At 37.1% G+C, this 144,179-nt stretch overlaps 1 long non-coding RNA gene across 1 annotated transcript; it reads right to left on the bottom strand.

Annotated features, from left to right (window-relative positions):
* Nucleotides 1-54,520: 54,520 nt before the first annotated feature.
* On the bottom strand, nucleotides 54,521-79,252 carry LOC135578639 (uncharacterized). Its single transcript, XR_010470575.1, has 3 exons — nucleotides 79,079-79,252; nucleotides 70,286-70,382; nucleotides 54,521-60,972 (listed from the first exon to the last, which is right to left on the bottom strand). It is a non-coding gene; the product is annotated as an uncharacterized LOC135578639 (long non-coding RNA).
* Between the last annotated feature and the right edge of the window lie 64,927 nt (nucleotides 79,253-144,179).

Raw genomic sequence — 144,179 nt, 5'->3', positions numbered from 1 at the left:
GTTGTACCATACACTCTAAGTTATAGCATTTTACCAAGCAATGCAATTTATCATACCTGTTTGCCTATATTAGTATTTAATATCCTGGTCAGTCTCTGAATCCAGAAGAAAAGATATTATTTACTTCTGGATAACTTAATGAAATATGGATAAAACTGGGTTAGTCTAGAGACAAAGGGATATATGTGGTTCATAGGTGTCCTCAGATTGTAGTCAACTTTATAATGGATCAAGGGGCTACTTTATGGTCATATTTAAACTGTAAGAAAAAAAACATTTTTACCATCGTCATCTAAGTGTTTTTCTTAATGAACTTCCCCTAACAAATAGAAGTAGTGGTTTTATCATGTTAACTCACATAAAATGCTTGATGTGGGCTACACCTGCTAATGGGATACAACACTTTCACCTTGAAGTCACCAGCCCAAGTTTTAATTTTCCAATGGGTGGAAGGAGTTTCAATCTGGAATGAGCTTATGTTTCACTTAGAGTGCTGATAAAATGTCGTTCTCTGCACTCAACAAGGTTTCAGAGTTGTCTTTCAGCAGGCCCCAAGGGGCCAGGAGCTCAGCCTTCCGCAGTCCTCAGTGGGTGGCAAGACGAGGCAGCATGGGCTGGTGCAGCTTGATCATGGCAGGGTAGAACCAACAAAGCTACAGCCCTCCAGCTCCAGTGGTACCTGCTGCAATTTGCCTTCTTTGGGTAGAGTATGACATGAAGATATTCTTGATTTTTCTTCAACCCCTCCTCTGCCTCCTCCCAGAGTCTTACCTGGACCAGAATGAGGTAGAGGAGGTAAATGCTCTCCGTCTTCTGGAACAGCCTTACACAATTCCCTTTCTACCAGACTGCGAGTTTTCATATGACTGTGATACAAAGACGAGAGACAGACATTTTTTCTCTGCAAGGCTTTCTGTTTAATTAAAGGCCTACTGTGCCTGAACTGTTTTTTAAGGAGGGCTCTGTTTAAAATCAGGGTAATGGGTTATTACAATTCTAGAGAAGAACATTTGCAGAGAAATATTTTGCACTGGTTAGAATTTTTGTGGAATACCACAAAATACAAAATAGATCTCTTAATCTCAGTGGCTATCTTGAAAACGTATTACTAAAGTATATATAAATGTGTAAGTACTATTCATTCTTTGAATGTCGATGTGTTGTAAAATTCTGTTTTCTTTTCATTTCATGCTGTTGTAAATAAACTGAACCTGTACAGTAGGTTTTTGTCAGACTCCCAGAAAGACAATTTCATTTTATAGCACATCCTAGACTGACAGCCAGAAACTGTTCTGCACCACCTCAGTACAAACAAAATTAGCTTCTCACAATATTTTTGCAGATGTTAAAGGTCATTAATAGAATGAAACCAGATGACTAAAGCAATACATTTGGAACGATTGGGTTTTATTTTTCTCTCCAGCTTAAAGACACAGAGTCCTCTTTTCTTGACTATTTGGCTGCATTTCAAATGTTCTTTTTCTTTTTTTTTTTCTTTTTTTTTTCTTTTTTTTTTTCTCCTATTTAAAGGTTTTCAAAATCATAAAAGTGAAAGTAGTGGGATATGTATTTCTTGGCTTATGCAACCTCACTTGTGTGAAAGATTTGGATTTTGTATAGAGGTGAATATAATATTAACTGTTCAAACTACACATTCCTGGAACAATTGCCCAAACTCCATATTTTGATCAAGGTCACACTTCTGCAATGATCAAGGGAAAGATGGCTAGCAGATGCAAAAAAATCATGTTCAAAATGCAACTATATCCAGAAATAAAAGGAAATCTCCCCTTAGAGATAAAAGTGTTTTGATGGATTTTGAAGTACGTTGTTTAAGTGAAAGCTGATGTTGATAAAAACTAAATTAACATTTTTCTTTCCTAGAAAGAAATGTCATAGTGTGATTACTGTTTTGTGGCTTATCTAGATGGTAATGAAGAGCCTTTTTTGTCTTCTAATTTTATAATATTACTAGTAAATTTGCAATGCTACACCCATCAGTTTAAACTATATTATGCTATTTATACACTTCCAAAATGGAAGCTAAGTAGTAATTAATTGCTTGTCAAACAATAATAATGTCTTCAATGCTTTCAAAGACATACAGTATGTCAACCCTTTCCAAAAACTTCCGATATAAATTTAAAAGTGCAAATCAGTCCCATCCTGAAAGGTGAGATAAGAATGCATGTGTCCCTACTTTGAAACACTTTTAAAGAAAGTGGGAAGAAAGAGAAGTGAGGGTATTCAATCTGTACAGGAGTAAATGTCATCAAGACACGGAAAAAAATAAAAAGTAAAGAAGTTAATGCAAAGGAGTGATCGAACGGGTTTCACTGGACAAATGAAAAGGAGGAAGGTCGATGAGATAGAGGGGTCATTTCAGGGCCCAGACATCCAGCAGAAGAAAGAAGGAGGAGCTGTCATGTGCTAAGGATGCCTTAAGATACCTTTTCTTACCTTAAGAAAGGTAAGAATAACCTTATGCAGAATGCAGAGTACAAGCCAGAGAAAAAGACAGTGGTGGTTTCTTATCTTGATTAATGCAAATTCTGGACAAAGACTCCAACTCTACATCCACGAAAAGAGAAAGAGAGATTTTTGAGATACTGGAAAGAAGTGAGGCTTGAAACTAAGCATGAAAGAAATATCAGGCATAAAACTATTTATGAAGCAGGATGAGCAGTAAGATCACAAATGTAAAAGTAAAGGGCAGACTAGGTTTTGGTGAAGCAAGGCAAGGAATTTCATTTTAATATCGTCTGTTTGAGAGAGTGTTGGCAGACTGAGGTTGGAAGCCTGGTGGGATAGCCAAAGAGGCTCAAATGGATGACTAGAGACATGATTTGGCACTGAGAAGTAAAGCAGTAATTTGTCAGCAGAGGACTACAGAATTGGTAGTAAAGTCTTGTTACTGGTTGGGTTAGAAAGGGACACTACAGAGGAGAGAAGGCCAAGAATAAAAAGTTTTGAAGAAGCTTTGAAAACCTGATCTTCTCTAGATTGAATGTATGAGAGGGAAAGCATAAGTTAAAAAGCATAAACACTAAAATGTAGCCTGGTAAAGTAGCAAAAGAAACAAATAAAAAAATGTGGAAATTATTCATTCCCTTTCTCAAGTATAAATATAATGTACTTTTTATCTTCCTAAAAATAAAAAAAAAAAAACAAACACTCAAGCAAGCAAATAAATAGATATTTTTCCCTGTACCTTATAGCTGCAAAGTTGACAAATAGGGAGTAGATGGTTCCTGTACCTTGAAATATCACACTATGGCAAATTTCCTGTACTGTTTATTACAAAACAATTACTGTGAATTTTCTGGCACATGCCAGCACCATACTGATGCTGGATAGTTTTGACAGGAAATAATCCAAAAAGATCTTTTTCTTTCCCTTTTGAATTGCTTTATTTTTATTAGAATCTATTTGGAGGCTTGTGCAATGCTTTGGTCTGACTAGATCTGACAAACAGCTGAGCTGCATGGTGAATACATCAAGGAAGAACAACTGAGGTGGGTAGGAGAAAATCTTTAAAGGTTAACGCAAACTATATGCAGAAGTTTTATGAGCTAGACCTTTTAAATACCATTGCTCTTTAAACAGTTATGGCATAGAAATATTTCCTAAAGCAAGCATATAATGAAAAAAAAATCACATGTTAAACCAGTAGGTAACATTCCCCAACATGTTAGAGGTAGACCCAATAGCTTGTCTTGCTCTCCTCAAAACATATCAGGAGAGCTGGATGAGCTCTAAATGCAATCATTCCACCACTGTTTTACAAGAAAAAAAAAAAAAAAAAAAAGATGTTGTCAGGTTCTCTTTTAGCTAAAAAAATGTAGATGGATGAAAACCTCAATGAAGAGCAGTTAAGTTTCATCAGAGTACTCAACTTATAGAGGGACTGACTCTATATCACTGATATTGTTAACAGCTAAGCAGTCTCTGAGGGCAGGATTAGAGGAAAGCCTCATCAGAAAGCAGAATTTTTCACAAAGGCAAATTGATAAATAGTAACAGTGTGAATGTTCTTTCATTTTCTTTCTGTTGAATCTCATGGAAATTTCTTTTACTTAAGTAAGAATGGTATCACATTCCCCTTGGTCTACTGGAATAATGGTACTATCAGACATCTAGGAGCCACACTCTGCTAGTAACAGTCTTGATCCTTTGCATTTACAGAACAATCTTCAACTACAGATCTTAAACCACTTCCCTATGCAAAGATTAACCAATGAATTTCTCAAGCATCTCCGTTAAGGTTTTCATGCCCATTCTGCAGATCAGTTCAATGCTGCAGTCTTCTGTCACACACTTGCAGAGCACTCATGAGTCCAAAGTTCTCCAGACCTCTAAAAATCAGCCTGTCAATGTAAAGTGCCCTGTAAGCAGAAAGCCTACTGCCTGTAGTGCTAGTGATGAGCAACAAGTCTAACTAAAAATCCTAGCTATTCTAGCTGTTTTTTCATTACTTTGAATTGTCAAAGCGAATCACACATGATTTCAAAATGATATAAAACTAACCTATCAGCTCTAAGAGGCATTGGCTAAACACTTCTGTTGTTATTTCTTTTAGAAAGTCCACTTTCCTTTAAATATTAATATTTTTACACTAGTTTTCCACTCAGTTCTGAATGGGAGGCATCTGTGGTAACTGTGTTTACCTTTGCTAAATGTTGATTTGTTAAGTATCTTCTTTAGCTGGCAAACAATAATTTGTGATACAATATGAAAGTAATTTAATTCTGTTGAAAAGCAAGCAATTTAGATAGTCTTCATATATGTGAACAGGATTCCTATAATCAATTATGTAATAAACTAAATATATTTAAGAACTATTGAAGGTAAACAGGCTTCATTTAACTCATTTTAAACGCAAAAGATAGCGTATACAATTTTCCTGTATATTTAGATATATATTCATACACCGTATGTACACTGAATTTCTCTTAACATTTAGGGTTGTTTAGCTAACAAATTAATTCAACACAATGAGCTCATGCTGTAAAATGCTGTGGAAATAGAGTATTTACATATGCTAATGACTTCCAGTTAAGAAGCATGAAAATAATGGGCAGAAAGCAAAATTAAAACACTGTGCTAATAACCTGACAATTACAAGGAAAACTGTATTATGTAAGACTGCAAACATATTTGCACACACAATGTCTATTTGACTACAAGGGTAGATAACACAAAATATGCACCAAATTGTCACTTACTACAGCCCTTGACAGACTTCTTTCTGTAGGACTACATCCCTTTGAAGTGCAAGGTGAAGTGCTGGGGTACCACATGGGGGTCAGTGAGGATAAATATCAGGTCAGGAAGTTTGTCACTGTGATGCTCTTTCTCAGCTCAATCTTTGGTATAAGAAACAAGTAGGACTACAGAGGTTTTTTTTGAGCTGTTGAACTAAGCTTAGCTAAGCAGAGCAACAGAAGATGCTTGGTGGCTTGTGGTGATTAAGGATTTCCCCTTTCACAGAAAAAAAAATAATTTCCTTCTACACGAAGATCATAATTTCAGAACTTGGTTTTAATTCAAATTGTGATGGGCTGTGGAAATTCAAAACATCTCAGTAGAAAGTCATTCTGAAAATAGAAATTCTGTTTCGAAAAGTCAAAATGTTTCCTTTAACAGGGTAGATATTTGTTTTGATATTGCCACAATATTATAATACTTTGTAGACCCACAGTATAATACTTTCACAGAGCAACATCAGAGACTACTTAGTTAGAAAATCTATGCTATACCAAGTGAAGAAGTCATTCTTACCTTTCCCAAGGGAAAATTTTCAGTGCCTTCACAACAAAAAAAGTGAATCCTTTAAAAGGAAAAAAAACCCAACACAAACCCTAGTGCCTTATCTTACTCAGAAAGAATTTGGTTGTTGGCTCTATGTAATCCAGGGAGACATCTCTTTCAGCACACACATTACAAAGAATTTTATTGACTCCCTTCCCTGTACTTTTCCTGTCTTGCAGACCTAATAATCATAGAATCACAGAACGGTTTGGGTTGGAAGGGACTTTCAAAGGTGATCTAGTCCAAACCCCCTGCAATGGGCAGGGACATGTCTGTGAGCTCCAGCTTTGCCCCACAAGGAACAGAGGTTTAAATTCTTGTATGATACTATGAAAGTTACAGCATGCTGATTCAAAGATGTGTGACTCACTTTTGCCAGCATACATCATTGGCTGTGTATTTCTTGTGCTCCAGAAGTTAAGGCTGCTGATGGTAGTGGTGAACCACTGCAGGAAAAGAAAAAATGTTTTTTCCTCCTCTTCTATTATTTTGATCTAGTTTTTATAGTTTTTGTTCATGATGCTATTAAGTTTGTTAGTCTTTACAGATATTTAGGACTTCAAAGGATGAGACTCATCTGTGTATTTGTATTGCCAGACTCTAACCCTGCATCATATTTTATCTGCAAGAAAATGATTTTCAACCTTACAATAAAGGCATGCTATTTCCCCAGCAGGTTGTTTCAAAAACTCTTCTTAATGTTAATACTAATAGTATAGAAATGGAATAGAATTTACTTTTACATGTCATCTTTCAGACTTCAGGAACTTTGAATGTATTTGCTTTTAGTAATGATGATGACACTGGTGACTGTGACTGACATTCCAGTTGACTGGTGCCTTAGCTTGCGTACCATCTTGGATATTAACACTTTTCTTTAGGGAAGGAACATTGGTTCCCACTGGATTTTAAACTTTGGCAGTCACATATTACACTGCACTTCAGGCATTTTTACACAATTGTAGGCAGATACCAGAGTTAGGGTTCTTCACTACCAAACTGTGCTTAAAACCTCTGTAGAGATTTATATACAAGTTGTACAAAAGGCCAGAGAAATAGAGGTAACACTGTAAGACTCCACTGCACTATAATCACATTACTGCAAGGAAGATGTGCCTCTAATATGAACGTTTACAACCATATCCCTTCCACCTCTTCTGACAGGTTTAAAAAATAAAAGTCAGTTCTAGTTTACATCACTACATTTGTCTGGTCAAACAGCTGTTAGTGTTGCTTGAAGTTGTGGTCACCAAAAACCAAATCTGTCATGAACTAGTGACGGGCAATCTTCAGAGTGTTTAGAGTTTTGGTTTGATTCAGATAAGCTTGTCCAAATCTTTTCCAATCCTCAAATCTGCAAAACTGAGATGGAAATAATGCAAGAGCATGCTTTTTGATGATATTTAAGGTACTTCTGTTTCCAGCTGAAATTATGGCAAATACTGCTTCTTGCACTGAGTTTCTACACTTTTATTTGTTTAGAACAAAGGAAATATTTCAGTACATTGCATGAGTGACTAATTTTAACTATCTAAACAGCTACTATGAACCCATCAGGAAACCATATGTCCTGTGAATCTGAACAAAATTAATCAGCAGATTCAGAGTAATAAAGCTCACAGCTGATGAAAACAATGTAGAGACCAAGAAATACTCATTAAAAAATTGATAGAAATTTTATGTTTACTAATAAATGTGAGAAAACTTCATAGTCTTTTATTTACCCAACTGTGAGCAGCAAATGTGACCAGAAAGTCCTAAAACCCCCACCCACTCAGGGAAGACTGTTTTGGCATTTAGAGCAACAGTTTGAGAGTCAGGAAACTTCATCTCTAGTCATCTCTCTGCCAAGTCTTACACTGGTTCCAGGTCCTCTGAAGCTTTGGCTTGACCAGAGAGATGACTGCAGCTTTTCACCATGGTAACTCTAAACTGGCCTAGGTATAGATATCATGTCACTGGAGATGCATTTACGTCATCACTGGTCCTGACCATGGGCCTCTAAGCAATTGTTCAGGATGCTGATGTTGACGGTCCTGTGGCTACAGCTGTAACCTCTGGACAAAGGTCTTCCACACCACCTCGGGACATTAAATGAGTCTTAATCAACATAAACAAGCTGTTAGCTGTCATAGGGTAGGTAGGGTTAGGTGTGTGTACACTTGACTATTTGAGTTTGTGTAAGAAAGGCACTTGGTCTGTTTGGAAATTCTGGAAGGTCTTAATCTAAAGTCCTCTGAAGCCAGTGGACCCTTCTTTAGATGCGTGGTGTCACTGCCGGAACGAGTCTGTGTCTGGTTGTTTAGCCAGTTTTGAGGCAGGTTTCTGTGCGGTGCAGGTTCACTACTTTTCTTTTTTTTTTTCCCTTTTTCCCTTTTAATTGTAACCCACAGGTGATTTAATTCTAAAGGAAAACATTGGCTAAACGTTGTCTTCTATTTTTAGCTAAATAGATGATTCTATTATAGATGTTTCTATAGGCATGGGTCACCCACAAGAAGTCTTAGCTTATCGAGTACAGGTATGGTTATGTTTGTCCCTGGTAGAAGTTTTATTCTTTTATATCTTTGCTCTTTTCTTGTCTATGGCATCCAAATTTAATTTAATCTCATTCCCAATTATTTTAACATCATTTTTCTTTTTCTCCCATTTTAACTTTCTGTTTTTTTTTGTTTAAGTCTTAAGCAGAATATGGACTCTACAAAGCATGAAACTGTTTCAAATTCACTGTGTTTGATCACATTTGGACTTGGGCAATCTTGCTCAGCCTTTCTGTTGGTTTGGCATTCTCCTGCTGTTGGTCAGCCAGTGGAAGAGATCTCTGAACACTGACTAAAACTGCACAACTGAACAACACCCCATCACATACCATTTGACCAACTTACAAGTTGAAAGAACAGGCAACACAAGGGAGTGAAATCAGAATACTTAAGCATGATGTAAAAATTGTTTTTAGATCATATCTCTTAAAGAAAAACATGAAGTCCTATTTCCAGTTGGAAATAGGACTCCACCACTGAAACACATCTGAGTAGAAAACATGAAATGAAAAGGAAGGTATCGTAATCTGACGTTTAGCCTTTTCTTTCCATGTAGTGGCTTACTTATGTGAGAAAGTAGATGTACATGGTGTTTGACAGGCAGATGGGGAAGAAATGACATGAACCAAAGGATGCGCAAGCTGCAGACCACCTGTGTGATCAGAACTTATTGAGGAAATCTATACAGCCATGCAGAGTCTCCTGGTGCCAGCTGTGCTCCCTACAGGGCACAGACATTTGATTTCAGCATATGAGACAAAGACAAACTGTAAATGGGAGATATAGTGGATGGCTGTCACTGAATGTAGCAATTGCATAAGACAGTGAGTCTAAGTATATGTATAACGAGGTAACAGACTTATGCAAGGACCACACTCATTCTTTCTGATTTTTTCATTTCTTTGATTATTTCCTTAATTGCTTTTTTAATATCCTCATAACTCTTTTAAAAAATCATTATTATTATTAATTTTTTCCCCCACTTAAAAGGAAGCTGACTGAAAGGATGGTGATGTGTGGGAGGAGAGCTGGCAGATTGTGTTCAGCTTCCTCCACATTCCCTTATTAGTTTAGTCAGACACATTAGTTCACATTATGAGAAACAGATGAGAAACTGCTAAAACATACATTATGAGAAACATTAGGGGAAGCTGCTAAGCATACATTTAAATAATGTTAAACCAACAGCGACTCCAGCTGAGGGCCAACTGACTCACCAGGCTCTGTAAATCTGAGTTTCACAGCACTCACGCAGTGTGCATATTCCCACTAACCATTGCACAGGTTGAGTTGTAATGCTGAGTAATCATTAGATAAACCCTGTGTGGGAGAGACAAAGGAGGGCAGATAACGGAGGCAGCAGCACTTCAGTGAAAGGAACAGATGACAGCATCCACCTTGTCTATGTTATACCTGCTCTTCAGCACAATATACAACTTTGAGTGACTCCAGATGCTTTGTTGGGTGAATTACACCATGTTTCTGCATACTCTTATTTTCCTTGAGTTTTCTTCTCATGTTGCAAAAAGGTCAATTTATGTTCTGTCTAAAACAATCAGCTAGAATGTGTCAAGTGTAATGAAGTTCCAAGGAAATAAAAAAGGATATTTCATAGAATCATCCATGGAAAATCATCTGTGGCTTGGCAGAACCTTTAGAATAAATGCTTGTGGTTGCATGACTAGCGTTTGTTTTGAGCTGACCTGTGGAAGGCATGAGCAGGACTGGTATGATATTCAGCTCTGGTAATATTTTCTCTGTTTCATTTAGCATGGCTTGATGATCATTTCTCAGCAGAATGAAAAGTGCAGTGTCTGTGTGAGATGAGGTCACTCTGTGTGACCCAGAATGATTTTCCCACAAAAGTCTTTTCTTATACTGGGATTCAGCAAATCAAGAACCTCCAACACTTTGAGTAGGTAGGTAACAAATTTTGCAAACCTTTCAAGTAGGATGGCTCAGATCTGTGTGCAAAACTGCAAAAAACAAGGCAAGTCACTCCCCTTCACACAGGCATCTTCATGCCAACAATCTGATTTCTAGGAAAATTCTGTCTCTTGTAGGACAAAGTTATACATATTTTGCTTTTGGTATCCCACCAAAAAATCACCTATGTTATGATATATTTTAACTGTGTTTGTGTTTTGTTTGAGGGGGGTTTATTTGATTTTTTTTTTTTTTTTTTTAAAGAGTAACACAAGTAAAAGCTTTGATTTTACTTGTCTTTTTTAGTACTTTGGAAATATTAGTAACTATGTTATGAACATTGCCGTCAAAGATTAAAACGTTACATATTACATTTTACTAGTAAAGCATGAATAAATGTAAACATAACGGACTTATAGCTTCTTGTAGCAAATGTTGTGTTTTTAATGATTACTAAAGAGAGAAAAATCATTCTTAATAAACAATGTACACTGCGCAGTAGACAAATCCCCTCACAATATGGCAATAATTTTGAGTGTACATGTTTGTATGCAAAATGGGATATTTTCCTCTACCAAAGGAAGCAGAATTAGAAAACAATGTGGGGTGACCATTCTCCATGTTTTGGCTCTCTCCTTGTTGAAGCCCATCTGGCTGTGTTCCTGCATGTGGTACCTTACCAGCTCATCTGCCTACCAGTGTTTACCTTTATAAGGACTTGTGGCTTTCTGCTGTCTACCTGTCTAATGAACTTCTTGTTCATTAGTTGTTGTTGCCGTGTTTTGCTTTGATTTCACCTCCCTTTTAATTTCCATTAAGATATTCCTGGCTTCTGCTTGCTGCTACCGTAAGAACTTTCTTTCTTACTGTACCCAACCTTTCCTTCCAGGCTGCAGTCTGCTTCTGTTAGCAAAGGTTTCACAGGTTTGAACTACATACATTGCACTCCAAGACAAAAAATTCTCTCAGCATTAATGGATTGTGGTTTGACCATGTTCTTTAACCAGGGAGTCCTCTCCCACCAGTTTTCCCCATCATGCTCAGATTTCTTCATTTCCTTGGTACTCCTCCACAGATGGATGAAGTTAATTATTTTTGCTTTCTAATAAACATAGTATGGTCTAGTATTTGCTGCCGTGTGTCTAAAATATATTGTGCATCAAATTAAAGGTGCTTGTGAACTGTTACATTTTTCAAAGAATCAGCGAGGCTAATAAGGAAGGTGGAAGTAGACTGCTAGCTTAGCTCCACAAGTTTTCTTCACATTTTAAATGGGATTTGCTCCAGCCACGCTTGAACCCTTCCTGCATTGATTTTCCATTAGCTCTCTCGCTAATGACACAAATGTAATTAAAAAATAAATTTGAAATTTCCACATGCAAATATTTGCACGAAATATGGTTCTGTGCAACAGGGAAACAGACAATCACATGTGATTTATTTAATAAGTGATGACTAGCTAACGTTGACCAAATAGAGGTTATTAAACAGAGAATAATTGCAGAAGACTTTCTGTGTTTGATCTGCCGTTAAACAAAATGTAGCTAAAAATGTGGTTGGTTAATTTTCAGCCACATATGTAGTTGAGTGAGGAAAAAAAATATTGTTTGCTTACAGATGCTACATAGACAGAATTTGAGGTTAAGTGGGTTAGGTAAATAATTCGTTGTGAATTTTTTGCTCAGCAATGATACAACTTCACTTTTTCCTGTTGTTGTTACCTATAACATTGCCTCCTTTTTTTTCCCCCTTTTCAATTCTTCTGCAGAGAGAGAAAATTGATAGCTACATAGGAGGAGTAGCTGACAGCTTAATGAACAATTACTAGGGTCTGAGGCATATTTTCCAACAGTTGTTCATGAAGAGATGGGTGGTGTAATCCACTCAGTGTTTAAGTGGAGCCTCTTTTGTCAGCACCTGCTATTAGAGAGAGAGTAACGCTCAGTGGGACTAGTGTGTTTACATCTCTTTTTAAGGAACCTGCAGTGGTAGGTGGCTGGAAGCAACCGCAGCACAAGGGGGATCTCGCTTTCTGTCTCTGCAGATACAGACAAGCCAAGCACTGTTTGGAGGAGCTAAGCATTGGCTGAGTTTCAGATAGATTTTTTTTTTTTTTTAAGTTAAATACAGTCTCAGCAAATTATTTCTCTATTTTTTAAAAAACAAGGGAAAATAATGATGGTGGAATCATATAAGATTTACAAAACAGCTAGTAGCAAATATTGAGAGTCTCAGAGTTCATCTTTGTAATTCAAACCTTTGTAATTCTCTACATGTGAATGGTCAAAACGTCAGAGGGAAACTGAGATTTTTCTCCTTTACTGGGCCACAGTTGGTAAGGTTTTCATGTTAAGAGCTGGAAAATAACCATGATTAATTGTGAAAGATATTACCTAAACTGTAAGCTAAAAGAGCAGAGACTACTTTTTCTTACATAGTCCTATCTATTCATTCTATTGAGTAGCCAGATTTCCAAGATCGTCCTGCTTTGAATGGCACTAATGGAAGTTGTGTGCTGTCAGGATTGTAGCCTGTTAGCCTACAGAATTGCTGTGGAATCACATTTATCTCGGTCAAGCTAATTTTGTGATTGCTACTAGGATCCTCAAGACAACATAAAATCAATATCTTATGTAGCTATGTGTAAGGTCCATGTGAAACTTTTATAATGAAGTCTTTGTTTAAGGCAAAGGCAATTTCTTTGGAAAGCTAAAATCTGGGTTGTTTTTCCTTACTTTACAGTCCTTTACTAATACTCTGAAGGTACTCAGCCGAAGAACTCAAAGGAGTTGATCTGCATTGATTTTGGCAAGGTAGACTGTGAAAGTCACAATTACCCTGTGTAGCTTTTAATGTATCTACAATCAAGGACTATCAGACTTCCAGATATGATTTTCAGAATTAACAGTATAGGAAAAGCTGCTACAAGTGGCAGCTAAGAAACCTATTCAACTACAGCAAAGAAAATAGCATCAATATTGAGCTGCATGATCACCTTACCTCTAGTGAGTTTTCGCTAAAGGAACCAATGCTGTCTGCAATCATAGTTAGTAGTAATTTTCACTTTGTTTGCATTTAAATAATGTTACTATACTAATTATTGTAATAATTATTTTTTAAAGGGCAAATTCTAGCCATTTTATAAATTATCTTCCTAAGCCCAGTGCTTATGATTTGGTGTAATGAACAATTTTAGCGTATTGTTTCTTAAATACAACCTTTGGAAGTATGCTTCCAATAAAATGCCTTATTTGTTCCTCTGATAACAAAGCAGCCCTGTACTTTTCTTAGAGTACGAATAAAATCAAAATGAATACAATGTATGGATGATACATGAAATGTCATACTGCCAAAATATGAGTTAATATTGCAGAATCACAGTAGATCAAGTTGTCACTTTGTATGAAACAGTGTTTCATACAAAAGGCGCTGTTTACAAATAATACTATGCCAATTATAAAAGACAGAAACAGGCTCCTGTCATTTCACGATTTGAAATATTAATGCCTTAACTCAAATACATGAAGAAATGCCAGCTAGTGCAGCAACAATTAAAATTCAAAATACACGTAACATAAAATAAAATGTTAAGTTGTACCATGTTTTGTTAAGATTTATATATATGAATTAATTGACAACAATTAGTTGGAAGAGATTAAATGAACAAGATTGTCATTTGCGTAGCCAAATGGAGTACCACGACATTTTTGTTGGCACGGTATGCCTTCTATTTTTTGCTCCCAAATCAAAGATTTCTTTACCTAATTCTGTTCTTTTTAACCTCATCTGAACTGGAACTGAAGCATTTAGAATAACAATATTTTTTTGTGACAGCTGCAGAGAAATGTGAGGTGTGATTTAACTAGGAATCATTAGTATTTTGTGGTCACAGGGGAAAAGCTAAAAATATCACTGGAGAATTTATAATCCTAATTCATGGCACAGTCTCTTTCTCAAGTTTCCGATGTTATTTACTTTAATTCTAGCAATATATTCCATATTCAGCAAAATAGCATTAGATAAGTACAGGAGGGAAATTTTACCTTAATTTTGTCTTGTGTCAATGTCTCATTTTAACTGATATTGATACTACTTAGCTTTTTTTAATGTTGAGTGACTACTCTTGCAAGCCTCTTGAGAGATGAAAAATCACCCTTAATTTCATTTTACATTAAATTCCCGATTCATAGAGATGCTGAGATACTTGCCTGAAGTTACATACAAGGGACCCAACCTAGCAAAATATGTAAAAATGTGCACAAGTACACTAACTCCGAAGTCACAGTCAGATCCAAATCTTAAGAACTGATCATCAGGAAACATGATTTCCGTTTACAGGCTTCAGGAGTGGACGGTTGTGGCTGCCATGCAAAATTTTGACAGGGAAGTTTAAAAAAAGAGTATTCTTGAGCAAAGACAATTCCAACTGGATGGCTTAGAAATGTAACCTGAAGTAAACATAGTCTAGATATAAGCCAAATATATCTCACCTAATAATTTTGTTCAGTGGGTTATGAAAGTGTTTTCTTGTAATTCAGTCTTCAGACTGGCATGCAGAGCTGCTGATGCATTTATTACAGGACAAGGTTTAACAGGGGTAAATCGGACCAGGAAGGCAGTAGAAGAACTGACCCTGACCCTCAGGCCAGTAACATCTTCAACACATCTTGAATATTTTGTATTCAGTAGTTTCATCTTTGCAAAGGTCAAAGCTTTAGATCTAGACTTCCCTGCACTACATACAAATACTCAAATTCACACTGTAGACAGTGTATTCTCTTTCTTTTTTGAATAATTCTGTGTATCTATACTCTTTCTTAGCAATCTGTGTCTTCAGTCATCCTTTTATGGGGTCCTTCAGGATCACAAGGCACAATTCAGCATTTATGTCTAAAAGAAAATGGATAGATCTCTTGTGTTTAGTTTATTTACCAAGTGATCTTAATTTTTTTTACTGGTGAAAAAGAGGTTTGGTGATCTGAAGAGATTATCTCAGGCCTACAGCAAACATCCAGAAATCACACGAAGAAGGCCAGAAATGAAGACAATATTTTTTAAGAGCAAATAATTAAAGTATAATAAGTGTCAGCTGACAAAATTGATTTGGATTATGTTTTTCTCAGAATTATCTGAGAATCTTTCTTCAGATATTTGCTATTTTAGGCTTTTTATCCAAGGGCAAACAGGGAACTACATTTAGTTATTTAATTCCTCATCTCTACCAGCACTCCACAAAGACAGTACTCATGCTCTACACATGCAACTTCTTTTTGCTGATATCAAATAGTTGCAGGTTTTTAGGAAGCTGTTATTATTTTTCTGTAATACGTAAATAATTGTATAGAAGTTGCATTTGATTGAAAAGCTTCTTATAAATGGAAAAAAATATGCATAGGAATACTTTTTTTTTTTTTGTAAGCTTTACATGGTCCTGATGTTTTCATATGACATGGCTTGTATGGTTTTTACTTTATTTGAAAAATTTTCTTATTTGTGTTTAAGAATTTTTCAGAAGCTGCCTGACCTACCAAAGTTATTGTATTATTTGGGGTTACAGGTGATCATTCTTAGACAAATGCTAAAGGTCATTGTGAATGCTAATTACAAATTTTGAGCCCAGTATCTCATGCGAGTTGTCTCTCATCATGTGCCTGCAGCTATACAGCCTTCACATTAGAGATGACAGTCAAGGTGGAAACCTGTGAAACCTCTTCATGAGACATCCCTTATCCTCTTCCATCACTATAAAGATGGTACCTTCTAGCTTCAGAATTAGCCAGGAGTTTCTGTGTGGTTTTCACTACTTTATTTGAAGATGGTGGCAGTGGTGGAAAGAGGTGCTCATGCACAATCTAAGTTCAGATGCTTGCTAAAGGTAAATGTCATAAGTATGCTGTTTCTTACCTGGGAAATCTTATCCCTGGAAATCCCAGAAAACTGTTAGGCCAAATCTCTACTTTTCTTCTCCTTGTTTTCTTGTTTTGGATTCAGAAGCTGAGCCTTAAAAGTACTACATGCAGATAGTAAAACCTTACAAGGTGAGCTTTGCTAAGATACTCTTGCTCCTCTTGTATGTTGCTGTGGATCAGACTAAAGGTTGACGGCTGGCTACATGACCCAGAGAAATTGCCATTTGATCATTGACAGGCACTGCTGAAGCTTTACCATAATTATAAAATGATTCCATGACAATATTATTAGGAAGAAGCAGAAACCATTGATTTATTTAGCATTTCATTGAGTTTTATCCAAGTTAGAATCAGATGTGCAATAACTCACTATAACAGCACTGGAGACTTACACAAGACCTACTTTTGTCCAATTGTTCTGCCAAGAAATAAAATTCTTAGTTAAAATGGATTGAAATAAAATGTAAAAGTAGGTTATAAAAAATGGCTGATATCTTTCTCTTCTTGTCAAACTTCCTGAGCTTTTAAAAAGTCTTTTGAATCCCTCTCACTCCCTCCTGATCTGTTCGGTCATTGTTCATCTGTTCACTCAGCCCCGGTCCTGCTGTAAGTAATAATTTGACTGAGTGTCTGCAAAAATGTGTGGGACCAACTGCATGCAACTCTGTGCTTACTTATCATGGGAACAGGCCTAAAAGTCAACTGGAAATTCTGCAAGTTAATATGTAAATTGAGCTCACATGGCATTGTCCTAGATATTGGACTACTACTAAGATGCTGTTTGCAGCTACAAAGATGGTCATTTCAGAGGACAAAACTTCTTTCTTTAAGCCACTAAGTCAGATCTGCTTTTGCTGATCATCATAATGGAAATACCATGACTTCTAAAAGAGCAGACATGGCAAAGTAAGACTGCTGAGAGGGGACACAGCAAGCAAGGGCACAGGTTATCAAAACAGGTTTTCAGGGCTCTTCATGCCTGGAACAGAGGAAATCCTCTGACTGGTTTCTAATTGACATTTTCGGTTTGGCGTGATCTTTTTACAACCTTGAGGATCAGCCCCTTATGGCTACAGTCATGCTCTGAATGTGAAGAGGTAAGATAAAACTTTTGCCTACTCCTAAAAATACCACAGCCTTTGAAATGGTGCTTTTTGATTCCTCACACTGGGTCTGCAAGGACAAAGATGAATATTGCTGGACAAGCTCAGGTGAAAATTCAGCCCTGTTGTGGGGCCAACACTAAGCAGGGCTATAATGGAGACTGGTCACTCTGTGGGCCAGGGATGGCACCCAACATGGTGAGTCAATGGTAGAGACCCTCTGGAGCATCTTCCTGACTGAAGGGGTCACAGCCTAGGGGTACGGGACTCACCAGGGGACCCAGGGCAAGAGTACTTTGGGATTGTATGAGATGTAATATGGGTTATTTAGAGAACCACTTAAAGGTAGGGAAAGGGAGGGTTCTAGGTGGTTTGGGGAGGAACAAATAAGGTAAAATAGAGGCATAAGGACCATGTGTGAGCAGGTTACTGGTCAGTATCCTTGCTTGGGCATGCCCTGTGGTTGATCAGCACTTCACTCCTATTTTCTCATTGAACTCCAGTTCTAAGTATTTTCCCGGGTGAGGGACTCCCTGCCGGATGTGTGTGTATGTGTCTATGGGGGTGTGAGTACCAGCAAATGGAGTCAGACCACAGGTTGGGGGGCTCTTGCATCCATGGTCACAGTGGGTGTAAGGAGGGAGCATTCATAGGTCAGAACATGACCGCCAGCGATACATGCACACACACACATATTTGCTACTAATGAACCTCCACACTGCTCAGACAGAGTGAAGGATGAGGCCACTGGTGCTGTCTGTGTTAGTGTGTCTGTCAGTGTTCATCTGCATGGCTGGACATGTATATATGGATATATGTAGTATATATGTGTGATATATGCATATGTGCCTACTGGGAACTCGTGCTCAGCCTTGCTGATGGTGGGACCTGAGGGCATGGAGCTGTTGCAGCCTCATGTCTGTTATATACTAACAAGCAGTACATAAATATTGCGTAGGCTTTGTTGCAGCTCTCAGAGGCAAAGGGAATTTTGGCATTACTGGTTTGAGACAAGGCATCACACTTTAAAATCTTTGATCAAGAAATATCTAATTTTAGTGGAGAATAAACATAATAATAATGCCCAATTTAACATCTAAATAATAATGAAATTTTAAAAAATAGATCAGTAGCAATACATGAAAAAAATGATGCTTCGTGCTTTGAGTAACTATGTTTAGGGAACACCAGTTAATCTTCATGCCAAATTTATAATATTTCAGTAGCAAAAAAAATATAATCATACTACTTGCTTCCTCATTGAAGTCTATGAGGAGTTATTAAAATTGCTGCCTTCCACTGAGGTGAAATTTCACTTATACATGTGAGACAATGATCAGCTCAGTATTTTACAAACTTAATTTCAAAAATGAAAGAAACCCCCTTTTTTTTTAATTTTTATTACATTCTTCATTGTTATGAGTAGATCATGCTTTCTGTGATTGGAAAATAGAAAACACACATTCTGTACTGAAGACTTGGCTCACCATACGCTTCTCAACTCAACATTTACTTTATTTCAGCTGTGGAAATATGTTTTGAAGAGACTCATTTAATAGCATGGTAATAAGTAGAAATGTGTTTATAATGAAATACAAATTTACCAAAGGTATGTTGTGTCAGACTATACTGGCATCTTTCTGTATTTTAGATAGCAGACTTTTCCAACAGAAAGATCTCAGCAGTATCAACGCAGTAAAGTATTTGATTTGGTACAATATGGAAAATTATTAGTTACACTGGAGCAGGCAGAGTGGAAAGATTATAAGATGGGTAAGGAGTTAGCTACAGGAAGGATGACAACAGTCTGCTGGTGAAAAGAAAACATTGTTCAGGAGGAAATTAGCAATGGGAGCCCCATCAGGTCAGTGCTGGGAGCAATGTAATATAAAATGTCACTAATGACTTTGGCACAAAGACTAGGAGGTGGATAATGAAATCTGCTGGCAATCCTAGGAGGTGTTAGAAAGAGTCAGAGGATCCCCAGTATTTGAATAAAAGCAATGTGATAAAACTTGTTAATAAGAGGTGGAAATTCATGGATTTATGGACTTCAAGCACTGAGAACTGGGAGTCAGTTTGTGAAAATAGCTGCAGGAAGGACTGGATGAATTATTTTACCGTAGGATACTTCTCAGCTGCCAAAATTTTGTAACACAAACCAACAAATCAAGTAAATAGAACAGATACAATTGTAATGTAGTACTGGAGGTTTTCTAGTAGAAAAACAAACAAACAAACAAATTGTGAATGATGCTCTAGAAGCCACTGATGGAACCAGATCTAGCACAAAATTTGTATTTTCCATTTTTCAGAAAAGGCAGTAGGAGCTAGAAGAGGTACAGAGGAAAGCTACCAGGGCAGTGAGAGGAACAGATGTGTTTTCTCAGAAGTGAACTACATAGGTTTTTCCTAGAAGGCTGTGATACTTTAAACATCATATGAAGAAAGAATCTGAAATTTTAAGTAAGATAAACAAATGAGAAAATGGGGAAATTTAATGCATTGTTTTAATCTTCTTCAGATTCATTTAACTCAGATGCAGCCTGCAAAGTATCTATAGGAAAACTGCATAGGGATTAATTTCCTTCAACATGAGCAGCTTCTCTCATGCAGAAGAATATGAACAAATTCTAACATTTTTCAGAGATTTCTCCTGACTTAAAAAAAATAAAAAGCTGCTAATTAATAACTGCCCCTATATATTCATCTTTGGCTGTTTGGAAGTGCCCAGTACTCTAATATTTAGGCATGGTGTTTTCATTATAAGATGAAGGTGAAAGAAAACAGTGGGAGAAAAAAAATCCCCAAAGGGGATTGAAAGGTTAATTCCAAGTGCTGAGTGTGTAGTGTCCAAAATCATAGAATCCTTTTGACTGTATCTGATATTATCCCTCTTTATAGCTGACAAATGTTAACATTAAAAAAATGAAAATGCCCTGTAGTTCTCTTCTGTTAATCTTAACACTGGATGACTGCTCCACTACATTAATACTTGCTCTGACTGTTCTTTTGACTCCCTTGGTGATTTGATCCATAAATCGCTCCTCTCTGGAGCCCAACAGAAATTACATATTTATTTTTCTACCAGGAGTTTATGTTCCTGAATTTTCAATGTGTTTTCCTGCTATAGTGATACGGTGGTTCTGTTTTATTTCTTACAAGCAAAATTTCTGTGGTGGTGGGTCATCATCTTATATGTGGAAAATAGTGACATTTTCAAAATGTATTTAAAAACAGTTGAACATCCGATTTACAGATTTGCTATGGTTCTAAGACACATTTGTTTCAAATATGCTCTATTCACAGATCTTCTATAAATAAACACAAATGACATATTTTCAAATAACTGCATTTTTTTTTTCAGTAAACAGAAAAGAAGTACAAGGTCATGGCTCTATAATCTGATATTAAATCAAACTAGTACATCAACCCACACAGCATTGGGAGATGTTGACCACTGATCTCCCTGTCTTGGAAGGTTTAAGATTATATAAATGCATTCTCTTTCATTTAACCTACTCAAAGACTGTCTCTTTGAATCAAAACTCATGTTGGCCACTCCAAATTATCGAGACACAACTTATCTACAATAGACTACTCCAAAAGACTACTGACAAATTATAAGCAATTTCAGCTACATGTAAGTGTTTCCTGTGGATCATTCTGACTGACCTTGAGATCAACCTTAAGCAATTCATGTATTTGTCTTTCATATATTTCCCTAGTGGATATGAATATCAGTTGTATAAAAAATGATGGATAGTGGCAATTTCCTATTAATTGCTACAGAATAATAATAATAAAAATCCTGGCACTTCTGTTGGGTAGCACTGGCCACAGAGAAAGGGGAACTGTATTTCAGGTGACTAATTTCCCTGGCAATATTTGTGTAAACAAGTATTGAATGATGCCTTTGAATAGTTGTGAAAACGTGTCATTGGCAGTTGTCCTAGAATCACAAACAAAGTAAGAGAAAGATGAAGACACTTATTCAACTGAAGTAACTGCCAGAAACAAGAAAGAAAATATGATATTTCTTTTTCCTTTTACAGTTTATCTAGTACAGGGAAGCTGAGTTAGTGATCTAAGACGATCATTAGGCTCAGTGGGTATTCCTGTTTCTGAATATTGACATATTTACCAACATCTTAAGTATAACTATTTATCATATTTTAATGGGCACATTTTTACTATCTTGTTACATTTTTGAGCAATTCTAGAAACTTTTAAAGTAAAAATTTAGGAACAAATGAAAATGCAGTACTTTCACTGAACAGCAAGTAGTCTTCAGTGATATTCAGTTTCCAACAATGTTATTTGAGTGGTGTTTATTGAAAAACTTTATGTAAACTGTTGCTGTCTGGTATACAAATTTCTTGACACACAAAAATGTTCTTATATTCTTACTAAAATGAAATTAGATGCTATCATACAGAAGAGCAAGAAGTTATTATTCTTATACTAGATTATTTAGCCTGTGCATTACTTAATATTTTCTGGAGTGGATTCATTATTTTAGTAATTTATAACAGTTAATCTTCATAATCTGTCACAAACATGAATGAATATTTATAGAGTATTTGGCCATTAGTAGAGACTGTGAGCTAAAGCATGATATAACACTTTTTTTTAACACTTTCATTTCAGCCATGGCTCACACTCACACTAAGGGGTTTTGTGGCATGAAGGATGGGAAATAAAGACAGACTGAAGGAATGTTCTTCATAGTGATAGTCTCAGTGACAGCACTTTAAAGTATTTTGATGCTCAAAGGTGCATATAGGCACTTAATAGTATTTAAAGACATGACTGGGTTCCTGCTAGCCGAGATGCTTGAGTGTATATTTTTTTAAACTCAGCTGGGCATCTTTCTGCACCATATTTCTAGCTCTTCACTACTTTTAAGTGAATTCTGATCAGTGAAAACACATTTTCTTCTTCTAAGTATCTGTTTCAAATTCAGCTGTATGTCTGAGATTGAGTTTGGATTCTTCCTTTCTGTAATACAGGATTTGCAAGCCCAGAAATGCCATTAGGCCTAGTTTTGGAGCAGAGTGAACACTTTTTACAATGCTGCCCAAGAAATAAAAGAATCTCAATCATGTTTTGTCTGTGGTTTTCACACAGAAAAGTACACAGGAACACAAATCTATTCAAATGGTGACATGCTTACTTAGTAACTATTACTGTGAAACATACTTTAGTAATGAAAAGTAAAGATGTCTGCTTAAAGCAATGTAATTCTTTTTTATGAGACACATTTCCTCGTTGTTAATTACTTTGAGAGAGACCTTTAAGAGCTGTCTGTGCTGGTAGGTTTTAGGGTGCCGCATTTTTATACAGGCACTGAAATGATGCTGGAAATGCTTTCCCCATTCACAATAAAGTCAGCACTGAACTTATATTGTCAGATTTTTTAAAAGAAATTCGCTCCATCAGTCCTCTAGCTGTACCATTCGTCTGAACAGAGATCCTCAGGGATTGTTCTCTGCCACAGAGCGTGGATATCTCTGGATTTCACATGGAACCCAGAATCCTTTTCAGCACACTTATTTCAGTGCTTCCTTTTACAGTCCTTTCACAAACTGTAAATCAGAAGCAGGAATGAAAGGTCCAGGTGGGTGAGCAGAAAGAAATGCTTAACAAGAAAAAAGATGCAGCTGGAATATTGGGTTGATAGCTAAGACAGTTTGGTGTGGGAAAAACATTGGATTATGAGAGACATGGGTTGAGTCCAGATTTTGCTGAGGACTTTTAGTATGTATAGGGTTGGCCTTACTGAGCTGACCTTAATTACATTATTTTTTTTCTACACAATCTAAATAAGGCTTCTAATAGTTTAGTTTCAAGTAATAAAGTGCCATTCATGTGTGTAATTTATTACTAAGTACATTAATATTTATAGAAAGAGCTGAAATTCTTTAGCCAACATTAGAGAATTTTCTCAGTCAAGAAAATCATCTTAGGTCCAATTTATTTAGCAAGTGAGGAACTGTCTAATAGAAACCCTTTGCATGGTTGCTGTAGGTCAAGCTAAGATGATAGAATAATAAAATGAAGTTGAGTTTTACTGCATTCCCATCTCTTTTATAAACCTTTTGGCTCTGATATCTGGCATAATGTTTAAAAACAAATCCAAGTCAGAATGTGATTCTTGGAATCATAAAATGCTATGCAACTTAGAATTATCTCAGCACGCTGATTTTAAAATTCAGTGGGGCAAATTCATTTGTGCTCTCTCTCTCCACAATGGATGGGATCAATTTACCTGAATATTGTTCATTTGCTTTGCAAAGAGTGCAGCTGTGATCTTTCTATATGACTACGAATATGACAGTATGGAAATTTTCTTTCACACTCTGTATGGAGCAGAATGTCTCCTATGCATATATCACTCCTTCTGTTGAAGTAGGTCAGCATTGACTATGCAAACACACAGCATGAAAGGACATTTGTTTCTATGTCTTTAATGTACTGGAAAGCATAGTGAAACATGTGAAGGGTTTATCAATTTAAGGAGTAGAAGTGACCATTAAGTGCACACATAAAAGATTTCTGTACGTTAATTAGATGTCTGCAATTAAGTTTGGAGAAAAATGTCAACTCTTTGTAAAATCTGAGAAGCATTAGAGAAAGACAGCATGTGTCTGTGAATTAAAGTGCCATTAAAATGATTATGACTTCACAAATATTAAAGAAAATATATATGATTCTGGAAGACACTGAACTTTGTTCTGTACAAAACCAGAACGAATAAAGTTCCAGTGTTTGACATTATCAAAGTAACATCTTGTATTTTGTTTTCAATTACATTCTGTATACATAGTTACTGCAGTGTTGTTTTTTCCAGATTCACTTTAAGTCATTTCTGTGGCTATAAGTTTAACAATAATTATCATCAAAAATGTACTCTAAATCCCTGAGTCATAAATGCTGTAAAATGATGAACTTAAATACTTAAATACTCGGAACTCCAAATAGCTCATAGTTAACGTGGTTGAGCAGATCACTGCCGACTGGCATTGAAAGTAGTCTTTCCTTGTATGAGAACTCACAGTTTCCAAATAACTGCTGGAACTATGTGTAACTGCATGGAATAACAGAAGCTTTGAAATAGCAAACATGAAGGTCCTGTACCACCAGGCTTCTTAAGCTTCTTTTATGTGTCTATGTCTGAGTTGTCTGTGTCTTTTTCTAAACATCTGGAATAAAGAGAGCTGACTTCACCCTACAGACAGACCATGTGGCTGCAGAATAGAGAAGGCAAGAGGGAAAATAAACCACATGGCCAAGTAAAATAAACCAGAGCTGCTTGAACATTGAAAAAAATTCACTCCCCAATATGTTATTCCAAATGTTGCAAAATTCATATCTGATTTCAAATAAACACACATTATTTACCCAATTTATAAACCAGCGCTGAAAGACCATCAGCTTGCATTCTCTCCAAAGGGGTCTTCAAAATTACACTTTTAAGTCCATTATACGTAAAACACACCTTCTCCATGTTATAGCCCTGTACTAGAACATGAGACCTCCTTCCAACCCATTATCCTCTTGTCCTCATTCTTTTACCCTTATTAATCATCTGATTAAGCCCAGCCCTCAGCATCTTAGTGTTTTAAGATAAGAGACCTGGGGTCTAGAATTCATATCTCTTTCCTCACTCAAGTTGTCCAGCCAACCAGTTGCGATTTACTCAAGCCATGACACTTAGGAAGGCCAGATGAATGCTGTTCACTTGGTACAGGATGAAGGGCAGTCATTCTGCCAAGAAGCCTCCTGGCACACAGGAAAGCCTTCCCTGTAGAGAGTATAGTCTGTGGAAGTGCAGCTAATCTGTGAATGAGAGGATGTCTGTCTGTTGGGAACAACTACATCACATGGGGTGCTTGTGAATGAAGATATAATGTGGCAGCATACTTGGGATTTGTGCATATAAAATAAGCATGCCATCACGTATGGGTGTGTGATAAATTATTTAGCGTTCACGAGGTACCCTATCAACAGAGCTGTGTGGAAATCTGCAGAAATGTACCAGTAAAATCTTACAATAAAGAATGAGGTCTTTTAATATTAAAAAAAAAGAGTCTGTAGAGTTCCCAAACTCAGATGCAATTCTTTATTAATTTATCTAGGAATATCCTAGGAAGGAGAATGAGCTGATATGACGAGCAATGAGATGAAGGGAACAGTGGCCATGTTTGCATGTTGCTCATAAAATTAAGACCGTGTGCTATAAAACACCAGGCCTGTGCTCACATGCAGACCTACAAAGAAGAATATGGAAGAAGAGCCAACAGTAGGAGAGCCAGTACTGTGGGGATTTTTGTGTGGAGAGCACTGAACAGAGAGAGAGAGACAGAAGGTGGAGATAGCTGGTGAAATTCATAAGGATGGACATATTTTATTCTTCACTAAAATAAATCTGAAGGGAAAAATCGAGCAGCAGGATAGAAAATGTATTATCATGTATGTTGTTAGCAGAAAGGAAAAGGACTGTAGGAAATACAAAGTGAAAGAAGATTCAACAGAAAGGTCATGTACAGTAGCAAGCTTTATATTAATATTTCTTAGAAGACACTTGATCTCAGTATGTTAAGTTAAATAAGAAATTTGAAGGTAAAAAAACTAGAGGAAAAGAAACGTGAGGAGAAAGACCAGTGGGCTTAGAGGATGGGGGCCATTTCCTGCAGTTCGCCCAGGGCAGTGCAGTGCCCAAGGCTGTCCCCAGGTACAAAGTAGCATCTGCATGGGATGGTGAGTTGTGAGCAAACTCATCCATTCTAACCATTATTTTAGCCTTTGGCTCTTGTATTCAAGAACTGTCATATCTTTTGAAATATGTTTACAGCTTCTGACATATCCTGTCATTTTTGTAGGACTTACAGTAATAGGGGTAATTCTGATCCAGGCCTTTGTTGCTAACAATAACGGAAGTCAATACATGGGCATCTTATCCAATCATCTTAATAAAGGTCTGTATTGGGTAGTGATTTAGAATGACTTTGTGTAACGTGGGTTTGTTCCGTAACACCATTACATTTTTAATTCTTCTTATTATTTGAGTGAACTTTACTGATTTAGACATCAAAAACCACTTTGATTTCTATACTGTTCACTTAGGCTCCATGCTGTATTCCATTTTCCTTGACTTCAGAACATTATTTATCATTTCAATAAATGTCACTGATCCAAAAGCCATTGATTAGAACTTTCAGGTAAATTGATTGAGAGGCAGAAAAAACCATAAAGCAAAACAAATCCACAGACTTCCTATAAATAAACATGTCAAATTCTTCCATTTTAAATGAGCTTCTGTGCTGCTTGTCTTCATTTTAACAAAGTTTTACTTGTTGGAATGACAGAGTTGTTTGTCAAGTTATCAAATAATATTTAAGAAAAACTTAATGCTACTTATTTAAAATAGGGTCATTTTTTCCCTGGATATCTCTGTCTTGCTTTCTCATTTTTTTGCTACCATTCTCAGACTAAGTGCTCAATGGTTACAACAACAGATACAAAAATACAATATGCTTTTCCTCTTGGTATAATATATCCTGACAAAAAAGATGCCTAGGCTCATGTTCTAGAAAAGCATCTCTCTGTAATGTTCATATACCTGCCTGCAACATCACAGGCCAACAGGCTGTATGATCCTTCAGAATTACAAGCTGAACTGCAGCACTTAAACTTTATTTGAAAAGCACTGAAATTGTTTTAAGTGAATATATAAAAGTAGGGGGAGGGCAACTAATCAGTATATTGTTATTTTGACACATTTTGTTGCCTTTTAGAAAATGCATTCATAATTTTCTATTTGTCGTGATCTCAGCATCCAGTAAAAAACTGAGAATTTTTCATCCTACCGACAGGACTCCATTAATAAAACAACAATCTTTTGTGTGTAGTAATCTTTAATCTTATTTTGTCACACACTTCTCAGTAGCATTTCCACTCGTTTTACAGTATAATTTATGGCACTGAAACAAGTCTCTGCCCTGAAAAAGGTCAGTCTGTCAAGGTTTACTTGTCTTTGAAGAAAAGTAATAGAGCATTATTTATGAAGCAAAGAATATGCTTCAATACTTTAATCAATCAGAAAGATACTTGCATTATTGTATCTTTTGCCAAAAAATACCATGAGCAAAGGATACATCAACCTTGCATTCTCTTTTATGTTGCAAAAAGCCTTTTACCTTTTATGTGTCCTTCTCCTTTTGTGTTTACTGCAGTATGAAAATAACAAGTCTGATGATGTCTGATATCTGGGAACAATTTGTAAATTATGAGAATAGAGAATGATCATATCTGAAGAGCAGAGAGTCTCCGGACAGATTAGCTAGAGCTATCCACAGTGCTCATCACAATAAATTCATTGGATAAAATGTTGGGGTTTTGGGTCATGTGATGTAAACTAACATCTCTAGAGAAAAAACTGCAAAGATTTAAGGGACCTTTAGGGTACCTCAAATATGACAGGCACAAGGCGTAACCACGTCTGGTACCCATATGTTTTTAGACATCATCATAAGCACAAATTAGAATGTGCAACGTGGAGACACAAATTGGTAGTTCATTAGAGGAAACAGTCACACTTTAAATTAAGTCTCTCAAATAAGAATTTAATTTAGGTTTGGTAAGACAGCTTTATGTGAATGAAATGCCAATACATTATTTAAACTGCTCTGTTGATGTTTAACAAGTGTGTAATAAGATACATATTATCTATTAGTTGTTAGATACTAGCAAGTATTTCTTGCTAATTAGTCCCTATCTGACATGAAGCATCTATTACAACTGGCATGAGTTACTTCTTGCTTAAATTTCTACCCAATGAAATCTGTTTCTTTCCCAGGACCATCTAACTCATCAACTATCTCTGTAAGTGCTTAGTCATTAGTTGAAGTCCTCTGCATTTTACTCTTGATATAGCATCAGCTTTGCTCACAGAGTTCCTGTTCTGAAGAGATGGACATTATCTCTCTCCTAAATCTCTGTTGCAGTCCAGACAAGGCTGACAGAAACCTGAACTCTGCCTGAATCCTCATGATACGTCAAAGCAAATTAGATGCCTGTACTAGACGTAAGTTCAGCTGGTGATCATGGAGTCCTCTTTTACATATTTGTGTGCCTGAACACTCTAAGGGAAGCAAATGTCCTAAACCTGAAAACAAGGTCCAAAGTAGATGGAAAATATTTGCAACAGCATCATCAAGATTTCTCAGTACTTCTCTATTTTAAGAAGATGATTAGAAGATAAAACCCATGCAGATAGGTGGGCTAATATCTCTACTAACACACTTTCTGTTGGATCAATAACCAGAAAGAAAGCACTGGAAAAGTGTGCAGACAATGTTAATATTTCCTATCAATTTTTTATACTCTTAGTGGATATGTAGATTCTCAAGGTGAAGAGATGGTCCCTTCACAGTTAGTGGAGACTGCCATCTCCATAAAGTCTGACAAACTAAATTTTGGGTGTCATACTACCTAATCATATAGGGTATTTAAGTATGGTGGATCTAGCTTGTCTTTCTCTGGTTGTTAAAAAAATATTTGCTTCTTTTACTTCTGATAAATTAATTGTTAAGATTTAGCATACATGATAAGGCATTTTATGTCTTTATAGAACATCAGATTGCAGACCAATTTGCAGTAGTGAGTCTATTGTCCTGCAAAGATGAATGTATACCATGAACTTTGCTTTCTGCTAATGATGAAATTTTATTATAAATTAGCAAATGTTGTGTAACATAAGAAAGAGGCAAATGATAATACAGATTGGCAAATAAACATGGGGCTGTAAAGAGCATGTTAAACTAAATAGTGGCATAAAATCTTGCTTGATTGTGACTAGGTAATAGTTATGAATGAAGAATCATATTAAGTGCAGTTTAAGTGCCCCAAATACCTGTTTACCTGAACTCAATCTGTATTAACAGTTACAGAACTCCAAAGCAAGAGAATTTTAGTTTGAAGTACAGCTTCTAAAGTCAGAGCTGATATGAATGATGATGAATTTTAGTAGCCAAATAAAAAAAGAGTCAACAGGATGTTAAAAGTGTGATATACCTGAACACTCTCAGGTACAGATAGATCACAAGAGCAGTGACCAGATCTCACAGCATAGGTTGATGTGAACAAGTATGTAAGTTTATTTTGAAATATCAGTCATGACTGAACAGGATCTTGCAGATAAAGGTAAGCATGTCTTAAGTTGGTTTGCTATAATGAGTGCCAAATCATTCTTTGCTTCACAACAGCAATCTCTAAAGCACAATGCTGATGCATGGCATTGCACTTCAAGTGCTAGTGGCATGGAGCTGAAATGTCATAGCCAGCTCATGATCCAATGGTCTGCTGTTCTTTTGTCACAGTCCTCTATAATTCCTCTGTAAGCCAGAATCCCGTGCAATGAATGAAAAGTTTCCAGGAACTCGAATGGGCCATGGAATATATCCCTGGTATATGACACCTGCTTTTCACATTCAAATTAAAATTAAAAAAAAAAAAAAGAAAAAAAAAGAAAGAGAGAGAAAAACAATTACACAGCTAAAATCCAAAAACTATTATGAAACAATTTTGTAAAGACATTGTTAGGTTTCCTTTCATATTTGTACATATCTTTCAACACACCATTTAGATCTTGCAGAATATATCTTTGTGAAGTGTTACCAGATTTTTTTCATTAAGTCTTTCCATTTATTTCCATTTCCAGACTCCTTTTGCATGTTAAGATCTGGCCTGTAGATCTAGTTCAGATCAGGACTGTATGTTAAACCATTTTCATTACAACTTTTATCCTTCCTATTCACCTCTTTTCTATTTTGTACCAGAGAGATTTTTTTCTGAGTAAAACCAGACATTTTAAGAAGAGAAATTATTACTCTTTGCAAAGGTGTGTTAGATTGTTTCTTCAATCATGCTTTCCATTTAAGAAAAATATACCAGGAGAATATGAAAAGGAAATAGTGTGAATGACACAAGCAAGGGCTACATTTTGTGTGATATAGACAGTAACAAGAAAGGGTCTGGTGGTTTATACTGTTTCCCATTCCTGATACAATCATTGTCTCAAGAACAGATTCATATTCTGCATCATTTTCTGTTACCTTTATAGTCTTTCTTACGAGAATGAGGAATGAAAATTTTAATGCCTCATATATTCTGTGAATTACTGTAGGCGAGTGTACTACTTTGATCTTTCCTATATTCTGTGGTTTGATTGGGTCGTGATGTGAATGGAAAGCAGCACAAAACAAATCACTTTCTGAGAGAACAATTGCAATGAGAATAGGTGCAGAAAGAAAAAGGTACCAGTTCAGCCCATTCCATTATGCAATAGATTGGGTAGAAACAGAGTTCAAATATCTCCTTTTAGAGGTACTAAAGATTATCTTAGTTTTTGGGTTAACCAACCTATCAATTCCTAGCAAAATTTTTGACTGGGTGTTCATAATCTGAATATAACTGTCTAGAATTAGATCCAGCATTGCTTTATTAAAGATCAGCAGTGTTACAACACAGAAGGAACAGGGAGATGAAGAGAGATATAAAGGAAATCAAAAGATTGAGAAGAAAGTAAAACAGCTGGAGAATTAAACATGTCTTAACTGCCTTAAAAATTCTACATCATGTGTGTGGTCACAACTGGAAAATAACCAAGCAGCAGGAAATGCTGGAGGGGAGGCTGAGGCAAAGGGGAAGGCTGGGTTTCCCAGAGCAGAACTGCCCCTATACATTTCCAGTTGCCTATAGCACAGAGAGAGGGTTTTCCCACAGGTAGCAGTGATGCCATCCCTGCCTGCCCCCTGCCCTGTGCTCTCCCGGCCACTGGAGCACCGAAGTCAGAAACTGTGAAGTCCAATAAGTTGTGTCTGTGATGAGTAACAGCATTTCCAGCAGACATCACGGAAACCTGACTTCTCTTTTCCTCTTTCACTGAGCCCTTTATCCAGTCAGCCCTGGTTTTTATAAAAGTGGCATGTGGTTTTGTTACAAGGAAATGTGCCAGGGTACACTATATTTGTGAAAGTATATGGACAATTTCAATACTGGGGAAACACATGTTGTTTCAGGTTTACTTGAAGCAGCGAACAAAAGGAAAGAGGGGGAAGAAGACAAGAAGTCATGAACAGCTTGCTGCTACTAACCATAGTCATGATTAGAGTGAAGCATTTTTGAATAGGGCAGAAATAATATCTTTGCCATGACCGTTGCTAAAATCTTTGAATACTAGAACCTTCTCCATTCTGTCTTGCCTATGACATAGTTAGCTGTATTTCAGGCTTCATAATCACCTGTGTATATCACTAGTCATGTAGAAAAATATTTTCTTAGCTACTCTTGACTTGAACATTACAGCCAAGCAATGCACTACATCATGTACCACACTGTGTCCAGATCATTATGTCCAAATGACACATGTAGGGGCTTTTATTCTAGATGTAGGGCTGCTTCCATGCTGCATCTCGCCTCTGCAACAGCTCTTTCAATACAAACTGAATGATATCTGCCTGGCACTGTGTTATCTACATATTAATACCTTGAAATGTCCACATTTCTTCCAGTTTCCTTTCAAAGATTTCTCTCCTGTTCTTTCATCCCTTTGACTTCTTGCTTTCCCATGTCTTATTTTGTAGCCTTTTTCCTAATTACCATTAAATTAACCTGTTCAATTTGTGTTTGGAAAAACCTACAGAAGTCTGTCTATAAAAAGATAAACTTGGCAAACCTTTGGCATAATTAAAATAAACATATTTTCACTTCTCTATTTTGTTATGGTTCTATGAGCCCAGAGAGATTTTGCCTTTTTATTTCACCTTACCCATCTTGTTTCAGGGTTTCCATTTAAATTTCTGACTTCCGCGTTTTATTCTGAGTCTCTTCTCTTCTCTTCTCTTCTCTTCTCTTCTCTTCTCTTCTCTTCTCTTCTCTTCTCTTCTCTTCTCTTCTCTTCTCTTCTCTTCTCTTCTCTTCTCTTCTCTTCTCTTCTCTTCTCTTCTCTTCTCTTCTCTTCTCTTCTCCTCTCCTCTCCTCTCCTCTCCTCTCCTCTCCTCTCCTCTCCTCTCCTCTCCTCTCCTCTCCTCTCCTCTCCTCTCCTCTCCTCTCCTCTCCTCTCCTCTCCTCTCCTCTCCTCTCCTCTCCTCTCCTCTCCTCTCCTCTCCTCTCCTCTCCTCTCCTCTCCTCTCCTCTCCTCTCCTCTCCTCTCCTCTCCTCTCCTCTCCTCTCCTCTCCTCTCCTCTCCTCTCCTCTCCTCTCCTCTCCTCTCCTCTCCTCTCCTCTCCTCTCCTCTCCTCTCCTCTCCTCTCCTCTCCTCTCCTCCTCTCCCTCTCCCTCTCCCTCTCCCTCTCCCTCTCCCTCTCCCTCTCCCTCTCCCTCTCCCTCTCCCTCTTTGTTTCATTTCAGCATTGTAGCTTTAGTTTACAGTTTTATTTTGACTTAGTACCAGGATATTTCTACTACCCTCTCATAGTGCCCTATTTTTATGTATTTTTTATTCAGACGAGTATGCATAATTTAAAATTGCTTCGGTGTAGCCACTTGAAGTCACACTTGAAGTCAGTCTGTCCTCATGAGGAAGAGCTTATTAATTTGTTTGTTTGATGATGTGCCTGGCTGCAGTCCCAAATCAGAGCAAAGAGCATGTTTGGTGAAAGCAGTAAAGCAAGTGAAAGTGCTTAGATTCTTTCGGCAGAGTCACATATTGTTTTTCTGTCACCACCACTACAGTGCTGGACTGATACTTTGTACTGTTTGCAAGATAGAAATAATGTGTTTCATTCACTTTCTCTCTCCAAATTTTGTCTTTTTCCTTTGGCAATGGGAAAGGTGTAGTAAAGCAGTGGAGCAGCAGCTCCCTCAAAAGATGTTTTTTTATTCTGATGCCAATTCCAGCAGCAATGCCAATACTTTGTCTCCAGCCACAGCTGGGATTATATCAGTGACCCTGGGAACCGGCAGCATGAGGCTGGGCACCAGCGGTCTTGTTTTGTGGACTGGCCCAGAGGTTGGCTTTAGTGGAAACTGGTTGGGTAGAAATAGTCTGGTAGGAGGTTTTCAGGGCAAAGTCTTGGAATTGAAGGTACTGTAGACCCAACAAATTAAGAGGAAAGGTATGTGTGGTATATCTGGCTGGGTGCAGCATTTAATTTCAAAGAGGGACAAAAGAAATAAAAAAGAGTTGAGTGATCCTCAGGCAGTCATCAGAAATTCACATGTTTAAACCATCACAGCAGCAAAAAATGGTCTAGGCTGTTGAACTGTGCTTGAGTATGCTTACTTTTGGAAGGGCACTTCTGTAAGCCTGGGAGCTCATACTGGAAAAAACGTCATGATCTTTATCTCTTGTTTTTTAATAGGAGATCTACTGAGGAACCAGGTAGTGCTCCCATGGTGTATTTAACTTTGCCACTACCACTGCAGTTTTTCATTACTGGGGATGCTAGGAACAAACGTGTATGATACATGAGTTCTCTAAATTAAGTTAGTGAGGGTTTACGAACTATTATCTGGGTGTAACAGATACAATAAAACACACAAAAGGCAATTTCAGAGCAAATACTGTAAAAAATTAGCTCAGGAGAAAAGCCAAAAATGCATTGAGTTTATTCAAAGGCCAAAACAGACCACACCAATTATCTCCAGGATTCAAGCTAAGCCAAAATAACTTAGTGGAACCTTTTCAGAACGATCAAAAATATTGTTGCAAACATCCTACAGACAGAAAGGTGAGAAGGCCACTAAATCTAGTGATTCTGGCTCCAAATCTGCTTCCCATGTGACACTCCTTCAAATGCTCTGTCTCTGTAGTCGGAGGTGGTGAGGTCTGGTCTCTACCATTTTGGTAGAAAGAGGGATCAGATCTCTGTGATACCATGGCAAGCACAGTATAATGTGACCTGAATAGCTGGGGAAGTAAAAGCATACTGCTATACCACAGTACGCATGTCAGGTACCACAGCATCACAGTGAGGGGCTTACTCCCTCATATTAATGATGCCATCTAGCTTTACCTTCCCACCGCAGTGCTGCTGCTGTACTGTTTCCAGTACTGGAGATGGCTCATTCAGTACTAGATTTCGGATCTTGACACTGCACTGAATAGCAGCGGAAGTATGATCTTTCTAATACAGAAAGAATATTATATGATGGAAAACTAATGAGAGGTGAAGTAGGAGGCAGTTGCAGCTCAAAAGCACTAGCAGATATCATGTTTTAAATTTCTTACTTTTCAGGTGCCAAAAAAGACTGTCACAGTTTAACATGAGCTAGCAATCTAAACCATGATAGCCTCTTGCTCATTTAATAAAATAACAAAATAACACTAATATACCACTAATAATACATATTAAATGGAAATAGAATATAAAATAAAAAACACATAATGCAATTCCTCGGGAACTCCATCCACATCAAGCAACCAGTCCTGGGAAGAGAGATAGCACCCTGTTCCAGAACAACTGATCCTGGAGGAAGAGAGAAAAAGGCAGGAAGGCACAGAGGCCTCTGCAAAAGAGCAGAATGGAAAAAGGCCAAAGTAAAGGAACTCTTCAATGGAACTCAACTGAAAGAGGGCAGAACTGAAATGGATGTTGGTCTCCATCTCCCTAGTAGGAAAATCTCAGCTCTCCTTAAATATGAAGCATGATGCTAGTGGCATGGAATGTTCTTATTGATCAGTCTGTGTGTCAGTCAAGGTCTGTCCCATCTATGCCCCCCTTCCCAGCTGCCTCACACCTGTGGGCAGAGAGCTCAGAAAGGCCTTGGTTCCCATACAACAATTAGTATAACCGTAAGCTCTTACATTCTCTTTGTTCCAACTCAAAGACACTGGAAAGTTACTAGAAGAAAAACAATAGCTGCCCTGGGGTGTTATCTTCTTATTCCCAAACTAAATCCAAACAACGACTGTGCTAGCTATGAAAAAAAAAATCCTAACTGCATGAAGAAAATTAACTCTCTTTCACTCAAACCAGCACAACAGCTCTCTCTGACACGAGTTGTGTTTTGTTACACGAGATCAAGGGCCACTAGTTGTATTTGCCTTTCCCCTTAGATACACAGCAATTACAGAAACAATGGGATGCTGCTGCTAAGTCTGGATGTCCTGTGAACCACTGCAGAAGGCTTGTGCATAGCAGAATGCTGCCTGATGCACAAGTGGGGGGCTCCTTCTCTTTCCATGTTCAACCACCTCCTTCTCTACTATTCTGTGGCTCTTCATCGCACCTCTAAGGGATATTACTCGATATCATTGAGTGAAAGAGACAAATTCCTACACTCTTCTCACTCTGACCCCTGTACTTCGGTCGTATGAAAATGAGTACCTGTCAGCTTCCAACTTCTGAACTCAAAATAAACCTGAAGAAATGTAATTCTTCATTTTCCACTAGAAGTGTCATAACTACATAACTACTGAAAATTTAAGACATTTGAATTAATCAATCATTTCTGACCTTTAGGTTTCATCAAAAAATCCAAAATTCTGATTCTTCACCTTTTTCATCTTACAACAAGATCACATTTGTGAGATGAATAATTTATTTGCATTCATTGTAGCATATTTTTTGCAAACATTCTGGAATCATTCATTTATCACATGTAATACAGTTATGTCACGTCACATTTTAAAATCATCACTTTAAGAACTTAATTCGCAAACACTTTTGCACTTTACAATTTAGTCATATAAGTAGTCTATTTGAAATCAACAATACTAACCTTCCAAGTATTAGCTAAGATGAATCACAATATCAGGCCAGATGATTTATCTTAAACTTGTATACCATTCATGTTGGAGCTGTATAAAACTGTTCGAATTAGCCTACAAGCTCCTGAGGGCAGGACACATATCTTTGTCTACATTCCTGGAGTGTGGAGAGACAGTTCGCTCCTGATAAATAATAAAATACAATTACCTAACTATAGGATGCAGAAATTTGCAAGGAAATGAAATTTCAGGTTGTCTGTAGAGAAATGATCAAAAAACACATTTCAAGAAATGAAAGGTGGAGGACAAAAGAAGCAATTGTTTTGCTTTACCAAATCCTGGGGTCAGAGGTTCAAAGATGGGCTTTGTCAAATTAATTCAATTTCGTTAGCATGGCATTAAAGTGAACTGTGAAGATTCTAGGGATTAATAGTAAAGAAATGGAAATCTTCTTCTATTTTTAATAAAATGAGATAAAAACTTTTCAGGTTTGTACCATTCCCTTTTGCTAAAGATAAGAATTCTGCTTTCCTAGCTGTCTGTAATCAAGATGATGTGACCCTTACTGGATTAATATCTCCCTCTTTTCCTTACTAATCTTCTCTAATAGCAAAGGAAGATATTTTGGGGCATAAAAAACCACTCTAGGGGGTTGGAACTGGTCATAAGAAAGAGTAAAGTCATTAAGGCAAGGTATATAGATGTGTTAAAATCTTACACGCAAATTCATAATCATGGCATAGGAAAGGCACTTTTTTTGTTCCAGTAATATGGTTTTTCACTTAATTATTTCTTTGCTAAACACACTGCAATACACTGCTGTAAAATTTATATGGAAACCTGCCAAAAAAAGCCATACACCAAAGCCAACTCAAAGATATATAAAAAATATCTCTCAAAATCAGCTGCCTCTCATGTCCCAGGAAATTATTCATCCTGAGAGAAAACAGTAGATTTTAGGTGCTACTGTCTTTTAGCATTTCCACTGGGGATAACAACAAAATTCCTGTTGGAAATGAAAAGATGGTTTCCTGGTAATAGCACAGAGCAGTCTATTTTCACAGTAGCATTGCTTTCTTACCCAGTTTCACTCACTTTTTGACTTTATAGAACTCCCTGTTTAAGACTTGTCACTGTTTTTATCTTTATAACCATATTCCCTAGAAATATGCTCAGGAAATCTACTTTTCTGCCATAAACAACTATGTAAGTTGTCATGGGTCTGGAATTAAGTTAGATTTCTGTTTTATTTTATCTTGCTCATTTTTCTACTTAGAAAGACCTGCTATTTTTCCTATCTCAGAATCTTTGGATGTATTAAGGGTTGGGCTTGGATGGACTTCATCCATGCTCTGTGTTTCTCCTCAGATGTTAAAATCAACACCGTTTCTTCTGATAAGGTCAAAATTAGACAACTTCCACACATCTGCTGTGCTAACAACTTTCAGCAAGCATTTGTGACCAAAGAGTGGCCTACAGAACTGGGGCAAAAGGAAGACATGGAATCCCAATCATGATTTAAGAAGAGGAAATTGCTATTGTAATTAGTGCTATAACTAAAATTTTCTAAAATCATACCAGCTTTCAGATCATAGATATTTGACAAGCTAGCCAGTGTGAAATCAATGCAAGACAGCAGGCTGACTCATACGAGGCATAAACACATCCATGACTTTCCATTCAGATTTGACCAGTGCAGAAATTTACCTTCAAAGTAATTTGCCTTTTCTTGGAGACAAGGGGAAAGTGGATTTCTGCAAGAAGTGGGTGAGTCAACTCAGCTTTTTCATAGATTTATTCATAGATCCATGTGTGAGGCCAGAAGGGACTATTAGATAGTCTAGCCTGACCTCCTGTAAATCATAGGTCACTAAGTTTCATTCAGCTTCCTCTGAATAAAACCCAACAGTTTTCTGTTTTGCTAAAATGCTTTTCTTGCTCAGGAATGAGATCTTTATTTGAAGACATGCAGAGACAGAAAAGCCAACATTCCTCTGAAGGTTTGGTTCTAATGATTTATGATATTCTTTAAGAAGCATTTGTGCTTTCTTTTTAATTGGAATTTTGCTTACCATTTTGTTCCTGTTATGCCTTTTTCTGTTATATTAAATTACCTATTAGTATCGACTGTTTTCTCCTCAGTGCTAAGGTCTGTGACCAAGATCTTTGAACTGTCTCTTTATTAAGGTGAAGAAATCAGACTCTTTAAATATCTCGCTGTGAGGTATCTTCTCAAGACGTAGAATATTTTTGCATTCTAGTTTCGCCCCTCCAATTTCTGTCATTTTCTGAAGTGTGGTATTAAGGATTAGTTTCCTATTAACCTCACTAGAACTGTGCACCAGGATCTCACCTAACTACTCTAATTACTCTTCCCATTTTTTATCCCCATATCATAAGCAGCCCTTCCTTCCATACCACCTGCAAACTCACAAGCAACCACATATGCACTATATTTTCACAGTTTTACAATATGTAGATCTGTCCTCTAGTTCTCTCTCCAATCTTCTTCCTTGTCTTTGAATGTATAACTTTGCATGTAGTTGTATTAAAACTACAATTAAAAAAAATATATCTCATCCAGTATGTCCATGAGACCAAACTCCACCTACACAACAGGTTCTAAGAGCAAAAGCAAAATGATGGTGGTTATAAATAAAACTACAGAAGACCACGTCAGCTGCTGCATGTAATAAATATCATCAGTATAATTCTTCTTAAAGAATTCATAAATTATACACTTACAGAAACATAGACAGCTCTGTTGGGATTGCGTGTCAAGAATTTGGTAGCAGGGGGCCACAAGGATGGCTTCTGTGAGAAAGCTGCTAGAAGCTTCCCCCATGTCCAACAGAGCCAATGGCAGATGGCTCCAAGATGGACCCGCTACTGGCCAAAGTTGAGCCCATCAGTGACAATGGTAGTGCCTCTGTGATCATGTATTTAAGAACGGGTGGGGGAAAAACTGCAACTGAAAGAGAGGAGTGAGAATATGTGAGCGCAACAACTCTGCAGACACCAAGGTGGGTGAAGATGGAGGGTGAGGAGCTGTTCCAGGCACTGGAGCAGTGATTCTCCTGCAGCCTGTGGTGCAGACCATGGTGAGGCTGACTGTCCCCCTGCAGCCCATGGAGGACCCTGTGCTGGAGCAGGTGGATGTCTGAAGGAGGTTGTGACCCCATGGAAAGCCTGCGCTGGATCAGGCTCCTGTCAGGACCTGTGGAGCTATGGAGAGAGGAGCCCAGTATGAAGCAGGTTTGCTGGCAGGACTTGTGACCCTGTGGGAAATCCACACTGGTGCAGTCCCTTCCTGGAGGACTCCGCTCCACAGAAGGAACCCCACAAGAGAACTTCATTAAGAACTGTAGCATGTAGGAAGGACCCATGTTGGAGAAGTTCATGGGGGATTGTCTCCTGTGGGAAAGACTCCACTCTGGATAAGGGGAAGAGTATGAAGATTCCTCCTCCTGAGGAGAAAAATGAAGCAGAGACAATGTGTGATGAACCGGCAGCAACCTCCACTCTCTCTTCCCCTGCTCTTCTTGGGGGAGGAGACAGAGAAATCAGGAGTGAAGTTGAGCCTGGGAAGAACGGAGTGGTGGGGTGAAGATGGTTTAAGATTTGGTTTTATTTTTCATTGCCCTATTCTGATTTAATTTGTAATAAATTAAATTAAATTACATTAATTTCCCCAAGTTGAGTATGTTTGGCCTGTGAGGTTAATTGGTGAGTGATCTCGCCTTGTCCTTATCATGACCCATAAGCCTTTAGTTATATTTTGTCTTCCATGCCCAGCTGAGAAAGGGAATGACAGAGGCTTTGGAGGGCACGTGGCATCTAGCCAAGGTCAACCCACCACAGCATTCTCATACCAAAACAAACAGAAAAGCAGCATCTAAATTGACCTGCAAATACATGCAGATTACTGGGGGCTTGTTTGAACTTCATCCAGTCTATGTGGTGTTGGTTTCCTCTTTCTGAAAGTTCCAGCCTCAAAAGAAGACAGACACATTTCATATCATGATATGCAGCTGGGATGTGCATGGGATGCATGGTGAACCCAGGAGCTTGAAAACACAGTCAGACTCACAATTTTGGACATTTATAATGCTGTCCAAACACCCTGAATTAGTATGCTAGCCATGCATGCCTTTCTATGTCTGTGATTGTTCCTTCCATAAGTACTTTTAAAATTAGCATTTCACAGTTATTTACCAAGCTTAAGTCCATATGATATGGATAGACTGTTTTCTTGGCCAGCTTTATTTCTATCTCTGCTCATTGGTTTGAGAAATATCCAGCTCAGATCATATTTATATAATATTTGAATCAACATTCTCTCTGATATGCACAAAGCAGCTAATTTTAAAGACCAAGTCATTTCACCATGATTGTCTGGTGCTTAGATAATGCTAAGAATTGGTAGAAATGATAGAAAAATCGGTCCTGAGACACCTAGACAGTCAGCTTTGAAAAAAAGGGAGACTTTCAGGAACACAAGGAATAGCTCTTCAATTTAGTGGAATTTTAGATGCAGCAGTTTCAACTTCTTGTTTAAATGTCCCATATAAAGAACAGCATTCTCCACCTTCCACTTGACACATCAAAAATGTGTCACTTTTTGGATTTTCTCATTCTTTTATTAACCTCTTGGCAATGTGATTTATCTTGTGCTTTGTTTCTCATGAGAGTTTCTGTTGCCATTTGCTCTGAGTTTTCCTCTAAAGATGCCCTTTTCATTCAGTTTCTCCTATTTACCTCTCCTACTTCTAAAATGCTTCAGTTGTTTGTTTTTATGGTCATACTTACAAATGCCTAAGGAAAAAGAATGATAACCTATTTCCACTACAGGGAAGTGATAAGTCTTGCAAGACTGTAAGCAGATTCTAAAACATATTTGGTTTTTCATGACCTTTTCACTTTTAAAAAAGTCTTAGTAATACATTTTTTCAGTTTTACTTTTTTTTTTTTTTTGCATTCTTTACCTTTCTGTGTCAATTCAGAATTCAAGAAATTTGAGTGGGTTATGGATATGAGAAGTTTGAAAAATCTCCGTTGAACTTCGTGAGTGGAATTACCCAATCTTTCTTTGTGTCCTGAACAGTCAAAAAATATAATCTGACTGAACTCTCAAAGTCTGAAATGAAAGAAAATATGAACATTGTCTTACAAGTGTGCCTTGAAGCATGGGACCTCATCTGTTTTTAAGTGCTAAAACAAAGAATTATGTTCCAAAGACACTGATGATTTAGGAAAACAGCATGTCTGTAAAACTAATGTCAGCCAGGGAGCATGTCAAAAGATAACTTAGCCAGAGAACAAGAGTGACCACAGCTACCCCACTCTTCACTGTGTGAGGCTTCCTTCATTCTGGATCATCCTCTCTTCTAGACGCTTGATGGGGTGGCCATTGGGGTCAGCACCATTTTTGACACTGACTGCAGCTGGAATGAGTGCTGAGCTGAGACCATCTCTGCTAATGCTGACATTCACAGTCGTGGCCTCACTTCACATGAGCTTCTCAAAAGTGTAGTGATTGTGCTGCCCTCTCCTCAGTGGTGGGCTTTACTAAGAGCTGACCCATTCAAGGTCATGACAGTCACCGGCTTTGAGATAAGCCTGATACTTTGTCACATATGTCAAGACGTTACTTGTTCATGTGGATTTACAGGTGCATTGATGCCATAGAAACAACAGTGTTCTAACTGTGTTTAGAGCTCAGAATAAGGCCTTGAAAGGAGACTGAAATTAACTGTCTCATACATACTTCAGGGGGACCTACACATACAAGATAGAGGCACAAAGTCAGTTTTAAATAACACAAAAGCCATTAGCATTCAGTGTTGCATTGAGTGAAACAGAAGAAAAGGTGTTAAATCTTGTCTTGGTACCTTTATTTCTAGCTTGTCTACTGCTGAAGTTTACCCAGTGAGATGACTTTCTCAGAGGCCTTTGTATATTGTAATAAACTGTTTCTGCCTTTATCTGACTGCTAGAGCTCAGATAGGAATGAAACTGCCCAATAAATGCATTAGACTTTGAATGTGCTGTCAACCTTCACTCCATTCAGCAGAGACTTTTCACGATTTTTTTTTTGTTTCATTATAGCAACTGCATGTGGGATCAACCAGGTTTTGTATTTTTCCCAGCAATCACTCTAGGACTATTGGATTGTTTTACTTTCCTCTTGTTAGAAATAGCAGCCATAACATCTGTCTTTGTGATACTATTTTGGTATATTCATTTTTTCTATATCTTTAAATGTACCACCCATCTAATCCAATTACCTTTTAATTCAGGAAATTCTACTGCAGCTTAAAGAATAGAAAAATTATCCTCACACAGTCAGAAGAGTGTGCTTTTTTATTACAAGAAAACAAACAACTGGCCTATATCAAATGTGGTCAACTATATTACTAAAAATCAAAATAACTACTTTAGAATTTTAAATGAGCTTATAATTCTGCATAAAAATGATTTAAAGTAATTTTAATAAATATTTTGCCAGTGTGGGCAGGTATAACTCTGCTTGTCAGCACATCTGTATTTTTCTCTCATCTAATAAACTAGCTAGGACAGTGCAGCAAAAGAACATTATAATATTAACAATGTTGCTGGAAAGCTCTGTGCTTTAGAATGAATTAACTTTCACTGCACTGCAGAACATACAAAGTGAAATTGGCTCAGCTCAGAATAGCAAGTTTAACCCCTTAGGAGCTGCTAAGCTCTTCTTATGTCTTGACAATGGTTTTTGAGAAGCCCTGGTGTGGGAATCATGGAGGTAGCTGACATATTTGGCAAATTCGGAAAAAAAAATGCCTAGGAAAAATCTGAGAAAACATTTTTACTTTATGCAACAAAAAAAATGTTGCAACTTTGCATTCCAGGGCACGTGCCAAGAGACAGCAGTCAGGTTCCAGAAATACCAGGGGGTTAATGTTGTGGGAATAGAACTGAGACGTGTATCTTCTTGTCCGAATATTCATTCACATCACCAGAAAGAACAATCCTCTTCCACAGTTGCATCCAGATTTTGATTTTCCTTCTCTTAAAAATTTATCAGCTAAATGACTGAAGAATGAAAAAGAATGAAAAGATGACTGAAAATCTGAGAGCTGATCAGGATTGGTCCCTTTCTGCAGTGTCCACGTAGAAAGCTTTGTTGGAGAAGGATTCATCATCCCACTGACTTCCACAGACATTTTTCGTCCTGGGGGTGACAATATTGTGTGGGGCAGCTGGTTTTGTGATATGGCCAGGAAAGCATGAACTGGGATCACTTAGTGCCTTTTGCACAGGTCATAAACCAGATTACAATCTTTTATTAATACCATACCAGACCACAGTCAGTCTAGAGATCTAAAAGAGAAACATTCTGGAAACCAGATTTTTTTTTTCTCCAAAAACCAAAATAAATAATCAACACTGCAACAAAATGTATAGAAAGTATATTTTTTCTGTTTCTACTGTGGAAGGAATTTCCTGGGATTTTGGGGGGCTGGAAAGACTGAGGGGTTATGATTATACATGATATCTATTTTACACATTTCCTGGTCAAAAACTGCCAAATCCACACAGGAGTTAATTTTCTTCTCTACACTTTGAACTGCTAATTTTCTCCCTTTTACAGTTAAAGTGCCATGGGAAATCTAGAGAGAATGATATGTTTAATACTGCTGAGTTGCTGCTCAGCTTTAAGGTTTGCTGTACTGTGTGTTTGTGGTTTTTTGTATTTTCAAATACCCATAGAAGAGTAAATATATTCTAATGTGATACTTTTTACTTAGTCCATTCACTTAAGAAAATTAAAGCAGCCAAATGTAAATGTGAGAAGGAAAAATAGAAACTCACTTGATAAAGTGAGTTGCAAAGAAACTCTAGTGCATCAAGTACTGAAGAGTGAAAAGAGACAAGTGAATCCCAGTCTTTATCATTCTTGCTAAAACCTCCAGTTGTACAATTTTCTACCGTATTTTTTTTCTTAGCCAGCTCACAGCCTTACTATACTTACCAAAATTCAAAATTTTTCATGCTCCATTGGTTTTACATTTCGAGAATGTCTCTCACATCCAAACAAAACAATCTCTCTGCTCTGCTACCATGGGCCAAATTAAAGGACTACTAGTCCTGCTATGCCTGTCAATAAAGCCCTTGATCTTCTCTTTGCTGTCTGTTTCTATCTCATTTTTTACATGTTAAACACCTACTTTGCTGAAATAATTCCTTGGAGAACTTGTCTGATTAATTTGGTTACTAATTTTGAGATCTGTTCTCCATGACTTAACTAGATCCACTTGTGACTCTACTTTGTTCCTTGTCATACACAAATGGCCCACTCTGAAAGTAGTAAAGCTTTTTGTTGGATCAGCTTCATATAGTGGTAGATAAGTTCTGCTTTTAACAGCATGTGAGATGTGTCTATCCTAGACATGTACGAGTATATGTGCATATGCATGTAAATACACATACAAGGAACAGAATGTGCAAGAGCCTAATATATGGAAGTATAAATATACAAGAATTATTTAAAATGGCAAGATGCCATATCTCGCAAAAAAATTTTCATTGGGTCTATGAAAATGCATTCTACCCACTTTTAATTGGAAAACAGAAATCATTATTCCCTTTCTCATACTTTTTATTCTCTTCCTTACTCACTTCATTTACTTTTCCTGTCTTTATGCCAAATGAAAAAGAAATTGATTTTCTCTGAAAGTAGTACAAATTCTCCTTTATGCCTATATCAGTATGCCCTCAAGAAAAGTCCTTAACTTATTTCAGTCATGCATGACAAAATATTGGTAATTTATACTACACTCAGATTGGATAAGGTGCTGTAGATGTCTTCCTAGAAGAGCTTAACCACAAGTGAAGTTACAAAGAAAATACTGAGAAACTGTATTTTCTCAGGGAAATGCTGTGATGGAAGAATCGTCTACCTCCATATCTTCTGGAATAGTCTTAAACAGAACAGTTGCTAATGTCACAACAGGAATGTCATGCAAGAATTATTTCAACACTGTATCTTACCACAGGAAGTCTCAAATACAGTCCAAGTTTAAAAAGCATGATTAAAAATACTTGTGAGTGGCTCCAGTGTCTATCTGTTATCACTATCGTTGCAACAACAAATATTCACTATTGGAATGAAGTTCATAAGAATCAAAAGAACTAAGAAAAATGGAAAAGCTTACTGATTGCATTAGTATGGGACCTGAAAAATTTAAGGAATGGTGAAGCAGAAGGGATCAGCTCTGATCTTCCTGAGGGGAGGCTGTGTGATCCAGGTCCTGCTTCTGTGAAGGTATGTACATAGACTTCAATGCCCCTTCTTACAAGATTAAGTTTGGGTTTGAGTCATAAACTCTGAAGGAGCTACAGATGATTTATGTAAGTGTATGTCTAATTGGAATTCAGCTCGTTACTACATTTTTGCTAATGACCCTGGAGATCATGTTGTCCTCTAGTCATGTGCAAATAACATGATTATACAAAATTATATAATAGTTAATAATAATTGAACTTTTTTTTTTTTTTTTTAATCTCATCACCTCTGTAGCCACATCTTCGTAGTATTTGCTTAACTTTTTTTTTTCTGAAATAATTTTATTACTTTATAATGCAAAATTATGACATAAGTAAAGAAAGCCTACTTTATTTTGTAAGCAAAATCTTGGTCTTAAGAACAAAATAATTGCTGAAGTAATTGTAGATTTTCACCTGTCTCTGGTGTTTTCATCTTTCTTCCCATATCCTTTTCTAACCCCATTCTCTGCTTCTCAGTTTAACCCTTTTTAAGTTCAACCGTAGGAAACTCCAAGGTGCTGGTTAACAACAGACTTGAATCAGTCATAGGATTAGTGTTGCATTTGCCAAAGATTGCAACAGCTGCTCTAAACACATAGTACCCTTAAAAACTAACCCTCATCAATGAAGACTTCAAACACCAGAATTTAGTCAATTAGATGACAGATGAAAGGATTACCTTATATTTTATTAGATACCTGTGAGTAACTGTTATTTCTGATCCTTATTGACTTTCTGATTTATATCTTCCATCTCAGAAATGCTTCTTATGCTGTTGTTCCAAAGAATCTTCTTATATATTTGGTGTTTACATATTGTTGGTGATTGACTGGGCACACAGTTGTCAGTCACTAGCATTTATGTCTCCTCAAGCCATAAAAATATTGTTCTTTTTTAAACACTGACTTTTGAGGAGAGCTGAAGATATTTCCATTGTGGAAGTAGAAAAATACTGACAGAAGTGAATTGTTCTTCATTCCAGCTGATCTATTTCAGCCTTAGACAAAGAGCTATTGGGAAATCCATGTGGGTTGAGATGGACTTTTATATTATGGTTCCTGTATACATTACAGATTTCATATTTTTATCTTCTTTGGCATCATTTATGTCTGCACAGGGTAGACCTTGTGAGACAATGATTTTTCTTAGTGTTCAGATGGGCTCTGTGGATCATACTGTTCCCGAACAGTGCCTAACAATTGTATAATATACACAGATGATTCTTATATGCTACAATTGCATGTAAATATTCCTATTTCTTTTAAACTCTTGAGAATGTCTACTTTTGTTTTGCTTTATTTATTTGTTTATTTATTTTTAACCATCTATCTAAAAGTATTTTTCATTTTACCTTATTTAGTATTTCATCATTTTGAATTCTCCCCTCCCCCCCAAAAAACAAACAAACAAAACAGTCAGGACACAAAAATGAGGACAAACAAACAAATTTCCAACCTCAAGAAAATACGTCATTTGAGAGAAAAGGTATGAGGTATGGAAATTGCTAGTTTAATTGGTCACTTATCTAAATCCAGAATCAAGGCTTCTAAAAAAATATTCATATTAATGTTAATTTGCTGTGTGTGATCTTTCTTTTCTTGAATGTGTGCAAAAGTTCAGGAAGGAGAAAGACTAGGAACAATGTCAATGTCACCACTTGGAGAATAACAAACTTTCTAGTTTGACTTCTTGCCCTGAGGATGCACTGGAATCTAAGGGCTCCTTCCTTGTAGGTTTGATGGCAATCTGCATTTTCATGAACTGTCAGACATGATTGCCAAAGGTGATGATATTATGGCAATGAAATTATGACAAAAAGATGACAAAAAGATTTGATTTTGTGTTAGAAATCTTCATACGCATTGTCAGAAAATGTGAAGAATTTGAAACTATAGGCAATGAGAACAGATATAAAATTTCTAACCTAAAATTTGCAACTGTGTGACATTACCTGTTTATTTTGCATCATCATGTAAAATCTCAGCAAAATAAACACTATCTCACAGAGCTATTCTGTAAATATTGCCTTTTAAAATGGCTACCTGAAATAACTTGGAGTCTAGGACATCTCCTCCCGATCATGTCTATCAAAGCAAATAATAAGCAGAGCTCTTGCTGTGCCACTTTTTCCATTATGCTTCTCAATGAAGAAGCAGAATAAATTTCTCAAGATATGAGAAAAATGGAACATATTTATTTAGGCGGACCTTGGATTCACTTATAAAGTACATATTTTTGAAAATGTTAAATTGTTTGAGAGACATGAACTGAGAATAACAGCTTTTATTTTCTAAACACCAATTACATATGAGTGAAAAATGTGTATCTGTGTAACTCCAAGAATAGGCTTAATTTTTTGAAGGATCACACAGATAAGCACTTCAAGGAAAGGTACAGATGGTTGCATGTATGTCCTGCAAAATCATGGATGTTATAACAAAGGCCAAATCCTTTGACAGAAGTATCTGCTTGTTCCTGTACATATATGTCTATCTTTATGTTGGCTTAGAGTTCTGCAGACATTAAGAACCCAGTTGCACATAAGGGCATGGCAGAAATAGGTGCATCCATTAAAAGGCATTGCAGTATTTGTACTGTAAAATACAAAAATTCTCTTAAATTGAATTAAATCTTTTGAAACACCCATAAATACTCCTGTTTTATTTTGAGAAAATAATTTTAACATGGGTCTGATCTTCAGCAACACATACTGGCTGGTGTGGCTGTGTTTTGTTCTGGTTTCTTGGTTCCCAATTCTTCTGGCAGAAAATCTGTGCCTGATTTCTGAACTTAGAGACACTGGCAGATACTCCTGCCTAGCTTGTTAAATCAGCTTCTGAATAACAGCTGACTTCACATTTTAAGCATCAATATGTAACCACGTAGCTGAAATCAGAATCAAGTGTCTTCAATCAAAAATGTGAAAAATAAGAAAAAGCAGTCGTTCCCCCACCCTCCAGCTTTCTGGCTGCCTGCCATTTTGTGAAGATATTTCAGTCTCTGCAGCTCAGTCCTTTTTTTATTCTAATGCCTCCTTGTGCAAATGCTTCTTCTCATGTGTCTTTTTCTTTGCTGCCGGCATAGTGCACCTGTTTGAAAGGAACACATTACTTTTTTTTCTTTCTTGCTTTCTTTTTTTTTTTTTTTTTCCCAGTTTCCCAACTGCTAGCCCTTTTGGCAGAAATCTGTCTCCAACAGCTGAGAAAGTAGAAAAGCTAAAGCCCTTTTTCTACTTAGAGAGCTACCTTTAGGTCTGTGAAGGGCCATAAGGCGCTACTGGAACTTGCTTCCCTTAGATTCTTACTCTGAGGCTGGAATTTCCCTGGTAGTAGAGCTTCCCAATTGTGTAATGAGAGGGATATGTTTCTGAGAGACACTCAGTCAAGGGCATGTATAACCTTTTTCTTGCCCACCGCTTAGCTTTTCAACTTTGTCATCACTCCTTATAAAAATATGGATCTATTCCATATTGCAGAATTTGATATACTCATTTCTCTTCTACCGAGTTCAAACCTATATGGCATTTGCTTCCTGCTGACACCTCCACACCAGGAATTTCTTCAGCAAAGTAACCAAGACTCAAAGAGAAACACGTACCATGTTCTTTGCTCCTTGTGCTCACATACCTAAGCCCTGTTTCTTAAATCAGAGGCCCAGAGAATCCTCTCGTGAAGATCAGGAAATCCTACCTCCAGTTCAACCTGCATGTTGAAGAATTTCCTATTCTGGTAGTCACTGGAATGAATCACTCCTCAATGCTAGATACCTGATAGCAGTAATGCTCCCTAAATTTATCCATATCCCTTTGGAGTACAAATGTCAAGATACAGTGCTTCTGCCTTCTGTGCCACCAGGAATAAAACTGGTGAAGTTTGGGCATAGTTAGCAATTTTGTAGGTGGTTCAAGAGGCTGATCAGAGTCCTGTTCACGGTCTCATACGTCTTCTGGCTCTGAAGGGATGTCAGGTGGAAAACAGTGGTAAAAACTTATTCCAGTTAATAAAAAAGATGTGGTTTTGAATGCACACACAAAACTTCTTTTGAGTAAGAAGGTATAGTTTCATCTGGTCACTCTCAGCTTATTTGTGCATGCTGAACAAATACAAGCTAGATGACATTTATATTGGTTGGCAATGAGTTTGTGAGACAAAAGAAAAACAAAAAGTACACTCATTTTTCACTGATATGACACAACTTGCTTTCCCTTCTGTCCTGTTTGATGTCTGTTGTTTTGTTCTTCTCTCTGTCTATTCTTTATATTATGTTCCTACATTAGTTGTAGGTTTTTCAGTGCATTTTATTATATCTTAGCCCAGGCAGAATGAATTTTAGCATGGTGCCCCCACAAAAGATATACGAAGCTGCCTCTGTGAAAGATGGCTGCTTCCAGATGTGAGTATAGTGCTAGTGCAGCCACCTCTGTGTTTTAATTTTTTATAAACATGTGGTTTCCATTTTGGTAAATTCTACATGTCAGTCAGTTCAAAAGATGTGATACTGTCTTGGCATATCTCCAGCCCAAGGGCAAGAGAAAGTGTTCTGATTATGCTGGGATTTGTTCAGCTCTTCTTTAACCTGCAACACATCAATGAACTATGTATACATGGTAAAATCCAGATTAGTCACTGTATTATTTTTAGGTGGTTAATATCCTGAAAACAAACCAAACCAACCAACCAACCAGCCAACCAAATAATATCTTCAATACTTACTTATGGAAAAAAGAAGAATATGCTTTTCTAGCCCATGCTAAAAATGACATTCCATTCCATCAAGAAGTATTTAAATTAGGCATTGCCAAAAGTAACAATGCATTGAAATTAATTGAAGTTAGTGAATATTCATCACTGGAGGCTTTTCAGAATAAAGATAAGGAAATCAGATAGACCTGATGCTGTTTTGGAAGAGGAGGGTAGAGTAGATATGGTCTCAACTTCTGTAGGGTTACTGATGGTGGAGAAAAAGCAATTATCCTTTGGATGTTGCCTCAAGGCCTAGTCAGAAACTTGCTGTTTACCAAGTACCCCTGCAATGGATAGCGTGGGAAACCAGAAAGGTCATTTGGCATAAACATTCCCTACAAATTCTCACATGTATTGTTAAGGTACTCTGTTTGGTCTCTATAGAAACAGAACATATGAAGAAATGTAATACTTGAAAATACTTTTTCATGTGCACAAATGCCATCTTAAACAGAAGAGCCACTCAACTTGGTGGTGTATTTCCTTCTTAGAAAATTAGAAAGGAGATGGAGACAGAATCCTTGGGAACGCTCTCAGTTTGAAATGTGACCATTCCTCACTGAATCTAAAACATTAATGTTAGAAGGAAGAAGGGTGTAGTTACCATGAGCACATAAGCAAGAGACAGAGTAATGGGAAGAGGCAGCAGTCAAGGCAGGATTTTGTTGTATACATCACCAGTTGTCTCTGGTGACTGATGGATGTTTTGGATTGTCTATGTGACAGTGACTCACCCCTGTGATGCAGAATTTGACCTGTTATGGGGATACAGGGTTTTTAATTATATAAGGTGTTAACTTGTCTATACTTGCCAGTTTGTCCATGCATGGCTCATGAACGTGGTTCTACTCCAAACACAGGTGCAAGGGTAGATGTCCTGGAGAAACTTCACTCTGAGACCTTTTAAAGGTTTTTTTTTATAAACATTAGGAGTCAGTGTTGGGTTCTGGACATGTGTCCCCTTGGACATGCCCAATCCAGGCCCCTTTTTTGCAAGCAAAATTTAGCAGAGAGGCACTGCCTTAGGTGAATATATGAACCTTCCCAAACTTGTGCAATCAGCACCTATACACAATACTTGTTACACCATATTATCCACAGTAGCTCTCTTATCCATTTATTCATCTGACATTCACATAATCAAAATTGAGAATGATAGGAACATAAAAATATATTATACAAAGAGACACATTAAAGGGTGGGTGAGTATCCTTGGATATAAAGGTAAGAAAAGCTTTATCCTAAAGACAACTTTACCTTTTGAGTCCTAAAATTGGCGTGTATCCATGATAGACATGTGGTCAAATGTAAAATTAAGTCAGCAGCTGGATTCCAAACTTTCCTATTTCCACCACTTAAGACAAGAAGTTAATTACTTTTAGCTTTACTAGATGAATATTTTTCTATTTCTATTTTTAATTTTAAAAAATTCCTTTTTCTTCTTTCTTCTATTTTCTTCAGTTTGTACTATTACTTACTATTGTGTGATTTGTTTGTATTATAAAATCACCTGGGATATGTTCTTAAAGTTCAACAATGTAAGACTACTTACCTCAGATGACAACCACAGATAAGACTAGGATGGCAACTGCAGGAGCTTGGCTTGGTGTTTTGACTCTTCATCAAAAAAAACCCAAACAAAATTAGAGTCCTTGCTTCATTTTATGCTATAAAATAGGAGACTTATGAATTTCTGTTTTCAGACAAAAGGAAGCTACATTTTAAATGAAGGCAGACACTTTCCAGGAAAGAAAAAAAAAAAAAAAAAAAAGAATCTGTTTAATCAAAAATGCATCTTTCTGTCAAAGAAAATGTGTAGAAACTTTTCAGCCAGCTCACTTCTGTTTCCTACACATTCTCGTGGGATTTAAGTTCCTATTTCAAATAAAAGAAAGAGACCTGAAATACCCAAATAATACATTTCAACTTCCTATCATCTGTCAGTCAATTTTTCCTTCAGTTTTCTTTTACTGCAGTTGGTTTGTATGTTTCTACTTAGACAATCAAGAATAAGAAATAGCCAGAAATTCATCATCAATCTTTATTCCAGTGCAAAACAGTTTTGAATGGTCTGTAATTCCTCACAGGCACCTCTTTTTTATCAACACTTCAGTATATCCTAAAAAGCAACACCCTGATATGATACCTTCTGATTTCAGTGTTTATTTTTTCAGGAGAAAGCCCAAACATCTCAAGAAATAAAATGCAATATCTTCCCAACAGGGGGGAAATATTTTCATTTTCTTTCTAAAAGTAATACTCTTTTATATAACTTTTTTGTCAACTCAATAGATATAATGAAAAGGCAAATATATTGATTATATATTTTTAAGACAACTGTCACCACAGCATATTTGACTGTAGCTTTTGAACTTTTGTGTGTGATTTTGTATGTAGTTCTGTTGTGGATTAATAACTAATGGGAATGGTGGCCATGCACAAGCAGATCTTTATTTTTCCAGTTCACTTTATATTTCATCTGATCTTCCTGTCTTTACTCTGCTTTTAACACGTGCAATTTCATTTAGTCAACATTATACGAATGTTTATACTTGAAGAAATTGCCTGTTTCTCTTCTCATAGCTGTAGGTACCAATTTTTGTCTTATAGACCAGAATACTGTGGAATAAAAATTCTTGTCTATCGTGGTTGCAGCATAGAGATATTATATATTTTATTAATTCATAAGCTCAATACTTAATGAGTTTTCATGATACCACAACACCATTAAAAGTTTGTATGCAAAATGGACGCAACTGAGGATTTTACTCTTTGCTGATTTGATCAAGATGTAGCCTGTAACACCATGCACTCCCAATCCCCCTTTAAAGATATTAGCCACTTCAGAAAACAATTTTCTGTAACCAAGTGTCTTCTGGACTGGCTGTTGTTTTGCAGCCCACAGCCTCTAACTGAATCATTAACGGTAACTGATAAATGTGAGATCTTTGAATTTAATTCTGGGAGTTTGTATGATCCAAAGAAAGACCCTGCACTACAACCAATGTAACCTGAGGATCATAAAGCCCTGTGGTAAATTCTCTAGTGGCTGATGACTGTGCAACAAGAAAACATCCCAAAGTAGTTATGTGACACAAAAGCATGAGGACAGAATAACCTTACAGCTTTGTAATTTTAAAACAAATATTTCTATCAAGCTGCATTTTCCTTGGAGTCATGTTGTTCTGGGTTGCTAGCATCAAAGAAGAATCAAGTTCACACCATAACCTTCCCCTCCCTAGGGATGGTCTCCCTTCTCTAGCTGACTATTTTCACAAAATGAGTAGGAAATTACTGTATGTCAGTGGAGCTCTGCCAGCTGAAGTATGTTCAGCTGAGACTGGCCAACAGATTCAAAAGTAAGTAGGATCAGCTCACTGAAAATTCAACAGGGACAGGTGCAAAGTGCTACATTTAGCAAAGAATAATCAGCTGTCCACAGACAAGTTAAAGAATAGCTAACTAGGTAGCAAATGAAGAGCTACAGATTATCATTGGTAACCATTTCTAAACAATGCCTTATTATTAAAAAAATCAAATAACACACTAGAGTGAATAAACAGGAATATTGCCTGTAAGACAATCTTAAATACTTTCTCCACCTTAAGATAATTATGAAACCTTTGAAGAAAATCCAGAGAAGAGGAAAAAGAAGGATCAGAGTCTTTACAACACATCCTCCAAGGAAAGACTCAACAGATGCCGATATCTGAATAAAGAAGAAGGCCCTGAGGGTGGATATGATGTCTGATGTCAAAAGAATAAAAAACAAAGAGGAAAAGAAAAATTTTCTGTCAGATCTCAGTGGGGCAGGACAGAAAGCAATAGGCTGAAATTACAGCAAGGAAGGATCAGATTAGGTAGTATGAAATCTTTTTAATATTACAGAAAGCAAAGCACTGCAATAGATTTCTTGGAAAATCTACCATCACAGAAAGTCTTTAAGACAGAGCTTACATTCAGGTGGATGAGAAATGTTTAAGGGAGAGCTGATCACACCTTGCAAGCGGAGAATGGTCTACATGAGCTCTTGGGCTCTCTTGTCACACTCTTCTTCTGCTGGATTGTTAATCTGTTGCTGATGCACAGATTTGAAAACAGTACAGCTGTTGAGCCTCGTCTTGTTAGAGAACCAGGCTAGGAATAAAAGTTGAAGATTTGAAGAGTGTGTCATCTTCTCTACTGCTCAGATCTGCTCCTGCTTTACAGTCTGATGTCAAGTGAATGATTAAAATCAGATTGTTGAGGAGTTTGGTGTTTGAACTATGGATGGCTTTTATTCAGAAACAAATACAGCTGGCAAACAATACAAAAAGTGATTCTGGATATCTTTGTGCTTTAACGTAAGGAATTTTGTTTTGCAGTTATTAAGGGAATTGTAATTTGCTGCTAAAGGTTAAAAATTTCTCAGTCATGCTGTTCCTCGAACATATACTAGTTAAAACACAAATAGTTTCTAAACTGATTTATTTCTTTTTTTTTTTTTTAAATGAAATTGCACTGTTAGTATCCAGTTATTATTCATTACCTTGCCAGACATCCAGTTAGGAATCAGGAGTCATACAATGTGGTTCATATGACTTTGCCACATGCCATCAACAATAGCTAGTGAACAGCAAATAGCTGAAGCAATTCTTTGCATGAATCCTCTAGACTGAAATGTGCATATATATTTGAAAATAATAAAGGCAACTACAAACACAGGAATAAATTTACAAATCATTCACAAACAGAAAAACTATAAGGCTTTTAAGCTAATTTATGCCTAATTAATCGGTGAGCGAATCATAATCATGACCAAATTACTCAAAAAAATTGGCTGAGGCAGTATGTAAACCCTTAAGTCTGCTTTTTGTATGTTCTATCAGCTCAGTGGAACAAGAGAGAGCACAGACAGCGTTAAAGGCATAGTGGAGGAAGGAAGATAATGTTTTCACCTATCCTGATTTGAATGTGACTGCTGCTTTGGTTTTCAACTTCCAATTATCAGAGATGATCACACAGAAACTAAGAGCTGATGGAACATCTCTAAGCCAGGTGCTGCCTCTTATCAGCTCTAGTATCTACTTTTTGCTCCCACACTAATGAAAAATGATTTCAAAAGAAATGAAGATCCTGTTTCAATAAGATTGGGGAAAAGATGTAACCTAAAAGCTGTCTACAGACTCAGGAATAAGTGAAATGTTTTGACAGGGAAAAATATGTGTTGGCAACATTGCTCGACTCAGATTTCAAAAGTAAAATTGAAACCATACTTCTACAGGGTGTAGATGCTGACAACTGGAAGCCTGTTCTGCAATATATAGTAGTTCAGAATATGTCAACCAGTTCCTCCTCTCCCCACTTTCTTTCATGTACAGGACAAATACATTTCAGGGAACAGTCTGACTTGGTAAGTTCTTGAAAACAAACAAACAAACAAAATCCAAATCTGACTCTCATCTGACTGCAAGGAGTTCAGAGAAGACACAGAGCATCTGTATCTAACTATATAAAACTGCAAGGAAAATGACATTCTTCAGACTTCTGTGGTCAATCCAGGCTAAACCTGGGCTGAGCCCATGGCTGTGCAGTGTCAGCCCATGTAAGTGCGAAACTGAAGCCATGAAAGAGACAGATCTGAAGAATCCAGACTTCAGTGTTAAGCAGGGCATTTTAAAATCAGCTTTTGAAGATGGGTTTTTTCAATTCGTTAGATCATTTTGAGCAACAGCTATGGAATGTGAAGTTCCAGGATTCATATGGCCAGTGTTCTAATTTCTTCATCATGGCCCCTGCAAGGTAGCCATGCACTAGATCATTAAAAACAAAACAAAACAAAACAAAACAAAACAAAACAAAACAAAACAAAACAAAACAAAACAAAACACACCAAACAAAAACAACAGCAACAAACACCTAAAAGAAAGGCATATATTTCTCTCCCAGCCTCCCTCTTTTGTGTTCATATGAGGAGATCTAGAGATAAAGTGAAGATTCCCTTTCTTGAAACCTACTTCAAGCAAAAACACTAAATAAATCTAGAATATTGATTTTTCTCTTTCATTTTGGACAGATATTAGCTGTTTCAATGTCTTTCCCTTGATTTTTTTCATTTTCCTCCTTCAGCATTATACAAGCTCATATAAGGTCAAACTCCTTAAGGAATTTGTTCTACAACCTTCCTCTAAGGTTTCCCAACTCTATATATTAACTTTCTGCTGACATCTGAAGCTTTGTTTCTCAGGGCACTTAGCAGAGGCGGGAGCATATGTCTGAATCTTTTTTCAAAGAATCCATTCTGCAGATTCTGTTACCAAAGAAGTGTATTTGTAAGAGATATTTCGGCACTTCTTGATTTGGTTCACAACACAGATACTGTTGTACTGTATCTCCCATCTACATTTTTTGGTGCTGCAGTACACAGGGAGTTTGCATGTATATATGCCTCTTCCCAAAGTATAAACTTGACTTGGGAATTGAAATTATGTGGATCTATGTGCAGGTCTGATTAGAGACAGGCTTCCTCAGTAACCCTTGGGTGATGCTCCTCCCTATCTCACATGAAGACAAGGCAGTGCAAAGCACTCTTCTGTCTGCTCCACTGGTGTCCAGACAGGGTTAGTCCTAGAGGAGCAGACATACGACAGCTCTGGCTTTGCCTCCTGAAAAGGCGGCAAAAAGGGCAACATCAAGAAAACCCTTAAGTGTAACCCCAGGGACATAGTGGTGCTGCAGAGCAGCACCCTGAAATGCTGAGAGATCAGTTTGTGGGTGCAGTGATGGATGTGCTTAAGAAATGCACTCATGTGAAACTGCAGCCTAGGGGGTAACTGTGCTGAAATGTTTCCCACACTCCCTCTCCTGCTTTAATTTCTCCCATGGCTTTGTGGAGTTGAGGTAGATATAGAGCATCCCACCTTCATTCTTACACTCTGAATTCAACTTAGCTTAAGAAACTGAATTTCAAGTGCATTATAAGCCTTACATTCATTAACCACCAAAAATTAAAATGAAAAGTGTAGGGGAACTGGCAGAAGAGAAGGATGTAAAAGTAAGAAGAAAATGAGAAAACACAGAGCAAATGGAAAGCAGGGCAGAGTCAGAAATGAATGAGAATTTTCTTCTTCTCATTTTAAAGGTCATTTCCTCCCTCTGGCTGACTTCTGTAACAATAGTAATATATACCACCAACACAAACACTTCAGGGGTTATTTTTTAACCTATTGAAAGGATGGGAACATTTTTGGCTGAAAATATTGAAACATTTCAGGTAAAAAACAAACCACAAAACACAAAAACAACAACAACAACAACAAAACAACGAACATTGAAAATCATCTGTCGTCATACTCTCACATTCGTTGTAACTGTCTCTCTCTTTCACTTTCTCACACTTAACAGTCAGGACTTCTGTGGCTGAATAGGTCCCTGGATAATAAGTAGAGATGTGGATGTGTGAGGGATGGTTAAGAAAACTAAAAGCAGGGATAGAGGGAAGAAAAAAGTATGAAGGAAGAATAATAGAAAGGATGAAAAGACAGAAAGTGAATAGAGATAAAAAAGAATAAGAAATAAATGGGAAAGAACTTGGCTTTCGTTTGCACTGACTCCTTTGTACAAAACTGACAGTGAAAAGTTGCTCTTATTCTTTTTTACCTCTATTCCAGTAAATCTAAATTGCAGATAGACCATTCTGATTCAGACCTACAAGGAAAGAGAAGGAAGAAAAAATAGTGTTAGAAAGAAGGAAGCAGGAGAAAAAGATAACTAGGGTTAAAATAGAGAAAACAAAACAAAACTGGAAAAGTTCTTAGGAATTTCAGGCGTTTCCTTTTCAATTGTTACTTACAGCTTTTAATAGTTTTCTAAGTTTCCAATGAATATTTTGAAAATTTTTCCCCAAAATGAACAACTGGAAAATTTCATTGATGTTGCTAACTTTCAGTCATTTCTACCTTAAATATTAAAGTGAAAGGGAGTATGATTTAAATAACTATCAAGTTTTAGAAAACAGAAGAGGAAGGAGAACAGTGAAGAGCAAGTGACATTGTTACACCGGAAAAACCCTACATCATAGTAATAATAATACTACTGTTACTAATGATGGCAACTAATCACTGAATTCAATATTTTAAAAACTGCATCGCAGCTTATGACAAAATTAAAAACTCACAGTTCACTAGGGGAAAAATCTTGAGTGCTTTTTACAGAAAATATGAGAAATGGGCCAGAAAAGATATTTTTAAAATGATGTTACAGTGAGAGCTATGAAAATAATTGCATATTTTCCAGTTCTCTGGCTGAAATTAGGACAATATTTTGGATCAAAATAAACATTTTGTTTGAAACCAAATGAAATGTTTTATTCCTCTCTGATGTCTTTCGTTTACTTGCAAATAGTTCTGATGTAAATTTAGATGATTTTTTAAGCAGAACACTTTAAAAAGTTTTTAAAATGTCAAAATAAACCACTTACAGTGTTTTGCAACTCTTTTCCAGGGTTATTTTTTCCTCATGTTGAATCAGCTTCACAAATTTGAGGCTATTTACAAATAGTTACAGACACTCTTGTTTTGCATCTCCTGCCTTGTAAAACAGACGACCTTTTCTGACAGGCGCTGTGTGCAGAGATTTCTTTTAGATTTCATTTCATAGCCTTTTATTTATTTTATTTTTCATCATCTTTATTCAACAATCTTCTGGAAACATCTGGAAGCCCAGAAGGTTTCCAGATTTGACCTTTTGTTCAAGAGGCCTCCCAAACCCCAGGACTTTCTCCTCAGAGCAGCCCAACGTAGGCCAGGTGCAGTGGCACGTTCTGATCTCTGAGGAGATCAACACCCTCTGCTCTGAAGGTGTCCGCATGGTTTTCTGCCCTGACTGGGTGTTAGCTGCATCTGAAATAGCCCTGACAAAGGTTTATTCGATCTGGCTGAGGGCAGCACTAATCTTCTTTCCTCAGATTCACTTTTGGAAGTGGCCGGACCTCATCTGCTCCGTGCAGCACCAAAGATAGCTTGCAGTTGCCTGCGGAGGATCAGGTGAACATATTTTCTTAACCCCTCCTCTGGTGAATGAGGGTGAGGGAGCAGGTACTATTAGTAAACCAGGTTTTATTCCATTTCTTAGACAGAGGAAAACATCCTCTGAACAGGCATAAGCAGCAGATGTGGTGATCGTGAGTGCCTTGGGATCCAGAGAGATTTTCTGCCTTACTGGAAGCCTGTGCTTCTCAGGGAGCTGGCTCTGCTCCACCGGTTGTATCCCTGTCCAACTGATATAACTGGCAAACTCTATTGATATAAATCCCTCTGCTCTTTGTCACTAGGTATCAAAGCTGTTAACAGGATCAGTATCTTCGTTTTAGGTTCATGGAGACAAAGCCTCTGACAGGGAAAGCAACGTGCTGGTACTATTTTGATAGAACTGGAAACTGAGCTTGTGAGTCCCATTATGGTGCCCTAAGCACCAGTCATCCCTTTCTAACTTTGCCACAGACTATTGTGGTATTATTATTGCCACACTCGGTTATGGTCATATAAAGGATATTTTGTGACATAATGAATGGTTTGAATGCATCTATCAGTTTTCAGGTTTCAGAGCAGTAGCTGCTTTAAAATGAAGAACATATTTCAGGTTTTTAAGCAGGATAGACTCAAGTTTGATTTCCTGCCAGCTTTATGCCAACTTGCATTGACTTTTGTAAAGTAACTCATGATTTACTACAGAGACAATGGGAGCAGGATCAAATCTACTGGGTGAATGGTTTTTAAATTGCTTGTTTTCCCTTCCTTGTCTTTCAGTTTCTATTTTGTTAACCTCATGTTTTAAAGTAACTGTATGTTATATTTTCTGAAATCCACTATGGGATATATTCTACTCTGAATGTATACACATAGCTTTTCCTAGTACCAGTGGAAGTCATGAACATGTACTGAATAATACAATGCAGTGTACATAAATCCTATAGGGAATCCATGTCCTGACTGCAAGAAAAAGAAATCACAGTATTTCAAAATGCCAATTGTAACATTGCAATGAGTTCCAGGCACATGTTTGCCAATAATGAATGGAGGGGTGCAGATACAATATTGGAGCTGTCTCCTGCAGAGTGGTATTATATATAATCATACATACTGTCAGCTTGCTTGATTATGTTCAGGATTGCAACCAGCTCACTCAAAACCAGAAGAGAATTTCTAATGTCTCCCAAATTTAATTTTCTTGAGAGATGTATGGAGGAATTTAATCGGTGGTTACAGCATGGGAACAAAAGCTCCTGTATCTATATTTGCATAATAAACACCTTTGTGAATTCCTTTTAGAAAGGTAATCGCACATTCAGATGTATTCACTTCCTTAACTTAGAAACAGAGCATTTATAGTGTTAAATCTTTATCATTTTAATTCATTGCCACAATGTTTCATTTAATGTACAGAAGCCGGCCACATTACTAATTATCTTAATTTTGTAAAATCCACAATCACAATTCAATCATTAATCAATATATCAGAACTTCACTCCATTAGCTGTTGTTTGTAACAGGGCATCTCCATTGATTGGGCTGTAGATTTTTTAGGGGTCTTGTTTTATAAATTGAACCTAGTCAAGTAAACATAACATTTGGTAATAGTCTTCATAGCAACTGTCAAAATGACTTATTGTTTTTCCAGTCCTGCATTCCTTCAGAATTAATAATACCTTTGTGCCCTTTATAACACTTATTATTAAAGCTATAAAAGTTCTCTGTGTTTAATGAGTGGATGTTTCATTATGTGTATGGTTTGCTTGACAGATTGAAAATTTTTCTAATCTGTTTCTCTTTTCCTCTTGATTGAAGTATTGTAAATATTCAATTAGCAGCTGGAGTAGAAGTAAAAGCAGAAAATGTCAACTGTCAAGTAGCTCCGTTGGAAGACACATGATGCTTCAACCTAAGACAGAAAGACAAAAGCATCTACCAACAAGGATGAAGGCTGCAAAATCTCTGTTTAAACATTCCATTAATCTCTTCCATGAAGTAAATAAAGTCAATACATCCAAGAATGAGGAATCCACTATCAAAACTGCAATTTACTTTTGTGATAAAGCTCTGTGTGGCAACACTATACTCCATTGCCAGCAGACTTTCTGGATTCCAGTTTTGTTATTGTTCATTTATGTAGCCCATTATGTAGCATATGGGTGTCCGTATCACAGTAATGTTATAAATTTCCCAAGAATATACACAAGTAAATAGTGCAATGCATCCTTATACTCTCAAGTATATTTCTCTTCTAGACCAAAATTTCTGCTTCCAAACATCAGATTTCTTTTAAGTTCTCTGTATGAAAACCTGGATATGCCTTGGCTCTCACATACATTGGCTGACTGTACTTTAGTCCAGTACTTTGGGAGAGGAACACTAAAAGGGAGCAAGAGGGACACATAGAGACATTTGTTTTCATTGACAAGCCAAGAAAAACTGTTTGCTGCAACATGTTATATTTTAAAACCCTATAAAAACTCTAAATAATTACAGGAGACTGAATTCTCTAAATGCTTCTGGTTACCCATATCAGTAGGAGAGGTTCATTGTGAGAAACAATGAACAGAATAAGGCTGGTTTTAATTGACAAAATTAAAGACTTTGCCAAGCCAAGCTATGCAGAGGTATGAACTCCTGCCTGAACAGCTGTTAGACTGCCATATTAGCCTGGAATTAACCTTCACGTGCTTTCTCAGAAGCAGCTACCATGGAGGTCCTCAACGTTTAATGCTGTGAAACAAATGGTTGTTCAATGTGTGGCTAAATAATAAAACGTTGTGGGAATAATTTGCCTACCAATAATTACAAAAGATCTTGATGACTTTCTGGCAAAGTCTATAGCAATTAAATCCCTTTCCGCATCTTCTTCATTTATTTTCTTATAACTTTTAAAAAAAGTAAATAAGTGCTTCTATCATCTCACATAGCAGATTTTCACATTCTACTGGTCATACATATTCAAGTTTATTCCAAGTTTTCACTGTTCTCAACATCTTGGTTTTGCCTGTCATATACTAGCTAACGTATCTGTTATGCTTTAGGTATATAATCTTAAAATGGCATGTATGTTCTGTCATCTGATAGGATGACACCTAGAGAAATATCTCAAAAAGCATCTGTACCGTGTTAGACAGTTCTGGTATTGATCAAAACAGAAACAGGCCCACTGATGGTGTTCCCATTTCATTAAAAATAAAATTTATTCTTGGAAATCCCACTGATGATTCTTTGGTGATTCAGCTGTTTTGCATGGGTAGAACAGATGAAACTGCTGGGCCGACTTGTGTGCTGCAGCCTCCCTGAGGTGCATCTGCATGAAGCAGAATCACGCTGCTGCGGGTCTGTGCTCCAGCTATTCTCTGTTCCCAAGGTGCTCACCAGCTTGATCACAGCTTCTGACAGAGCTCCATGCTATATAGATCTGTTGGCTTACAGTCCACTTTTCGGAGCAAGTGACAGCTGACACAACAGAGAATGGACTTTGCAAAATTAGTTTCTTTTTTAAAAGTTTCTTGACCCATGTAAAATTCAAAATAACTGTCAGAAAGTGTCTTTTTTTTCCCCATACTTATTTCTCATATATTACTCAACTTCACATATTACTCTCATATATTACTCAACTTGGCCTCCTTAGAGGCGAGAGGGGTCAAGGACAGCAAAAAGAACTTTTTCAAATACATAGCAGATAAAACTAATAACAGAGGCAATGTAGGCCCACTGATGAACGGGGTGGGTGCCCTGGTGGCAGAAGATACAGAGAAGGCAGAATTACTGAATGCCTTCTTTGTCTCTGTCTACTCTGCCGGAGGCTGTCCTGGGGAGCCCTGTACCCCTGAGACCCCAGATGAAGCCAGGTCAATGGAGGAGTTTGCTTTAGTTGATGAGGACTGGGTTAGGGAGCAATTAAATAGTCTGGACATCCATAAATCCATGGGTCCAGATGGGATGCATCCACGGGTGCTGAGGGAGCTGGCTGAAGTCATTGCTGGACCGCTCTCCATCATCTTTGCCAAGTCTTGGGAAACGGGGGAGGTGCCCAAGGATTGGAGGAAAGCAAATGTCACTCCAGTCTTCAAAAAGGGCAAGAAGGAGGACCCGGGTAATTATAGACCGGTCAGCCTCACCTCTGTCCCTGGGAAAGTAATGGAACAGCTTATCCTTGGTGCCATCTCACGGCATATCAAGGATAAGAGGGTTATTAGGGGCAGTCAGCATGGCTTTACCAAGGGTAAGTCGTGCTTGACCAACCTCATAGCCTTTTATGAGAATGTAACAAGGTGGATGGATGATGGCAGAGCGGTGGATGTGGTCTACCTTGACTTCAGTAAAGCCTTTGACACAGTCTCCCACAGCATCCTCACAGCTAAGTTGAGGAGGTGTGGTCTGGACAATAGAGTAGTGAGGTGGGTTGCAAACTGTCTTAAGGAGAGAAGCCAGAGAGTGGTAGTCAATGGTGCGGAGTCTAGTTGGAGGCCAGTATCTAGTGGAGTGCCTCAGGGGTCAGTACTGGGGCCAATATTATTCAATATATTCATTATCGATTTAGACGAGGGAATAGAGTGTACTATCAGCAAGTTTGCTGATGACACTAAGCTGGGAGGTGTGGCTGACACACCAAAAGGCTGTGCTGCCATCCAGCGGGACCTGGACAGGCTGGAGAGTTGGGCGGGGAATAACCTAATGAAATTTAACAAGGGAAAGTGTAGAGTCCTGCATCTGGGCAGGAACAACCCCAGGTTCCAGTATAGGTTGGGAAATTACATATTAGAGAGCAGTGTAGGGGAAAGGGACCTGGGGGTCCTGGTGGACAACAGGATGACCATGAGCCAGCACTGTGCCCTTGTGGCCAGGAAGGCCAATGGCATCCTGGGGTGTATTAGAAGGGGGGTGGCTAGTAGATTGAGAGAGTTCCTCCTTCCCCTCTACTCCGCCCTGGTGAGACCACATCTGGAATATTGTGTCCAGTTCTGGGCCCCTCAGTTCAAGAAGGACAGGGAACTGCTGGAGAGGGTCCAGCGTAGGGCAACGAAGATGATGAAGGGAGTGGAGCACCTCCCTTATGAAGAAAGGCTGAGGGAGCTGGGTCTCTTTAGTTTGGAGAAGAGGAGACTAAGGGGGGACCTCATTAATGTTTATAAATATATAAAGGGTGAGTGCCATGAGGATGGAGCCAGGCTCTTCTCAGTGGCAAAAAATGATAGGACAAGGGGTAATGGGATCAAGCTGGAACACAAGAGGTTCCGCTTAAATTTGAGAAAAAACTTCTTTTCAGTAAGGGTGACAGAGCACTGGAACAGTCTGCCCAGGGAGGTTGTGGAGTCTCCTTCTCTGGAGACATTCAAAACCCGCCTGGACATGTTCCTGTGCGACCTCACCTAGGCGTTCCTGCTCCAGCAGGGGGATTGGACTAGATGATCTTTTGAGGTCCCTTCCAATCCCAAACATACTGTGATACTGTGATTCCAAGCAGCACGAATCTGGTTGGATATACTAGTTACCACGAATCAAAACACAGTCTTAATAATATGGCACACAGTAAAGAAATAAAAAGGGACAGAATTGTAATCTGCTTGGCTCCAAATTATCTGTGGAAAACCTTTAGAAGAGAATGAAACAGGAACACATTGTCAGGGACCGGCCAGAAGCAGAAGCAAGGTGCTGGAAGCCAAGCACCATGACAAAGCTAGTTGAGTAATGGCCTCACAAACAGGGACACTATCCCACTGCCCATGACAAAGCTGGCTGAGTAATGGCCTCACCAACAGGGACACCATCCCACCACCCACCATCCCAGGAAAGTCTGGGGGTGACAGTCAGGGTCTCCTCAGTAGAGACTGGAGTTCACAGCTAGGCCTGGGGTAATCTTCTTTCCTTCACCAGGTGGCCATTGAATCAGAAAAAGGAAAGGCCACTGGCTCCACACCTTGCATGAGCTAACCAGAAATTAACCCCGTTTATATTAGATAGAAGAATTAACCAAAGCAGTGGTGGTTCTGGGTTTCAGCAAGGAAAATTTTTCAGCAGAGAGAACTTTTACAAATTAGTTAATGAAGTCTGCTGGACTGAGGAGTCTAAGAATTTGTGTGCAGAGATCGACATTTCTTTAGGACAAGGTGCTAAATTGTTAAGATTTATACCCAAGCAATGGGGGAAACAGGAGGAATTACCGAGCTGATTTGGTAAATGATCACCTGGGCAGGTTATTAGTAATAAGGAGAAACCATGCAAGATGTGAAAAAGGCCTGAAGCAAAGGTCAAAAGATATAGGCCTTTAGTGAGAAATTCCACAAGTTAGGCTGGCTTACTTTCCAATCAAATAGGAAGATATTCTGTATATGTACAGCTAAAATCCCCAAAGAAAAAAAGATGAAGGATCACTACTTTGCAAGAGTGGGCTAGAGAGTAAAGAAGATCTAACTATACCCTGAAAACTAACTTAATAGTTCAAACTGGCCCTCAGTAAGAATTATACTATTTATTATAAGGATAACCTAAAGTGGCACAGTTTCAAATCTGAAAGTGACACTAATTTCTGTGCTTCAAGGTGTAAGTCTTTTGTTAATTATTAAAGGTTAGGAGGAAACCCAGTGCTGATAGGTAGATTACTCCCCACTTGCATCTTGTTTTTGCTGTTTGTTGTGTAGTGTCAGACACTGGCTCTTCTTGAAGCCAAAACCAGACATATTTCAAATTAGTGCAACAAATATCACATATCATTTAATTACTTTGTTTAGCATTACTTAAACAGACCATTTAAGCATGCAAGGAAAACACTATCCTGTCTGAGAAACAATAGAAAGATTGGAGTGGTGTTATATGTGTGCAGAATAATTATCTTTGTGGTCTAGGGCTTTTATATATAAAGATTTCTGTTCCTGATTGGAAGATTGGATTGGAAAGTTTTCCACAGTTCATATTGCCTGTTTCCTTAAAGAAAAGACAAAAGTCTGCAGAGTAATCCAAGTTCCACCAAATCCTCCGAAGACTGTGCTCTCCATCAATCAGTCTCCTGCACACGACACGTGACTCAGATGAGCTATTCTGGGATTGTTTTAAAACTCCAAGTGAACAAATAGAAAAGTGGGGCAAAAAGAACAAGAAATAGCCTAAAATTAAACCAGAGAGGATAATATTTTGTCTTTCAATACTGTTTTACTTCTCAGAATCCCAGGGAAGCAGGAGCTGAGTATCTGAGTGGATGTCAGAGTCCCAGCTCTGCTGTATGATCGCTGTGCTGGGGGTCGTCAGGCTGGGCAGTGGATCACTCCCTTTTCCAGAGCACAATCTCCTCTGACCCTGCTCCTGCTGTGCTATTCAGACTTCTGCACCATGCCCCTCCTTCTCTCCATTTGCCACGATGCAAACAAGCAAGGAAGAACTCATAAGAAAAGGGGTTCAGAAGAAAAGATGTCACTTCCATGCCACAGAGTATTTGTTCAAGAATTAAAGGATTTCAAGGTCAGGTTTCAGAATTCTGGAGTTGTTCTCCAGAAGAAGAGATACTGGATTTGGCAAAAAATAATAGGTTGTGATTTCCACCCCACCACTCCCTAAAAGAACACCCATTTTTTCAATCTGCCTAATTTGTGGCTTGCATCACTTTATCAGTACAATGTAGGGAGGTATAAGAAATAATCCTTCTCTCTACCTCAGATAAAACACCTCTCCATCTTTTTTTCCTTTTCAGTTCCATTCCTTTCCTTCCCCCACTCTGGTCCCCCCAAAGAGGGAGCCAGTTTTACCCACCTAATCAATCACATTTCAGTGAGTAATTTTGAGACATTTAATTTGAAACACTATTAGATAATCTTGTTTAAAAAAAAGGAAACAAATGTACAGAACTGGAAGAAGGATGTAACTGAAACTAGAAAAGGAAAACACTATGATTATAGGATTACAAAATGCCTGACTACCAAAAATATGAATGTGAAACAAAATGCCCTTTGTTTGACTCTCCATTGAGTGTTACCTCACACGTTGCCAGAACTCCCATTATTATTCATAAACAGAATTCTCCAGAACACCATATAACTGTCATACAAGCAATATGGATTGTATTGTGTCACAAGCAAATTTTATTTTATTTTATTTTATTTTTTCATAACCACTTGGCACAACCTTCTTTTGTCCCTGGCACTGATACCCAGTTGCCTACAAATATATGTGGAGAAAAAACAAAGCCGACACCTGTAGCCACTCATATGCTGAGCTTTCACAGCTGCAACACCCATGTGCCAACATCCAGAAAAGGTCTTTCCCGGGAGTGGCTGTGAATTTGGGGCTGACTTGTTCCCAACTGCCTCTTTTTTTGTTGCTTAATCCTGTGCTCATGAGATGCCAACATCAAAGGCAAATGCTGCTTATGTATTGATAACCTTAGTACTCAGCTATCCAAAATCATCAAGCTGCGTACTTCATAAGGGGGAGAAAGGAAAGTCATTATTTAACTATTTAAAAATGACTTAAATCAGTTCCTGCCCACCTTTCTGAAAAGACTTCAAAAGCTTCAGGAAATGGATGACAGTTGGTGACAAGACCAAAACCATATGAATCTTCCGTCTGACACTTACTGAAGTGATGACAGCCCAAGCCAGATGAAGTTGTATTATATTTAATGCAGATGTGTCTTTCACTTTAAAAGAAACAGCTGCTTTTAATTTAAATTTAATTTACAATGGAGTCAGAGATTATCAAATGCCATTCCCCATTCACATCCAGCCCCCATAGGAAGCAGTGTTAGATAAAACCCATGCAAGGTGGTATTCTTTGCTAATGCTGGCTACATATGGGGAAACGTAAGGAAAAGTGAGAACGGTAGACAAGGAATCAGGACACAGTGAGAACAGACTATATTTGAAGCTATGTTTTCATAGGAAGATAATCAAAGACTATGCAAGCACATAGAGTGTAAGATCAAAGGTCTATCTAGCCTAGTATTATGTCTCTAGCAGAGGGCCAGATACTATGAAATGACAGTGAAAAATCAGAGTTTGTGGGGAAGGACCATTCTTCTTTCCAGTTTGCAAGACTTTTGATTTATGGTCTTGTTGAGCCAAAGAAGCATGCAGGCCATCATGTTTAATCCTGTCACTAACTGATGGTAGAAATACTATAGGAGTTGTATGACAAAACACTCAGATCTACAGTCTACAATTTTAAACTTTCTTTACATCTTGGGGTTTTTCCCTGTGACCTGCAACTCTAGTCCTTTCCACAAAGAGCTGTTAAAAATAAGACAATAAGAATATCTACAGATCATTACCCTCTATATTACCCCACAAAGGTAGCTGATTTGTACTCTGTCATGGTGTTGTCTTCTTTTCACTGAGTATTGTTTACTTAGATTACAAATGCTTAGCACCAAAGATGTTTTATTTTCTCTTATAACCCAAACCCACTTCTGTTAATATAAATAAAAAAATATCTGAAAAGAACAAGGAGCCCAAATTCCATTGCAGTTCTTTGTTCAAAGATTAAAAAGAAATCAGTTTAAAACCATGACTTATCTCTCTGATATACTAAAGCAGAGATCTCTGGATTCAGAGTTTTAACTCTAAAACATTTAATCTACTTCCTTTTTCTTACGTTTCAGGATGCAGTCTCGTTCTGATTTATATTTACATATTAGAAAATATTATATTTAAATACTTGTTGAAGTAATGCTTGATATTTACGGATCACATTGTATCTAGGCAGTCTTAAAAATATGCCATGAACTTTTTTGATCGATGGTGTATGCTAAATGAATGAAACTTTGCTCATCTGAGTGAATAAAGGAGAAATGTTTTGTTTTTTTTTTTTTAATAGTAAGCGTTGTGAGCAAGAATATGCATAGTCCATCTAAAAGGAAAACAAAACCAGTTGGGTTTACCAGTAATAGAATGCAGGCATTGTAGCAAAATCAGTGAAACTAAATAAATTCACTCGCTGCTTCTTACTAATGAACACTGAACAAAAATCAACATAAAGTTACATAAATAGTATAATTGTAAACACTTTGCTGTATGACAGAATTTCAACAATATAGGAAAAATATTTTGGTTTTAATCTTTGCTGTTCCTCTTTTCACCTTATGTGGTAAAACTGATGATAAAAGGATCAGTACTACTGAGAGAACGGAAAAATATTTTCAGTTCTCTGCTAGCAAAAATGAGGAAAGTAGAACTGTCAATAAAGACTAGAACCTTTAGGCTTAAGCATTTCAGGGAAGCCTAATAGTCTTTGGCTTATGCAGCTAATTTCTGTTGAATTTCAGTGGAAGCTGTGCACTATTTAAAGTCACAGTTTCGCATTGGCAAAATATTTCATTTTTTTCTGATAGAAGCTTTTTCTGCTGTTAAAATCATGATGCTTCTGAATGCGAATCTTTGAGTAGAGAAGATAACTTTTATATTTGCCTCAAGACTTGTGTTTTCTCAGATAAGTTATTACATTTTACCTTGGAAAAAAACTGGGAAATACTTGCTAAAACCATTAGAAACTGTATATAAATATTTGCAGAGCAAAAAGAAGTTATTGTCATAGTAACTTGGGCCCCAAATTTGCAGCCCTACTTATACTGATATAACCCAGAGACACTCCATTCTCTGCCAGGTAATCCACAACACCAGTGAAATGCAAGATCAGAATTTAGCCCAGGGATCTCGAGTTCATTTTTAATCCTTTCAAAATCTCATGTAGAGGAAAAGTACAGCTGAACAGAATTTACATTTTGCATTTCATACAAACTTACCTTAAACAAATCAGAATGAATAATATGTCTGTTGAATAAGTTATTTTAAATTTTGGTGCATCTTAAGACTGACTAATATGCAGGGAAGAGGTTTTGGCACTTTGGTGAAAGCTTATTCGTTATATAAGATGAGCAGTATTCAAGTGCAGAATACTCTATTCATCTATTGTACTCCCAAACCCAGGAAGTAGTTGCTGATAATGATTTTAGATGAGGTTTTATCAGCCTCATTTTATAACAGTTCTTCATTCATAAACAACGGCCACAGATTGAACAACAGTGAAAGCTGGAAGAAAAGAAAATATTGCTGAATCCTCATATTCTGTAATGGTTGGAAGGGGAAAAAAATTGAAAAAGTGGTTCTGCCTTGACAGCACTAGAATAATTTCTTTTGAAAAGAGCAAACCCCTTCAGAAATAGTAAAAACAAACCCACAAACAAAGCACAGGTTCTTTGTGACCTGATTATGAAACAGCCCTGTACTTACCTGCACTCCAGCTTTCACAGAGATAAGAGTTTCAGCCTTCATGGACTGACAGAGACTGATGGTCCAGAAAGCAGCCTGAACAAGTTGTACAGAGAATCTGGAATGCAGCAAGTTTAACATTAATAAAATGAAATACTTTTCACTGAATATACAATTGGCCCTCTGAACTCATTGTTGCATATTTTTAGCAAGGCTTGCTGACACCCACATAAGGCTGAGCATGTAGCAACCTTGTAGGAGTACTCAGCAACCAGAGCCAAGATTTAAAAAGACAAAGTTATCCAAACCCTCAATCATTCATTGAGGATTAATTAAGAGACTCTCCTTTCTACCTAATTATTTCCCAATTCTTTAGTTCAGGATTTCTAGCCTTTATGAATCACTTGAAGGATCTAATATGGTTACTGATGGAAAGAGGAAATTGTATAGATGGACTAGTGATATGTTTCTGTGTGGCAGCCCCTGTACTCCTGGGTTCTTTCATGTCTGAGCAGCATTCATGATGCAGTCAATACAGGCTCTTCACTTGGGAGCTTTGAATGACCATCTGGAGCCTCTGTAGACTCAAATCAAAATGTCTAGAGCTGGGCATTGTTCTACAGACTTGCCTTAAAACTTCTGTATTTCATACTGAAAAAAGGAAATGGGCATGCTTTTTTTTTTTTTCTTTCTTTTTTCCTGAAGTATTTAATTTCTGAAGTGAAAATAAAGAAGATGAATCTGACTAGTTTCCTGCCTTGCTTTCTGGTGAGAAAATTTTGGATCAGGCTGAAAGTGAGACATAAAGTTTAAATTAGATACAGAGACACCAGAGCTAGAAAAATCCAGTAACTACAGTCATGATTTGACTTGATATAATGTGTTTTCAAGTTTACAGCCATGGGATTTCCACTTCAAAATAATGAGAAAGGAAGTGGATGCAAAGAAATTTGACTGTAGAAAGCTGCCAGAAGAGCTACAGTTTGATGGTGTTTTCCCCAGAGAGAGTGCTCATATCATAGTGAAAATAAAGAGCAGCAGTCCTGTAAATGTCAGCAAGGCCAGATAACATTAGAGATTTATACTGAGAGACAAAGCCGTTTTCCATTTAATTCGAAATTGAATTCAAAAGCAGCCAATTTAGATCTTTGATGTGAAGTGTTTTTTCAATGTCAAATCCCATTAGAAAATTAGGACCTGATTCTCATTTGTATGAGAATATAAACGAGAATGTACAACATTTGCAAAGGAGAAACTATATCTATGACAACACCAAGGTTTGGGATTTTTTTTTGTTTTTTTTAACTATTTTAGAGCAATCTGAACTGGTCTTCACAGAGATGAGAGTCATACCCCTGAAAAGCCTGAAACCTCCAGAAGCAGAAGCATAGACAGACACATACCATGAAGTTAAAGCAAACTGAGCTGGGAGATGGAGTTAAGCTGTTGTCTCAGGCTGTGCTAGAAAAAAGTACTAGGTATAAACACTCATGCACATCTCACATATTCTCTTAAGAAAACTCCTCTCAGATGAGTCAGATCTCTAGTAGCAACCATAAGGGACACTGTTTTGCCAAGAACCTCAGCTATACAGGCTCCCCGGGGAGGTGTCACGGCCCCAAGCCTGACAGCGTTCAAGAAGAGACTGGACAACACTCTCAGACACATGGTGTGAACTGTGGGGTTGTATGCAGGGACAGGAGTTGTACTCGATGATCCTTGTGGGTCCCTTCCAACTCAGGACATTCTATGATTCCTACAAAATCTATGGAGATGAACTTGGATTGAAGATGGGTCAAAACCATATGGGGTGGGGGGACGGGGAAGGTATGTGGGGGTTTTTTTGTTTGTTTTTTTTTGTTTTTAAATTCAGCAATAAAATGTGGACAGCTGTGATTTGCCCTATAATAATTGCATCCAGGTTTGAAGAAACCTTTCAAAGCTAGTACACACAGTAGTGTGCTTTCTCCATAGCAAACGTAACTAACAGACCAGCAAAGCTTCTTAGTTGTACGAACAACAGGAATCATGAACCTGAACAGGTCACATGAAAACTGACTGAGGGACTGACGCTGGTTTGGAAGTATTTTCTCATTTTACTAAGAAGAAGGTGGTTGAACCGAGGAGTGCGATTTAAAAAGGCAGAAACACAGCAGAACAATGCAGAGCGATCAACAGGAAGCCTCACAGACACTTGCAGCAGAAACCTGAGGAGCAGCTAAGAGTGAAAGAGCTTCTGGCCAGAGACTTGTTCAAAAGGAGGCTTGGAAGGAGGAAAGAATAAGTTGTCTCCCCTTGCTTCATCCCTTCTGTCTGCAGAGAACTTGAACCTGAATAAACAGATGGCACTGCGGAAATGCAGGTCCTAAAGTGAAGTGAAAGCAAATTGCAAACCTCTTACTTCTCTCCCCAACCCCAGTGGGTCAAAAAGGGTATCAATGATGAAGACAAAGAGAAATCTAATTCTGTTAAAAATTTCTGCTCTGCTAGTGCTGTTTTAGTTGTTTTGGGTGGCATTTATCCCTTTTTTAAATTTTCTGTATCTTTTGGCAGTTAGCGTTTCAGCGGAAGTTTAATCTCCCACTCAAATTATGTCTCACATACACATGAAGTACACATACACATACACATACACATACACATCAAGTGGGGAAATACAAAAAGTGTACTGTCTCTGGTAGCTGGTACTATGTGTATAATTATTTACAATGAATAAGCAATTTCCTTCAGGTCAGACATGCAGAAAGCTTCTTACATTTGATCTTTGCTACTAGTATAAGTAGTAGCTTTTACCTAAAGTGAAAAATAACACCAGCAGTGGAGAACTAAACAGAACTAGATAAAGGAATAAATTATGTATTAATATTTTACTAGGCTTTTTAGAAGTGAGAAATGCAACCTATTTTTTATGTAGGATTTCTTGTGTCTCTGCTTATGCATTTGGTGAATAAAGAGTTTCAGCAGACATCTTTTTATGGGAAACATCAGTCAGTGATTAGTTTAAAACTACTTTGTCAGGACCAGGAGATCCATGATGGGGTACTTCTGCAGACTGGGCTTTGTGATTTGCTTTTTGCTTACAGCAGGCCAACCTGTAATCATGAATCTGAGACCTCTCAAACACCTAGAAAACTGTTCTGAGGATTGAAAACACTGTCAGAGAAAGCTCTCTGTATCTAACAGCCAAATTAATCCCTGTTCCAACTTGGTTGGAGTCATTCAGTTGCAGCTGATTGTATGAAGCAGATAGTGTAGCTGAATGAGATTTAAGGGCATAGAGAACAGTTGGAGAAGCTCTTTTTTCCTGGAGGTTTGTTTCTTCTCAAGAAAAACAAAACAAACCCATAAATATTATACTATATATCCAAGTCAATACTGTTGAGTATTTTACTTCATTTCAACACAAAACTAAATGTATTGGCCAAAAGGACAGTATTACAAAGCTAAACTATATTCTGTGTGTCTGATGCTGACACAGCCTTCCCACTTGTGATTCCTCCGTCTATCTTTTAAGAGCTTTTTGAGTTCATAGTCATCAAAAGAACATGACGGAAGGTGGTAGAATGGTGTTGCAGGGTTATAACACAACCAGCTGATCAGGAGCCATTATTTTCTGTGTTGAAAGAAACCCTGATGTTTTTTAGTCCTCAGAGGATCTAATTCATGTCTTCACAAATTGTGGTGCAACCACTGTAAGATATAGGGGGAAATTCTGACCTCATTGAGGCATGGGGGGAATACCAAAGAATTCGATGGAGTCATGATTTCATGTGTCATGGCTTTCTGCACTATAAAAAGCTAGGCCATTAGCATAAGACTGCCTCAGACTTTGTAACTTCTTGTGCCTCCATTTACCAACGGACCTATGCAGAAACATTCATGTTACTGTAATGACTATCTTGTGTGTTTGTTATAGAAGGATGCTGCGAACAGGACCTCAAATCAGCCTGTGAGTTTGTGAAGTCAGCTAACACAGAAAGAAGCTAATAATATATACCTGTTATCAGAGCGGTAGCAAATGTTTTATACTTATAACTTTTTAAGTGTACCAAGCAAACTCCTTTACAGCAATACAGTACTATATGGCTGCTGCTCCTCAACAACGATGTTCTGCTCTGAAGGATCTATCCTTTGAATAAGGACAGATCTCAAAAACAGGTGAAATTGCAGGCAGAATAAAATAATTTATACTGGTATGAAGCAATATTCCATTTTGCCACAGCAAGTACTATGCACTTCATGGTAACAGGAAGTATGTTAAGAGAAAGATGAACAATAAAAATGCTTCTAATGCATTTATTATTGTAAACATACATGCATTATATTCAAACACTCAGTATAACTTACTTACTGCCACAGGCCAATTAGATCATCTCCAATCACATGTGGAAAGAGCTCAAGCTAACCTAATTTGCCCAAGAATGCTCCATTTATTTCTAGGTTTCTGATGTTTTTATACCGTTGCAAAATGATCACTAAACATGCCCCCCAGTATGAAGCCTCTGCGCACTCAGAAATACAAGTTCAGAGGACCATCCTTCTAGTGAAACAGTGATAACTGACTGTACTTCTAAATTATGTTGCTTGATGGACAATAAACATCTGATATTATATAAGAAACGCTTGGCTTTACACCTGCAAAGATTGCTGCTTACATTCAAATGCATGTAAAGTCAACTGCTTAGTCTTTCTCAGAGGAAACAAACAAATAAACAAACAAAACACAAACAGCCAAACAAAACCCACCACCACCACCAAAACACAACAGACCTAAATTTCTTAGTTCTGCGGCTTTTGACCCATGGCAGTACTGATCTTCTTTGTAGTGAATTGGATGATTCAGGAATTTTAGTTCTCAGGATCTTTTGGTTCTACATTATTTTTTATGCATTCAGACTCCTAACTGTATGACAATCTGAGGCCACAGTATTGTAAAACTTAATGAAAAAAAAAAAAAAAAACAAAAAGAAGAGACAATCAGAAAACAGTGCCTGAATAAAAGTCTGCAGCGATATTTGGTCTCTTTGATTATTTTGTTACACGATGGGTTGGCTCCATAGCAAAAATGGCAATGAAGAAGACATTAGTGTCATGTAACTATATTGTCCTTAAATTCATGAATATTTTATAGTTGAAAATTTTATTATACTTTATGAAAAATCTGGAGAGTACTCACTATTTGACAGACACATCTAATTCATAGGCAAGGGGTACACATCACTGTGCAACAAGTTGAAGGCCTGGGTCTTATGGCAGGACACTGTGTTTCTTGTGTTTCGGATGGGTTACATTATCACATTCTTTCTATCTAGTGGCATCATGGTTTATCATATGGGTCAAGTTAGCCCTAATACTCTGTTTTTCCTCCTTGTCGTCTTCACTAGAAGCATTCGATCAGTACACTCACACAGTCTGAACCACCAGCTTGAAGCTGGGATCTTATTTTCTTTCCATTGCATTTCTCTTAATGCATGTAATACGTTGTATTTCACTGTCATCGGGGAGTGTCATAAACATCTAGAAGACTCCTACACAAGTTTGTCTAAATATTTTATTGGTAAAACCAAAACTGGGACTGTATCCATCAAAAATCAGCAATATTCACTGCCATGTGAGCCTCATTCAAGCAGAGTTCTGCAGCTGTAGCTGTAACTGCATTAAATGTCTTCAATAAAAATGTACTTTTCCCTGGAGTGATTGAAGTAAAACATAATATTTCAGCTATATACTGTATCTCACATGAAAAGTAATGATCTGAACTTACAGTATGTTAAAACCCTTCGTCATAGCACAAACTGAACAGTAGGCAAGGTCTAGTATATGTTACAGGACATTAAAATGAGCTTTCAACCAAAAAAAATCATAAGCAGACGCTGCCATAAATCTTGTGCACTCCTGGTACCTATTAAAATTCCACCAAAATTCACATGCTAACGATGTGATTCGAATCAATCCAATTCATCAACCTTGTGGGCTGATTAAAGGTATCACACCATTATGATTAACTCATTGCTCGTGGAAGTAGGATTTTGCAAAGTGCAGCACAAAGCGGAAGCTTTGGCTTCCTTGACACCAAGAAGTTAATAAGGAACTATAAACTTTAAGAAAAATGTTAGGCCAGTTCATAAAAATCTATGTTTAGTAAGGACTGATCCTTCTTTCTCTACATTCTCAAGCAGCCAAATAATTTATACTGTAACCATTTTCAAACACCATTCATATACACTCTTTAAAACTAGGAATTTCTTATCCATCCCTCTCCCACTTCTGCTTCGGACTTCAGTCTCCTCTTTAACAAAGCAAAGAGTGTCCATTTACAGACAGAGGGAAACAGCTCCATTAATCACAGAAAAGTATTCTTTATGTAGAAGAAAAGCATGCTCCACACTTTTTCCACATGAAGATGTGATATTCATGTGGAAATGGCCTGAATTATTTTTTTTATGAATAGGGCCCTTGGTGACTAATTCTTTTCTGGGGAGGGTAACAGGCAAATGTTATCCAGATGCATTCCTCTGGAATTGTTCCCAGTTTCTGGAAGTGAAAACTACTGTACCTGTAGTACAATACAGGGCAGTCAGTGAAACTTGATATCAGCATAAATAATGCAACAGTGTTCCCTTCACTTCTCACCATTGCTATAAAAATCTGATCTGTTGTAAACATCTACCAAATGACCTTCCAGTAATTCAGTAATACCTGTACCTATTCACACACAGATCTGTGTATAGGAGGGGAAAGTAACTCTGGGAGATTGCAATTCACCTCAAAACCTGAGTCAAACAAAGCTTTTCCAGCTTTGAAAATTTTCTGACTCTGCCCAACAAAGGGAAAGATGATGAAATGAATGTTTACTTGTTCTATTTAGAGTGAATTTTGGGATGAAATTGCTATATCAATCCTGCTTAGGTGAGTGCAGTAATTTAGGAATCCAATGCTACAAATAATGACAATGATACTAAAGAAAATGCTCCTGCACAATCCTTTTCACATTTTATGCACTGAGTACTACCTTTCAGACATAAAGATCAAAATACTTTAAAGAAACAGTGACTGCTGTTATGTTCAAGGCATGGATATGGGGCAAGAGGATATGAAGTGACTTGCGCAAGCCATTCAGCAAACATCTTCAGTGGCAGCGTCAAGGATTAACAAAGTTCAGCATTACTAAATCCTTAACAAAGAGTTCTAAGTAAAGACCAGCCTCTCAGTTTGTCTCCAATCTGGAGATAAGTGGCTTCTTGTAACTGCTGGAACAGTTTGAAAATACTCCTTCAGAACTGAGAACAAACACTGTGGCTGAAATGCACTGTCCAGCTATTTGCCAAATGAAAAAAAAAATAAAAATAATCACATTCCTGGTATAACAAAGCCTATTTTTAACCCTACAAGGTTTATTTGTTCCTGTGTGTTTTGATACATCTTTGTAACTAAAAGAGAAGACACTGTGTATGTGTTTTATATCCTCTCAGTCCAACCGAGACTATGCTTCAGTACTATGTTTGGTGGTCTACATGATATACACTGCAATATTATGTAAGATACAAAGGTAAAGGTAGAGTGGATTCAGTATTAGTTACTGATAAACATAGTGAGATTTTTGAATTGTTCTCTGAAACACGGTCATGGCTAGAAATCAATTATGAACATTTCAGTATTCAGCTGGGAAGAGGGACAGATTTTTATCCCTCCTGGGTCATTTCTTACTACTGTGATATTAAGTATTTCTAAACATTTGGAAAACAGTATTGTCTAGTGCTACTCAGCCACCCAATATCTCTAGTTTGAAAAAGTCACCACTTAACCATGAAATTTAGGTTAAAATTGTGTTGACAGATTCAAACCATTATATTAATGAGTGAAGAGACCTGTGCTAATATTCACTCCTGTGGATTTCTGCAATAAATGATTGGAAAAGTGGACAAAGCAAAAGGAGGTATTACCAGTGCAGGGATAGTTCCAGTACACGAATATCCATGCATTACGTTCCTTCTTTTTTTTTAACAGAAAGCAGTGCTGCACTGAGAACAATCGCATTATAAATGGTCTGCACCAGTACTGAGAAATTAATAGGCAATCTGTAGAGTACAGTATTTTGGTGTTTTCTATGATGTCCATTCCTATCACTATGAGGCAAGTATCAACATGACTATTTGAAGGTGTCCAGCTGCATTTATTACTACCTCCAGGCATCCTCGCATGCCTTCACTAAACACACTCACCACCCTCGGCAAGAAAGAATACTTTTATCTTTCTATATTATCCAAACCGCAAAATGGCTATTAAACACTCACATATATACACTTCATCAGAGAACTGTCTTTTTGCTGTACTCCCAAGCATAGGTTTTCCTGCACAAAATATAATTAGGTTCAGACCCATCATTAGTACTATTAAGCGATGTATTTCTACCATATTTAAAGCCCCACAACATACCTACTACAATCAGACACCTTTAGAAAGCTGGTACCTCTAAATTTTTAACAGCTCATAATTGCTCCCAGTAATTTGGGAGATGATGGATTGCAATTTCTACTCATGAGTAGTTATTTGGCTTAAAAAACTCTTTTAGGAACTTTTTGGAAGTTTTTAAAACATATCAGTAGCTCTCCTAATCGCAAGCATTAAAAATTCTTGCCTAACTCCATAGCCAGGAGAGAGGTATAGGCATTTTTGGGGGCTGTCTCACTAGATTTCAGACAGGTGTATCTAACACAAACCTTTTTTTGTTTGCTTGTTTGTTTTTTGAGTTATTGTGCTTTCTCCACTGCCTATAGAAAGAAGCCAGGCAGCTACGTTATAGTGGAGGCTTACCTTTAAGATGGCTGCAGTTTGGAGAAACCCACCATTAGGATCCACCTTGCTCTCTCAGACTTCTTTCTGAGTCACGTAGAGGGGACACACATGTTTAAACCGCCTCACAGTAACAAAATAAGGTATTAATACACATTTAATAATGCTAAGACATGTTTAAAAGCTCCAGGATACATGTCAATAGCTCCAGAAGAAGTTTCCACATAAGTTTCTCATTAGGAAATGCTTGAGAAGTGCTGTATTTGTGGTAGCCTGATGAGATACAGAGTTTATTTACACTTCTCTGGGAAAAGCTACACAATTCTGACTCCTGATCACACCTTCATTGAACAGGGTAGAACCATCAGATATTTGTAATAGATCACCATTCTCTGAATGCTGAATATTCCAAATTGTATCAGCAAACCTCATCTGCCATGGAATATGTATTCTGATTTGGAAAGATTCTCTCTACTCTCTTCATAGATAGGCATCTACTCAGGCTGTGTGATTTGGATAAATATGTAAATATATGTGATTTGAAAAATAAATCACAACAAACTACCTTTTCTTCTTCTCTGCCAGGTACTCCTTCACTAAAAATTACCTTCAGACATTCATAATTTTAGTGTTCTTCTCTAATACAATAATAGTTGTTTCTTGAACAAAGAGCAGTGCAGGATAGTGGTCAGAGCTCCTGGAAAATAAACTGAAAGAATGATTTAAAAGCTTCACATTATATCAGCTTCTCTGGAAGCTATTCAATCTAATGAATTTAAGCACAGAACAATTTATTATGCAGGTTCCAAAAGCTTCCTTCTTTAACAAGCCAATTAGTTGGTCCTCTGCTAATACACAAACTGAACATGTTTCATAGCCCATACGAGAAATAGCTCTTGTATTCAAGCACTCTAAAATTGACATTTTTCTTTTAGTGCAATATAAAAAGTGGGGATTGATCTACGTACCATATTTTGGTTCACCACAGCAAATACATGTTCTGTATTTTACAGGGAAAGCATTAAGTATTACAGTGAAAATAGTGTATGTACAAAGATGGCTAATCCTGCAAAACACTTAAAGAGAGGTGTGGTTTTAATAATGAAATTCCTGTTTGTCATGTGCTTAAGTATTTGCGAAAGTTAGAACTTCACATAGCAAAGGCTGAATTTTCAGTACTTAACAAATGTGGGAACCCACACTTGTATGTTTTTTGAAATCTGAAGCCCAGTTCCCACAAATACTGTTTCCTACTATTGAAACAAGGCACTAAGGCAGGACATTTTTCCATCTGTTCTTATTTGGCGGAGTACTGAACCCAATGCTAAATGCCACACTGGACATTTTGTAAGCTGTCTCCACTTTCGTGATACTAACAGAAAAACAATCTTAATACCTTGTGCTGACTGGGGGAAAAACTTTCTGCTGATGTTTTCTTCAGGTGTCTTTCTCTTTTGTGTTATTCATTTGCTTTGTTTATTCTGTTTTTAAGAACTAGAAAGTGGTGGACTTGTGATACCATGATGCTCCTGCAGCCATAGTCATCTGGGTTGAAGAAAATCAGCTGTCACACATGCTGTGCAATGAAGCAAGGGTTTAAAAAGGTCTTATAACTAGATCCACTCCTCACTAAGATTGAAATGGATTCCTCCCCTTCTCTGACTTATTATAGCCTGAATTTGACCTGCAGGGCATATTGCAAGGCTCATCTTTTTTCACTCTATTTGAAAATGGGGGTATACAATAGCTATTGTAAAAGCAGTGCATTGATTGAGCAGGGAGGGAGGATCAGGATGGGAAGAGATGCTTCTTAAATTGCTGTTTCAAAAGGTATTTACAGATTACATCAATGACATTTAGACCATATGGAGAAGTTACTTTTTCACATTTGCAGGAATCTAAATAAATAAATAACCCTGTTGCTTGAGCTACAAGCTATAAGTATTATTTTTTCATGCTGCCTCTACAATCCTTCTCCAATAGTTAAGATTTCTGGGGTCAGGCAGTGATCTTGACAGGGTGGGTAAAATGATCAGTTTGCCAAGGAGTATAAATAGGACTAATTTGCCAGTATACTGCCCTTGCTTACAACTAAATTTATTTCTGCTTTTTCTTTCTGAGCTGTCAGAGAGCATATCCATCTACAACAGTGAGTTTCTCTTCACCATGCAATAAACACCTCTTATGAATGCTATTTGTATGGCTCTGCCTGCTGAGCAGGTCAGGCAAAGCTCTCACTGTCCACCCTGGTACTGGCAGTGACATGCCATTAGCATCCTAGAAATTCTACCTTGTAGCATCACCCCTGTTATTTTATTCTTGCAAAACAATCATGATAAGCTGCTAATTAATGAGGAGTTGATGTTGATCATGTAGTCAGCATGAATCAGAGTGCCATGCACAAGGTTTAGTAATACCTGGGCCATAAGTCGCTCTGTCATATCCCACGAGCAAATCTGGCAGCTCTTTTGCCTCAGAAAACAAGATGTTTCATCAGTTGCATTGAGCTGAATGATGAATGCTCAGGTGCTGCGTGTGCCAGTAACAGCACTAATCACTCTCATTTCAGTGTTGGTATTAAAGACTTTATTCATGCCCAAAGGAGTGTTATGCAGCTGCTCAGGGCTTTCTTTTAGAACATGCATGTGGGAGGTAGGTTGCATAATGAGACAGAGCCCTATATTATGTCCTCATCTGTATGTAGGAGGGTTTGAGCAAGCAGAAGCACATCTCAGTTTAAAAAAGGCCTTGAAGAAACACCTCTTTTGGCTCATGAAATGGATCACATGATTGTTTCAAGATGTTTCTACACTACCTCCAGAACAGCAAACCCTTTGGTTTTTCTTTCTAACAGAATGGAAGAAAGTTGCTTCCCGAAATTCTGTGCCCCTGAAGCAGAGGTCTTACTGGTGACACACACTGCTGCTGCTTAACAAGGGCCACCTGTCATCTGGACTTGTGCTGATAATTTACCAATTGTTTTGGCGAGACCAGTACTTATAGGGGATATACTGGGCCTAGTTTCTGTAAGAGAATATCCGCTCGCTTAAGACTGTAGAGCAACACTTTCTGGACCAAATATGTGTGTTTCAGCATCTCCTTAATATGTCAAAGAATGAAGCAAAATAAGATATCAGTGAGTCATTTTTTAATAGAAATCAATTCTTATACTGGACCATATGCACAAAAGCTGCTCTCTTATTCTTTGCAAAGTGCCTTTTTGGGTATTTTGTTCCTAGTAGTCTCTTGGGCAGTACCTGTGCCAGAATCGTGCAGTTTCATTACATTTGCTTTTTTTCCTCACATTCCTTTTTTTTCCCCAGTTTGTCAGGTCTTTATCCCTTCAGGGACTCAGAAACCTAACAGCTCCTTTCTAGAGCTCTTTCAACTTTATGTTAAGTACCAAGCACCATGCTTAAAGCAGCTCTTGCCGGGTGATCACCTCGTTAGTCCAGGACTGGTATACACCAACCTTTTGCTCACTGTCACTGTTGTTCTAGCTCTTTCCTACTTCTCAAAAATTGCCAGCAAAATTTTGTAAAAACAGGAGAGAAATTTTTAAAGCATTTCATTAAACTTTTAATCACTTTTCCTTTTAATACTTCTATTCTTATTTTCTCAGTCCAGGTATTTTTGTGGGATATACACCTGCCATATTAAGTATGTCATAAGAGGATTTTTGAAAATGTAAATAATTAAATTTTTAAATATCGAGACCACCAAATAGCTTAATTAAAAAAAGAAAAGAAAATAGAAAAAGTGGGGTGTTTCCACTAACATTAGAAGAAATAGGCTGAAATAATTTCCGATTTTGATAAATGTATTTCCACTAAGTTTAATACAGTGTCTCTTATTTACTTTAGGACCAGATTTGTATCTCATATTTTCTGAGAGTTTTCCATAGCATTGGTGGAGGCTTTTTGCAAACAAAAGTGAATTTTCAGAAGAATTGAGGTTTCTGAATGCAAATTTTTATTTCCCTGAAAATTGTCATTTTCGTCTTAAAAAAAATCAAGCTTTTCTACATACTGAATCTGATTTATGACCTAAGTAAAAAATACACTAAGTGATCTAGTTAAAAACATTCAGGTTGAGCATTTTAATGATATATCCCTTGTTGCTGTGTCCCAAGAAATTTGGGAATTCTAGAAAAAAGGTGCTGCTCAGAAAAAGGAAGAAAAAGGAGAAACTGATGATATTTAAGAGGTTTCAATGCCTTCTTTATTCTTCTCAGACCCATACTAAGCACAAAAACTTTCACCTTCATTATTTTGAGTGACTTCCCTCTCATTAGTTTCCTCAAGACCATCATACTGTCCCAAGAAATGCCTTTCCATATGGACTGAATGTCTCCATGTTCCCTCGCACAAAACATTCTGCCACGTACCCATCACCTTGGCAGTGGGCACAAAGATACAATGTGCTTCAAGGTCCCATGATGAAGATCGTGATTCTTGTCTACAAAATACAGTTTCCAGGGCCAATGCAGAGCCGTGATGGCAACACCACACATCTGTGTGCAACTTCAGAGTGACAGTCTGTGACTCAGGAGTTTGGTAAGTACACAAAAAACACTCAGTGTGTATTATCTGTAGCTCTATTATCTGTTTTTATAACACCTGTCAACTTCCGATTTAGTAAGAATGTCCACGGTATTTATATATTTTTCATGTTGATACTTTTGCATATAGTTGGCATAGACTGACTAGACAATATTAATTATTGCTATTTAACATCTAACAAGGCTGTTGGTCTAACATACATTATATTAGTACAAGCTTATTTAAATAACATTGTCTGGTTTCTCAGACATTCATAAAATTGGAAAATGATCCATACTGAAGAGCACAACCTCTCTGCTGTCACATTATCAATAGACTGAGTTCTTTATGAATAATTTTCTATTTCTCTCTTCTAGAAGTAATCAGAAAGGAGTCACTTTAAATAAACTTCTCAGATGATTGATTGATTATAGAAAATGTAATTTCCTACCCTTTCCAAAGATCTAGTTTCTTATATAACTAAACATGTAACTATATTGGAAGCAAGTTGATTTTACTTTTCTCATGACAGAAAGGTTAAATCAATGACTTATAGCTGAACGCTGAATCCTCTCTTACTTCAGGTGTAGTTCCCTTTGCAAGGACTGAGCAGGAAAGAAACCATCTGAATTCATGGCAGTTTCAGTCAAAAACATTTGAATGGAGAAAGTGTGCAAGTATGTGCATGTATGTGTCTTTACATGCAAGGATTCATTATGCCATTTCTAGCCCAAAGCAATAAAATGTTGCATAACAATAAAATATACTTATACTGGGTATAATGTGTTCTCACCTACCCTGGTACAGCCCATGGAAAAAAGTGAGGCAGTATCTAAGAAAATAAGCAAAGTGTGGCCCATTGCTGCTTACTCCTTAGGAAGAAAACACATGGATATTCAGCCATATTCAACTTGTAAAATAAGGGAAAGATGCAGAGATCCCCCTGAGCTGGAGGGGCTGACCAGCAGGGGAGACCCCAGGGGTGCAGCTGGCTGCCCCTCCTTGTCCCTACTCCCTGCACCATCCCCAAAGTGGGACGTGTGGGCCTGGAGCAGCCGGCCATGGACACCCTGCAGATGGTGGTCTGGACAGCCACCGGAGCCATGGGGACAGCACGTCTTATCTGGGCTTGTCTGGCCTTGTTGTGGTTTTCCTGCTGGGACAGCAGAGAGCTTGCCCTGCATCCCTTTCACTGACCCACATACAGTGCTCCCTTCTGGTTTTTAAATATTTCTTGGGTAGCTGAACGCTCAAACGATTTTACAAGTGTTGTGGTCATATCTTGATCATTGTTGAGTGTGCTGAGGCATAACTTCATCTCACAGTCTAAAATGGTTATGACTGCACGTTTCTATCTGCAGAAGTTTTCCTGCCAAAACTGAGTAGATTGTAGCTCAGGCCTTTGGAGAAGGGGAGGGATAAGCCACGCCATGTGATGAAATAGCCTTTCTTTGTCAAACATAGTTGGTTTCAGTTATGACTCAATATGAAAAGACAGGTTCCTAAAGAAAGTTTCCACATTTTAGTGCCATTCATAAATATTTTAACTTGCTTTTACTTAATGCACGAATGAAAAAACCATAAAGGGGATTTGACCTTAAACCCTTAATTGACAAAGACTGGTTTAAATCCCCTGCAATAGCCGACTAATGCAGTACCATTATGAATCATAAGGAATCTTAGCATGATGCATTCCCATTGTCACTGAACTAGTTAAAGCCAGTGAAGCGTGACTAAATTGTTGTGACATTTTCCCAGCCCTACTATTACCTGTCAGATGGGAAAAAATCAAGGCGTCAGGACAAGCTTCCATATTGATGTGCTTGCTGTTGATATTAATTGATGTAAATGGATAAGCTTGTCCATCAACAGTAACAAGCACATCTGCTTATTGTAAAAAAAAAATCTTCTTAACCTTCTGTTCTTTTCAGACTCTTTTGATACGAAAAAATACTCAGTTCTATGCTCAGCAAATATGATGTCTATTGTGTTTGTTTTTACTTTTTTTTTTTAATTTGCTGACAAAATGAAATATGAACTATTCTGGTATTTCATGTTTTTGCTCACAATGGATTGAGTTATATAAAGTAGGACATGGACAAATTACAAAAGCCAGAACAAGCAGGGTACCTAATAGTCTTATATAACTGCAAACAGTCTGCATCTGCTTTAATCCATCATCTTTCTTACTGCTCTTTGGAAAAAAAAAAAAAAAAAAAAAAAAGAAAAGAAGTAAAATTCTTTTTTTTTTTTTTTTCTTCTCTGTCTTTCTTCATTTTAAGTACAAAGAAGTTTTCCATGAACTAAAAGAACAAAACTTTTCCTGAGATGTACTGCAAAGATCTATAGCAAAGAATCCTTTGGGTTCTTTCCTGGATGAATTTACTAATTCCTGAGGAATACTACATGTTGTGGTACAGACAGAGCTCTCCTAAAGATCTTATTGTCAGTAGAGTACTTGTGACAACAAAGCCTGCTCATAGAATACATTTTTACAAATGTCATCCTCTGCCCTATGATTATTTTTTCTTCTGCCCGGTAAAAGAAAAGTAATAAGAATTAAAGGTACAATATAAATAATCATGCTGAATTCCATGTATTTTCATTCAGTTATGATTTGAGTTTAATTAGAAATGTGATGTCTCCTAGCAGAAATGAAGTATGCACTGAGCATCATGTTTGTTGTTTTGAAATCATATTAATGAAGGCAGCCACTGCTGCAGACTATATTTAGCATTTCTGTTGATAGAAACAGAGAATAATTCAGAAATATCTTCATGTTGGAGAAATATTTACCGGAAAATAAAACCAAACATACTGAGAGAAAGGTAAATGGAAATGTAATCAAGGTAAACAGAAATTCTTTCAGTGCAGTACATAAGAAAATTGAGGTATCTTGACAAGGAGGAAACTTAGATGTTTTTGAACACCTAAATATTGACATCATCTGATAAAACACTTTTGCTTATTTTCTTATGTTTTACCTAACATAGCTACAGTGTGAAGTTTGACTAATCTGAAAGTAATGCTGATGTCTGAAACAGGCATGAATACTGATGAAGTGTATAAAGATGCCAAATTAAACCTCAATTCATGTCCTCTTTGTTGTAAACTATATTGGCATATGTCTTTTTTTTTTCCCAGGACGGTCTTCCAGTCCTTCTGAGGCTGCGCTTACAACTCCAGGCTGTATGCAAGTCCTGGGAATATTTTAAACAAAGAGAAACAGTTAGTCTATGGTTAAATTATCTTGGTTTTTGTTTGCAGCTTTGTATGAACACTGCTCCCACACCATTCCTCAGCAAATGAAATATTGCTCACGAGTCTGAGAGTTCCAGTTAGTCAGTATTTATAACATTCACACTCAAGGGAAAATGTAGAGGATTCAGTATGGTCCAGATTACAGCCTGGCAAGCTATTGTCTTCCAAGCACAGCTGATTCAAGTAAGTTTCTAGAAGGCTCTTTTCAGTTGTTTAAGAGTTATTTAAAATAGCCAGGAAAATATCAGCTAACACAAACACATCACAGTGCTTGAAGCAATACTTATCTTCATTTGAATCATTCTTCCACTTCAGAACAGAAAATACAAAATTATTTTGAAAATTGATTTCAATGTGATATGTCTTTTGAACATTCATTTCACCTGAGTTCTCTGGGAGTAATTATTTGTGAGGCCAAAATTTTCTGCTGATGTGAACAAATGACGATAATTGAGGAACTTCGTTGAGCTGTAAGCATTTACCAGAGACTATGACCCAAAGCCTTTATAAGGTAGAAATCTCATTTTCTACTATGAAACTGTTATATTTTAAACAACTATGATTGAAATTGAAATAAATCTTTACATCAAATCCAACATAATGTTCACTGCAGAGGTACAATTCACACTGAACACAAATAAATACTGTTAGTTCCATTTTACATTTCTAATGGTTTTAAAGGACAAAAAATTTTCCCTATAAATTAAAACTGCATTAGTCTGTAATCTTTCTCAATATTTGATTTAAAGGAAGTTTGGAAATAGTGAAAACAAATATAATTGATAGGAAATAACAGGAAAAATAAAAGTATAACAGGAAAAGATTAGAAAGAATAAATAGTTTTTACAACCAGAAGAGGAGATAACACTTTATATTATCTGTATTTACATTTTGTACAGAGACAAAGGAAGGTATTTTGTTGTGACTTGTGTAGGATGTTAAATACCACTTGGCCAAATTTCAAGAATTAGAAGCAATTGCATTAAATCCCCCACAGACACTAAATAACAGATATGATCTAATCAGAAATTATTCCTCTCAGGATTTGATTTTACCCAAATATAAACCAGATAAATTAAGAAATATAGGAGGAAATAGCAGGTTCAAGCTCAGTAATGATTTTTAGTAATTACTGATCTCAATTGTATTTTAACTTAAAACCTAAAATTGAATGCTACCTCATTTCCCTCGCTGTCCAAAGAACACTTTAAAAATAGAAATAATACTATGACAGCGTTCAATTTCTATCATGGAAGCTATATCATGCAATAGTGCAGACAACATTGCAATAATCATTGCGGTAATTACGAAGATGGTGAACACTCAATAGGTCATACCATGATTTATCGCAGCTTTCTCAGTAACTGTCAGGACAGTGGTCTAAATCTCTTATCATTTTGATTCTGAAGTAACTCAATTTAATTTAGATTAATTATTAAGTTCTAAACTGTTGTAACTCAGAGCAGAAATTGTCCCTCTCTTTTTGTGTGTGCGAGTGTCTACAAATGTAAGCATTACTTTTCAGTGAAGTCAGATCTACTCTTAACACAACTGTGTCGTTCAAGTCTTTGAGATTTATGGTAGCTATATATGTTAAATGACAAACAAATTAAAAGACAAAAACTGGGGAAGTAAAGTTTATTTACTTAGACCAGAGCAGCGAGAGAAAACCTATGAGGGGAGCTATAACTTTCTTTTAACTAAAGTGCATATTTGAGATGATGAAACAATTCAGAAATTCATGTATAATTTATCATTTTCCAGTAAAAACATTTTAAAAAGTCAAAACACTTCACTCTGACATTTTGGAGTGGAATGTTTTGATTTTTTTCACTTCAAAACAAGTTTTCATTTAGAAAAATGTACCACTTTTTAAGATGATCTCCTGAATATTTAATTTTTTGGTCAATCAGAAAATAAAGTCTCAGATCTCTTTTCTTCGGGGATATTAAAAATGTTCAAATTATTTTTTCCAATTGATTATTCTTTATCCCCTTGATCATAAAATTCAGTTATTCCTATGGCTCTCCTCTAGCACTCCTGTAAGACTATGGTAGGCTCAATAGCCATTTCAGCTCCATTAAATGCACCCGAGTGACGTGTTTAAGCTTCCACCAGTGGTGTTACTGCTCTGAAAATGCTAATGTAGCTTTGGCCAAGAAAACATTCCCTATCTGAGGAGGAATGATACATCAGTAATGGCAGTAGATGGACGCAATAGAATAGTGCTGATAAAACCCATGCTTCTGACATCCCTCCTTTTGCTAAAAGCTTAAAAGGAGGGAAAAAAAAAAAAAAAGAAGAAGAAAATATCTGCATAACAGTAAAAAAAAAATGTCCTGTATGGACATGGTCTATATGTATCTACTGAATATTATTCCTGTTCTAAGGGACTTGATTTTCACGGCTATCATGATGTGACTAGCACCCACAGTTTGTTGTCAACAGGTCGTTCTCTTCCCTCTCTGCTAGCATGCAGATTTCTTGGCACAACATTCCTAGATATAGTGGAAAAATCAATATGAACGTGAAGTTTAAAAAAAAAGAGAAGCTAGATTTAGAATTAATAATACCTAGATAAACAAATATTATCTTGACTGTCATCTTGTCTGTTTGGTACCACATCCCGCAAAAGAGATCAACTTTGTATTTTAAGAGTGAGATGGAAGTGGAGCTGAATTTGCTCAGGGAGCAACCAAACTGACACTTTCATGAGGATTCAGATGGACCTTGGATTTAGAGCTTGTGCAAGGGTAAATTTAATATCTGATGGGTGGATAGGTAGTGACATTGAAAATGTGCAAGTTGGCACTGCAAGATGTAATTATTTGGTCTTACTTTTGTTTTTTTTAGAGTGTATGCTGAAAGAAATTGGAAAAGCAGACACCACAAATTTCAGCTAGCTGTAAATGCAAGTCACTGAACTAGGTAAACCTGTTGCCATTCTTCAAGGAGTTGGAAGGCTCAACATCAAAGAAACCAGCAAGCTTGGTCTTGTTACAGCTGAGCCTGAAGCACCATGTGTATCATTGTGTGAACTAGACGGTTCTCCACTATGAAACAACTCTGTGGAGAAGGGCATCCTTCCTGGCTTGGGCCTGGGGTCAAAAAGCTAAGCAGCAGCCCTGTGCATTAGCAATATCCCTGCATCTTGAACACTCTCCAGATTTCGCCCCACACACACTTGGTTTTCTGTTAAAACTGCTATAAAGTATAAAAGGCAGAAGGCAGAGAGTTTTGCAGAGGGGAGACCTACAAGAAACAATGAGTTAAATCTTGACCAAGAGAATCAAATGTACAGGGAATCATCCACCTGCAAAGGCTAGAAATAAGATCATTTCAGAGCTTATAAGTGAACTTGATGCTGTCCTTTAATGTGCCACTAAACAATTCATAAAGTTCATGGTTGTAGTTGACCCCTGTTACTGTGCTGTTTCTTGGCAGTGTTTCTAGGAAAAAGCTATTGCACAGCTGTAGGAAGCTCAGCACAGGAGAATAGAGGTTTATTTGAAACAAACCAAGGATTATCATGATCATGTCCCCACAGACATACTGACTGTGAGCCCAATAATATATTGCATATCAAACTGTACAGACCTGGGATCTTTTAGACTGGAAGATCTTCAGACTTCTATATTCCCTATAATTAGATTCTCTACATGACTACTTTTTTAGTTTGTTATGTAAAAGGTTTTAAAATTACTTGAAATTATACTCACTGTAGCAATTACAACTATGAGTTTGTCTATAATTTATCCTAGTGTTTTGAAACCAGGTTTATTTTGTGCCAGGGAATATCTTGCTATAATACATCTGCTAGAGCAGTTAAGAATTACCAGATTTAGTGATCAGTCTGCCTTTTAATATTGTTTATGCAGATCTCACTTGCTTATCATTTATATTTTATTTGATAACTGGAGTGCTTTCAGTTGTTAAGGAAAATGTATAAGACACACTTTCATGTTGTCCAGAATACTTCACCATACAACGGATAGCAGAGCTCCTAAAGTACCATTAGATGCCTAAACATACTGAAAAACACAACATCAATTAGGAGAATACTCTCTCTCTTACTTATTGAAGTACTTATGCTACGCTAATGAATAAACAGGAGTAATTTCAGTGGCGATTCCTGAATGTAATGGTTTGAATGACGAAGACATTTGCCTTGTACACTCAGCCAGGATAGTATCTGCCAATACAAAAACTGAAATCAGATTTGAAACCAAAGAAGTAACATACTTGTATGTAGCAAAACCTTCATTCTAACTTGCTACTCTGGTCTGGGAGAAATGCGCTATTTGAAAGGGACAAATAGAGTGATAATCCATATTCCTTTGTCAAGGTTTGCTTTTAAGACTGCCTGATTCTAGGCACTGAACTGATGTGATTCTTCAAAGTAAGAAGTTAAACCTTCTAGACTCTATAGAGCAGCTGGAAGGGGTAGGTTTCTATGAAGAGTGATTCATCTAAGGATCTCAGGACACTGGAGTCAGGCAAGGTTAGTCAGTCTGAATACGTTTCCAAGGAACTGCACTCATAATAGGGGTAATTAGATCTTTAAAATAATACTTCTTAAAGTGCTAACTGTCCTGTTTTCATCTGCACTTTGAAACATGCACACATATTCCCATCCTTCTTTTTAAGAGTTTTATTACCTTAGAAAGTAGAATCCTTTCATAGGAGATTATAAGAATCAAACATTGTAAGAATGAAACAATAAAAAGCAAAAAACATCACTAAGGTCATCGTCAGAACCAATGAAAATAGTTAAACACAAACTAGTAATTTCTGAATTCGAAGAACACATAGTATCTTGAACTTTTCTCATCACTTCTGTGTGAGGCAGGATTATCTGTTTTAAATTAACTCATCTCTATAACCGTGAAAATGAATTTCTGTTTTGTCATATAGACAACACAAGCTCTTCAGGACAGAAATAACTGGAGTTACCAAAGGCCATTAGCTACATATAAATTTTTTTTTTCAATATAACCATATGCAGTAGTGTACTGTACCCACACTGCTTGGCAATATTGTGGGATTCAGTGGTGTTATTGCAAGTAGACATGCTCAGTGAAGCCCAGTGTGGGATGACCTGTTGGAGAAAAAATCAATACAGAAACTTTCCTAAGATATATTTCACCTTACCCATTTACTTGATGAAGAACAGAACCAGCTGCAGTATTAATAAGAACAGGCAAAACTAAACCGGTTGTGCCAGCAGCTTCTGCCCTGCTTTGCAGTGAGCGGTTGCTGCTGCATGGACACAGGGCACGTGGCTGCTGGAAGTTCCGTGCCACAGGGCCAGGTCTGGGCTGGGAGTGCAACTGCTGCACCAGTCTCTCCTGGCACAGTCAGCATGATTTCAGAGCCAGATTCCAAGGCAAAAATGTCTCTAACACTTTTAAAAGGAACACTATTCTCTTCTTCTTGCTAGCGGAACTGTTTTTTTAATTCTAATTTTATTTTTCTTTTTTTTTTTGCCTTTGTTCATACAGGAGTGGCACAGTGGCAATATCAATGGTGAGGCTGCAGCTGTTACAAAATGTTCTGCAAGCCTGTGCATTTTTAGCTTCACTTCAAACATTTGATTTGTTCTTTTCTGGATATGAGATGACTTTTCTGACTTCTGCAAAATGCTCATCCACTCAGTTTTAGGCACTACCTCAACTCAGCTGTCGGCACCCTGGATGGTCAATGGACAAAATAAGCATCTCCAAGATATGATTTAGATTTTATGTGTCTGAATTGTTCTCTACGTGAGCTTCTCTCATCTTATTGAATACTGAAGAAGGCTACGAGAGGTATTCTTGCAGCTTAGTTGCCTTGAGTAGACTGGATCAATTCAGGATTACGGGACAAACACCCAGTTGAGAGCAAATTACCCAGTACATAATTTCTACTGAATGTATGGCAATAATACAGAATAGGAAACTGCTTGAGCTATGGAATATTACTGTCACAATTTGTTTAAATATAATAAAATTTGCATATATTTGTTTATTTTTATGTAATTAGTGGTACAATTCACCATCCTGTTGGGAAATAACATGTCATGGGAAAACAGTAAAGGTCTGTACCCTACACTACAAAGATACTCTATTGGGTCATGTTAAAGGTGACTGAACTTGAAAGGTAATGCAAATAGTGAGAATGTAGCTATATATATAATCTATTTTCTGTCCTCTCACATTCAATGTATTTTCGTACTAGACATTTCAGCTGCTAAATGATCTTTTTTGTTCTTCTAGAGATGGAGTTTCAAAGTAGGTTAGTATTATTTAGCTAAAGCTTTTTCTGATGTCTGGACTAAAGAGAATTGTAACTCCAGCTGTCAGCTTCCAGCAGCCAATAACAAACCTATTTACTTGGAAATTTTGCCAACTTTCATTAACTATTATGCATACTAGTATGTGCAAGCACTGCACTTAACTAGTGCTGTGTCTGGGTATGTGTTCTTTACCTTAAAAGGTCAGTGCAGTCCTTTGCTTTTATAACAGAAGATAGAAAATAAAGCTATTGGTATTCCACTCCCCCCCCTCCCCCACTCCCTGCCCAGTTTTCCAATATATGAAGATTTGTTTACTTGCTTGCTTTTCCCAAAGATGCACGTACTTGGGAAGATACCTACTTGAGTCTGAAAAAGCTTTTTGCCAACTTACTTGCAATGTTAATCTACTATTGTTACTTTACGTTTGTGTATGTGTGAGTATATATACATGCTCACACATATGGCTGAACATATGCTTAGGACAATTAAAAGACAATATAAAGCAAAAACAAAAATCAAGATGCCTCTCCTTTTTAATGTTTATTTTAACGTGTACCTTTGATTTGAGAGGGAGTAGTTTAAGTGCATTTTGCAGGTGAGATAACTAACTTTCTAGTGAGGTAGATGTCTTTGTCATGACATTTTAATTACTTACGTCAATTCATTTGTGAATAGTTAACACTTGCAAAGCCATAAAGGTCAAGGAGCATAAGATTATAAAAGCCTGAACACTTTACATTTAGAGCCTATTCGGGTTAGTATTTCCACTCTGCTGTCGCCCATTCTTTATTTTTTTACAGCTATAGCGGGGAAGTTGGCAGTAGGCAACTTCTGTAAGTGTGTCTTAACCCTGACCTATGTGAAACACATCAGAATAACGGTGGGTATTTCTAATCACACTATAGGAAACATCTCTCTGAAAGTGACTGTCACAGCATGTCACTTTGTCGTTTTTACAGGCACGGAGGTATTTGAAGCACCCCAACTTATCTGCAAGTAATTGGCATGATGATTCCAATCCGTTGCTAGCTATGAATTAAATATCTAAACAGTTTTGGTTAATGAACTAATTATCCTAGTGGAAAATTGTATCTTCAGTTTATTCAGTGAGCTGGAAATAGAACAGAGGCTAGACATTGCTGTTCCCAGAGTAACTATGATTTTCGATGTGAAAGGAGAAGGCAAACAAGTTAAGATATATCTTACTGTTGTTCATCATAGATGTTTTAAGACCCCTCATCTAATCGGAGTCTGTCAAAAGAATCTATGCATTCAGTAAGTAGCTTGTAGCAAGAGGGGCGTAGTACTGAATAAAGAGGACAGCAAGAAGAGTCTGACACTTGAAAGGTCTTTGACAGTCTGTGGCCGACAGCTGATAGTGTTTGCAATGGACTTATTATCAGCCCTGGTGTGTCTTATCAGAATGAACAGGGTTATTTGAAAATTAAACACTGTGAAAAAAAAAGTCTCACACTCAGTATTTTTAATAATTTTGCACTAAAATATGCATTTCTGAAAAATGAGGAATAAAAGATTCTTCTAGTGTATTTTTTTTAAAATTTTCTGCATAGAATAGGCACAATCAAACCACAGCATTAAGTGCATTGTTATAGTAGTATTTAAACTTATAAAAACAGAATAAAGTATTTTTATTTTAAAAGAGGGGTTTTGTAAATGGAAAGAAAAATGCGAACATCTTTTTTTAACTTCCTTTTGTTTGTTCCTTTGTTAATATCTTGCTCTGCTAGGTTTACAAATCCTAAATAAATAGAAATTAGTGCTCCTTACTTTGCAGTCCATTTGCTTTAGATGTTTGCCTTGAGGGACATTTGTGTATTCTACTAATGGCTGCAGCAGAGTGCTGTCTCATTTTCATTCTGGCAAAAAAGGCCGTTTCCATGGTTACAGTTTCATTTGCTAGAGAGAAACTGATGGCTGTTAGTGATCCCATCATAAGCAACTTCTGTCAGATTTCTTATCAAGTAGACATATTTTGACAAAGTGAAAGATAACACCATAATAAGAGAACTAAGTTGCTACTCTATGTAATGAACCATTTAGCATTAAATGAAATGTGAAACCACATTCTTAAGACTGAAGGTGGAGAGGAAAAAGTAATATTTATAATTTACGGAAATAAAAATATTCAGTGCTGGAATAATGATAGCCTGCTTGCTTTCTGTTGTCAAGGTAAATCTAGTAGCATAACATTGATTTACGTTTTAGGGTTAGATACAAACCTTCACCATCATCTATTTCACAGAAAGGCTGCATGGAGCCATAATAAGTTTTAGATTTTCCTGTGGTAGCCCATTTGGCTAGGTGTGGTCCAAGGCTGAGTTAAGGGCTAAATGCATGGCTTGTAGATCAACTCCCCACCCAGTCCCAGCTCAGCATATAAGACTTAGTCTAGCAATTTGCCCCACAAAATACATCTTCTCTATTCAGAAGAAATACTACAGACTTGGAAACCTGGAAGAAACTGATCCAACCCTTTGTTCCTGTGAGATGGGCGGGATGCCAGACCACAGGCAAGATTTGCCCAAGCAAATCTCAATATGACCTGGCAATGTGAGCTTGCAGTCCAGAAAGTCAACCGTATCTTGGGCTGCACCAAAAGCAGTGTGGCCAGCAGGCTGAGGGAGGTGATTCTGCCCCTCTACTCCACTCTCATGAGACCCAACCTGCAGTGCTGCATCCAGGTCTGGGGCTCCCAGCATAAGAAGAACACGGACCTGATTGAGCTAGTCCAGAGGAGGACCACAAAAACGATCGGAGAGATGGAACACCTCTCCTGTGAAGACAGGCTGAGAGAGATGCAGTTGTTCAGCCTGAAGAAGCCTCTGGGGATACTTTATTGCAGCCTTGCAGTACCTTAAAGGGGCCTACAAGAATGCTGGAGAGAAACTTTCTACTAGGGCATGTAGTGATAGGACGAGGGGTAATGGCTTCAAACTGAAAAATGATAGATTTAGATTAGATCAAAAGAAGAAATTCTTTATCATGAGGGTGATGAGGTGCTGGAACAGGTTGCCCAGAGAAGTTGCGAATGAAAGTGTTCAAGGCCAGGTTGGATGAGACTTTAAGCAACCTGGTCTAGTGTAAGGTGTCCCTGCCCATGGCAGAGGGTTGGAACTAGATGGTGTTTAAGGTCCCTTCCAAAACAAGCCATTCTATGCTTCTATGGTAATATATCCTGTTGTGGAGAATACACTTACTGGAGCCCTATGTAACCTGAAGACTGAAGTTAAATATGGTTATTGAAAAGAAAAGATGATAGTATACTGCTTCATTTTAGAGGGTTGCCTTTGTTTCAGGTCTTGAAGGTATCATATAGAGACTTAATCAGCAGGTCTACAGGCTTTCTTGGTTCATTATCTCATAGAAGTCTAAAAAACCCTCCAAAAATTAACCAACAGAAAAAAGAATGGAGACAAAACACATTGAATTATTACGATAAAAACAAAGTAGCATGAAAAATATATCCCAAGAGATTGTGCAAGAGGTCTGAAATAACAAAGAAAGGAATACTCAGGTAAAATTAAATACGAATACACTGTACATAAGGTGGATACCCTGGGGTTAAGTTGAAGATTTGTAGAGTATACTTATATAAATGCGTATCTAGCTTTTTCTCTTTAGACCCCTCTATAAATCTCCATCTATATACAGATATTTGTTTAAAATTTAATCTCACTTGAAGGAGAGTATCAGTTCATTATTGCCCTTCACTTTCTGTAGTCATTCAGCTTTACAAGTGATGTGAAATGCTATCAGACTAAAATGATAGTGCCTGATTCTAATCTAAATTAATTTTTTTTTTTTATATTTCTCCAGCACATTTGGAAATGGGATGTAACTCTTTAATCACTTTTGAATAACTCTTTTTTACCTTGCTTTGGAAAGGCACTTTAGAATCGCTAAGAGAGACCAGTAGTGGTGTAAATCTACTTTGCACTCAAGATGCACTCTGGGATCAGGGCTATATGTGAATTTGAATTACCACCAAAAAGCCTACAATCCCCCAAAGGCTTTTGTGAGATACAAAAGCAGCTGATGTCCTGTAGATTGATCTTTAATTCTTTGTTATTATAAATGCTGCATACTCCATGGAGGTTTGCAAATGTTCACTCGCCTGCCCTGACTTGTGTTATGCTTTAACAGAGTGTTAGCTTCAAGGTACCCATTCAGCACTTCAGGTTACTTTTGCCATTTCAAATATTACTTACAACCACAGAGCGTAATATTGTCTGGAAACATAAGCATTAGAATTCAAAATGCATGGCACTGAGCTCATTCTTACAACATTCTTCAGAACTGGATCCTGCAGCGGGATTTTTAATATGCCAACGCATATGTTCCTGGAAACTGAATTGAGGAGCCTATGTCAACATTTCTGAAGGCATGGCTGAAGCCAAAGTCGTTCTCTGAAGTCCTGTTGCTGAGGTCCTGTTTCTTTCGCAAGAGCCAGCCGTTATTTTCTTTCACATCCAAAGATCCCATTGACTTGAATCTAGAAGGAGTCCCTCTGTCATCTTTCTTTCAATAAACATAAAGGATAGGATCTTCTACCACAGCTGGTGCTGCCCTACTTCAGGTTCCCTTGAAGTTAATGATAAAACTCTCTCTGGTTTGAATGTGAGCAGAGTTAGGTCCATGGTACATGCTTTTGAAAAATCCCACTCCATATGGTTTCTAGAGTTAGTGATGAACAAAAAGGCACTGAAGTAATCTGTACCTTTCAGATGGGATTTCTAACATACATGTAATAACATCAGTGACACATGAATTGAATGTGTGGCACTCTATTAAATTCCATGAGCTGTAATACTGTATTTTGAAAGCCGTGGGAATGTTAATATATACGTTTGCACTGCAGCTGTGCTTTGCCACAATGTTGGGAATCTACCTGTTTATGAACTGGAGTTACACAGAGGCAGGGTGTGTAGGGGCTCAGTGAGAAAAGATGAGGGTCCTACATAACTTCAGGCTGTAACTTCAACAGGTAGTGCTCCTCAAAAGAGATACAGCTTTCTTAAAGCCTCTTATTAATCTAAATATGACAGAGAAAGAGGCAACAGACAGGTTATCCTAGTTACTCCAGAAAGACCTCCTTAGACCATCAAGTCTTGGAAATTCTTTCTTCCTTTACCTTTTTCCTTAAACACAGACTTCGGATGGTTGTGCTTGTTGTCAAGTCCTAGAAACAGGCAGGTCTAACATTTAAACGCCTCGCAATTTTACATGTTTGACTTTCAGTAGGATTTGAGAACTTAATTCCCATAGCTCCTTCTAAAACTCACGGGTGAGGAGTTTAACCATTACTCATTCTTTTAAAGAAGAAAAATATTTGCGTAGATATACTTATTTGTTAGTGCCACACTGAAAGATGTCACATTCTGGTGCCAAGGATTTGCTTGGGCAAATGGATAAGCGTGAGCAACAACTGAAACTGACAACTTCATAACCTTGTGAAGCATTAGGGAAAAAAGGCTGTTCATTCTGCCTGTGGTGCGTAAAGGGCTTTTCATGTCCCTGTATCCAGGATGCTGCTCTGTGGGAAGAGGAAAGCTCCTGACTCAAGTTTCTTCCTGTTCAAATATGAAATAGTAAAAGCAAATCTGGTAGCATTGGCAATACCTTAACAAACCCTGGGTCTGACATGTGCGAGTCATGAAAACAAAGCAGAGAAGTTGTATGGTAAGTAACAAGGTACAATTTGGTGGCAGGGTATATCACAGATAGGTGTCTCTCTCATCGTATATAAAAGAAGAAAACAAATTTTCTGAAATCCATGTTTAAGTGACTCTTGGTGCACTGATGTAACAAGTTGCCAAAGGAATTTGTCATTCAGCAAAGGCAATAACATCAGTTTTAACAGGACATCTCTAAGCATTCTTGTGACAAAAGGAAGGGGACAACAAATGCAGCAAAATTAATCATTTCCAATAAAGCTAAGCTCAAATGGGTCCTATGTAAAGTATTCTACTCGTAGGGAATTCTTGATTTCATGACATCACCTGAATTTTCAAGGTACAAATTTAATTTTCCCATTTCAAACTGATCCCAGAATGGTTGTCTTCAAAAAGCTTAAGAACGGATAACAAAAGAAATAGACACACAAATTGATATCTATCAGAGCATACTGTTTTGTAATGTTAAGATGAAAGGCATACTTTGTCCAGAAGGATTCACAGATCTGTTAATGCTACATAAACCAGAAGCTGCAAATGTTTCCCAGCAGTAGAGAAAAGATTAGGTCAAAATCCAGAAGCATGAAAGATTTCAAAAGGTTCCTGCAAAAGGGGGGAAGTAAGGTATGTTTCCTTTCTGTTTAGTATACAGAAACCAACATTTTGGAGTAAAAAGCCTTTCCCAAATCTTTTTTTTTTTGTTGAAAACACCATATGTAACATTTCCACATTGCACAAAGAAATGACCTGTTTTTTTTTTCTACTCAGGAGCTTCAGCAAAACTGATCTTTCCTTCAAGGCAACTGCAAGCTTAGAATTTTCCAGTGAGAAAATGAAATTTCCTAGGCAGCTTTCATGTTTTTGTTTTTTTTTTTTTCCTTCTACTTCAATCATTCCTGGAGTGGAAAGAAAGCATTTAACAATGTAGAGCAATACTACACAATAGTTCAGTGACAAGCAGTGAAAAATAATGTATCTTGCGGGGAAATTACCCAGTTATCTAATTAGACAGGATATTGTGACATATAATTAGTTTATGTTTGCTGAGTACTTAAAAAAATGCAAAGCTCTTTATAAATGCTAACCATTAATATTTAACCTAGGTATATATAATTAACAAAAGCCAGTTCTAGGCAAAGCATTAGAGCTAATTAACAACTCTATTTCATGAGAAGTACTATCATATTCAACATTTTTCTAAGATGCTAGGACCTTGCTTTGAAGAATGTGCACTTAAAATAGCAATTCAAGTTGTTGTTGGCTTTGTTTGTTTGTTTTTTAAAAAACCATATCTCACAGAATATCATATAGTTATTATTTTCCTAAGCACTTGTGTGTTTTTTGGGGTTTTTTGGGTTTTTTTGAAGGATTCTACCTAGCTAAGTCTGACTTGACTTCTGGAAATTAATGAGATTACATTGCAGAAGAGTTTGGCAGCAGACTGAGCAGCCATCATTCCCACTTCACTGTCACAGGTAAAAGTTGGAAGTAATTCCACAATGTCAGTGTGGTCACATCAGCATGAAGCATGGCAAATGAGAATTGAACCAGGCCTATGATATCCAAGGGAAAGGTGAAATTTGGGATCTGAATTAGGCAGAGAAATGTGAAAGGAGTCAGTAACAATCTGCTGATTGTGAGGAAAGTCAATTTTCTTTTTGCATTCAAACAACTAGCGTTCAGCTCAAAAGGCCAGAAAAAACTAGATCTTGAATTGCAAAAATGAAATAGCAAAGGTTTGATATATAGAGACCCTATCTTTAAGCTAAAGAAAACTTTCATGACATATGGTGTTTATATAAAGAATAAGAACTACTGTTATTTCCATCCAGCCACTCTATGTAGCTTTGTACCACTGTAAATTGTGCTTGTTATGTGAACTACAGCACCACATTTTAAAAATAAAAATGTTGTGCACTGACATTTTTGGTTTGCTTCAGTTCTTCAAGCAAAGTTTAAAATTTTTGTTTTCTGTGAAGGAAAAAAAATCTGATGTTCAAATACAAAACACTAGTCACAATCAAACTTTAATTTTGTCGTCTGTATGGTATTAATTTTCCTCAAATAGAAAGGTGTTATTCTGCTGGCCAAAATGTCCCTTAATCCACATAAGATGAGCAATACCTGCATACTTATTAAATACTGGACTGATGAAAAAAATAGTTTTGAAAGTCTTCCTAATCAGCAGGATTATAAGAGAGACAGTCTCTAAGGATTTACTAGCATGTTATTTTACTAAGAGATTGCACAAAACATGCTCAAAATGGGACAGAAGCAGAAGGAAAAACATAGGGTGAATAGCAAAAAAAATCTAACCATGACACATATTAGTGCAATGTGAGAAAATAAAAAAGCAATAAACAAAAATAGATATTGAATGAAATCAGTGCCTGGAAAGCTAAGGGAACAAAATGTGCTTAATGAGTGTCCTGTGAACCTTTAGTTAGGCAAATGTTCTGTGCTCATGCAAACAGCTCTATTTTTGTTAGCTGGACTGTCCATGTAAGGATAAAATCTTGCAGCTGAGTTTCAAAAAGACTTAAGTATCTTATTTGCTTGCTTATATCTTATTAATATAATGTAGTCTGCTATCTCCAGTTCCTCCTCCTGGGAGACTCAAGTAAATCTTAACACTAATTTCTAAGATCCATCAGCAAAATATATTTAGTATGTATACACAGACTCCTTGCCTTATTTTGAATGAGTACTTATCCAGTGGTCTTTTTTTGACCAAAAGCTAGTAATTGAGGACATATAATTTGAATTTCTACTCATTTGGTCTAAGAATCAAAGCAATATTATAAATCATTTCACAAAAAGAATCCAGCTAATGTAAAAGAAACCCCCAATATATTCACAGTTCTGGCCTGACCTCTACAAGTTTTCTACCCTGAGCCCTGAGGATTACATACCAATGTTATTTTTCAAATTACTGTTTCAGTTTTCTGGACTCATGGTAACTTTAGATAAATGCATACTTTCATTCCAGCTGATACATGATCTTCCTTTAGTCTGAAACCAAATTCATTATAAACTATAGAAATATGCAGCAAATGGAGACACAGACCAAGTGGTCTTAACAGATGTGATCTCATCAGGGTTCCATTTGTTAAAGGAAATCATTGAATATTGACTAAAAGTTAATTAGACCTAATTGCCAATTAGAAATAAAAAGTGTCTGCCAGTGTCTTATTATTAACTTTAAGAAGCCTAAATCTTGAAAAGGGTCCTTAAGTATGTTACCTTTCCATATATCAGTTCTAGTATACTAAGTCCGTTACTAAATTCTGGTTCTTTAATGAACCAGGAGCCTCATGACTTTAAAGGATGCAAAGGAAAAGGCAAACAACCTGTCTTGAAATACTGGGAATAGTGAAGCACTCACAAATTGCTCTTTCTAGAAAAACATATATTTTTCTTTTGTTTTGTTTTCCAAAGTTTTTTATTTTGAAAAATAGGTGAAGGGACACAAGATGCAGAGATTATGCTCATAGTGGACGCATTTGCATCTGTCCAAATGATGTACACTTGGTAAGAACAGAGTGGATCAGAATGTGTAACACACTTCCATCAACATTTCCAGCCCAGATCATTAGCTGTACAGTCAAGATGACATCTACCCATAGCTAGAAAAAACATGGGAATTCACTGTACATTTTCTAGTGGGTATCTCAGTAAGATAAAGGCCCAGAGAGACAAGAACTGGAGCTTTCCACAGGTCATACTGTTTGAGTAAATGTAGGAGAATTAAAGAACACTATGACATCCACTGTAGGTGAGAAAAAAGGAAAGGACAGATGGCTGACTAGAATGTGAGTGAAGGTCATAAGGTGCTGAGGTCAATTAGTGTCCATCTTCTGCATTGAGCTGTTCTTATCCCTCCTTGAAAACTGAAGAATGCAGTGGTGTGAAAGAGTTGCAGAAATACTTCCATGTACCTCCTCAACCTCTTTTTTCCCTCATCTCAAAGGAAACTCAAGACATGGGGTAAATGACACAGTCACAGGAAAAATAGTGCAAAATATTAGATTTAGAAACTTAGCTCAGAGCCTGTTTTTTTAATATCTTGACCCTTAGTTTTTTACATAAAATATTAATTTTTGAGAAGTAACTCTATAGATAGCACAAGAAACTGCTTTGAACCCAGCTCATAAGAAACCAGTATCTGTGCCTTCCAGTTCTTAAAGGAACACCATTATTGTTAATTAACCAGGTTGCTTCAACTGGCCTCTAAAATGTCAGAAATAGGCAACATATCCAACAAATCAAGCACTTAGGAGGATAATGCTGCAATAAATGCAGGGCAAGTGGAACTAGGTGACTTTTAAGGTCCCTCCCAACCCAAATTATTCTATGATTCGATTCTATCAATTCTTGGTGTAGACTTCTTCAAGAAAGGTTCCCTGTCATACCAAAAAAATCCTATAATAATTACAGTCTTGCTGCTTGATACCAAAAAAATGCCCAACACATTAATAATTTGAGCATTTCTGCTTGAGATTTTCTGGCACCTTACAGGTGTTATAAAGTGGGATCAGCACAAGTTGTGCTGGAGTTTCTCAATTTGAAGGGACCTGCTGTGAGTTAATAAAAACTGCACTTTATTTTGCAATTAAAATTTATATGTCAGCTTCTACCTGTGAGTTGTCATACATAGCTACTCAGCAGAGTCTACTGACACCTTTCACTGCAAAAATCCACATGATCAACTAGATCCTCTTATCCAAAACCAGTCCCAACACAGCAAATTTGTCACCACTTCAGTGAAACATAGCTTGTTATCCCAAACCACTGGGCTGGTTTTGAAGATCTTTAAATAGGATAACATTACACTGTCTGAAGTAAGAATTGATGCATGTCTCCAGGCACCTTTCACTAAGTTTATGTTCTGGATTCACATTACAGAGTGCACTTTTATTAAAAGAATTATTAGATCCAGCCTTAAGGCTGCTATGGGAAAGGTTTGAAAGAAGGAAGAGAAATTCATTTCTCAGGTAACAATGTGAAAAGAAAGACCTGCTGAGACAAAGGTGACATGTTAGGTCTTTTCCATACTTCTACACATTAATAGTATTTCTGCATTAAGGATTTGGGGGAATATTTAATATTGATTTTTAGGATCTCAAATTTTTTTTTTTTCAGATCTCTTCTTAAACTGTTTGCCTACAATCTGGATCTTTTCCAGTTCCACAATGAGCTTTTTGTAGCATAATGTTTATACTTAAAGGATAATTATTGTCAGAGATCTGTGCAATTCTTTTGCAACCACAAAGACATTCTGTGGCAAAGAATCTAGCCACTTCTGTATTTGTTTATAGCTTCTGAGTATGAACACAAATAAAACAGCAAAGAATCAGCAAGAATGAAAGCAACAGCAAAAATAATACTTAGTGAAATTGCAGGAGAAAAGTAGGGGCAGCAAGAATTCATCTATCAATACATTGCAGGAGATTGCCTTGCTGAATCTGTCTGGTTTCATAAATGCCAGAAATACAGAGACATATTTGTTTTCTTCTTTTCTACTTTTGTTTCATGCTCTATGCCCTCAGTCAGCACATATTTAGTTAGCTTAGATTGAGCAGTTACATTGTTCTGTTGGTCAAAAAATATTTCAAGAAATCATAAAGCATATGCTGATAAACCCTTTTTGTATTATGAAAGTATCTTCCAATCTATCTATCTATCTATCTATCTATCTATCTATCTATTTATTTATTTATCTTTCAAATGACGCATACATTGACTAAAAGGTGGGATGGAAAATGAGAAGCAAGGGTACATCTGTTTTATAACAGTACTTTTCATTGCAGAATAAACACTCTTTGTCTCTTGTCTCCAGGAAAGCAAGTAACAAATTTTCTTGTTTAACAGATTTACACAGAAGATATTATTTAGAGCACAGAAAGTATAGTTAAGTACTTATAAGAGAAATCCTAACAGATAGCAAGCAAAGTCACCTACCAAACAGCCTTATGTGGAACTCTGCAGCTTGTTTATACTGTCAATATTAAATTTTTGTTTGAATTGTGCACATTAAACTTCACAGGTATTTTCCAGTCTCAAAAGCCATAAGGAAATTCTGAACAACCCGAAATTTGACAAATACTGTTTTGTCTCACTTGATGGGAAAAACAGACCTTTTTGTTGTCACTGTACAAGTCTCCCCCTTGTCAGCAAACAAAAATCCGTTATCTGTGAGTAATATAGGACCTATGGCACAGAGATCAGACTATTACTAACCCTTCTCTCTTGGACCTTAATCCCGCCAGGTCAAGCTTAAAATTCAATTGTTAAATTCTTCTGCACGAAGACCACATCTTTTTTTTGTGTGTGTAAATAGTCATGACAAGCTAGTTAGGACAAATTATACATAATAGTAGAGGAGGCAGGAGAAGGCAGATATGAAATATTAATTAACCAATTAATTAATTTTATTCCTTCCAGCTAAATTTCTGTTAGCAGAGATTGCATGTTCACCTGAAATTTGTTATGTTTTTTAGCAGTGGATGTTAGGCTTCCCACTCTGTCAGTGGCTCACACAAAGCAGAGCAAATGCTTAAGAAATGCCCTTGTCATCAGTTATTTTGTTTCTCAGGCTATTGTTAATTCATAAGTTAAAATAATAAAATTTGCATTCCTTATGTTCATGTTTCCAGTCTGTGAGGCCAAAACTGATCTCATGTCATAGGCAAGTGTACCAGCAGGAGAGAGAAATGAGAGTTTTTGTGTTTGCAGACCACCACAGCCATCACGTGGAGCTGGAGACCACAGCCAGGCTGTGCTGTCTGCCCCATGGGTTGGGACGCTACACACTGGGTGTCACTGATGTGACAGGTTCAGACAGTGGTAATCTCAGTGGAGGCTCCGCCTGAAGGCACAGCTACTGAGATAAGCAGCCAAAAGGGACCAAAGGACACCAGGTAGAGTTGTTAGGTCTAAGGCACAGGCACTAGCACCCTGAATGAACCTCTAGTTGAAGGAAATTTAGAACAAAGGCAGGTTTTTATGGCGTGATGCAAAGCCCATAAAAGTCAATGGAAAGATGCCTATCTGAAAGTATTCAGAAACCCTAGATGATGACATTAACTAATGGGAAGGCTCTGGGGTTCCCAAAACTAAAAGACCAAAATCTGTAACTTAAAGAACCTTACTGTTGGCAATAAATGTGAAGATGTTCCACTGAGAAAGTTGATGTATAAATTAATAAAGGCAAATGACAGAACCTTATCCAAGTCTGGCATGGAAACCTGAAGATAGTCACCAGAAAAAAAGATATTTCACTTGAAGATCATTGTGTGTTTTTCCCTCCTACTTTGTCCCAATGACTCATAAGACAGTAAGTTCAATAGGGGCAGAAATTCAGTACAGGATGAATGCTGAGTAATATTTTATTTCTTTGGGATCTGACCCATTTTTTTTTCTGTTTCAGTGACTGAGTAGCCTGTGGCTTTTGTGCTTTAAAGCCTGATATTTGCATTTGGTACATTTGGTGGACAATTTCAAACTGCTACATTTATTTGCACAGTGGGTACATTTTTCTGTGGCTAGTTTTCCTTTTATTTTATTTATTTTTTTAAATTATTGTGGCTTTTTTTTTGTTTAATTAGTTTATTTGGTTTATTTTCTGTATGGTAATGGGACCTGACAGCAAGATTCCTTCTTGGATAAGTTGGACGTAAATGGCTTTTCATTTTTCTGTAGAAAAAAGCACCTAAATAAAAGTAGCATGATGTTTTTCACAAAAGTTCAAATTTTCTACCCAGCTTGAGTTGTAGCTCAACTTGAGTAATTTTGTGGGAGAAATCATGCTGCCTATTAGGCAATAATTGCCAGTGGCTCAGCACATTCCCAGCGAGCGTGTCATCTTAGTGCAGTTTCCCTAAACCTTAATTCCACACATAATAGAGTCACCATGGAGTTGCAAGAGGATTTATGGAAGAGGGAAGGTCCCAGTCATTTCAGAGAGAATGCTGTTTGGGTGAATCGTTCATGATTTGGCCTTCAAACAAGAATAATCTTTTAGGTAAGGCCTCAATGAAAATTTGGGTTTCATTGCAGGGTATTTCATGACATTGTGTGTGGCCACAAATAAGGCTCCTTATTTCCCCATCTCCCGGTTACCTATCAGCAATACTTCATTCTCTCATAGGAGTGTTCTGAAGAGTTCATTAATATTTGTGAAGTATTTAAATTAAGAACCTACTGAAGTAGAAATAATTCGGGGCTGGGCACCTGGGTGCACACTATTATTCCCAACACAAAACAAAACAAAACAAATCCCCAATTGATTTGGAGTGTTGAGGAAATGTTTTTCCATGTTCCCCAGATGGCAAAAAACCTCAATGTATACAAAATATCAATAGGACAAGCAATCGTGCTTGAAGCAGAAACTTTGACGCTGTACCTCAACTTAACTAGAACCATCTGCTCATGCATGAACAGTAGGAAAAGACTTAAAAAACACAAAGTGGAGCGCGTACACAGACCCAGGTGATGAGTATCATAAAAGTTCACTTCATCACAAAGCCATAAGAGCAAGTTTATCAGACATACTCAAGAATAGGCAAACAGATCCAATTAAAAAAGAAATCCTCAGCAAGCCTGACCCTGCAATTAATCACGATAGCTTACTGAAGTAACAATTAACTGCAGCTTAAATGACAGCCTGAAGAACAAGTTACTTTCTCAGAGACAAAATGCGTGATTTGGGAAGCAAGAATTCTGAATTTGATAATTTGTACCTGCAGTTGGTACCTGGTAGGATAGTACTCCTACTGTATTACAGAACCAACATGGCTGGCCCAATTATCAGGGTGGACTGAAATCCCTTTGAAAATCTGGCTTACAGTCAGTTTGAAAAGATGCACTGTGCATTACCAGAGGAAAAATCAAGATACTTGAATTTTAATGTAATGCTCAAAATTTTGATATGTTTATTACTATTTTCCCTTAGATTGTCTGCAGTATTTCAAACCTTCAGCCTTGAATTCACACACACACACAAAAAGTATATGTGGAGGTGAGGGAGCAGTCAATGAATGTAACAGAAAAAGTATTTTAAGTTTTAGGTGTATACTCTTAAGATGTAAGTGGCAAGCAGGCTCGAATGAAAAGAATACAGAATCTGAATCACATACAATTTACCTCAAGATTCTAGCAATATTGTCAGTGTTCTCTGGTATGCTTGATTTCAAGTAATATGTTTTATATTTCATTGTTATATCACATTAGAACAGTTACTCTACAATTAATAAGAACTGATTACTTTCTCTAATGAGTCATTGTTTACCATTGTCAACTATTAGTTTAGCTTAGGGTCTTGAGCCTAAAAGCACAATTTTTGCAAAACACTTAAGGCAATCATAAGTCCATAGAAGCCTTCTGTATAACCTATTTTACTGACAAACAATTACATTTTAGATTGAAGAGGTGAAATGATTAAGAATATTTGACTTAGTTGCCATGACAGCATGCATTTTTCATCAGGCAGAGTGTAATTACTACAATTTCAATGATGTAAAATCAAGAAAGATGATAACAAACAGCAGAACCATGGAGATATTGCCATTGCAACCAGGTTGCCATGGCAACAGTGATAATAATCTCAGTGATAGATGTTTTCTCTTGCTCTTTCCATTTTGTACGGTTATAACATTCAGAGCCAGTTTTTACCACAGCTTTTTATAGTTTATTAGACTGTCAAAATAGTTTATGAGATGTTGTTGCAAAGGAAATGACTGAGTTCCGTAGCCTAATAAAAATGCCAAATACTCTGTTTACATACTGCTCCAGCATTTAACAAACATTAAAAAATTGTATGAAAAATGATTTGATATTGTATCTGTATTAATCAATTTGCAAGGCATAAGCTCTGTCACTGAAGGTCAAATGAATACCTTCCAAGCATTACTTTTAGAGAGCCCTTATAAAGTTTATTCTTGACACCATGCTGCCAACTCCTTTTACCTGAGCTGTTGCGAAATACGGAGCTCGCAGAAATACTTCATAAGACTAGTAGATAGTTGGCTAGAAAAATCATGTGAATAAATTAAATAATGTAGGAACATTTAATAACATCAAACATCAACATGCGCAATGAAGATTAAAGAATGCTTTATTTACTGTAAGGCTACCACAGACATCAAAAAAAGTAAGATAATGTGTACATATTTTTTATTTATGTATATGTACATGCATACACAAACTATTGTATGCCTATACTATTTTATGCAGTATATTTGTATTATATATTTGAAGACAGAGAATAAATAACACCTTCACGGTTACCTCCTATGTTATAGAGGTATCAGAAGGCATTTATTATTAAGAGCAGCATTGAGATTTACTTCTGAAGAAGAAATAAACCCCCTTTCTTATAGTTTAAAGACTGATATTCCAAATCTGAAACAATAACTCTTTAGGGAACAATTAATTTTAATGGGAATTTTTAGACTTTTTGCAAAGGAAATATTTAAATATCTTTTTCTATTTTTCCCCTATCTTTTTCTCCCTAAGCTTAGCAACAGTCACCATCCATCTTAAAAAAAATATATATATACTCTGAGAAATAAACACATTTAAAATCTGAATATTGAATACAACAAATTATTTTTTGTCATTGAAGTTGCCTGAAATTTATTTACATAACTAATTGCTAGAACTGCAGCTTTTCCTACCATCCAGTTTGGCCAGCCGCCCTTATGCATTTGCTCAGCACTGAGACCTTCAGTAGACAACAATAACCAGAGAGAGAATAGGAAGGACTCCTGAAATGTCGTGGTTAAACAGGTGGGTAATGGGGCAGGAAGAGTCAGAAAGAGCATGAATGATTATACACTGCTTTGTGGTGTTAATGTGGATTTGAGAACCGATCTGGGAGATCACTGCTGTAATACTAAGACGGTGGCGACTGATGGTTTTAGTTTCAGTCATGTTGCTTTTCAAAACAGTTGTGTCAAGGAGCAAAGCTCCTTCATCGTGTGGACCTGCCTCTGCTCATGCCATAACACACAAAGGTACATACTGTAATTCCTCCGTGAAAATGAATAAATTTCCTGTTTAGAGAATGGTTAACAGGTCTTAAAGCTTTTCTTAAGTGTTGTAGGCAATTAAAACCCACAGTTAGCAGTCACTGTTCAACTTAGGTTATCTTTCTCGAAAATAAAATAAAACAAAAGTACTGGAAAAAGCCAAATGTTTAGCTTGTTAATAGAACACTACTAAGTGCTGCTGACAGTTTATTCCTTCGGTGTTTATACTTTTGATAAGCTAGAGGGTTTTAAGTTTTACGTTTTAAATTTTAGATACCTATCTATCCCAGATCAAATAAGAATTTAAATGTATAAACCTGAGTACAGTTAGTGGATAACATACATTTACATTGTCTATGCTGCTTAGTAAACTTTGTTGCATATGTTAAATGTGTATACAGTACGTATGTGTGGGTGATAGAGAGGAAGAGAAGGAAGTCTGGTCTCTGAGAAGATCCACTGTAAATGTTGACAAATTATATGCAACAGCCAAGATTACTTAATCATAGACAAAATCAGAGATGTTTTAAGACCTAATATCTTTCACAACATTACAGAACTGATTCTAACAGTACATTCAGTAAAATTTCTTCAGATTAATCTTATCAGATTCTGAGAGTGGAACACTTATTTTTTTTATATCAAAATGGCTTGTGCTGTAAGAATGGAGTCGTGGTATTCAAATGAAATTTCTTTCTCTCAGTTTCACATAACTACCCTTAATTATGCTTTCTTTCAATTGAATAAGTTGGTGTAAAGTCTTATTGTTAGGGATCAAATATTTGTAGTTCCATCTTCATTTTTATTTACAGTTTAACTAAACTATATGTACTAAGAGACGCCGTCAGTTTAATAGAAACAAGATTTTCCCTGAATGTCCGTTTGCTTTGTATTCTTATTCATACTATATATAAATTCTACAAAAAACATAACTGAAAGAAAGTAAAAGAAAAAAGGATCTGATTGGCAGGGGTAATCAAGGGAAAAGACTAAGAGTACTTTAAGCTACTTTAATTCTTTTTTCAATCTAAGCAGTTTTCAGGATGGTGGCATCTCTTTAAATAACCTTTTCTTCCCAAGGATATCCATACCTCCAGCCAACTCACCGTTTCTATTGCTGTTCTTTAAAATTCTTTCCAGATTCACAGTATTTTTTTTTAATTATTATGTGCAGCCAAAAACCAAAACAAACCACACAACAACTCACCATGCAATACTCTAACTAGGATAACACAGGAGCTGTAGAGATACTGTTACTTGCCTCCTCCACCACGTGCTGTCTTTGTGCATGCAGCCTAAAACTGCACTGCCCTTTTTCTGGCAGCTGTTACACATTGCAAATTGATGAATACTTTGCTGTCCACAGTTAATCCCATGTGTTTCTTGCACCGTTATTACTTCCCAGGTTTGCCTTCTTCATCAAATGAACATCCTTGCATTATGTCTGCCAAATATTATTATACGCTACGCCAAATTTAATTTTTCTTTTTTGTTTATACAGTTACAAAACACAGTCCTTCTTGTTTGTTTCTCCTTGGCCTCTGAGGTGTTTAAACTTCTTCCTGTCTTTGAATTTCACTAATAGATCTGACTATTAATGACTTAACAAAAATTGTAAATAACTTCCACCAACCATCAATCCCGCTTGCACTTCACTAGACTTTCTCCAACTCGATGCATTCCATTTATCATTACTTTATGTTTTTTTTGGTCATTTTCAGATCTCAGATCAGTCTTTCTTTTCCATCTTAACTACATTCTCAATTCTTATTTATATCAAATGCTGGATACAAATGCTAGCTATCACTCATCCACCAATTTTGCAATTTGAAGGAAAGAAAAAAAAAACAAACCCACAACATAAAAAGTAGTTATTCATCTGGAAAGCCATATGCTTGAGACTTGCCTAGTTTCTAAAGTCTAATTTCTTATGCATCGGTGTTCTGTTGGAGATTCTCATATCTTTTGTTTGGAATATACCTAAAATTTCCAGTAATTGCAATGAACGTTAATTACTACCTTCAAGGGACCATTCCTGCTTTCTGACATGGCATTCAGCACATACTGCCTATCATTCTATAGATAGCCTCTTGTAAGGGATGTCCTTGGAAATTTGAAATGGTGAGGGGGCCCTGTTTTTCCAGATGACACATGAATTGCACTAACATGTGAATAAACAGAAGGAAATTTAAATAGAGAAAAAGAAATTACAGCTTTGCAACTTTATTTTGTGCACTTAATTGAAAATCCAGAGACATTCTGTAAGCTTTAAGAGCTTTTGAATGCACAGATACTAAATTGGATTCATAGCCTACAAAAGAAGCTGCAAGAGATTTACCAAGAATGACCCAATCCTCTCCCCCTGCCCCTCAGTTCTTGGTACTGATTGTCGGTTTTGGAGTAGAGCTGAAACTATTTCCTTTGCTGGGTGTCTAAGCACATGCTACTTTCAAATGGAATTGCTTTATAGAGTATGGGATTATCACTTCCAACTTCCCTTGAAAAGGGGGAGGGGGCCAGAATCAGAAGCACTGAATCTCGAGAAGCAGTTCCCTTTTTCAAACAGAGAAAACGCAGGTGCCTGAAAAATTAGCATAAACCACTGAAAAAGAGTTTTGTCCACATCAAAATGCTGATACCAATTTGGAAGCCTGCGCTCTGCTCTGAGCTGCTGATACCCTGGAAGAGTACATCCTTGCCTGTCAAAGCCCTTCGGAAATGCTGATGTCATTTTACAGAATATCCCCCTCCTACATAACACTGTGAAGGAGAGAAGCTGTTTCATCCAGGACAGTAAGTGATCCTCTAGACTTGGTCCCATACTGACAACTGATACACCTTGAGGCATTTTAATCTCCTGGCTCTATGACAACAACTTCTTCTATCTATATGCAGGACACATCTGCTTCTGGGTTGGTATGTGGCAAAAGCCTGAGTCACAGTAATCGAGTAAGATAGTGTTGCTAAAGAGCTTATAATGGAATTTCTTCTTAGAGACAATTTCATCAATAATTAAAATTCCCACCTGTCCACTGTCCCTTCTTTTAATTATACCTGAAGTCTCTTGTCCCACAAAACTTTGATATATAGAACGACTGCCTGTCCCTTAATTTCAATATTAATTAATTGTTGCCATTGTGTGCCATCTCTTTAGGAACACTAGAAAAAAAAACATAACAAAGTATGGACAGGAATTCTAAAATGTTATTGGTGAAGTTCTCAGCTGATGTTGAGCACAGCATTATTCAGCAAAGCATCGTTGGTGTCACCTTTTACAACAGCAATAATTACTTTGGAACTATATGCAGACGAAGTACATTCAGAAATAAGGATTCAGTATGTCGTAATGTGTTTCAAAGCCTGAGCAGATGCTTTGCTATCATTTTCCTAGATTAAATTTTTCTTCCCACCTGTCTTTTCCCGCACCACTTAAAACACATGAAGGGTGGATGTTGGCATGAATGATAGAAAGACCTCATGATGACCCTCTGCACCTGAGAGAATTTTCCTCCAAACAATATTTGGATGATTTTTAAAACAGATGTGCAATCCTTACAACCCTCACCCCAATTGCCTGAGATATAGAAGAAAAATGAATTAAAATATAAATTGAAAATGTCTTTTGATATTAAAAATCATTTTCTGAGGAACATTTTAGAGCAATTTTCTGTCTTATGCATTTTATCTTGCCACTTTTCCCATTGACTATTATTTCCCTTGCTCTCATGTGGATATATCCTGAATAACATTCTGGAGGATATTAAGCCATGTAACAGTAAGAAAGAGCTCAAGCAAACTAGTGCAGCTTAGTCTGCCTCTCATTCTACTTTGGAATTACATGGCCATGGTATTTAATATTTAAGGATCCTAGCTCAAATTTCTTCTTCCAACTTATATGAACTTTCTGTGCTTTTCATCCAGTAACCTATTTAAAGTCATGCATACCACTACTGGTTGCTAGCATTTTTTCCAGACACCCTGTCTTTACTTGTTAATGTTTCTGGATGTTTTTTTTTTTTTTGCCCTTTGCCTTTCTACCAGAGAAAAGGAAATGCATTTAATGATACAGCTGACAGAAGGTCCTCTGCTTCAGAATTAAATGTAGTCTGTTCCATTTTGTGATCCTAAAAACCCTAAATGCTTGATCAGATCTTTCAGTTATGCAATATGCACATTTTTTTCTGTAATGTTAAAATCCAGATCTGAAATTCAAACAGATCTAGCTTCACTGTTCTTTTAAAATACCCTAAATTATTAAAACTGCTTGCTGTTCATTTTTATAGGAAGTTTTTAAATTTTCCACTACTGGTTTTGCAAATGATATATCTCTTAAAACTCTATAACATAGCATGATAGCTTTGGTATGATTTGATGTGTTTTTCACTATCACAGGTTACCTAGGAGAACATACATTTTGCAAAGCCTAAATTACTTTTATTTCAAATGATGGAAAACAACAATGAAAGAACAAATGGATATCACACAGGACAGAGCAATCAGCCTTTTAGTAGCACTGCATGAGTCACATTTGAATTTATTTCTGGGGTTGTTTTTTCTGTTGCTGCTATACATACATTTAGAGATTACTTGTGCTTGTGCCAGTAGACCATGGACATAAGTATGCCAAGGGCATCTAGGGAGCAGTTTTCAGTGATCATCTACCCTTTGCTCTATTTTAGCAATCTGGGATTTTGATGACATCTTGTATTCCCACCCTGGATGCTTCTGTGGGGAAAAGTGAGCACTTCTGTACTTCCTAACTAGGATCCACAGCTGACTGGGCAGTCATCTCTGTCCAGTTTCTCTAGCAAGCTTCAGGGCAGGTACACTGAAGAAAAGCAAAAAATGAACAATAGATGAGAAGAAAAAGAAATGACAAGAAATAAAAGAAAAAACCGGGTGTGTGCCTTTCAGATAAAGTCACTTGCAATATAGCACACACTACAGAAATACTATAGTAGTAATCAGTTGTCCATGCAGCTCCTGAATTACAGGGATGCAAATTGCTGTGACTATTGCTGGTGTCCGGCTATTTGTGGAAGACAAAACATTTCTGAAATGACTCTGAACATTTCTTGTGCCTCTGAGACACTCCAAATTCTGTAGTCATCCAACTGAATTGTACATGCTGAAGCACTCAAATCAGTATTTTCCTACCTTTAGGCTACCGCTACAGAAAATGGAGTGAGATGGATATATCCAGGAAGCAATTCAGCTCACCTCAGACTTAAACTGTCATTTTAAAGGTCTTCATCTTTCTTTAGATATGAGGTTGGATGAAACCATACCAGGTTGTTTGGGTGTTTGGTTTTTGCTTGGCTTAGGGGGTTGTTTGTACTGGGTTTTGTCTTTGCTTTTTTTTGGTGGTGGTGGTGTTTTTTGTTTTTGTTTTTTTGGGGTGTCTCTTTTTTTCTTTTTTGTTTTTTTTTTCTTTTATTGGCTGCCTGCAGTCTGGATAAGCACTGTTACTGATGAAACAGATATGTTCACAACCTAAAGTCTCAGACACTCGATAGGCGCAGTGAATCACAGAATCACAGAACGTTAGGGATTGGGAGAGGCCTCGAAAGATCTAGTCCAATCCCCCTGCAGGAGCAGGAACACCCAGATGAGGTTACACAGGAAGGCGTCCAGGCATGTTTTGAATGTTTCCAGAGTAGGAGACTCCACAACCCCCCTGGGCAGCCTGTTCCAGTGTTCTGTCACCCTCACTGAGAAGAAGTTTCTTCTCAAATTTAAGTGGAACCTCTTGTGTTCCAGCTTGAACCCATTACTCCTTGTCCTATCATTGGTTGTCACCGAGAAGAGCCTGGCTCCATCATCATGACCCTCGCACTTCATATATCTGTAAGCATTAATGAGGTCACCCCTCAGTCTCCTCCAAGCTAAAGAGACCCAGCTCCCTCAGCCTTTCCTCATAAGGGAGATGCTCCACTCCCTTAATCATCTTTGTTGCCCTGTGCTGGACTCTCTCCAGCAGTTCCCTGGTTAAAATATCAGCACTGCCTAAGGAGCAAACAATTGTAATGTAATGGAGAAAGGCTAAAAAGGGACTGTTCATCAAAGGAGCTTCTATTAGCAACAAGCCTTGCAAAACAATACTATAAGCAAACATTTTGCCTTGCAGTCATATCTCGTTACCCAAGCATGTTGGATAAGAAACTGTAGTTCCTTATCACGGTCATGGCATCTTTATTTTCTCACAACCTGTTCCTTTGTCATTCACACTTCCTAGCGTAAGCTGTCTCTTAAATTGTGCTTAAGACTTTGCCCATGATGATCCTAAATTATTTGACCTGGAGAAGGATCAGCTGTCTTCGAAACTGGTAATGATTTTGTAAACACTCCTATGTTATTTGCTTGAAGGTAGAACTATCTGACTTCAGCTTTGAAGCCGCTCACTCCTGGTAAATTAAAATAATGCACCTAAAGGGCCCCTTCATTTAAGCACTGGAGAGTAAAATCTCCTTTTAAGTGACATGTTTGATTCTCCCCCCTCTTTTAAAGCTTATATTTGTTGCTGAACTCTTCCCAACTCCCACTATTTATTCTACTATATATGATCTAGAGATAAAAACATATTCCACTCCATAGGTTTTTTCCAAGGTTTCTACATACAGCAGGAGGTAAACAGAAGAGTCAGATAAAAAGAATTACAATAGGATGTTATTTATGCATTAGAATATTTGGAAGAACAGGGGAACAAGAAGAATACACTTAAAGAAATGAAAATTGAGCTTGACAAGAAGTACATAATTCTTCAAATGCTTTTGCCAATCTAAATGTTGTAGATAAGCTCCCCTTTCAAAGAAAAATGATACCTAGAAACATTTTTCTTTCATAATAAAATAGAATAACCTGTGGGAGGTGAAAAGATATTGTGGAAAAGCATAACTCAGAGTTTGTGAGACACTATCCTACTCAGGTGAGGAAGAAGGAAACCGTTTATCAGACACTAGGTGGGTGGAAGCATGTGGAAGCTTCATCATGCAAATATCACAGAATCATAGAATGATTTGGGTTGGAAAGGGCTTTTAACAGTGATATAGTCCAAATTTTGTAGTTTCCATAATGATGTTCCACAGCTTTCAGGATTCCATGCAAAATGCTTCTGTCCTCTTCTCCACACTATGCCTTTACAATATAGTTTGCCAACCTAAGGCACTAGAAGTTATAAAATCGTATATTCAAAAACGAATGGCAAAAAAGTGTTTCTTCATTTTATGTTCACTTACTTTTATTTTGCTTTATTCAGTTATAATCCCTCAGACTTGCACAGGTAGCCAAATCCTCTCCACGGGTTCAAGGAGGGCCTTTTCCTGCCACCTCAAGTTGATTATAATTGTTTTCATCTTTTCTAAGACACTCAGTATCAAGACAAAAACTATTCATTGTTGTCTTTTTTTTTTTTTTTTCAAAATTATGTTCAAAAAGTCCTATACAAAGCACATTTTATTGGCAAATGAACAGTTTCTGAAAGTTCTACATTGCAGAATTTTTCGAGGTATTATAAATTGTTCCATTTGCAGCAATAAAGTACCCCTGGAAAAGGGGTACTGAAGTCAGTAAAACACACATTCTGACAACAACAGAACTGTTTTTCCAAGAGAACAATATAAGATCCCACAGTTCAGGTAGGGGCATGCACAGCTAGAGAGGCTTTAAGAAAAACTTCCACCTATTTACATCTCTAAATGAGTTTGAAAACCTAATTGCATACTATAGGAGAAGAGGGACTCAATCTCAGATGGCTTGACTCCTTCTCCAGTATCCCACTCACTGGAATACAGCTCTTCTGAACTCAGTAACATCTCTGAGGACACCTTAAATCTTCAGGTCTTACACGCAGTACAGCTTTCTTCTGGTTAGGTATTGTTAAGTATTATTTTACGCTGTTATTATTCTTGTTAAATGGCTTTGACGCTCTGTTGGCCTGACTTCAACATTCCTGCTGTTCGCTAGCACAGTTGCACAGAGAGCATGGAACAATTAATGTTTAAGTAACGTCTACTGAAATTAATTATCACACAAAGTAAAATTATTTTTATATAATGATCCATTTTATATATGTGTTGAAACCTAAGAATAGAGATGAGATTTACAATTAAAATCCAACCACTTTAAGAATCACAGATTCTTGTTTCGTGGAACAAGGCTGCTCTGCTCCCTCCTCTTTTATTTTTTTTATTTATTTAGAAGACATGAGATTTTTCAAAGTCAGGTATGTATCTGATTTTGATACTTTCATGCCTTTCTTGAATTTAAAACTTTTGTAGGAATCCTGGTCCCTATGAGACCAATGGGGATAAATGTCTTCCTTTTCCTAGGAGTTCAGATTTCATATGGTGTCTTCTGCCATGATGCAGTTTTTGAATATAAACAAGTAAATGCCTTGTTAGTAAATGAAGGAGAAGCTAACCAATTATAAAAAATCTATTACCAGCATTAACAATTAAAAAAAAATATTTATGTATTAGATAACATATGAGAAGCTTATTAAAAGAACATTACATTTGCAAAGCCAATTTCTGACAAGTTGCTCAGTGCCAGGACGAGGGCTGCATAAACAGATTCAGTCATAAGTAATACTACATTTTAATGCTGCATTAACTGAGAAATGTTTATAACTCAGAATTTCAAGTCCAGTACAATCTTGTTTTATGCATGCCTATTTCTCTATAGAGGCAACTTTAAAATCTCCGGAATTATTAAAATATTTACTGTTTCTAACCTGAATTTCAATACTATCCTAGAGTGATGGCTATGCCTCAGTTCCTTGACAAAAAAATTTAATGCCATTTTTTACTGTGATTTTCCTTTCTCTCATAAGTGGTTTATTGAAATCACCAATTGTGTGGCAAAGACTGTATGTAGTTGGGTAGGTGCAGACTGTCTGTTAAAGGCACTCATAATCTGGGAGACAATTCTAGGTACAGCTGCTATATAGATGAATAAATAAAGAGTAACTTGTTACAGCAACACAATTTTTCAAGATAAGAAAAATATCAGGAATTTTCAAGAACTGTTCTTCAATTCATACAGTGATGTGGCACATATTTAAGGATCTCATGACTTTTTAATGACTTTCCTAGAAATCATTAGGTACACAACAAACCTGAAGGTCTACTGTACTACATTAATGAACAAGGGTGTCATCAACATTTGCTGTCAACAGTATTATAAAGTCTGTTTCGGTGTGAAATCTCATAAGCCAGAGACTTATTCAAAACAAGTGCACTAAAAAAACTATTCTTTTTTTAATTTAGTAAGAAATATCTCAGAAGCCAGTGATGATAGTGTACATGCCTTTTTACGCTAAAATAAATTGTTGGACATTTTGCTATATTTCTCTGTATCTACTTTTGTCAAAAATAGGATTTACATGTAAAACTTAAAAAATAAATTACAATCCAGAGCAGATTCAATGAGTAATTTAATTATCAATGCTATGTTCAACTAATTGGCTCCTGGAGATAACATGCTTGGTAAGAGGAGACTGCAAACAATTAAGTACACAGCTAACAGAGTAAATATATGCTACTCAGTCAGCACCTTGTCTAGGTGTTTGGCAATTGACTCAGATTTACTCAGAATGGATCCCTCTGCAAAATCTAAGAACCAGAATTAGGTCTGAAACACATCTCTGAAAATTCAGGAAGGGAAATATTTGTGTTTAATGGGCATTTTTGACTTTTTTTTTAAAAAAAAAAAAACGGAAAAAAAAAAAAAAAAACAAACACAAACATTACTTTTTCTAGAACAGTCCAGAGGAAGAAGACAATGACCTGTGAGCTTGTCTAGAAATAGGGTCTTTTAAGATCGTTTCTCTTTGCACAGTGTCTGAACAAGGATGTGAAGCACCTGAATGGGTCAGGTCCTTGGTCCTTTCTGGGCACTTGCCTGCAGACCTGGCTGTTCTGAGCAGATAAGCAAGCAAGCAAGGAGGGTGCTCAAGAGTTAAAATGTCTTTCCTGAGCTGCTCTTTATCTGACAAAATACAGAGTTTGACAAAACCTGTTTGGGGGCATCAGCAGATGGGAGCCTATAAGCCATCACAGGAACTGCTTGACCTAATTCTGCCACCAGATGAAAGAACCAAACAAAAGAACAAACTTCCTCTGAGATTCTCCATTGAAAGCACCAGAGAGATATGATGGATACACTTCTTGGGGAGAACGGGAAGCCTGATAAGGCTAGGAGGACCTGTGTGACAGAGAAGGAATCCTTCAGTATTTTTATAACATGAGAAGTGCTGATTCTTAAAAGTAGCATCTCCCGAGAAAGACTTGTCAGTAACCAATTTTCTGCTTGGTAAAAAGAACAGGCAAAGTTTGAAATTGTCAAAATATCCCATCTGAATTATTTATAAAGATTTAGTTTTGTTGTTGCTAAAAAGCAAGCTTTAATTCATACTTTAGACAACTCAAAGGAGAAAGAAAAAATAAAAATCCAAATGATTTTAAGTACACAAGAAACCCTTTCACTGATGTGACTCAGTAGGGTGGGGTTTCTTTTGCTTTCATTCCTCAGAAATATTGAGTATTCTTCTCTATTTTATCCCTAATGAGCTTGGAAAAACATTTGGCGTCATGAATTCTCACAGGATCAGACAATTCCTTGTCCTAGAAACCTGCAGATTAGAAGACAGGCTGAGGATGCTCTGTGAGAGGAGACAGTGATATTTTTCAGTGTCAGAGTTTATTTGTAACAAGGCAGTAGGTATGATAACAGTTGTATTTATTGGGCTTTCAGGCAAAGAGATAGAAGTAGATAGATACAGGTAGTTATCACATTATTTTCCAACTTTTACAAAACTGGGATATATTTTATACAGCTACTTTACAAATAGCACAGAGAAAATATGGTTCATACCCTGAAGATTTGGGACTTTCATTTCAAAACACACTGAACAGGAAACTTTTACATAAAGTAGCTCCAAGAGTTCAATCTCAAAGAAGCCTTGAGTGCTTTTGCTTGCTGGTTTGCACGTATTATTGGAAGGGAGGTTTTCTTCATCATCTTCTTTCTTAGGCAGGCAGTCACTGACAAAGCTTCACAAAAAGGTTTGTTAGGGGAGATTTGCCTCACAGGGATGCATGCTGGTAGGAAAACAAGGGAATGAGTACATGCAGGGTTGCACAGCCCTAATCCCTCAGTCTTAAAACTGAAAAAAAAAAGGACTGAAACAGGTTGTTTTTCTAGAAAAGGGAGAAAAGAGAAGAAGGCAGAACATGGGGCACACTGCACAGGTGCTAATAGAGGATGCTGTTTAGGAACCAGAAACCTATTTTTATTCCTCTGCTCCTCCCCCACTCTTTGCTGGGGCAGCTTTTCATACAACTGTTTTCTTGAACTATAAAATCCCATACTCTTCTTATCCCCAAGAACATTATTTAATCAACTCTTTACAGCAACAAACACATACGTTCCTCCAGTATAATTCAAGCAGACATTTTGTAATCCAAAACACACCAGAAATAACACTGCCTGTTCCCTTGCATTCAGGAGTCATCTTTTGTGTAATTTTGAAGAATAACTGCTGGAAACAAATTGAAAAATGTAATAACCAGTTTGCTGCCCATGATTTACCTGAAAGGTACCCTGAGAGCACAACAGCATTACTAATTACGATGCTCCAAATCAAATTCCCTTTGAGGCCGGTCTCCATCTCACTGCACCTAACTGTAAGAGGGATATCTAAGAAAATCACCTATTACTTGTCATTTCAAAGCAACTGCAGCCAGCATCCTACACTGGGCTAGTGCTGTCTCTCTGACAACCTCCCAGACTACGTAAATTGTTGGTGAGCACAGTGTTAATTCAGCCTGTAATCAGCTCTTCGTTCTGCCACTGTAATTAAAAAATATGGAGTACCTGCAATCTCTTACAGGAAAACACTACTCTGGGAAAACTTCTCTCCAGGTAGATGTTACAAACTACCACTCAGTCTCCCTTTTAGATCTGCCATAATTGACAGGTGCTGTGGTGAGCATGAGGGAGCCCTCCTGGCTCCAGTGAAACTGAACCTCCATAGTAGTACACACATCTGAAATATGGCAGTAAGCTTGGGCTGGCCTGGGGAAGAAATTCAAACCACATCAGGTGTTTTGTCAAGGCAGGGAGAGCAGCTGCTGCACACTTCAGCTCCCTGCTCTGACATTGTCTCTCAAGACCATTTGCTCCTCAGATTTCTTGCTCCAGCTCGTCTTCTCTGGAGTGCTGCAGAACATATCCTCTTATTCAGTGTCCCTTAACACATGTATGTGAGGCTCCGTACTCAAACTTTTGTTTAGGAATACTATACACAGAAGACTGTATTTTTTAATAATAAATGTTGCAAGATTGGGCCCATGATGTTTGTTTCTGATCTTGGAGATTGCTAAGCACACACAGTGCTGCAAACACCCTTGCCAGCAGACAAATCATGGACTCAGGGTATGCTCATGTCAAAGAAGCACAACATTACTATTATACTAGAAGATGACTTATTTTTTCCTAGGTTATTTCTTATCCATACATATGTTCATTTCTTTGCAATACAAAGAAACAGGATGACTAGCATTTGAGGAAAAATACACTATTTTCAGACCAGATACCAGCTGTCAACTTAGATAGAGAGTACTGCATCAGAAATTTTACAGCCCAGTTCACAAAAATTTTATGTGTCTGTAATTCATGTTTTTGTGTGAAATAGTTGTTTGAATACGCCGTGAACAGCATGACCAATAAGTACATGCATAAAGACCGGTCAAGGATTGTCTTGGGTCAGAGAATGGTCAAATGCGTTCTAAAAATAAGAAATACATGGTGGTAAAATGCCTATTATTACACTGTTGAAAATCTGCATAGAAGTTTTTAAACGGAATTTAACTGAATTACTTTTATTAAAAAAGCAAGATGAGCACAAACACATAAACACGCATTTTTTTTTCCCCCACTGAATGCCTCAGAGAGAAGTGAAGTGGAACAACTGACAGAAAAGTTGATCAATTTTAAGACTTTCAAATTTTAGGACCAGATCTTTTGTTTCTCTTATGTTGTCTCTGGGACTTTCCAGGTCAAAGATTTTCACCTAACCATCCTCTCCATTAAGCCCCAAACTCAGTCTAAATTCTGTGACAAACTTTAGGAAGCTGTTGTTTAAGGTAGTGCACAGTTGTTTCTCAGAGAAACTGAGAAAGAAGTGTCTGTCACAAAAAAATAAAAAGATGCCTCAGTCACTTTCCATTATTTTTGTTGAAAAGACATTCACATTATAACATACAAGTATGCAACAGGCTCTGATTCAGGAAATTATATATTACTTCCGCTGACTTCCAAGGTCAGATCAGTACTTGAATTCACATCACAAATAGGTTGAACTTAATATCACAAAGACATTCTGAATGTCGTGGACAGGAAGTAAATTAATAATAGAGTTTTTATGCTGAATGTGATCTTTTTACTATAACTGTAGCACACACTTGGAGCTACAATAAAAATGCTGCACCAACCTATTTTTTTTTCATTTGCAACTGAATAATATTAATCTCATCTGAAAAGTAATGCTTCTAACAAAACTGTCTATAGTGCAAGCAGTCAGCATTTTCAAGTCTAGCAGTTCCCAGATGCACCATATTTTGGAGGCCGTCTTTGTAAAATAAGATAAAAAATGCAGAGATATCTTCTGAGTTCTCATAAAGGTAGGGCTAACAGATTTTGTGGGTCTTGATCACCTACCAGCTCAGCTTCACAGAACAGAAAATTGTAAACTTGCATTCAGGTACCAAAATGCATGTGTGTATTTTAATTGCAGTCCCTCTAGCATGTAAGTACTGGTTTACTAGACACGTTCAAGTCTCCATGTCACTGCCCTGAGCCAGTCTTTGTCCCCCAGGAACATTGCTTTTGGTTCAATACCCTTGAGTTTTCAGTTAGCTGCTCAGAAAAATCAACATCGTTCAACTCTCAGTTATGCAATTAAGAAACATCAGCACAATTTGAGAATATTATATGAAAGACTAAAGGAAACTGATTTCTCGGGATGGAAAAGATATGGTCTTTATTATAATGTTAAGGTTGCATACTGATAATGACATTTTTACTCTCTTTAAGGTTTATTTTTAAATTCAGTAGCTGAACGAGACAAAATGAGACAACTGGCAATTTGTTAACTTGTTCTTGATAGAGACAACTCAGCTTACATAGCCACAATATGTAAAATGCTCAAATCTGTTGAGCACTAAGAGTTGTGGGCCCAGTCCAGTAAAACACATTGTTTTATACTGGAAGAGGAGGCTTACTGACTACTTGGAGAATATGTATATGTTTAAAGTGCTTTCCTGGAGAGCAGCCATAGTGCTTAGCATCTTATGAGACTAGCATGCTCTTCTCTTCAAGAAGAGAATGACAGAAAAAAGCTTCTTAATATGAATCTGAACATCAGGTGGTGTCAAATCTGAGCAGCCCCACTGACGTGAACAGAGCTGTCCTGATCTTATTTTACCAGCTGAGGGACTAACTTATTGCATCAGCCCACTTGATGCTAAAAATCTACCCATCTCTAAACTCAATTAATTGAATGCGGAATACTCCAAGCATTCACGCATTTTTTTTCCTTTTTTTTTTTTTTTTTTTTTTTTTTTTTGTCAAAGTGCCTTTATTATTTTGTATCCTAAAGCATTAGGGGCTAATAAAGAGAGCAAATGGAGAAGGAGTTGGAAAAGGAGTATGTTTGTACTTCACTCTCCATTGGCCCATTATGTTTAAATCCATTATGTAGTTTACCTGATGCTGTGTTCAGAGGAACTGAATGCTGTAGCTCTTTGTAATACTGACATTTTCTTAACGCAATTTAAATTTAAACCCTTTATTAGTCCAGAGAAGGCTGAGCACGAAACAATAGTAGCTCTGGGAGAGTAATTATTTCTGTTCCTTTGTCTAGGATGTTAGAGCTTTTGATTAGTTACACTATACAGTACTTAACAGCTAACCAGCCTCACCATGGCTTAACAATACATGAGATTTTCCCTGTCTCAGCAGCACTCCAAGTACTCCTGAAATGTTGGCTCTGTCTTTAATCTTGTTATTCACAAATACCTCTAATTTTCTGGGGCATGTGTGAAAACTACTGTACTGCCAGCAGCATAGAACACCATGCAGCAGGCTCTGTTGGGAAGGGATCTCTGTAAAATGGATGCATGAACCTGTGGGTTGTAAGCCATTAAGCTTTCTCAGTATGCTTCTAATGAGCTTATGATAGCCTCACAAAATGACTGTTTTTACTGCAACCTAGTAAATTACAGTATGTACAAATTAAATCAGTGGGACCCAACGCAAGCTGTTCCTCATCAGGTTCAACACTTCTTTTAAGAAGTGAAAAATTATGACATACTAGAACAGCTATATGTTTTAGTCATGTCATATGCTGGAAGTGTAGAGTACTTAGCTAATTTATACAATTATCTGTATAACACTTCTCACTGTGTCCTGCAGAAACCAAGTACTTCCTCTCTTGTGCTATTCCTTCATGTTTCAAAATTGGTGTTGTAACGCATGTCAGTAATAAATTTGTCTCAGCTGTTAAATGTTAAATGCCAACAAAATAGCTCACTGAGGCCTTGATCCTTCTTCCATGGAGGGCAGTGGCAAAATCCCAACTGATTTTTTTTGATCACTTATAACCTTCTGCATTACATTAAAACCTCTTTTCATATATTACCTCCTTAGCAGTCACAAGGCACCATTAAAAATGCTCATAGATGTTATTTCTACATCTTCACATATTGCCTCAATTTTTTCTTCAACCAGTTTTATTTCAGTGTGATCTGAGTGGATTAGCTCCTGGTGTTCATCACTCCAAGTGACACCACTATGAAAGAAATCTTTTTGGGAACTGGTATTTATATTACATGGAAACATGTCTCTCTCACTCCAGCTTTCTCTCTGCTTCACTTTTAATACTATGGCATCTGAACAATATTAATTACAGTTTGCTAAACAGTCTGAACTGTTTGAAAAGCACTACTTAAGCACCACTGGAACTGGAATTGACTTGGCTGTGCTGAACCAAGTAGGGCCATGCCAATTTATCTCACCTGAAGACAGCTTTGTGTATATTTTTAACTGAGCAGTCCACATCACTAAGACATAAATTCCTCAGAAAGTGTCTTAAGGTAAGTGGTGACATTAATACTCTAATAAACATGATGCACAGTTGTTAAGACTGTGCAGAAAGTGTTCTGCAAGATGACTTTTATGACAGGGGCTTGAGGCCGGGCAATAACTACCAGACATCCTGCAACAGGTGGTGCAGTGCAGACAAGCTGGTGATTCAGAAAAGTTTCCCAAAGGGTGACCCTTAGAAGCATTTCCCAGGCCCTGTGGCTTGGTCTGTGCTTCATTTCTGTCCCAGTGTACTCATGGAGGCAGACTGGCTGCAGGGCTTCTTGTTGTTCCCCACTTCACCATCATGCTTTGGCTTCAGAGGGGTCTTCCATCTGGTCACTCCTTGGCAGTCCCAGCTCTGCTGCTGTTTAGCTGCATGGCTGTGAATGGACAGGGTGGAGGGAAAGTAAATGAATTTCTAAGAGAAGCCTCGTCTTCAGGAGTCCTGTGTGTGCACCTGGATTCATATTGAATGTCATAAAAATCAGCAAATATCCCCAAAGCAAAAAGTTCTATAGGAACTGATGACCATTTTTAATGACAGCAGGAGGTGATGAGGTTGTGGAACAAGGGTAGCATTAGCAACTTAGAGTGCCTGACAAGCAGTAATAAATCCCTTTACCAATCTGAAGTTGTGAATTTTTAACACTTATAAAGAGAATAATGCTTTTTGTCTTCCAGTCTTCCCATTTTCTAGCTTTCCCTAAAATCTCCAGAGTTAGAACTCACCTGTAAAAAGCTCACATATTCCTATTCAAGCATCAAGAAAAAAGAAACAACACAAACATCACAAGTTACATGAATTGTCCTTAAACCTGTCTGAAATGAAAATCAAAATATGTCGGAAAGAGAGAGCAACTAGACTGTGAATACTTGATTAAAGCGATATTGACTGCAATGAAAAGGAAAAATAAAATGGAAATGGTTGCTATATTGCCATGTCCCTGCAACACTCAAATTTAAAACACGCATGCCAAGCTGGAAACCTGTTAAGAAAAGCATTTAATTCTGTAAACAAAACTCCCTAAACTAATTCTAAGAATATATGAAAGCTAAATTAACTACTGAAATGAAGATCGACTTCAGGTAATTTCATGAGCAGTTAGGAAAACTTGGCATAATATTGCTTCCTCCTCCTATTGAAACACTTTTAAACAGCTATTGCAGATGGTAGCAGTTTTTGGAGCAGCCTTCTAGCATCCACAGTATTAAGACAGTAGGATGTGCTAGGTTTGTTCATTTTTCATTTACATATTCATCTGAATTCAAGTAACAATATTGGCATATTAACTACTGCATGACTATTTTATGTATTTATGCAAATACTCACACATATACACTTATATGCAGAAAATAAGGTAGTTTCTTTCCTCATTTTGTTAATGTATATGTTCATCTCTCGACTATGGGGCTGTACCAGTCATTAATTGACCCGTGAAAGATCCCGTCCACCACCACATATAATAGGAGGTTATGTAGTTACAAATAGATAATTCAGCTCATCCTCCTGCCTTCCTACCTTTTCCTTCCTTTCTTTCTTCTTACTTTACATCTCTCCTTCCTTCCTCCTTTCCTTCCTCTGCTGCGTTTTAAAACCTGGCATCATATACCATGCATATGTGAAACATCAGAGATGATTAGTACAGACAGGACATCGGAAAACCATGAAGCAATTTTGAAACCCTGATAGGAAGTGACTCTTCCTCATTGTTGATTTATTGATGCTGACAACATTAGTTTTATTTTCATTTTAAGAAAAAACAGAAAGTACCTTGGTACTTGGGAAAATACTGAAGCCAAGTAAATAATGGAAATAAAAAACAAACCTGACCCTCTGTATGATTGAATGTCCCTACTCCTGAAAGAACCTGCATGTGTAGCTAAAAAAAAAAAAAAAAAGAAAAAAGAAAAGAAAAAAAAAAAGAAAAGGTTAAACATGAAAGGCTTTCAGAGATTCTTCTTTATAAGCATCCAATATAATTTTCAGATGCTTACAAAGATCCAGCCCAGAAGCTATTTTGTTTCTTTAGAACTAGAGCCAGTATTATTCAACCTCTGTCAAGTCAAGGTCTAGGAATAACACCACCTTTTCAAAAGTTGTCTTCCAATAGCCATTCACCAATAAATTGACTAATGAAGGCATTTGACTTTAAAGTGTCTGGAGAAGGCTGAACACATGAAGTAGCAATTTTAAAGGTGAAAGTTTCTTAGATATTTTCTTTGAAATGGCATAAGATAATTGCCTTTTTTTAACTAGCCCTTTAAAAATCACTTGCAGACCTGTTTCAAGCCCTCTCAACACACAAAAAGATGTAACTAATGTGTCAGTGGATTGTGAAAGCCACCAAGAAACCTGAAGATTTTCACACCCTCAGTTTACTATGAGAACAAACTGAATTTATGATAACAACAAACAAAGAAAATTATATTATTTTAACCAATAAAAGACTAAGAACGAATCTTGTGGATTAAAGGATTAAAGAAATAAAAATCAAATAAAATAGACCCCCAAACCTTCATAGTATTTAAGCCAAGCATAGAATTTTTGAGCACTTAAACTTGCTCACAAATGGAAAAGCATGCGTGTTTTAAAAGGAATTTGCCCTGGCTTCACATTGGTGACCATACATGCTTTCATCTCTGGTGGGCTTGAAGCCCCAGGTTTTGACTACACCAGCAAATTAAGGAGTTCCTGAGCGCTGGAGTACAGTGAATATTGCTGGGTTTCTAGAATTCTGGCACTGCTTTGGCCCTGGTCAACTGAGCAGTCCCTCTAAATCTTCTCAGGGCCATCACTGGAGTTATGATGTTCATGGCAGCTTGCGTGTGCCCTGCTTTGGATTGGAAGCAATTTGTGGTGTGGAGATAAGCCTTTGAATAGGTAGGCCTTTGAACACTACGGATGCAGCCAGATGGACTCCTTGAGAAAAAGTAAAAAATAAAAAAAAATTTGATTTAGTACTTTAGACACTGTGGATATTTGCCATATACTCAGGCTTGGCTCATGCATCACCAGTTCCCCAGCTCTTTGGATCTCTGTGTGTGATAGGTAGAAGAACTGTAAGAGACATCATAGTGAAGTATATCACATCTAGGTTTCTATGATACTCTCCATAAGGCATTTGTAATGGTAATAAACATTTTGCATTTTCCTGTTCAGGTGTCTGATGAACATGGCCAGATATTTACCATAGCTGAGGGACCCAGACAAGGTCTTATTTACTCAAGCATGTAAATATTTTTTATGTAGTTAGTGTACTATAGCCTGATTCTGCAGACAGCCACAGCAGCAAAAGTCTACAGCTCTCCTGGTTATTCCAAAATATCTTCCCTAAAGGTGAAAGCCAAGAGAAATTTCTAGTTTGTTTTCTACCTTACTGCTAAAGAATCCAGAAAAAATTCCAGTGATATCAGTGGCTGAATTCCAGTTGTCTCCATCAGATCAATGCTTTTGCACACACAGCCAAAGCCACTGAGATAGCCAAATCCTCAGCTGGTGCTCATTGACTTTCATGGAGATAGGCCAGGTCACATCAGCTGGGGATTTTGCCAGAGATGTTGACGAAAAGTACAGATAAAAAGAGTCAGCTATGCAAGGCTCAGAGTTAACTTACACATCTGAAAGTAGCCGAAGCACCACTACAAGGGGTACATTTACTGCAAAGTACAACAGGGAAAGTATATTCAGAAGATGAATGTCTCTAACCCTCTCAGAAAGCATAGCCATATGTCAGGCTAAGATTTTCCCATGGCTACAATGGCTTAATTCTGTCCTAAAAGGCTGTCTTTAAATTGCCCCCTTTCTTTCTACTCTAAGATTAATAACCATAGCAGCCAAACCAAGCAAACCACACACTGTTTAAGACAAGTCATGCTCTCAACAGCACAGTAGACCATTTCAGTGAAAAGAACTTCATGTGCCAAATTATAGAATCATGTTAGTTGGAAGAGACCCTCTGGATCATTGAGTCTAACCATAACCTAATTGTAGCACTAAACCTTGTCCCTAAGAACCTCATCTAAACGCCTTTTAAACACCTCCAGGAATGGTTCCTCCACCACTTTCCTGGGCAGCCTGTTCCACTGCTTCACCACCCTCTCCAGGAAGAAATTTTTCCAAATATCCAATCTAAACCTCCCCTGATGCCGCTTGATGCCACTTCCTCTTGTCCTGTCACTTGCCACTTGGGAGAAGAGACCAATACACTCCATGCTATAACCTCCTTTCAGGTAGCTGTAGACAGCAATAAGGTCTCCCCTCAGCCTCCTTTTCTCCAGGCTGAACAGCCCCAGTTCCATCAACTGCTCCTCATCAGACTTGTGCTCCAGACCCCTCATCAACTCCATTGCCCTTCTCTGAACTCTCTCTATTACCTCAATGTCTTTCTTATGATGAGGGGCCCAAAACTGAACACAGTATTCAAGACAGGGCCTCACCAGTGCCGAGTACAGTGGCACAATCAATTGTTTAGTCCTGCTGGACACGGTATTTTTGATACAAGCAAGGATGTTGTTGGCCTTTTTGGGTTATAGTCCTTTAGAGGTTATGACTTCTTGTTGGCTGATGGGGAGCAAGGGAGGGCCCTGGGGCTCCCTGCTCACCTTTGTCCTCAGAGCTCCAGCTGTAGAGCTCCCACATATACCATTTATCTCTGCTCAGCCCAATGAAGGAAGGCTTGAAATTAAGTAAGACAAAAGCTACGGATTAAATAGGTAATAGGTGGTCAGGTGAATATCCAGGTGAACTGTTCACGTAGGCTTGAATAATTTGCCTTCATCTTGACTCTGATTCCTCATTGGTTTTGTCTATAACATGTGTAGTGATTCTATCATGAGATCTAATCCTTCAGCTCTTTTGTATCAGCTACTTACTCTTTTCCCTCTAAAATAACTGCTATACAAAACATATCAACAAATATCAGAGAAGATCTGACAGACTGTAATGAATTGTATCCAGGGAAAAGAAAATATTTTTTTGAGAAAAAAAAAAAATACATTAAGTTATAAATTGGGTAAAAAGTACACAAAAATTTTATATTGAAAGTACATATGAACCTGACTATGGTATAAAATTTCTTAAGCCATAAGCATACATGTATCTCCTGATTTTGCACTGCTGCTTTTCAAATGAAAACAAACTGAAACTGGCACAGAATAAACCCACTCACATTACAGAGTGTATGACAGCCTATGTGTTGGGAATGGAAAGGGAACAGGTCTGAAAGTAAAAACTGACTGTGACATAATTTCTGGAAGTTTCTGGTGAGACGGTTTATACTGATAACTGTTGAAAACACAGTACTGGAGAGAATGGCTATTGATCCCATCCAATGTAAAGAAAAAGTATATGCTTGCACTGCTTTGTCTTTTATCAGTGAAATGGTGGTTGTTAATAACCCAGTTATTTAATGTACTTTTCTATTTATTACTGCATGTTTAATGAAACATAAATCATTAAAATTATCCTTTAGTGCAAAAAGAGAGGAGGGACTTAAAATTACTCTGCCATGTGGTCTGTGGGACTGGGCTGAAGCATCTACTCCCCTCTCCTTTGCCACTCATTATCTGTCTGAGGCTGCTTACAGATTAAGCGAAGCTCCTGCTATAATCAAATGTAAGTTATATGTAAAGGTTATTGTGCCTCTGCCACAAGTTACAGTTGGAGACAGACTAGTTCTGTTAAAAATACAAGTAGTTCTTTACCATGTTGACCCTTCAACACCCTCAAAGAGCTAATAAATAGAATATTAGTACTAACTCTTTTTAAACTCCTCCTGCTTCCTTCATTCCCTGTGTGCTATGGTGTGCTACTCAGGCTTTAATGCAGGGCTTTCACAGAAATTTTCCCCTTTGTGTCTGCTCTTCCCAAACTTGCATTTAAGCTGTGTCATTATGGACATTATGGTGTTCATGGTACATGAAATTGATCTGCTGTTTCTCCTCACCAGGCAGACAAAGAAGGAATCAGGAGCCACAAGCATGTATTTGAAGTGTATCTTTGGATAATGGTTCAGGATCATTCTTGAACTTAGTATCCTGTAAATATTCAACACTTTTGAAAGTCTGCATTCATCATTGTAGGCAGCCAAAATATTGATTAATGTGTTCAGTTTAAGGACATGTATTTTGTTCATGGTTATATCAGCAATATATATATATATATATAAAATATATATTATATATTATGCTATAATAGAATGTACCAGAAGTCAAAACAACAATGATCTTGATTTCAAAGATTTTAACATGGGCTACACAGATTCCATGTGTGTGTATGTGTTCTCTCTGAAGACAGCTGTATATATCTCCACAGCAGTTTGGACAAATTAGTCTCTGTGTATAATGTTTGTGATGGATCCACTCCCCCACCTAGTTCAGCCTGACTTTAGTTATAAGCTTTCTCCATTGTGCTGTTGACTTAATTTGAAAACCAATTAATTTTTAAAATAGTGAATATCAAACCTCACTAGAACAGAATGTCACTCCCCCAAAAACATCAGTCTCCACTACCAGTGAATGAGTGTCTTTGGAAAATATGCTGTTCTGATTTCTCTTAGTTTGACAGTGATCACATAGCAGCCACCTTCAATCAAAGCTTAAAGAATAAACAGAAAGTTGATTTTTTTTTTTTACATTATTATTACTGATGAAAAATTTAATCTGTATTTTAAATACACTGTGAAATAAGCAAGCCACTCATAGTCCGTGATACACATATAGCTTGTGAGCATTCTTAGTAATGCTTTATCATTTCTGAGAAACATTTAAGTGAAAATACAGGCTGATGTGAACTACTGAGATCATAACATTATTGCAGAACAACAGTCTCTCTTAACTGCAATTAAATGCTGTGCTACCAAACTCAAAACCTTCGATTTTTTAATGACAAGACGATGGTTTGTGATGGTCCAAATATTAGGCTAAGAAACAGGAATCACTAACTTTTCTGGATAGCTTTGAAGTTCTTTCCTTTAGCAAAGTGCTTAGCCCCTTTATAACATTTTGCCCATATCTGATATCAATTTCATGTTGATTTCCCAGCAGTGTAATTCCATTCACTTCAGTAGAAGGTTTCATGATTTACACTAGCATAAATGAAAATACAATCAGGTTTCTCATTTTAAAGATGGAAATGATAGTTATCATTCTCCCTTTGGGTAATGTAAAGATTAATTAGTGTTAGTCTGTGCTCCTGAAGTGTTTTAAAGAAATACAGCAGTAACTATGATAAATATTTTTCCTTTTGTGCTGAAAGTTCATGCTGACTAGCAAAAATGCTTCTAACTTAGGTCAATGCAGCAGAAATTTGAGAATATGAAGGTCTAACTTCTTGATAATGGAGATTTACAACCTGGTCAGATTTTCCAACCTCAAAATGGTGTTAATTATAAGAATTAATTCTTTACATCATACACATTCCTTCATCCTCTTTCAAGAGCTAATAATAAATCTATTTTAAACATTTGAAATACATCTGAATAAGAAATAACTGTATACATTAAGGTAACCTCATCTTCCTGAATTCAAAGACTTTTTTTTCCATTCTGGCAAATCATAGAGGCCTAAAAATGTGAATTATTAATGTCTGCATCAATTTTAAAGTCTCTTTAGAAAAGAGATAAAAGAGGCCTTGTTGCAAATGACAATTAGATCTACCATCTCCATAAGATCATAACATTATCAAGGAGTAGTAATCTTACAGAGGAAAAAGAAAGAAATTAACAGTTTTGAGAAGAAATAGCTAAAATAGACACAGATGTTATCAATGAATTTGCTGAATTCCTTTAGAGAAAGAATTTTCTGTGTATATAAATTTGAAGCTGGGGTGAGTTGAGAACATGAAAACCTAACAGGATGGCACAGAAAATACTGAAAATAAGGACATTTACTGTGTGGGGTCTTTATAAGTATTTTAAACCTAACTATCCCGGTGTAACACGAATTTTCCATACCATAAGTTAATATTAGAAATCACGAAGGACAGGACTCAGCAAACTTGGTGATGTTCAAACAAGATTGCAAACAAGCCATAAAAACTTGCAGATTACCTGCTCGAAACAAAGCTCAGCCCAGAACACATCATTCACCTGCACACTTTAATTAACTTGTTCCTAAGCTAAACTTATCAGAGAAGCACTATGTAACTGTGCATGAGAAACATGCTAGTAGCAATGGATATTTTAATGTAAAGCCTTGTAGGAGTCATATAAATAGAAATTACAGTTTTAGGTAAAGACTTTGGAAACTATAGGATATATTTGTAAAAAATCCAGTTCTGGTATCTCCCTTTTTTCATTTTGTACTTTATGGCCCATATGTCTGTGAAAGCCACACCTTTCTTTCATAATCAAAATACACATCTGAAAGAAATAAACTGAACTTGGATATTGTTTAGACCAATACACAAAGTTTGTCTTCAGTTTTCTGGCTTTTGTCCAACAGAGTGTCAACTGATGATCAGATAAGTGCTATTTTTTCAAGTCTACTCTAATGAAGTGCAAACCTCACATACCACCCCAGCTTTATATTTGTAATTTTGCATGTGTCTCATGAAGATTTGTATCCACAAATGAATCTCAAGCCAGAAGTTGTGCTCTGAGCTACATCCTGCAAAGTTCCCAAGTTGTGAGTCATTCATTGTGTGTTGTTGGGGAGCTAGAAAGGCAAATTTGGAATCCTTTCCTAGTTGCTGTGTCACTGAAACTAGAGCACACCCATAGAGTTTTGCTTATTTCTCAGGTGAATAAAGATAGAAAGCTGGACCCGGATTTCATAGCATTTAAACTGGTTTACATATCAATCAACTCATTCATGTTAAGTTTTTATTTTTGCAACATTTTAGTTTAAAAGGTCTTGTAGATTTTTTTATATGCTTCATTATGTAAGGTATGTTTTAGAAAAAGTATTTTTAATATTTCAGATATGCTTACAAAACATAATATTGATGCATAAACACACTTCATCTATAAATGAAATTGATTCCCTCTAGCAACATGTATAGGTCTGTTGTGCGTGAGTGGGATTAAAGTTGGATTGGGATACTTTTATTTCACATACACTGGCAAGCTTGGATACTGATTCAGTCTGAACATTCAATGGAGTGCACGGACAATGAAAAGATGTGCAAAACCAGTTACTGTGTGATGTCTGAACCTTGATCCAGTTAATCCAAGAAACTCCTCCTCTGTTTGCATTCTGCCAATAAGAAACAAACAACTCCATTAATACAATTCAGCATCATGAAGAGATCAAACATCATCCCTCGCACTGCAGGAACAGATCTATAGAAGAAAGGCTCATGAAAGAAAGAAGAAAAATTCTACCAACACTCATAGAAGTGAATGTGGTTAATAACTCCACTGAGAATAGGCACAGGTTTTGCATTTTTTATGCCAATTTCATGGATTATTTCTGTTACAAAACTGATTTTTTCCCCCTGCACATTTAAAAACACATATATATGATAAAAATAAAACACTGGTATGTCTACATTTTGTTATCTACATTTTTAGTAGGAAATGTTTAGCTGAAAAAGCCATTCTAATTACAAAATATTATCACAGAACCCCATGAGGAGGGTAATTCAGAAGTTGCACACTTTCATTTTCTTCCACAGCCAAGTTCATCAGCTGGACTATATCTCCCATGAGCCATTTTTTAAGGTTATGAATGGAACAGTGTGGGCATCAGAACTTGTGACTGCAGATTACCCACAGCCACTAAAATCAAGCACCTGAAATGCTGCAGTAGAAAGAAATCTTAAATCCCAGAGTCTCCGAAAATACAACTGTATGTAGCAGGGAGTTTTTATTCTTACATTCTAGGTCTGTATACCTGTAATAACAAATTACATGGACATTTTGGAAGCTATCAAGAGATCCTGAGATCCTGTGCTGTTCTGCCCTGTACTGTTACCAGGTCTCTGCTTGTTGCTGGGAAGGCACTGACGTGATTAGTTAACTGTACGTGCTTCTTTCAGAGTTGTCACATATGGATTTGATCGTATAAGAGAGCAAACTGAACACCGGCTATGACTGACAGGACAGGTAAGACAGAAATCAAGCAAGAAAGAATGGCAGATCTATGAAATAAGAAAATTTCAATAGAATATTGTGTCAAAACCAAAAATCAAACATATGTTTATATATAGTATATATATATTTTTATATATAAGAATGGGTCATAAACCTCTTCCAAGTTACTGAATGAAATTATTCTTTAATATTGTTATTATTATCACTTACCCTGTTCTTAAGATGTTAGAATTTTATTAAATGGTAGTTCAATATTTATTAGTAGGTATTATATTAAGTGTAATAGAATTATTACACACATTTTTGTTATTAATAGTTGACCTGTGTCAGGTAGCTATAAGGAAAAGGTAGATCTAACATACAGCTCTTTAGCTTCTAAATGTCAGTAATAGAAGCATACACCATCACAACACTTAGCATTTTTCCTGTTAACTTCTATACTGAACTCTATCCTAGCCCATAAATAAAACAGGAGTTACCCCAATACATAGGAATTCAGCTGAACAGTATCATCAAAACAAGTCAGGGTAAAAACTAATAAGGAAAGAAAACAGAAACAGCAAACAAATTAAAATAAAACGATACACTGATTTATGTGACACGTTAATCATCTATTATTTATCCTAAGTGCTTTTGGAGTTCTCATCTAATTTCACTATAGCATCACAGATAGACTGTAGTCACCTTTTCCTGAATGTTAATAATTGATAAGCAATATTTAGCTTGCAAATAGGAAGCTAATGCATAGTCTTTGGAAAGGCATGAATTGTGATGGCTTCTCCCCCTGGGTGAACTCCGCTCGATCTGCATAAAATCATTCTATGAAGCTTTGAGGGCTTTGGGAAGCAAAATCCACTCCTTCCAACCAATATTGACAGTACTTATAGCTGATCCTTATATTTTGTTCCTGGCTTACCTTCTTTCCTTACCTTCTCGTTTTCGACACCCACTTACAAAAAGTCTTTTTTCTGTGTGCGTTGTTGTTGTGGCTCATTGTTTCTGCTTCCAACATCCCAGCCGGGCACTGAAAACTGCAAAGCAGAGTGTGCTGGATCTTTACACAAGATAAATTTCACCGCAAGTCCTTGTAAAAAAGGATGCCCATAGCACTGTCTATTATTCTGGGAATCACACCAGCAATTTCTGGTGAGGATTCTGGAGTATCTAATGAGGAGAACCTGGAGTCAACAAAGAGATGGTACAAATTTACATCAGCTGAGAGTGCACCCAGGGAGACTAGGGAATGCAGGGTGAATATTCACATGGTGTAGACATAAGCAGTATGTTTTATGCTTACATTTGTCTATACAAAGTCACAGTTCCTTGACTGAACAAAAAGGATTCAGTACATTGTAACTTCTGTGTTTCTGAGACAAATTTTCACACTTTTGATAAACTAGATTTCATTAATTTTCACCTTTCCACTCTGAGGTGGTTTTTTTGTTTCCTTTGCTATAGTATTCTGGATATCAAGGAGAGTATACTTGCAAACATCTTCATAATAATATGTCATGGTTACCTGCTGTTAAAGTTCTAGATAATTATATGGCTAGTTCTGTCCTGGATCTATTTCAATGACTATATGGACAAAAATCACCCTCGGGAATAAAATTAATAATGCATCAAAACTTTCTGACTTCACAGCTGAGATATAATGATTTATGCTACAGAATCCCATTTCTGGTACATATGTGCTAGTAAATTTTTGTGCTTGAATTCCATTTGCCACATATGAGAATGACTACTTAGCTTTATCCTTTCACTCTTTTCTTCTAAGTCTTTTAATTCACCTGGCTTTTTGGCAAAAATATATACAGATGTTGTTTATATGTCTCAGTGAAAAATGAACTCTTGATTATGATTTTTATTTCTCTGTGTTTGGATTTGCCTTTAGAGCTTTCCATGCTGTCTGAGTTTTACTTGATTCATACATTCACTGTCATTAACTGGCATACTAGTAATACATAGATTAGCTGGCAAGTATATTAATACTATATATTTTTTAAAAAGAGGGAGAGTAGTTCCTTAATTCTAAAGCAGTTGCCTCAATTTGGAAAGCTTATTTTGATATTTTACTGACACCGTTAGATTGTTTATCAATTAGTCTTTCATCATTGTTGCTCTCACTAAGGAGTCAGCATATTTAGTAATCATGTGTCCAAACCATTTGATTAAAAATGTTCATTGTTGCCTCCAAATATGAAAATAACATAATTTCCCAGCACTTGAACTGCTATCATAATGGACCAAAACCAGCTTAATTTGGTTGTGTAAGTATTCCCATTCAAATAATTTTATCAGTAATGGTTACAAATGAGCCATGAAATTTAGCTGTTTTCTAGTCAAGTATAATCTAGTGGAATATCTCATGTAGCTTTAGATCTTGATATAGAATTTTCTGATCCAGTTTGTTAAGTTGATTCAGAATATACATGCTAACCTGACAAAAAGATTTGGAGTTGATTCTCATTAAAACAGCTTAAAATTAGGACAGAAAATGTAACCCAGCTCTGTGAAGACTGAGAATGCTTACCAGAGGACTTAAATGCTTTCCTTTTTCTACACAAACTATTGAAAAGTGTATTTTAATTTTATAGAAGAATTAATTCAGAAAGTTGAAAAGTAATGGTGAGAAATAATATTCTAAGCCACATCACATTCTAATGAATGTTTCTGAGCAAACAGTTAGTAAAAGTGGTTTGTTCTTCCTCTAAATTTTATGGAGCTTAGTAATTCATTGATCATGTATTTTTGGTCTCATTTGTATATCAAAATACAATATCTGCTGTTTGCAAGTTTATGCATGCCAGCAATTACTACACATTATAACAATCAAAATACCATAATATGTACAATTTGATCACACAAATTAGATTAATTCTCATAAACAGATGGATGGTTGAGTTGGAGAAGCCAGAAGTAGTCACTGTCATAATGACAATACAACTTGAATCAATTTCTTCAAGAGGTATTAACTTGTAATATTAAAAGAAGTTACTTTAACATTATTTTTATGGTCTACTATGAGTTGCTTTTTTATTAGTGTCATAATGGATTACTAACAGACAAACTCTGCATGAGGAAAACCAGCCCTCTTCATGCCATCTACATATTTCTGATATTTTACACAAAACCTCTGTTAAAAAAAGTTTACCAAGGTTTTAAGTCATGCCTCTTTATATTAAGAAATGCCACAGTTAGAGTGGCCTGGAGAGCCTCAGTTCAGTTCTTGGCATTATTAGTTGTCTTTATTAACATATCTCATGTTTCATTTCATGACCAACCACTATCTGAGCTTTCCACAAGACCCTTGCCCCTTTTGTACACAAGCAGGACAGTGTTCATTTAATGAGTAGGAATTCAATATTTGTTTGTTTGTCTGTTTGTTTCTCACTTTTCACCATATGGCCCTAGGCTTTCTATATACTGAACAAAACAAGCACTAAGAAATAATTATCCTTTCCCTTGGAAGCATTACTATAGCAATCCTTCCTGTAGCATTAATATACCTCACAAATACAAATCCATTTATCTGTACAAAAGCCCTATTCAGAAGAGAGAGGTTATGGAACAAGTAGTTTACAGATGGGAATTTGAGGCACACAAGGTTAATGTCAACAGTTTGACTTAAATTTTGACTAATTTTTAAATGACCTGTTTTTCATAACATGGAACAATGCGCAACACCATCACAGCTCCTGTCAGCTTCATTCATGGTGTGAGTATAACATAGATCTTGAAGCAAATATTTGCCTTGCAGAGATCAGATTTCTGGCATCCACATGCAATTCCTGAGATTTCAGAAAGACTGGTCTGAAAGGAGGTTTAAAGAAGGGTCAGATGATTCTCGCTTCTTGGGATGGTGGCTGAGCAAGGGAAAGAAGCAAGACCCTAGTGGAAGGTCTCCAAATGTCAGGGAGGGCTCAGCTCACCAAAGCAGTAATCAACATGAAAACTGCCATGACAGCGTAAAGAACAGGGTTACATTAATACAAGTCATAAATGGGATGGAGGAAAACATAACAAATTATTCAGGACGCATATAACTAAAAAAAACACATGAAAAACACGATATGTGTGAAAAACAGAATGACAGTCCCAATGCTGCAGCTATTCAAGATGGAAAAGGAATAAACATGCGTGTGCGTGTAGGAGAACTTCACAGCAGAGAGAAGAAAGGCTATCATGTGACTTTAGGTGATCCAGGCTCTCAAGACAGAAATTTCAGAAGAGCACCAGGCAATCATGTTATTTCAATTTAATTTAAGCATTTTATATTGCAACAGATGAGTACAGCTGTCTCATTTATGTATTTATATTATATTGTGTTAAAAGGGCCATGCAGGGGTATCAGGAAAGTGTTACGTCTACCTTGCCTTAGCTACTATGTTTTGTGAAATATTATTTTCTCCTGGAAAGCAGGAGAAAGAGGAAGATTACTCCCACAGTAGTCCAAATGAGTGTGACTGGTTTTGGAAAACTTCCTGGAGTGTAGAGTGCAACAGGTAGTGACAGAAAGAAAATGGGACACTCTGAAAAAGGAAGGGAAAAGGTCCCAAATTAGGCCTTAGGAGTGTCAGATAAGAGACTTTCCTGAAAAGTCATAAGGAAGGTCTATAGAGAGAGAGATTGGAGTTTTCCTTGAACTAAAAAGATGCTGAAGTTTAGACTTACAACACAATATGGAAAAAAAATATAAACACTGCAAGGGCACAGTGGTTAGGAAGCTGATTTGTTTGCAAACATCTTGTTTAATCTGTCTCACCCAGTGTTTCTGAGGTTTCTACCATTTAGTGAGTTATCTTGCTGTAGTTTGGTTGGGTTTATTATCTAAATAAAACATTAGCTTTAGAGATTGGATGTCATTACTGTCTTTTGGCATGCTCCCATCAAAAATGAGAAGAGGGGAAAGTGGTTTCATTTGGTCAAAGATGGTCCCCTGGAGCCAGCCGCGATGTGATCTTCCCCAGCCTAATGAGAACAATAGCAGGCTAGAAAACTCTGCTGAAGTGCACAGTGAAGCTGTGGCAAATGCACCTTTCAAACACAGAAACTACAAAACAACAAATAGTTCAGTTCACCCTTCATGGTAACTCATACCCTGGAGGCCTGGTCGTGGCTGCAGAGCAGTCCGTATTGGGAATTTATTTTTTGCTGAATGTCATATTCTGGTATTCCAGCAGAGTTTAATGTCACATAAGGAGATAGGCTAAGGAAATGTAAACAGGGTTTATCTTTTAATAGAGTTTATTAGGCATAATACAGATTCACAGACATCAAGCCAGTAACTGGTTATGATTTTGAAGTATAGGAAGGAGAAACAAAAGAGAAGACAACCAGGAACAACACAAAATTGTGATAACCCCTTGGTACCAGTAAGATGGCAAACGATCTAAGACTGAAGAGGTCTGCTGGGTATTTGAGGACTTCAGATGGGCTACAGCCAGACAAATAAATTAAGAACCAGTAAGGAAATACCAAGACCATGGAGTCTAGTAATTTTTAGTAAGGGCTGACTATCTTAGCAAATATGCATATCTGTTGGAAACTTGTAAACACCAAATGATGAGGCTTGGGGAAAGAGGGAATTCTAAGAATGGACTTTGGAAAAGGAGAGCCAGTCATAGGCAAGGCAACAATCCCGAGATCTTAAGACGGGGCAGAACCAAAACTAGTAGATCAAAGTGGACAGTGGCTGATACTGGCATTGAAGAGACTGTATTCCGATGGGCTGTATTGAGCAAGTAAGTGGATCGGAAAGTCTGTCCTTGTCTGCTCCAAGCCTGCATGTGCACAATTTCTCTGCAGGCCACCACAAACTATTTCTCTGTAAGCTAACAAATACCTCCCAACAATAAATGAAATAATCTTTATTACATTCAAAGCCTTTATTTCGCTCTCCTACCACCTGAATAGTTCTCAGTGCTGGGATCTTGCAAAGAGGCTTCCCACTAGAGCAGAAATGGAAACAGCAGAGACAACTATTTGCTTTAAATACCTTGTTTTCTTTTAGTTATACGAAACAGTCATTCAACCAAGTACCACACCAGTATGACATAAAAAGTGCTACTATCATTTCAGAGCCCTTTTTTCTAGATAACAACTTTTCTTCAAGAAGTGGCTCTATTTAGAGAACTGTCTGGGAAAATATTCTTATTTTTTCCAAAAGTCCTCTCAGAAATTACCTCAAATCCCACCCTCCAAAACCAGCCCTCAAGCCCCTGAACAATGCAGCATTTCCTCACAGTCAATATGATTTTCACACACACAAAAAAGAGTTAGATGACTATGTATAATGATGCCATACAGTAACAATTGCTTTAAAAACGTATTTCCAGCAGAGAAACAACTTCTAAAGCAAAGACAATTTAGTCACATATCTCAGACTGAATGCACATTTTTTTTTCCTTACACACTGTCTTCTATTTCTAGCTTTATTTTGAAGGTAGTAAACTGATTTAATCTGAACAGATTAATTAATATTTTGTAGTGTTTCACAAATCTTGAGAATAATCAGAAGAGGTTTTCTGGTGTTTGAATAGTTTATTACTTCACTACAAGCTCTAGTCTCCTTACCAACAAACCTCTGTAAGAGTCCATTCTTCCTCTGTTTATAGGATTTTAGTAGTCAGGTTTGGATATGGAGTACTTGCTGATCTTGAATGACAGGCTTTTGTGATTGTCGCCCCATGTCAGCATTACTTGATTTGACTAGTGTAATCTTTATCTTGGAATCTCAACACTATTGTCACATCTCAGAGGAGCTCAGATTTGGTCCTTTGGACTGTGTGATGAGGCTTTTTTATTATGCTTAAAAATCTAATTGAATAAGTTTTGAACAAAGAGCATCACGTTATCTAATTCTACACCTTCTTTTCCAGCAAGAGTACAATGGCTTCTGTTTTCTAATTTTCCTGCTTTGTTCAACATAAAAAATCAACACTATGTCTCAGTTCATAGATCAGTTTGTTTCAGCTTCCCTTTCTTCAATGTTGCTTATTCCTCCCTCTGTTGCATGCACACGTTTGGTTAATTTATCTGATTTAGCATCCATTGCATCTCCCTTTCGTCTAAATCTCTCCCATGCTGTGAAGAATGACTGTCCAGGTCCATTTTATTTCTCTAAATATTGCTGCAATATCTGCAGGAGTTTCTTTTTCCCTGAAGGGCACTAAGACAGATGCTGTGTTTTCCATAACGTCTGTGAATTCTCTTAAGCAGCCTTCACTGGGTGTCTGTACACTACATGACACTTCTAACTTTTGTTGCTTTTAATGATCTGTTGCTCTACAGTGATCTTTTGCCCATCTTTCTCTAATGCTGACAAAAAAAGTTAAGACCCGGAGAGAAAGGACTAAAAATTTGAATATTTGACCAGTTTACTATTGGCCTAAAGCAATGGGGGACAGGCTTATGAAAGTATTTTGGCATCTACCTCCAATGCAACTCACAACCAAGCCTACAGGGGTAGTGTATTGAATTTAGTGGGCACCTACTCCTTGAGAGGACATTAAAAACAAGACACATTTTTCAGAGGCAATGTGAATCAGTTACTTTTTTGTCAAGTCTCATCGAGCAGAAATCAAATCAGTGTTCTGCTCCTTCCTTTTGCCAGACAGTCAAGCACTGTATGCTGTATTTACAGCTGACTGGATGAGGGGGCAGGGGGATGTCTCCCAAATTCCTTTGGAGAGGCAGGATAGGACAATGGCAAAGTCCAGATCAAATTTACTAGGAGTGCATGTCTGGATTGGAATTTGTCCTTTCAGCAGCCTTCCTTTAAAGCACGCTTAGCGTATCCCTATACCTAATATTGATACTGACAGAACAGATAACAATAGTTTATTTTATTTTAAGTTGGTGAAACCCAAACCAGAAAGAATTGAGAATTTTCATAATCAAGATTTTTTTCCATCAGCATCTTAAATTAAGAATATTTTCAACGTGTCTATCCCAGGCAATGGTAGTAGTTGAATATTTTTGTCAGCTTGTCTTCGAGAAGTTCTGGTCCAATCCCCAGCGGGTCAGCTTCTACTTCAAATATGATGCCTTTGCTGCAATTGCAGAAGAAAGTGAGAAGATGACTAAAAATGCAGAACTGCAGATAGTGATGGTCAAGGCTGAATCTGCCAAAGAGAGGAAA

This window comes from Columba livia, chromosome 2 (genome assembly GCF_036013475.1).
Source record: "Columba livia isolate bColLiv1 breed racing homer chromosome 2, bColLiv1.pat.W.v2, whole genome shotgun sequence".
Taxonomy (NCBI): domain Eukaryota; kingdom Metazoa; phylum Chordata; class Aves; order Columbiformes; family Columbidae; genus Columba; species Columba livia.
This window is presented reverse-complemented; position numbering and strand designations above follow the sequence as displayed.